Source organism: Idiotropiscis lumnitzeri, chromosome 1 (genome assembly GCF_059441095.1).
Source record: "Idiotropiscis lumnitzeri isolate Australia: NSW breed Sydney's pygmy pipehorse chromosome 1, RoL_Ilum_1.0, whole genome shotgun sequence".
In the NCBI taxonomy this organism is placed as follows: domain Eukaryota; kingdom Metazoa; phylum Chordata; class Actinopteri; order Syngnathiformes; family Syngnathidae; genus Idiotropiscis; species Idiotropiscis lumnitzeri.
In genome coordinates this window covers 37,481,794-37,625,972 of record NC_142391.1, presented here as the reverse complement: position 1 = coordinate 37,625,972, position 144,179 = coordinate 37,481,794, and the positions used below count along the sequence as shown (strand labels likewise).

The window sequence follows — 144,179 nt, the reverse complement described above, 5'->3', positions numbered from 1 at the left end:
TTCACAACCTTTATTACATTATCAATTACAGATTATAAAGCCACTCCACCAGGTCTGGTTCTCTATGCATTGCTCAATCATGTTGAACCGTCATCACTCAAACTGAAGCCCACACGGGAAGGTCAGGGGAGCTCTCCGGTTGCCAACACAAACAATCTCACCCTTGAAAAGCATTATTGTTTTCTTCTCGCGACAATAATTGCATTTACATTTGGTGGTTTGTTGTTGAGATAAACCCCACAAATACCCATATGTTAACCCCTGGCAAATCAATCACAAGTGACAACTTTACCCCAAACTACCAAAGATATGCTGTCATGTAAACAACAGTAGTGCATATTTTCAGTAAGAGGCAATTTTTAAGATTATTTTCACTTTCTGTGAACGTAAGAAGGATGATTGATTTTAACACTCTCCTACGAACGACAATTGTTCATATTGATTTGCACATTAAATATATTAGCAATAAAACAACATCTCGTAGCATTCCAATTGTAAAATCAATAGTAATTGGAATCAAACTATTATTAGTTTTTGGATGGTAGCCTTATTGTCTGACCAGTGAAACTTTGAACATGTGTGATAAATGTGATAAATATTGATGTGAATGTAGATGAACATATAAATTGCATCAACTCTGGATGGTCAGTGTTGGAAAATGAGTAAACAAACCAAACCTTGGTTGATCCTGATGAAACTTAACAAAATCATACAGGATATTGATTTACAGAAAATGTGACCATTTGAATTTGCGACAGAATTTTACCAGTGAAGATACATTATTATGAAGTTGCTTCTTAAAAATACAGGTTAGACTAGTTCCAATTGATCCTGTCAGAAGTAGTATTCAAAGCATCAAGATTTCAGTATTTTTCTCCATGTAAATAATTTTTCACAAATAGACACAGGAGTGACTTCTACACTCAGGCCCTACTTAGGTGAGGGAGCCACCAAGGATCAAAAAAACAAAGCATGAGGTGTGTCTTATTCTCAGCACAGCGCCCCAGGGCCAAGGAGTGAGCTCGCTGCCATCCTGGAGGCTTTGAGTACTTTATAACGGCACACACAAAGGAGTAGCTTCCCACAGCCGGGTCATTAACAAGTGGGCAGCCGTGCCGGTGAGGCGCCTTCCGCAGTCCTGCCAACACACCTGCTTCCACCTCCTCAGAGCCAGACCCGGCCTAGCATGAAGGATGACTCGTAGTGTGCTGAACTCTTGGGAAAGCCTGCTACCACCCTTGTCTTGTTTGTTTGTGATTTCAGGAGTGTTAGACAAGAGTCTCCGGAAGAATAGCCTATTACAAAGCTGCTGGCATACTTATGCAGACTTTTAATTCAATCAACAATCCTGAATATGAACATTAATTTGATAGTTTATTGCTGGCAGAAACCTACTATCTGCAAAAAAAATAAATAAAGTGTTGCGCCATTTACATTGCATCGTTAATGAGAGTGAGCGATTTTCTACACTTTAGATTGGCCAATAGTTTGTAAACAAACAACTTCGGATAGCAACTCCATTAGTCTTAGGAGTGTGGAAATTAGCATAGGGCTTCCAAAACACAAAGATCAGCAATTTTACAGATCATACACCTTACAACACGTATTTCTTTCTGCTCAATGAGAACAATGAACATTAAAACAGCAAAACGTGATTCTGTATAGGTATTACAGTGGAGAGGTGTTCTTTTCTTGCTGTGATCTACTTTGCATCTCTGACATCAGTCGTAATTTCTTCCCGCTATATCGTGTCATTGGGTGGTACTACACCGAAAGCGTGTAACCCTAAATTCACACTTGCCTGTCTAATGTAAATATCCACAAAGAAAGAACGCTGACAAATCTGCACTATAACAGGGACAAGAAAGATGATCTGCGCTACAGCCAAGGTTCACTTTATTGACGGATACACAAAACAAGTCAAGAACATTTCACGGAGGAATTGATTGTAGTAAGCCTAAGTGGTTGCACTCATGAAATTTCTTTTATGAAATGTCAGAAAATACTCCTGCACAACCAACCAGCTAAACACATTTCTCCTGCAGATCTTCCCCCCTGCCCACTTCCTTCAAACACACACACTCACATTGTAAAATTGATTCCTGGCAGAATGATGTTCAAGAATACGAGAGGAAACGTTAACTTTTGACCACTTTGGATCACATATCAAAGCTGTTACGTACTGAGTGAACAATGTCAACACATCCCTGGCTGGACATGACCCAATTTTGAAGGATGTCAGTTGGGACTGCTCCACTTGAGGACAAGACAAGTGAAAGCTGATATGTGACATTTATTTACAGCGACTGCTTGCCGGCAGTCCAGTCGCAATGTTATGTAAATAGCACACCTGTCCTCCCATTGACGTGCCAATTTTTATGGAAAAATCCTTCTAGTAGGTTTGGAACATGTTGTGTGGCGAGTTAGTGCATCAAGCATTTCTGGAAATGTTTAAAAATAAATACCCTCTATGATCAGTCAGAAATTGAGGGTCATCATAATTTCTAAAGGCAGAATTTGGAAGAATGTTCAAATATGGGTTGTTAAAAGATTGTGCGAGTACACCTGGTGGTTTGGTCTGTGAATGTATGAAAGAATAAGTACAGGTGGTGACATATTTATCAATGTCTCCAAAACTTTTGATTCAGTCAGAAATCTCTGTAACAGCCAGCGCTGTTATTCTGGTCTTTGTGAAAAAAAAAATGAAATAAAAAGAAAAAAAAAATGCTGACAAGATGATGATGATAGATTGCAACACCATCAATTTCGCAAGTTCCTTCACAAGCCCACCAGCCAGTGCATTGTTAATATCTTGTAATAATCTACAGCACAAGCCACACCGATACACACGAAGATGTAGCAGCCTTGCTTCATGAACAAAGAAGCCTCTCTGCTGTAATGACTTTGAGGTGATCCACTTGTGTCTCTCAAATTACTTTCATCAGCTTCAACAGAAATCTGGTGAGGAGGAAAATCCACACTCGATAACAATGAAAAATTCATATTGTTGTCCCCCCTCCCCATCTTTCTCTGTCTCGCTTTCCTTCTTTTCCCTCATCTCTCTTCCTCGCAGCCCTCTCTCTTTGCCATTTTGTGATATATTTAAATGTTAATAACCATTCATTCCTGACACCCGATCTACGAGGGCCCAAGTTTAACAGGAAATCCATTTAATCTGAAGAATCTCATTACATGATCATTGCAGCAGCTAAAGTCTCGACTATTATCAATACTGTGGAAGGGAGGTTGGAGGAAAGAAGCATTGATGCACCCCAAAAATTAATATAGGAATACATTAAATTAGCTATAATTTAATTCAATCTCACCGCCATGCACAGAGCCACACAAAAGGAAGCATAAAGAGCTTGGCTCTTCTTTTATTTGAGCAGATAATCGCTAAATGTTTTTATTGCGCTACGCAGCTAAAAGGTTTTAATCCTTCCTGGTAGGAAAAACGAAAAACGGCACACCCTTTAGTGCATTTTCTACTAATTTATATATAAAGTTCTTTGAAAGCCGTTAAACGATTATCACTGATTTAACAAAATGCCTTCTCCGAGCATTAGCTACAGATGGTTCCCAAACCCCTCTGAACACCATTCTCCGAGCTTCTGTTATCTCATCCACCCAGCACTATTTAATTTCATTTCCATGAATATGCAATGAATTAAATTTTGAACACTATTTTCCTCTGCTCCTGTAATCACAAAAAATGCCAGTGTAATTAGTTTCTAATTACTTGGTGTAATTGTTGTAGTAATCATTTTAATTACCCAAATGCACAGACATTAGATGCTAAAAGGGAAGTAATCTGCTTGTACCTCCTACTGTGTCTCTCCTTTTCCAGAGTGTGATATCTAGATTCCGACATGGACCACTTCCCGGTCGTGAATGTGGTTTTACAGACATGATGGAGCATGTGTAGGCGGGGGTGTGGGGGTTCGAGGCGAGACAGAGGCAGACTGACGTGGCCAGACTTACATCGTAGCACCTCTGCAATCTGCTCAGTGTAAATTTGCATGCTCCGGAAAGCCATTAAGTTAAAATATACAGTTATTGTACCTTTCTGGGACTGGTGCCATACAAATGCTTATTGCATGTGCTTATAGCTCAGTCTACCAGATGGTAAATCATGAAATTTTATGAAATTATTGCACCAGTGAGGTGTTTTGAAAAGGAGCAGCTGTGAGGGAGATGGGACATTATAAACACTCACAGGTGTTCTGTCTTTCTCCTCCGCCAGCCACAGCATAAAAAATTAAATTATAAATAAACTAGCAAATGTTGCAATCTCTTTCACGGATACGCTACTTACAAGCGACATTGCTTAAACCAGCCAAAGAATTGAATTTTAATTTGCATGAAATATTTATCGAGACAAGGAAATGTCTTGGCCGGGCCCGCTCATCAGCCAAATTTGGAAACTGTTGCAATGTAGGTCCCACTAGCATCTCAGTGCCTCAGATGAGCATCCTTTAGGGAGAACTGTAATGTGCTCTTCACTCAAGCACATATGGGCAAGTACACCTAATAAGCGGGAGCTGGTCAGTGCCAAACACCACACCAAGCTTGTGTTTCTCATTAAGATTTTATTCCTTCCTTAGTATTTAATTAGCTAGTCTAGCACAGGGACCAAGGATGATGTCTATGCATTCACTACTTTGCCACCTTCCAAGTTTAAGATGCAAATTGGCAGTCTCCAGCTCCCTGGTCTACAAGTAGAGGATCACACATGTACTTGTTGCTTGAAGTGGAGGCAGATTCTGTATTTTACATGAGTGTGTGTGCGTGTGTGCACATCAACAGCCCGAGATTGGATTCAACGCTGATTTGATTTGGTAAGGTCTCGCCTCTACATAATGAGTAACTTCATCTTGAGATTCATTTTGAATTTTTTATTATTGTAATATGTTGAACCCACTTGACTCTCAGTCTCCTTTTGTCTTTCAGTATCACGGTTTACATGGAGGCTTTTTTTGTCATTCTGATCGAAATCATTAGGAATGAAGATCTCTGGTCACCTGTGCTTCAAGTCACTGTATAGCAAGGGTCGCCAACCTTTTTTGCTTCATGGACCGGTTTAGAGAATGTCATGCTGTTCAGGGCAGCATTATTAAAATCTTTTTTTTTTTTTATTGTTTTTAAATTGCCAGATTTCAAGCAAAGAACAACATATTACAACTGGTAACAATTATAAATGAAACAATTTACCAATATAAAATTGTTTACATTCATTTCAAACATTTTTATTTAGAAATCCCTTTATTGTCATTGTACTCAAGTGTGCAACGATATTAGAGCAGATTCAACAGTAGAACAAATTTAGAACAATATATGTTAATAGTGGACTCCTAAAACAATCAGCAATGCTGAATATGTCTGGAAATGCAGTGATGATTGATTAAAAAAATAGGTTGAGTAGATTCTATGACAGTTAAACAGCAAAACTAAACGTTTGCCGAAATTTAGTTGACTAACATTGCTTCACCCACAATCCTCCATACCCTTAACAATAGATCGGACCAAGTCATACATGTACAAGTCTCAAGTAAGTCTCAAAAAGTTACCGTCCAGTTTCAAGGCAGTCCCACGTCATTTCATCTTGGGAATGTCATGTCCAGTCGAAGATAATCGCATGTGATGACGTAATTCTGAAGTCCACTGACTCCAACGCTAAACCGTAACAATTGTCATTGTTGTTATTTTGTACAAATGCAATACGTACATGGAATTGTCTTCTCGTTTTATTTTCGTGGTCTGCCCTTCCTGTAGTGCACCAATCATACTGCGGCGGGGTGTATCCCGCCAAGAGCTTGCGCAAAGATTGTTTTAGATGGCATAAATAATAGTATTTCTGGAGAAAAGCTCATAATTGTAAACCAATGGATTTACAGGGAGTTGAAAACAGAGGAATGAGATGAGCCCAATGACTTGAGTTTTCTACTTCCTGTTTACACCTTTGTGACCAGTGAGAGATCAGAGACACCTCACATGGTTTGTGGGAAAAGAAATCACGAGGAAAATGTACCGTGCTCAAAACCTAACTAAGTGCAAGCACTGAAAACAATTAAAGCTTACTAAGACTATAAAAGACACAATTACGTCAAATAGTAAATCTAAAATTGCAATAAATATGATACTCCATGCACATTGTCAGATTGTGCTCTGGTGTTATTTGGACTATTTGCGCGTGTGTGTGGATGTGTGTGTTTGTTTGGGGGAGTTTCATCATCCTTTACTACATAAATATTATTTCATGGCCATGTATTCATGGTGTATGACAGGGCTTTTAACATATTCAAATGAGATGCATGTGTATTCTTTCTCTGAAAAGGCTGGTGCCTGGACACGGAGAAATGCTGCAAGGGTAGCTGGGATAGTCATGCATATTCAAATCCACTGCTGGACATGGCTGCCCTAAATAGTCGAAGAGCGTGCAGCACTCAAGGGGGGGATTGTTTTTCATTTGCTGTTTTATTTTCTTCACCACTCCACTCCTTTATATCACATGAGCATATATCTTTTTATCACAACACCATTGTTCAATGCCCTATGTTTATCTATCTGCATATCTAAATATAGTATTAGTTTACATAGAGTATATATGTCTGTCTGTCTGCAGAATCTATCCAGTTAAAGAAAAAAAACCAAATCATAATAAATGAAGAATTGAATTACGGACCACAAAACTAGTTTGGCGTATATTATTTCTGTCATTAATTTAAAAAAGGAATACGAATGATGTCTAGTAGAGTCCACCCATCTCTAAACCTTGCTCGTTTAATTCATATTTTTAAAGCTGCAAGTAGAAACATGGATCCAATTATTGTCCAAATACAAATTTAGAATGATATACCGTATGAAAGAGAGAATGCCAACTAATGCTGTACATTGTGACACTTTCTTTTATGAGGCATTAAAACGAAGCTTCTTCTCACACCACCAAACAAAGCCTCTCTGGAAGAGAATCTCATTATGACTCGTAATGACAAATTCAGCCTTTGCAATTATTTGCTGCCATTTCCAGGCTATATCTCGCAGAGAGAGAATTCAGTTAGTGCACGGTGGGCCATAAACTCAGTGAGGTAGTGGCCCAGCCTGGACAGTGATATACTTGCTTAGGGCTATATTACTGATGAAATGCAATGACGTAAATAGGACATAGGTGTTGTTTTCCCATAAAAAGAAAAAAAACAAAAACATTTTAGCTTACGTTGCACTTGACTGCAGTTGTTTTCACACACATGCACACGCACGAATGCAAAATCTCACCCGCAGAAGTGAGACATCAATGCAGCATACTGTATGGTAATCAAATGCACCTGCAATGATCTCATGCTCATCAATAAAAGCTTTTAATAACATCCGTAGATAACTGCTGGGAGAGAGTGATACGCTTGCAATGGCTTTTCAGGCTAGTTGGAATTTTGAATTAAGTCCTATTAGAAGAACATTTGCATCTCTGGTAGACACATGAAATAAGACAGACACGATTGGAAAAACATTTAAAATTTGAAGTGATTAATGTTTATTCCTTTTATATTTCAGAACAACAATAAATCCTGTACACTCACAGCAAAGCAGAACATTTTCATTCTTCTATGAGCGTTCTTCATATAGCTGATATAACTCATGTGACTGGATGATTTAGGTGGACATTGGTGTCAATCACTGCTCGGTTGTTGTCGTCTTCTACGTATGAGTTCTTCATGGGGGTTCCTGACCTTTGACTCTATTAATGCTATGCTGACACTGGTAATACCCATTTACTTGCAAACCTAAAGGTCTACATGATGAATCATACAAATATTTTAACTCAGGTCTTGTGTACTTGCCTACGCCTCACATAAATTAGAGGAATTTAGCATACTAGTATTACGTATTCATTTATCAAATGTTTTATGTTGTGCCCCAATAAGTAATTTTGTATATATATATATATATATATATATATATATATATATATATATATATATATATATATATATATATATATATATATATATATATATATATATATATATATATATATATATATATATATATAATATATATATATGTTTTATTATTTTTTTATTAATTTGTTAAATTACAGCAAACTGTAGTAGTTTTATTTTTACCTTACTTTTGATATGTAGATCACCAAATTAATTCCTGACAGTAAAAAATTAATACATAAGGTATAACCTAAAACATAACATTAGAGTAATTGCACTCATCCTAAAGGGGGTTAACATATTATTGGTAGGTGACCCATATGAGCACAAATCATAAAATTCTTCCATGTTCAATAAAATTTTACTTTGAAAGCTATTGCGAAAATTCATCTTGAGCTAATATCTTTAATGATCTTTCTCAATAAGACTTGTAGTGAAGGAGCCCATCTTTATGAAATAACTACTTCCAGATCGCAGAGGCCATCAGAGTGACAGGCAGGTCAAAAGGTCGTCAGACTGCCGAGTGTGTGCAGTGGGCTGTGTGAAATAAAGGACACAGGAGACAAGTGAGCGCTCTTTGTCTGACCACCCTCAAAATATTGTCTGTTCTTTACTCACTGCATTGAAAACAATAGAGAAGAAAGAATGTACACATTGTCCTTCACTAGATACACAAACGGTGCTCCAGTTTTTATGTTGATGTTTGATGTTTAGTTTTTTTTGTTTTTTTTGGGGGGGGGATAAAAAAAATAATAATAATAAAATACAGATGCAGATACAGCCTGTACTGATCTTGACATCACTTACATCTAAGACAGGCTACAAAAGAATAGTAAACTGCTTATTTAATCTCAAATATTGCAGCAGTTCTATGGTCGAAACTGAACACAGTCAAGTGTGCTGAGGAAAAATGTTTTGTTGAAACGACGCAGTGTTGCTTCATATATCATTGATTAGACAAAATAAAAAAGCCATAACATTGGGTCAGGGAACACAGGGTGCTGACATTCTATCACAGCAGACACATATTGACTGGTGCTCTGAAAGTAGTCACTCACTCATCAGTGTGAGGCAGCCTGATTGAGTTGCCAGCAGCCACTAAATGAGGCCTCCATCCAGCGTGGGCCGAAATGAACTGCAATATTTGTTGGCCTGTTTACTGCCGCTTTTTTTTTCTTTTGTTTTCTTTTCTGCCCCCTTTTCCCCCGGCTGGGGGATTAGGTGACGGTGACCCACTAGGAAGTTTAAGGCATTGACCAACTGGGCATGCACCTGTTCCAGTGATGTCGTCTTCCTGCAGCGCGACATTTGATCAATTTATTTATATACTTTAGCATCTAATTTAATTATTTGTTGGCCTGTTTACTGCCGCTTCTTCTCTTTTCTGCCCCCTCCTTCCCCTGCTTGGGAATTAGGTGATGGGGACATGCTTTGAAGATTACGGCACTGACGAACCGGGAAGGGACCTGCTCTGCCGAAGTCGTCTTCATGCAGCGCCTTTTCTGATTTCCTTATATTTCAGCACTTCATTGAACTACTTGTTGGCCTGTTTGCTATTTCTGTTCTTTCTTTTCTGTTCCCAATTCCCCGAATTAGGTGATGGCGATTCACTTGGAAGTAGCTGTACTGAATTTACACCAACTGACCGGTACAAGATCGAAGGCTCATCTTCGGATATGCTGCCATGGATATTACGGCCCTGGATGAGGACCCACTCCACTGAAGTCATCTTCCTGCAGCACTTCATTCAATTGACTCTTATATTATCTCATCTATTATTGCATAGCATCATTGTATGTGCCAAATGTTGCCCAGTTGGCATCCATTGCAGCCTGGTCATCCTGGAAGGGGGATTCCCCCATCTGTGGTCCCTTCTCAAGGTTTCTCACTTTTCCCCTAATGAGGTTTTGTGAGTTTTTCCTTGCCCTCCTGGGGGTTAAGATCGGGGATGTCGATTGTGGCTATGTAAAGCCCTTTGAGACTGTCTGTGATTAAGGGCTATACAAATAAAATTGACTTGACTTGACTTGACCTCGTTGCAGCCTCGAGACCAAGTGAGTGTCTGAGTGCATGTGTGAACATGAGGGAGAGAGAAAGAGTTTAAGAATAAGTTTACTGAGAAACAAGGAATGCCATGAAATCAACCTTTTTTTCCCCACGTCTTCTGAAGAATAAAATGACCATAGATAGATATATAATTATTAAGAGATATTCTATATTAACCTTGCTTTCTATCTTATAACCATTAGATCACACTGATAAACAATGTAAGCCGTAAGTAGCAAAATGGCCAACCCAGGACACTTTAGCACATGCTACCCAGCATCTTCACTTCCTGGACTCTATTCGTAATGCAAAGAGAGAAAAGCATGCAGTTAATTATGGCTAATGAAGGCGTGTTTGACCAGAGGAGGAGGGGTGCGCATTAGGAGAGAGCGAGTCAAGCGACTTGAACCAGGGGGTTCCACGCACAATTTGTTTGAACCTGAGTCCTCCTCACTTTCTGCATGCTAATTTACCTTGGGGCTGCACCGCCTGTTTTTAAATATCGTTAATTGACTTAAGAGCTCATCAACGTGCTTCGTCTTCATTAGGTTAATGAAAAGGCCCAGTGTTTATTTTTCGTAACAGATTGTGGCAATGACATAATCTAATCGGTTACTTCCACTTCCTGAAGGATTGAATCTTTCTGATGTGAACTGTTGGAGCCATTTGGATGTTATTCATTTGTGAGTGTCTCCTACAAAGTAGAGATGGCGTAGGAATTAGAGGAAATACATATGGCCCTGGGCATCAGTCTGTTGAACTAACAAGTACTAATGGTAATTTTTGATATGTGGTTTGTTGGGGGGCTGACTGAAAAAAAAATAAAAGAAAAACAGATCCCTCTGCCAGTGTGACGCTTGCACATTTTTCTTTGTATTACTAATGGAGAGAAATAATTCAGAAAAAGTTAAATGGCGCGGACATGTGTTTTTAATTTGTAATCTGTGGTTTTGGTAACGTGAGCTGAAATTTCAGAATAAATTAAGTGTTATTATATTATAGTTGTTTTATTTTTCCAATCAACAAAAAATATATTATATAATTCATGTGCTTTGTGGCGTAACGGGTGCCATGGCAACAAAGCCACAGCTTTTGGGCCTAGTTTGTGTTAGAAGTATCTAGTTCATATTGTTGCCACATAATATCAACAAAAATAATTTAAGTCAAGTGATTTTTACTTATATCCAAAGATATAATATATAATATCATAATCTTATTTATTATATATTTCATGTTGACTATGGTGGCCCCCTGAAAAACACGTACCAGAAAAGATGCATATCACCTGGTCCTTTGTCACCCATTTGGAAGTAGCAAATCAGACATATTTTGCTGTTCTGCAGTATTTGAATATACTCATTCAATAATCAGTTCTTCCATCTTTTTCCCCCCAGCGGCTTTCCTTAAAAAGCAGGAAAGAAGTAGAATCACACATTATGGGAGTCTCCGACAAATCAAAGCGACAACTCTGTTGTAATGCAGAATTCTAGCCTAGAGGGCGGCAGAAGCGGCATTTTTAATACTACTCAACACATGACTATAGATTTCTAAATACCATGTGTTTGTTTTCATTTATTCTCTCCAATTGTGTATTTTCCTGTAGGTAGAACACTGGTAAAAAAATAATGTTGATTTTTGAAGTGACGCACTTCCAAACTTGAAGTGGGGCTTTTATTGTTCGCTTAAGTCAGTCTGTTTTGTTTTAACATTTAGGCAAAGCGTGTTCATCTTCCTCTTGAGGCCAGTAACACTGGAGCATATCTATCAAGTGGTTAGGCCCATAAAAAGTGATGTGGTGGTAAAATAAATCAAATCTCAAGCCCGGACCGGCCCTCCCATTTCTCTCTGTATGGACAATGTGGCCATCAGAGGGCTGCAAAAGCTCATCAGTGAGAACTTGCGAATCCTCTCAGGAGCTGTTCTGGGGTCAGCTCAACCTCTTATCGCCATAAACAGCTCTCATCGCATCCAGGTTCCTCCCTAACCATTTTCTGCTCCCCGTCCATCCTCATACTCCCTTTCTAACATCCAAAAGCAGACGTTTTCAGTAAATCACTTGAACAACCCCCACCCACCCTCTTCTTCTTTGGCAGTTGTCACAAAGCCCCCCTGTCTGTCCCCAACTTGGCCTGAGATGATACGTTCAGCTGAAGTCACTTAAATAAAAAGATCGCAGTGGGAGACATAATGTGTTAAAGTAATAAGATGGTCTCTGGCAGGTCATGGCCCCTTTCCCTGCTCCAGTGCTCCTGTGGAGGCTCTTTGAGTTAATGGGCTGTGGTCAGTGCACTGGTGAGCCATAAAGTCTGCCCTCCGAAACTACGGCCCCATTCACAACACGGGCTTCTCCAAAAGCCACTAACTGGCCCATCTTGATAACAGCACACCCAGCACTATTTTCCACAGTACATCTGACACTCCCAGGGCCTGTAAATCTTCCGTATTTATAATCTCCACTTGGACCTTTCTCCCCTGACGGTCATCTTTACACAACTGTCCTTGCTTGTCAACCAGTTTTCTGATGAAATACAATCTCAGAATGATGAAGAAGCAAGCAATCCTTGTTTCTAATCCATATCCGGCGATGGTCACTGTGTTGACTAATGAATAAAGTTGTAAGTATTCTAATGTTCAGCAAATCATCCAGTTGGCTTTCAGCAGCAGGTTATTTTTGCGTGCGCTAACCTACAGTCCCTCCGCTCGTGTGTGTAATCTTGCTGAACGGAGGGAGTGACTGTTAATGAATGTAGCTTCAGGGATTAATGAGAAGAAGCAGGGAATGTGTCATAGAGAAGTGTTCTGGCATGGAAGCGATGGCACCTCAGCCCCCATCTATGCCTCCACTTACGGTGATTACATGTGAACCCCTGTCATCTTCTATAAGTGGTTTTATGAAATTGTATTAAATGCCATTGTTTATGCCTCTCTTTTCACTTCCTCATTGGTCTTCCAGTATTGTTTTGTTGCCCACCCTTAACGCGCTTCATTTAATTTTCACTTGAGCTTTCATCAATGAGGTGCTATCATGTTTAGTCAAATTAACCAATTATTCTTCTTGCCAGATTCACAGAGCCTTGTGTTTCTGAGCTCACATTCATCATTTTGGTTATGAATGATTGATTTTTCATGGTTCACGTGGAGATCAGCAAGAACAGCAGCTGGTAAAGTATGACAATTTGCTGGAGCCAAGACTCCTACTGAAATCATTTCCTTTTATTTAAGCCAGCGGAGCAATCCAATTGAAGGCCGGTTGTTGACAGCATTAGAATGGAGGCCTCCGCTAATTTTAGTCTTTTTTTCATGTGTGGCACACAGCAGCAGAGATGGTCTCATAAAAGTTAAATCAAATCCCCCTCGCAGTCAGATGAAGAAAAGATTTAAAGCCACACCCACTGCAGTTAGAAATGTGTTTTCTTTTTAATTTCACCCCTTGTTCAATCTGTCTGACTTTGCTGTTTGCAAAAAAATGTTTATTAGCTCCTCAATATTTCTTACGATACTAAAATTTCAATTTCATTGCTCAACCATGTTGTACAGTACATAACATGATTAAAGCACCCATCATAAAAACAAAAACGGATCTAGCATCATGAGGTGCCTTCCCTGGCTGCCAAACAATTTGGGGTCTTGGTCGTCTTTGTCTGAAATTTTGTATGCCGCCCTTGTTGAATTTTTTAGAAGAGTGGCTCACTAACTCTGTAACATCCTGACACGTGCAAGTGGGAAAAACAACCCACTGCACAGACAGAGCCCCTGCCTCCCCCCACCGTGGCTGTAATAACCTCCTGGCTTTGGCGCAGACTCTTTGAGAGATATCCTTGAGCCTCACCTCCATCTCTCTAACAGGTCACACAGAGATCCAGGAGATAGTGGGCCATAGTTAAGGTCCAGATCTGCTATCTAGACTTGAATGATGGAGGAAACCATGTGGCGACATGTTTATTGTCACCCAGATGGTGCACAATGCAGAGACTTGGCGAGCTACATCAGGCCCTAATATAATTCATTGGGTGGCACCATTGTGGGGTGACTGATAAGACCTTCACTTTGCCTTGCACTGGTCACTTGTCTCAAGGAGACGCCAGAGAAACTTCACACTTTACAAATGGTGGTCAAAATATCTAATCCCAGCACTGTTGTACTTGCTAAAACTTTGTGCTGAGAGGCCATTTACAATAACAGAATTCTCTTTTTTTGGTCATTTGGCCCTTGTATTAAGAGGAGAAAAGCAATCCCTTGAAAAGAAAAATAATGGTAGGCAGACACGAGCAACTAGAAGTACTTAAAAGAGCCCACCCAAAGGGGTACTTGAGATTTCTCCGTCCATGACTTAGTTGTGGCGGTCTGCACAAAATTAGGTCTCCAGAGGCTTTGTGCTTTGGCATGTCAACTTATTTTGTCACTGTCAGATCCAAGAGAAAAAAGCTGTGAAAATATTATTCTCACAAATGATTTAATTGTGGTATGTTTGTTGACATTTGGATAGTGAAGGGCAACTTTTGATATGGTGGTGACTGCTCAGATCTGTTTCCCATCCAACCATTGTACAGCCCCTGACAAGGTAAGTGTGCATAATTGCATTCAGTTATCTAGAAATCTGTTCACCATTATTCATGGGCTGATGTCATCTGTGACATAACACTTTAAGTGTTATTTCAAAGTGATCATGAGCGCAGACCAATTGACTTATCAGTCTATCTGTGGAGTATAAGCGCTACAACGGGCATTTGAGAATTCCCCACTCGTAACCAATTTAATGCACTTATACAATACATTAGGAATTTTCGCTTAAATTGGCACACTTCTTTGTTCCTTATATATGTATGTCTTAACGTTATACTAAAGTGAAATTACTGTGCTGTTTTCTATCTATGATTGCCTTGCTTGTCCATTATGTATTATCATTCTAAAAATTCAGTTTGTATAATAACATGAGTTGCATGTTCAGAATTAATTAATTCATTGATTCCTAAATAGCATCACAGAGAGATGGAAAACAGATAGGACAGCGGACCTCGAGGAACAGCTATAAAGACTCTTGGTCCAGTGAATTCAAAAGGTAATCCCACGAAACAATAAGCATCTATAAAGAATGCTTTTGAACTTATCTACAGCCATGGGTGGGAGTGAGTCAAATATGTGCAATTCACACTGCGGGGAAAAAAATCAAGCAAGTAAAGGTGGGTCGCCACCAAATCTCAAAGCAAATCAAGTCAAGTCAGAAGTGAAGTCATAATATCTTGCTAAATCACAACCTATGTAGGCGTGATAATAAACACATTTTTCACTGCTCATACTACAAAAAGTCATTTCTAAAATTTAAATGAACATTGGAATCTCTAAAAAAAAATATGAGAACTTATAAAATGAATGTCTCCTCTTAAATCCTTTAGAAGATTGTATGTTATTTGTTTCATGCAATGCATAATATTTATATGAGGGTCACGCTATTAATGTAGCGATTAATATTGAAATATGCTGAATTTGAAGTATTATCATCAAATTTAAAATCTACCTAATTTTTTTTCTGGTGCCGATTTGTAACCCAAACCTAATTAGTGTATGTAAATGAATGAATGAATGAAAATCATTAAAGTATCTCTCCAGCCAAGATGGCCCATTTTTCATGAACAAGCTCAGTTTATGAATTTTTTGATCAGGAAACTGAAATTAGTTATCATTTTGTGTTTCATCCATTCATTTAGAAGAAATTAGGAAACAAATGATTTGAAAAACACCAACTTTTAATGAAGAATATGGCCACGCCCCCCTCCGCTCTCTCCATGTTTCACACCAAGTCACTTCAGAGACCGATTATAAACTCTACGTTGGAAATCATTGTACTTTCATTGCTCATATGTGATGAATTAGCACCACAATTCATGCGGACATCCCTACCTATGACCACCTATGATGTTTCCATGCACGCCTGCTGCCCGCTGACAGCCACCATCTGCCCCCCCGAGAGTTGACATGACTTTAGCGTAGCTAAATTTCCAAAATATAACCAGTCACATTCTTGCTCTTGTCCGCTTCATCCTATGTAAATGGGGATTCGATCGCCACATTATTTTTGATTTTGCGCTGTCTCAATTACGGATGCTATTTCAGTATTGAACACACACTAAGGCTCACGGTATTATTGGGCGTTGGTATGGTAATACAATACAATACAATCAAATAAAATTTCATTTATATTGCGCATTTCACAACAGCTGGAGCTGCAACAATATAGGAGTTCCATTCGCCGTCATGTAAATTAGCCGGTAATTAGAACACAAATTAAAACACAAAAACACATTTACAAAAGATACCTGAAGAACAGCAGAACAGTGATGGTCTCAAGTTGAGTCAAAAGCTAAAATATAAAAATGTGTCTTCAAACGGGTTTTAAAAATGGACAGAGAGGGGGCTTGCTGAACATTTAATGGAAGCTCATTCCATAGGGAAGGACCGGCAACAGAAAAGGTATGATACCCCCTGAAGCTTAAAACTTACAGTCGCATGCAAGCACGCTATAACACACACTAGCATGCATGTTAGCGTATTTTTTTAAAAAAGGCAGCAGGAGAAAGAGTGTGTTCAGTTGTACTATTTTGAAGTACTGAGCACCACTCGTCATTGTCTGATATGATGTTGAATTTTGTTTCCCCCTATATCTGCAGGCTATCCTTAGCCACTTCAACCTTTCATCTATATAAGAAGCTGAGAAGCTGAATTTGAGAGGATTTAGACATTTTTAAATGAAAAAAGCTACGCAAACAATTCATGAAATCTAAAAAAAAATCCATTAATTTGATAATTGATTAGTTAATGAATTAATGAATTCATCTTTGCAACTCTAGTTTTATTTTGTGTCTTGTACATGTTAGATGGCAGCTCACATAGATGCAGCAGCTTGCAACTTACCATCGAGATGCTTGTTGTTAATATTTGTGTTTTTATTGGTTGCTGTTAAAGCTAATCCTAACTACAGTGGACTGGGTCTCCTGACAAAAGGGTTATGGAACAGATTGTTACATCGAATTTTATTTCATTTCATACCAGAATATATAGCCGGGACATTTGGTGCGCTGTGGATTGTTTTGTGACCATAGCATTTACTCTTCTTTAATAACCTGAAGCACCTGTGCTCAATGAAATGTACTGTGAGAGAAATTGCAGGAATCACATGCAGCTCCCGATTCTTTGTTATTTTCATCCACTAACATATTCTACTGCTTTCACCTTTTTACTAGAAATGTCCTGAAGACTATCACCTCATCCCTTGTTGTCCTTGTATTGAAATTACCAATTAAAAGCTCTACAATTGATCAGAATGTATTCTCGATGAGCTGGTGCTGGAGCCTAACAGATCACTTCAGAGTGTAGCGAATAAAAAGTATGATTGACATCATGATAACCAGGCTGGGGACATTCATTTGAATATGTAAAAATGAAATATTTTAAGCAATTTGAATTTTGTATTTACTGTACATAGCTGACAACATTGATACCACCTATGCGTTAAAATTGAGTGTTCTCTTAAAATACAGTTATAATAAATGCCATGTATGAAACAAACTAAAAACATCTTGCTCTCAAGGGATCCATTTCCAAACAACTATATAACAAAAATATATATCTCAATATAGGGACTGATGACATATTTTGATTATATTGTATGTGTATTATGTGTTTATATATTGTGAAAATTATGTATGAATAGCGGCTTTATGCATTTTTTATATGGACCCCTATAGCAGATTTATGAGTTGTCTATGGTGCTTGTTCGGTACTATGGGGCTTGTTGACTACTAGCTGCCTACTCAGTCTGCCTAAATCAATATTTTTGATTTTGAAGACATTGGAGAACTGAAATAATGGTATTACGTATTACATAAAATACAGTAAATTGTGTCTGTTACAGCCTTATATTTTTAGTTCAACAAAGGTGGTTATCAAATTTAAAAAAAACTACCTTGTGTATCTATTCCCACCAGATGAATTTATTGAATCTTGTGCAATGTTAACATTCTGTTTTGATTTCAGATAAACTCCTCATCGATGAACCCTGGTGGTCTTCTTGAATGGTGCGCATCGCGGGGCCGCTTTGGGAGCGTCAATGTTCAGCAGACAAAAAGTTCCAGCGAGGAGGCCCGACTCCTCAGCCGGGTGTGGCCTCATTGGAACGTTACATTGATTGGTGTAAACTTAGATCAGAGGCGTTACATTCTAAAGAATGAAAATATAAGCTGTAGTTACAATCGAAAAACTGGAACTAATGCTCATCCAAATACTTGTGCATATCTATTCATTCCCACTTCTGTCTTTGGATATATCTGGTGCTCACATGCCTGCATATGAGAAGCGCTTTGTTCCAGCTCCAGCTGTTGTGAAATGCGCTATATAAATGAAATTGTATTGTATTGTATTGTCACCGGTCCCTTTACTGACTCTTGTTTTTCCGGGGCCATGCAGTTACAATGGAATTACTTTTATTTGCTGACAGATCTAGGCATTGCTTAAGCGAGGTGGTAAGGAACTCTGCCGCATGCGCCCCCAAGTCGTAAAGATTCTGTACATACAGCACAGGTAATTGTATTTTCTAACAATATTAACCAGATTTTAAATTTCCTATGTACTAATAGGTGAAATAGTAAAGCTTGCGACCCCATCTTGCTATACCTTTAAGTCTACGATGTTGAGTATGTGGATAATACTCAGTGCAACTTTATAGTTCACCTATGACCAGCTAACAAGCACAAACTTTATCAATCCTTTTCTCCTCGCTGTTGTATCGATAGGCTATCGTTCCTCCCACCGTTTCTTCCGTACCATAATCTATTGCAGCTCAAAGTGGTCATGGCAACTAGCAGCTCCACCAATCGGGGATATTGCTTTTGCCACCCAAGGATTCTGGGCGGTATTGTTATTTTTATTTCATAAAATTGAGGACTCACTGGAAAAGAATATTTGTGTTCTTACTGGCATTGTAAAACAGTTTTTCTTGTATATGCTTAGTATTTCATCCATTTCGCTTGACAGTGTTTCTGGTACTGGCCAAAATGGATGATAATGGATGATTTTTAATTCCTATTCCATATTGATGAATTGCTGTCCACAAACAACATATTCTTTTAGTTCCCTTTCAATCAACAAATTGAAATAGCAAAATCTATCCAAGAACATCAAATGGTATAAATATCCTTAATTTAGTATAGGAGATGTTTGTGAATGCACTCACTGTGGTTATTAAAAGTTTGGTATTAAAAGCAAACAAAGTCTGTCTAATATATTTTGTTTTGGTGTATTTGACACATGACTCATATTAATGACTATATGTGTTTTACAATATGAGCCAAATGAAATTGCATATGTTAATGAAATACATAATTAAAAAAAATCAAAGCCATTCATACATGAACTTTCCGTTTATGTGGCTTATTTTTCACCCAGACCTGTAGTTGGAGCTCAGCCTATCCAGGCAGCATCTTTATTCAGATGGAAAATGAATCCTCAGGAACCTGGCCAGGAGCTTTATTGTGTATGCAGTGTGTGGCCAGGTTCAAATTGGCAATCAATTATCCAATTAAGACTGACAGAAATGCACATCAGGAATTCCAGCCCATCAGTCCAAGCTTCTGATTGGAACACGATTAGAGGGACTTAATTAAACCCTAGGTGCTGGGTGTTTAAACATCATTTGCAAGTGCTTGAGAGCTTGGAAAACACATATCTGGACACTGCATTCTCCATAGCCAACCTAGGGAAAACAAAAATCTTTAAAAAAAATAATAATAAACAAATAAAAATAAACAAGTCTGTTGGAATCCGCCGTGCTTCGGACCATGTTGGTAATTCAGAGAGGTGCACAGAGCAGCATGAAATTGGCACATTACAATGCATACCCTTGGGAAGATCAGCCGAAAAGAGATAAATAAATGGGAACATTGCACAGTACAATGCAATAACAATAGCATCCATGATATTGTGCTACATTAGTCTTAAAACCATCCCCTCAGTTTAACAGGTCCTGAATAATTCAAGAACACCCCCACCGTGGAGAGAGCACTGCTAAGTGTGATGTGTGGAATGAAATGCAGCTTGCTGCTGAGATTCTTGAAAATGTTTAGGGGTGTTTACTTGACCGGGCTCTGCGTCTCCTGTGTCGTTCTTTAGTGCCTCTATTGATTTCTGAGCTGTTCCTTCCTCCCATGTCAGGCTGTGCGAAATGGAAGGCCCTTGCATTTTGATATTTGGTTGTGAATTAATCATTTTTTCCCTGATAGTAAAGCTCAGTTCAGTCGGTGCAGAAGAGCACCTTATCATCACTGCAATAAGGATTCAAACGGAGAGGAGCGGTACAATCCACAGCTAATTGGATGAAATGGCTGTGCTCTTTCCTTCTTTTAGGGGCCAGCGTCCACGGAGCCCCCTCCGCAGGGATCTTGCAGCCACCGAACAGGTTATTACAGTTTGTCCTAAGGGAGCATTAATACCTTAGCCCTTGTTCAGACATGCAAATAATCTAATTCAAGGTCTAGCTAATTAACAACTTAGCTTCAGTAAAGATAAAGAGGCTCAATAATAAGGCTGAGCTTTGGTAAGAGAGCAATGCAGTAGTAAGCTCAGATACAACAATGTCACAAAAGCACTTTGGCCACACAGAGATTAGGAAACAACCTTGTCCAGTGGTGAAATATAAACCTTTGAGCATGAAAAGGACTGGCCACATAAGGCTTGAGGCGGCATTAAAAAGGCAATGTCGTTTGGGGAAAGTGGGGGAGGGCCATTCATGATTGCACCTTATCTCTCTCGCCGGACCACGTCAATTGTCAGTATATTTTAGCAGTTTTCACCTTCACTTTATTTCACATTCAAGTGGAAAGCAGACCTACCGCAAATTCAAAATGTTGCAAACTTGAAAAGCACTCACGAGTGCGCAGAACTAATAATCTTGCTCAACTGCCCCCATATCTTGCATATTCCGGAATTTTGCAATTATGATTCATGCATTATTTATACAATAAATAAAATAAACTCACATATAAATATTGAAACTCACATGACAACAAACACTTGGATATAAATACCATAAGTTTAACAACAGCTGGGGATAATTTGACAGATGTGGTTGCGTTAAAAAATATAATAATAAAATAAATGTATAAAAAAAAATATATATATAAAAATTAGATATAAAATAAAGTGCTTTCATTGTACTTTTGATTGCTGTAAGGAAAAAGAGCAATTACCTCCCATCTTTGACGGGATTCTATAACAAAACCATGTCAAGGTAATATAACCGAATCTTTTATTCAGTGAGTGACCAGATGGATATGTCAACATTTCTTTGACACTTAGCATGCTTAAGTCTAATAAGTGTTTCTCCTTGAGTGCTCATGCAGCTCACTGCGGGCACTTATTTGAATAGCGTCTGTAGGCTGTTGTCTTGTATCATGCAGCTGAAAAATGGAAAATGTTTTAAGGCATCTCTATCGTTACAAGGCTAAAATGTTAATTCAGTTTTAGCAAGGTTACATGGTCAAGGTTGCCAAATTACACACAAGCACTAATCACCACTGCCTTGGAGCAAATGTGGCTCTGAAGCAAACACTATAAAACATTGCTTGAAGACCCCACTTTAATGCCTGGCCACAATCAACCACTGTAAGTGTCTTCTTCTCTTATGGCATAAGGATTTACCGCGCAGGTGTCAAACTCCGGTCCTGGAGGGCCGCTTTCTTGCATGTTTTCCATCATACACCTGATTCAAATGAGCAGGATACTTATCAGGCTTTTTCGGAGCTTGTTGATGAGCTTATCATTTGAATCAGGTGTGTTGCAGCAGGGAGAGATTGAAATGAAAGCGGCCCTCCAGGACTGGAGTTTGACACCTATAACAAATTGATGTAAAAAAAAAACTTCCAGTATCTTGTTGTTTTGTCATATTACAATGTTTAACTGTATAATGTTACGGGTGAAAATAATTTACAAAAACCTGATGTATAATTTTGCGGTTAAATATTGTCAATTTACTGCTAATGTGTCCTGTCATTTAAATTATACGTAGTACAGGTTAATACTGATTTTGGCAGTTAAAATAATCGAGAGGAGGGGACAATGGCGGAGCCAATACAGTCACCGAAGCGAGACCAAAAACTCAGCCGATTGGTCAGTAACTTTTATTTGGTTCATCAATTTTCCAACACGTTGACTGAGGCATTTCTCCAATAAACAGGTAACGTTACAGCAAGTAACATGCATTAGGCACTCAGCATTTGCGGGGATGAGGTTATGTTGACGTTGGCAGAGAAAGTTATTTTTTGGTTGAGTTTTAATTTCGTGGTGTTTTGGAATATTTTGGACCGAGCTGAAAAAGATCACTTCATGGAATTCTGTTTGAGTGGAACGCGTAAAACTTCGCTAGCTTTCCTGCTGTTTTATCCTCGCTACCATAAACACAGTCCTGTTAGGTAAAAATAATACATAAATTACCAAGTGCTTTATATTCCTACACAGATAAAGGGATCCAAGTGATCAACACAACTGCAGCCCAACAGCTTCTACAATTAAACAAAGACAATTGAAGGGAATTTTGTACTGCAGCTGATAATTTTGGACTCACTTTTGCATTTATATGTTTGATATTTTGAGATGCATTTCTGACAGCGTGTTATTTGTTTCAATCACAATCTGAAAAGCAAAGCAGGTAATGTAAAAAAACAATATTAACTATAAAAACATTTTCCAATAAATTCTGTAATTTATTAGAATTACAAGAAACAGTTGTAAAATGGATTACGATAAATTGCTGTTTTTTCAAAACCAAAACACACAGTAATTGTAATTTGTATACTGGAAAAACTCATAAAACATTTTCAGAAATATGTTGTAATAGTTATTCACAGTAATCAAATTTGAATTTTTTTGCCTGTAATTTGCTGTAAATTCTACAGTCAATAAAGTGCATCACATCAAAACAATTGTGCCTTGAATGTGTGACATTTCTGCTTCAGTTCTACTTCTATTTCTAACTCAATGATAGCGTATAGTAGCCTGAATAAGAGTTAAATAAAGGACACAATCACTGACCTTTAGGCATTACAACAATACCATCAAGTGTGCATCTGCATTTATACCATTAAAATATTGAACAAAGTGTGTTCAGCCATAATAAAATGAGTGGTTTTGATAAAAAAAAATAAAATAAATGGACACACTGATTTATTTCAAAGGTTGGGTGGAGTTCAGTGGGTGCATTCCTGATTAAATGCATGTTGCTATAATAACATGCACATTACTCACATTTCTACGTGTCCAACCATCTACAATGACCTACGCCCCTCGACCTTTTGGGGGGTTTGTGTCAAGCATAAGGCAATTGATTATCAGCTTTCATTTTCCGGTATTATATGTAGTTCTGATACCCAACTTTGAAGACACAACTTTTTGTTAGAATGCACTTAGTGTTCAGCAAATGTATGGCGATTTCAATGCCATCAATTCGGCGCTGACCATGAAAAGCTGAATAGTCTTCTTGAGTCATAACAACTCAGGGTGATTGCCATGACCACAAGAGTTAGCCCGCTGATTCATCTCAAGTCGGTCATGTTCAGCACTATACGCAAATTTGTTACCTGCTCCCGCAGCCTTGTGGATGTAAGTGACATGCGAGAATTTTGATTACAAAGTTTTGCAATGATAGCGTGAACCTTGAGCATGTGTCATTACTCATGGCGTATGAAGACATATTGGTCGTCTTCAAAAACTTCACATGGAATAATTGTAATTGTAATAGAATAATAATTGTGTACACAGCATTGTCAGTGTCAGGAGAATTTGGACAAGCCACATTTCCCTCCGATGATGATCCCTGAATTATTATTTTTTTAATCCATAACGCAAGAAGTCCCCTGTGATGTCACTGAAGAGACAGATCTGTGATCCCCAAAATGTAACACACACACACATACGCATGCACACCCGCTTAGCTATGAACAGTCAGTGAAAATGTGTGAAATATTTCATCCACAATGAGACAACATATATAGTTTGTTTGTTCATAAAAACTGTATGCCTGTTTTACTGATTGATTTACTTTTAGTACCTCAGTATTATTTCCAATGTTAATGAAAGTACAGCAGCATGAAATTTGGTATACCAAGTCTTAGAGTCCAATCACTCTCTTTAATAGCTTTATAGTGGCCAGAAAATCAAGTATTCATGAAGATTGAAGATGATCCAGTGAACTTCAATTTAATTGGTGCAAATTAAAACAATCCATCTTTTGCAGCTGTCTATCTATCTGCTATCACCACTTCATTGCTCGTCTTGCACCTTGATTGCAATTATCTTTTAATAGCAAAACTTGTCAGCAATGTCTCACCCTTCTGATTTACGTGCCATCCCAACACTGTTGTTCCACTTATATAATTCATGTTTTAGTGTAATGCAGAGCAAGCCTTCACTGGGAAGACAAGATGTACTGACACCATCACCTCATCTGCTGCATTGCAGTGACATATGACGAACTGTCTGTCTGGAGTTATCTGCACCAACCCTTTCACCATTAACAAACAAGCATGTGTGCATTATTCCCACAGACTTTGTGCATAGCATGATACATGAATGAATTACAAAATAAATGCACATATAATTTCTTTATTGGCCGCTCGTTTATAGATAAAATGATTTTGAGGGATAATTCTGAGCAAAGTGCTTTCTTTCTCCTCTTCCATTGTTCACTTCCAAAAGTAAATTTCCGGAGTGTAACACAAGAAGTCCCCGGATTTCTTACTACTCCTTTTCTTCTCCGAACACAGTCAAATGACACCTAGATTCTTATCTAACAACTCTGCTGGCTACGATTAGCCACCTTTTGTTTGTAAATGAGGACATTACCTGCCAAAGCAGCAGTAGCAACAAAAGCGCCTATTCACTCCGTGATGTAGAATATTAGCTAAAAGCAGTGGTGTCAATGGACAGAACTTCAGTATCAGTGGGTAGAGATGAGAGTCTTTAGGTTGTTCTAGTGTCAAGGTCTGTTCAAACAATACATAACTGGGGCATCATTTTAACATTTATTGAAATATTCCCGTGCCGGCTTTCCATCGTCTCCCCGTGCCTGCGTGGGTGTCCTCCGTGTACTCTGGTTTCCTCCCAGATTCCAAAAACATGCATGGCAGGTCGATTGGACACTCGAAATTGCCCCTCGGTAAGAGTGTGAGCGCAGATGGTTGTTCGTTTATGTGTGCCTTGCGATTGGCAGGCAACCACTTCAGGTTGTACTCCGCCGACTGCCCGAAGATAGCTGGGATAAACTCCAGCAACCCCCGCGACCCTTGTGAGGACAAGCGGTACAGATAATGGATGGATGGATGAAATCTTCCCAATGGTTTACAATTTCAAGAGGTAAAACATTTTCTCCTGAGTGACTGAGCTTTGGTTGAGAAGGCCTGTTGATTCCCTTCTCCATCCTCCCCTTACTCGTGCGCAAGATCCCAAGATACTGGAAGGTCCATCGTTTAATTCCCGGTCTGTCCAAGTCGTGTCGTGACCTTGGACAAGGCAGTTCACCCATCTTGCCTCCAGTGCCACTCACACTGGTGTATGGTTGGGTTTGAATATTTGGTGATGGTCGGTGGGGCCGTAGCCACACACTGGCAGCCACGCTTCTGTCAGCCTGCCCCAAGGCTGCTGTGGCTAATCGACGTAGTTTACCGCCATCAAAGTGTGAATGCGTGGGTACATGAATTATGTATCCATTGTGAGTGCTTTGAGTGTCCGATTGTCCAGAAAAGTATTATGTATTGTCCTATCCCTCCATCAAACCCTGACATTGGTCGTACTGGGATACCCCCTACTTCCGGAGAACCCCCCCACAATATACCTTAGCGCACACGGTCAAATGTCTTCTCCTAGTCTACAAAACACATGTAGACTGGTGAGACCGAGAGTCGACCGCCCAATGGACCCTCCTCTCCAGCACCACTGAATAGACCTCACCAGGCAGGCTGAGGAGTGATCTATAGTTGGAACACAGACACCAGTCCCTCGTCTTAAAAGCTGGGACCATTACCTTGGTCTACCAATCCAGATGCACTGCCCTTCATGTCCATGTGATGTCGCAGAAGCATGTCAACCAGGACAGCCCGACAACATCCAGTCGTTAGAAACTCCAGGCGGATCACATTCAACTCCAGGGGTTTGTTAAAGAGGAGCTTTTTATCCAGCTCTGTGACTTTGACCCCAGAGATAAGAGAGCCCACCTCAGCGTCCCCAGACTGTGCCCCATCAAAGGAAGGCATCTCTGTGGACTTGAGGAACTCTTCGACGTATTCTCCCCACAATGTTAATATGTCTCAAGACGAGGTCAGTAGCGCCCCATCTCTACTTTACACAATGTTAATGGTGTACTGCTTTCCCTTCCTAAGATGCTGGACGGAGAACCAGAATTTTCTCGAAGCCATCCGAAAGTTGATTTGTTCTTGTTGAGCTCCACCCATGTTCATGTTTTTGCCCCTGTGTCCGCCAAAGCTGCATTCCGCATGGCCAGCCTGTACCTATCAGCTGCCTCTGGGGTCCCTCAGGCCAAAAAAGGGATGATAGGACTCCTTCTGTAGCTTGACGGCATCCCTTACCACCAGTGACCACCAGCAGGTTTGTGGATTGCAGCTACGACAGGCTCCAAACCACCTTATGGCCGCAACTCCGATCGGCTCCTTCAACAATGGAGGCATGGTCCACTCGGCTTCACTGTCCCTAGCTTCCCCCGGGACATGGGCGAAGTTCTGCCGAAGGTGGGATTTGAAACGCTTCATGACAGGGGATTCTGACAGACTCGCACATTACGCTTGGGTCTGCCATGATGGACCGACATCTCCCCCCACCATCAGAGCCAGCAGACCACAAGATGGTTATCACTTAATAGCTCCGCCCCTTTTCACCCACATGTCCAAATCATTCAGCCGCAAATTTTATGACACACGAAGTCGATAATTGAACTGCGGCGTAGGTTGTCCTGGTGACAAGTGCACACATGGACACTCTTATAATTGAATATGATGTTTGTGATGAGCACAGGAGTCCAGAAACAAAAGACCACTCAGGTTCTGATTGTTCTATTCCAGGTCTCAATATCATTGTCCACCTGAGCATTAAAATCCCCCTGCAGAACTAGGGAGTCCCACGGAGAGAGAGCTCTCCACCACAAGTCAAGTCAAGTCAATTTTATTTGTATAGCCCTTAATTACAGACAGTCTCAAAGGGCTTTACATAACCACAATCGACATCCCCGATCTTAACCCCCAGGAGGGCAAGGAAAAACTCAAAAACCCCATTAGGGGAAAAGTGAGAAACCTTGAGAAGGGACCACAGATGGGGGAATCCCCCTTCCAGGATGACCACACCTTTCAAACACTTCAAAAAGGGTGGATCCTCGCAAATGCTGTGGGGTGCATAGGCACAAACAACAGTCAGGACCTTTCCCCCCACTGAGGTGACCACCAATATACAGGCACCAAGCAATAAATATGCCCACATCAGCTCTGCGCTTCTAACTGTGGGTATCTCCTGAGTGGAAGAGAGTCCAAATCCTCTGGAGAGGACTGGTATCAGACCCCAAGTTGTGTGTGCAGGCAACTACGTCCAGTCGGAACGTTTCTGCTTTGCACAACCTTTCCCAGTCATGTCCCTTGAGCTAGCTTCTGGAGCTGGGGATCGGACCACTGCCCAGCTCAGAGCACCCACTTCGGCCCATCCCACAAGTGGTGAGCCCATGGGAAAGGGGACCCACATTGTCCTTTCAGGCTGCGCGCAGGCACAGGCAACAGACGCTTGCTAGTCCCAACTCAAGGCCTGGCTCCAGAGGGGGCCCCAGTGACACACGTCCAGTCAAGGGAAAACTAAGTACCAAATTTTCATTCAATGATGTTTAAATATGAGTTCAACGTTGTTTATAAAACAGTACATTTTAATAAGCTGCCATAAAACTACAAAAAGTTTATTCAGCTATATTAAAATGATCTCCACATATTGACGATAAAGCTTGCCCGGATGTGTCGTAAATCTTCAAGTTCTTTATATATATATATATATATATATATATATATATATATATAGTGTAATATACTTGATATAGTTTTTAGAATTGTGTGCGCATTTCCACTGTGCCCCAAATAAACCAGGATGCTCTCCATCCATCAGGTGACTACATGGAGGGCTGACCTGTCATAAATTCTGTGTGCTGGGATGATGACAGGGCCAGAGCCAATCTTCATGAAAGAATAAAAAAAAAATTGTTCGAGGATCCCATCCCCCCTCTCCCTAAGCCCTTTTCCTACCGCAGCTCACCCTTTGCCCTGGCTCGTGGAGCACCCTTTGCTCCTTATCTTTTGGCCTCTCTCTCTCTCTCTCTCTTTCTGCCTCTCTCTTGCGCACCCTTTCTCTCTCCATGGGTAAGCAGGTAATCATGAGCTGTCACAGAAAGGTGACCCATTAATGTGATGGATACGGTGTGAAAAACAAATGGTGTGAAACGTGTGGATTGCTGTCCTTACTGCACCTTGGCCTTTTGTTCTGTCATATCAATATCCACACAGGGCCTCATTACACCGCTGCACTACACAATAGGCGGAGAGCCAGGGTCAAGACTGCACCACGCTCACTTTGACTGGCTCTGACTGGGCTTTTCAGCTCAACTATCACCCCAAAGGACTCCCCCAGCAAACAGCCACAGAGCAGCCTCTGGAGCCATCATCCCAGAGCAAATGAGCAACCGCAGCAGCTTTGTATGCATTTGGAGCTCTGACTCTTTTTACACATCCATTTATGTCTACAAACAAATTTGTATTTCCGTACAGTTTGATAAGGTAATACCTCATCTTGACTTTTGTCAAGAATGGCAAGTTGATAATGCGGATCCCAAAAAGCAGACGATATAACGTATTTTCCAGACTACAAGTGGCTTGGAGTATAGGTCGAAACCAGCCCAAAAATGCATAATGAGGTTGAAAGAATCATACATAAGTTGCACTGGAGTACAAGACACATTTTTGCGGGTCATTCATTTTAAAAAATACTTGATCAAAAACAGATATTTCATCTCCGAAAGCAAATTATTATATTAATAAAATAATAGACAACAGGCTGAATAGGTGCAAGCTATGCAAACACAATGAAGATTATTAGCTACATGAAAAATAAACATGAACAGAAAAGGTGTCCAGTGTTCAGGTTTATGTTTTTGGTTCCTCTGTTCATGCTCTGTACCGTAACTTCACTTCCCCCGGTGCATTGTTCAATCAGCCCCTGGCAAACACGTTCGAGTTTGCCCGAAGACTGCTGGGTATGCTCCAGCATGCCTGCGGCCCCCTTTGAGGAGAAAGCGGATTGAAAAATTGCTGGGTGGATATTTGTATATATCCTTACCTGCTCTTGGAATTTACTTCTAAGTGGTCTTTCATCACTTCCTGAAAGTTTGCGGTCATTATATATCTTCATAAGGTACTGGATGTGATGGACCTTTGTAAGATTTATATGCAAAAACTTTAAACATGTTTTTTTTCAAAACTAGTGGTTTCAGTGTGCAAACATTGAAATTGTTGTAACTTCCATGTATTATACATCATCCATCCATCCATTCATTATCCAAGCTGTTTATCCTCACAAGGGTCGCTGGATTGCTGGAGCCTATGCCAGCTGTCTTTGGCAGTAGGCAGGGTACACCCTGAACTGGTTGCTTGCTTATAGCAGGGCATATATAGACAAATAACTACACACGCTCACAATCACACCTAGGGAGTATCAATTTAGCGCATCCAATCAACCTATACCATGCATGTCATTGGAATTTGGGCGAAAACCGGAGTACCCAGAGAAAACCCACGCAGGCACGAGGAGAACATGTTAACTCTACACAGGAAGGCTGGAGGCGGACGTGCTAACCACGGCCATTGTAAGCCTGAATAGTACGTCTTTTAAAATAAATTAAAATTAGAATACATGAACATCTCAAATATCGTTTTTGGAGACATCGGCCTGATTTTGCGGAAAAAAAACAAAAATATATATATTCAAAATAACCTTACGGGAGTCTGAAAATAATCCTAAAAAGCTTGTTTTTCTGACAAGCGTCATCATTCCTTGCCAATAGATCAAATTTTCTAGAGACTGTGACAAGCAACATCATAATAATTGGGTCACCACATTGCTATACTTGGTGTGAATGGAAGCAAAAGAATCAATAAGTTGGACTTATGGAAAGGTGTATGGACTCATGAATTGCTTCAGGGATGCTCTAAGATGGGCACTTACATTTTCAAAGAACCATACTGGCAGTCAAGGTCAAGAGTGGATGCGGTGAGGAGCTATCACGGTCTTGGCCTATCCTTGCGCTGTCCATTATACTTGGACACTGACTGGTCAAGCACTTATTAAAGAGGGAGGCTAATTCCGCTGCCAGGACCTGTGATCCACAAAGTAGCAGCTAATCACCAATTAAGATATACGATGGATTACGATCAATCGATTTGACGTGCAGGATCTAGGCAGCTCTGCAGAATCAGACAAGAAGCAAGAAATGCCATACAAGACTCATATCAAGGTCTAAAACTTCGAGACCTCAAACATTTATAAAACCAGAATTGTTGAATATTATTGGTTTTGTAGTTTTTACAGATCATTGCACCTGTGAAAGGGAAACACTGTGGCTGTCATAAAGCAGTGTATGGGATGCCAATAGATCTGAAGTAGAGGTCTTCTTGTCTTGGATTAAACTTGGATCACGGTCTATGAGGTACAGTTTTTAATGTCACAATCTAATCTAGTACGACAAACTGGGGATGTCCTGTTATATCCAGGCCGGCTGATGAATCGAGCGCCGCAGTCGCCCAGGCTGTCAAGTCAGAGTAGAGCTAAAACAGATTGAGAAGGGGAAGACAGCTTATTTATGTTGATGACATTTTAGCGCTCCTTAAAAAATCAAGAGAACAGCCCATCATATGATCAGCATAATCAATATTGTAAAATGTCTTAAAACCACAAGACAAGTTAGCTGCTCCCCATTCTGGCTTCCTCCCACATTCCAAAAACACATGTTACGTCCATTAACTCCTTCAATGCTATTGATGGGAATAGTAGCCAAAAAGTACATTAATTTTACATGGGCTGTAAGTGAATGAGTTAAAAACAAATTTGTTGGAGTACAAATATGGGTTTAAATGTTTGGTTGTGAAATTGACTGCCAGTCAGATCCATGTACCCTGCCTCTTGCCCAAAGTCATAATGGATAGGTTCCAGCTCACCGCAAAACCCTAGTAAGGACATGAAGGATAGAAAATGAATGTATATCGGTCTCGTTTAATGCCAAATCTCATGGGTAACTTCTGTCAATGGTTAGAATGCATAATAAAAGTAAGTAAATTGGAAATTTAATTGATTGGGCCCTAAAAATTTATACTGGTCGGACCACTATTAGTGAACTTCAGGTGGCCAGTCACAGACACCAGGCCACGGTTAATGACAAACCCTGATAGAACTGTCCCACTATAAAATTTCAAGAACTTTTATAGCTGATAGTCTTCAACTCCGAATCAGTAAGTCGACTTTGCGTATTAGAGAAAATATCCTTGTCAATGCATTCATGCAACTTAGATGTTGGGAGCTGAGGAAGTCCATTCACTCAGGGGTCCACAATGATTTTTGTGTCGAACAGAGGAGTGACAAAGGTCCATGGCGGTTCCGAGTGTCTATTCTCACCCTTCTGCTCCTCACCCTCCCTTCTCACTCCTCCTCCAGTGATGACCACATCCCCACTGTAATGTACCTGTGTGTGAAGGACACTCCGACCGGAGGGGCTATCACAGACACAATCTCACAGCACTTTAATAACTTTGAGAGCGGTCAGCACCCTGTGCTTTAATAACACTCCCTGTCAACTCACCCCACACGGCGCAAAATTGTCTCGTTGGAATTCTTTATGGTGGGGGGCCACAGAGCTCTACTGATGGGCCTGGAATAGCTGCGATCACCCCGCTTCTTTCCTCTAAATGGTTTTTCAAGAGCGTGTTTTTATCTGTGGCTCAAAACAAACATGAGAGAAGACAGACAATGGCCTCATGACACAGCAATAAGCTTTGAAATTGAGCGCTGTTGTCTTTGAAAAAATATATATATCTGCTTTCTGTGAATCTAAAGTTCACTCACTCATAAGATAAAAATGTCACCGGTTGAAGGGCTGGTTGAATACTCATATCACCCTTATAACTCTTTCACAGAATACTTGAAAGCAATTGACAGGTTACATAAATCTAGTGAAAGCTCAGAAAGGCATCAGAAATCTCAAAAATAAAGTTATGGCTGAACTGAGTACTGCTTTTGACTATTGATCCTCCAATCGGTTTCCATGTTTGGTTCCTTGGCTTCTAGAACGGTGTGTAAGATGGATTGTTTAGATTTATGTTCGCAAGGCCATTTGCCTTATCATTATGCAAATATGTGATTATCTGTTAAAAGAGATTACGGCCAGTCGCATCACAAATGCCGCATGTTTGTCTCGAGTGTCCATATGAAAGGAAAATTCAAGCTGAGCAAATGAAGTGTAAATCATGTGTGCCACACACAGTTATTGGTTGTTTCCCAAGCGAATAGTGGGCTGGTTCTATGTTCTCTTCTGTGTTTTGGTGTTTTTTTTGTGATGCGTTTGAGATTATAACCTCTCCTGCAGCAGTAGAGCCGCAATTCTGCTTGTCCCTCCCTGCCTAGTACTTCTGATTAACATAATCAGCTAGCATTAGTTATTCATGTGATGTGCAGAAGCGCTCGGGGGTCAAATCTTTGCCCTGTCTAATAACCTATGTTAAATATTAAAGAAGTACATGGACTGCCTGATTTACATGCCTCTCATCCTGCCTTTGGATGTGAATGTAGTAAAAAAAAAATCACTCTTGAGCTGTGGTCGGTTACTTGAAATACCCCCAAAAAATATATTGAACGTTATGAAGAGTGCTGTTTGTTAATGAGCGTAAGTGACGAGGCCATGTATCCAATACAAGATTATGTGCACACACTTAAATGGCGGCATATGTATCATTGGCTTCTGACAAGTATCGTTCGCACGAAGGGATTGTCAATACACTATTTGGGCAACACACTTGCGTAGATGGTCAGCCATCTTGATGACTTGGCCCATAATGGTTGACGGCTTTTATAATATCTATCACAGATACATGCAATACTGCCATGTTCCAGTAGAAAAGATAGAAAGATAGATTTGTTCTCTAATGAACATTGTGTGGCCAGTAGCACATTAGGGCACTCGCGCTGCTTTCACTTTAGGAATAGATTTTCATCCACATCACAGAGGATATTCTCTGTTACGATGCACTGGGGAAAAAAAATCCTCAACCAGATTGAGGAAAGGAGTGTCCGGTGATATTAGCTCCATTCCATTCACATTTATCACATGTTCCAATGAATTCATACATGGTTTTCATAGTAAGATGTTCCTGACTAATTTTGACAATTGAACGGACTATTGTGCAAATGTTGACTTACACAATGAAATTTTGCTGATGGTTTTTGCAGAGCACAGTCGTTAGAGTGACATGCAACTAATAAATTTAGATTAGCAAGATATATTTATTTGTAAAATGAACTAAATGTGGGCTACTTGTACATAACCATTTGCAAACAACATTTGCTGAAATCAATATGGAATGACATTTTGTTGGGAACGATTGCAAGGTTGTTTCGGGATTTCTACATGAGCCAAACCAATGGAGAAAAACAATAATAAAACCCCTGATTCAGGGGCCTACAAATAATTGCTCCACAAAAAGAGAACGCTGCTCCTCAGATGAAGTAATTGATTAGTAAAACTGCTCCTCAAACAAAAAAAACCAAAAGTATATTTTGAGTCTTGTGCTTGTAAATGTGTAGAAAACCAACAAGTCAACATAGTAGCACACATAATTGCACTGTATGTGCACAGGGGACTTTTTCCACTCGGCTTCTTCTAAATGACCCCAGTGGGCATGCATTAACTGAATTGCTGCATGTTCGTATGCCTGCATCTCTTGATTAAGGACAATGAGCAGAAAAGCTAGCACAGTGCCGCGAAGCCCATGCCGGGTGTGCCAAGCACTGGGCAGAGAAGAGCCTATGGGCTGCAGAAAAAGGAGGCCGGCTACGAAGCCCGAGGAAGTCATTAGGAGACCAGTGACCTCACTGGTGCAAAGCTCAAAGAAGCTGCCCAGTGGCATGATGTCATACTTCAGATGTCAGTCTTCATCATGGCAGCGCAGTGAAACAGCTAAAACTGTGAAAACCGCATCATGCACCTGCCAGGCTCTTTTTTTTTTTTTTTGAATGCCAGTTGTTGCTTCACCTATGCGGTGAGTCTCTACGCGTTCCGTAGGCAGTGTTCAATGCACACTCAGGTCCTGGATTTGAATTGGACTAGATTTTAGTTCTTAAAACCTACCAATCCTGGGATGCATAGATAAAATATATGACAAACTATTTGTGCTGCAGTACAATAGATATCCACAACCTCATTTAAGAATGCTTGATCCAGTTTTACCTTGCAGCTGCAACGTATTGATAAAGTCTGTTTGTATTCCTGGCAGTCTCTTTTACCAGTAATTTAGCTGTTCTCTCTGGGAGCTATAAAGTCCCTGAACTTACAGTAGAGATAGTTTACAAGATAAATACAAACACAGATAGAGCAGCAGGTAGATCTCAAAGGTGGCACCATATTACAGTGTTTTTTTAATGGCAACCTGGTATGTCGACATGAATGGATGCACAATTTATCACCTTGCTCCCACACCGACAACAAACATGAGGACGGAGTATGTAAACTAATATGAACCACCTTAAGGCTTGCTTTTGTAATACATACATTTATTTTGTTCTTTGTTTCCACATTATTTGCACTCAAGAAGATAATGGTCCTTACTGGTCTTGCGTATTTGTTGGTGCGGATGTTTAGTAGTGGCTTGCAGTTAAAGTGTGAATTAAGTACAGAAAATACCCAATGAAATCTTTTTGTGAGAGTCATCATCTACACCACCTATTCTGTACAGAGTTGCAGGGGTGCTGGAGCCTATCCCAGCTGACTCGGTGCGAAAGGTGCACTATAACTCTGTGTATGACCCTGAACTGGTCATCAGCCTGTCACAGGTCACACACAGACACCATCACTGAGCAGGAACCGATTCCACGTACCCACACACAAGCCACTACACCATCATCAAACCACGTATAAAATATATTTCAGTCAATAAAATACTTTGTAAAAAAATGTTCAGACAAATTTTAAGTTTGCCTTACATTGTAGCAGAGTATAATTTTTTTAAGTGTTGTCCAATGAAAAAAAAAATGAACATCTACTCAAATAAACGTGAGGGATGGACTCACTTTTATGAGAGGATGTATCTTAAAGTGACAGCAATGTTGCTGTATTTGAGGCATCCCTTTTTACCAGTCCAGTTTTCTTGATCCCGAACCAATGAATGTGACGTCATAATATCGGTTCCATAATTATCAATTAATAAACATTACGACAAAAAATCTTAACGGCATATAGCTAAACAGCCACATAATCAACATATAAACATTTGATTACCTCAACTGCAAAGCATGCTATGTTATCGCAAAAATAAATAAATAATTTGTATACAATAATAGAATGAAAAATATCAAATAAAAATAAATGGACTATCTTGGTTCCAAATGACATTTTCCTTTACGTTTTTTCCTTGCCTGCAGTATGACACTACTTTTTCCACATTTGTCCCAAAGGACTAAACTGGTGAATCAGGTGATTCCTAACTTGTTCCTGGCCGGAGCAATTACAAATGTTCCAAATGACCCATGGTACTATTGTCCCCTATAATGGTAGCAAGTCAAACTCCATTCTTTTTTCAATATGAGATTTGTTTAAGCGCCTGTTTGCCTTTAAACAGTCAAACAGTTGCAAGTTGTCAGAAAGCAATTTTCGTTGCTCATGCAAATGAAAGTGTTAGTACAGATTAGCATTATTTGTTTTGATCATGGAGAACATTTTTCCAACTCCAAGCAGCTGGTAAAATTGCATCGCTGCATCATTCAACACTGTTTTGGGTTTGTTTCTGTAAATCCTTATGCACGTGGTAAATATTTGATGACTCAAAAAATATGTGAGATTGCTAATCAATTATTATTAAAACATTCTTCTATCAAAAAAAGAAAATAAAAAAATCTTCAGCATGTTTTAACCATAGTTTCTTCTATTTTCATGAACATTTCTACAACATTTCATGCAACAAAGGCTTTCTCAAATGCACGGCTAACACAGTTCAACACCAGTTCCAAAGTACGTCAACATCCTAGAACAAAATGGCGTTCAACAAAACATCTTTAAGAACATTTAAGGGGTCTATTTTTCCACGTTCCAAACAGTGACAGCAATGAAGAAGAAGGGTTAAAGTCATTTATATGGGGTTTTTGTGTTCATTTTTACTGGTGATGTAATTTTTATATGTGTTTGTGTGTGTGTTTAATATTAAGTCCATAGGTGTTAGAAGTTGTTAATCATATACACTAATAAAGAGTGTAAGTAATTGAACTAAAACGAGTGTCCAAAATAATAATTGGCTTTTTTTTTCAACTCCCACGGTTCACTCCTAACTGCAGAGTTAAGAAAACTCTAAAAAAAAAAAGAGTTACTTTAACTAAAACTTGGTCTCAAATCAGTGGTCTCAATTGTAAGAACAGATTGAGTTGATTTAACTCTGAGAGTGTTTAGTTCCGAGTCTAAAATTTGCAGTGCTGAAGTCACGGTTGAATAAGCTTAGTGTATGTAGAAGTTGTGAGCACTGACCTCAGCCCCATCAAATATTTTTAGGTGGACTAGATCAGAGAGTATGAGTCTGATCTGGGTCTTCTTATATATTGTTCCATCGGGATGAATGGACAAACATTTCCCACAGACAAAAAAAAAATCCCAAGAGATCTGAATAGAATTTAAGCTGTGGGCAAACACACAAAAAAGGTGGACTACATAAACATTGGCTTGTTTGGGCCACCCTTGTCAGGCGATTACAAGACTTAAGCATCAAATCGGACAGAACTATAAAGACGTGATGACAAGTGAGTATCTCATTGCTTATTGATACATTCAATTAAAATTATATCAATGAGGAATTCAACTTTTGTTTTTAATTAAACGCAAAGACAAATCTTTGCCTATACTTCAATTGACACATAGAAAAACATCCCATTGCAATAACACATTTTGTCACTGACAATAGTCTGTTTTATGTCAGTAGTTTTTATAGTCATATAGATCTCGTTCACAATCGGCTTTTTTCTCCATTTTTAAACACGATGGCAAGCTTGATGTATTAGGCAGAGACCAATGTCCAGTGGTGATTGGACGAATGGGCCACAATATTGCACAGCGTGAATGCAGTCCCACATCATAGCGGACTGCGTTTAAATCAAGCGGGCGGTCATACTCGATGTGTACATCACCAGTGAGGCATGGTGAGCAATGAGACGCCTGTACAAGGCCCCTGCCGGCCCATTGCAAAAGTGGACTACTGAGGCCCCTGGGCTGCCTAATCAAATCTGAAACCATCACATTCACTTGGGTCTCCGGCAAGGATGCATGCAAAAAAAAAAAAAAAAAGTACATCACCAATCATGAGCCCCTCCCCCATCACTTTCTATTTAAACCATTGAGAAGGCAAATGCAGGCTGGAAGCATTTCTTTCTGTTGCTCTTTCAACAGTAAGAAGCTTTGTGCTCAGGCTGAGGTTAAAAAATGGTATTTCTTAATCCAGCCAATGCAAACACTCTTATGATACGCATGCTGTAAAATATTATCCACCATGTTCAGCTGATATCTTCCCTCTTTCCCTCAATCCCTAACTTTCCAGACCTTTGAAATTGATGTGTTTATTTAGCGTGTCCAAGCCAAAGTAGACCAGTAATAGACTTGTCACGGGGGCCAAGATAGAAGCCCATTCCTTCACCATCTATGCAGAATAAATGGTTTCCTTTGATGGAGATTTGGTCCATCTAAATATAATTAGGCAAGCGTGAACAATGATCTCCGTGAAGTGCAGAGTGCTAATTAAAACAGTTCAGCAAAACAGCTTTTCAAACATGACAATAAAAATAACAAGAGGATGGATTACACACTGTGCCAATGATTTCAAGTGTATCTGCTATTCTAATAGAATTATATTTTTGCAGGGAGAACAACCATTAAAACAAAAAACTTCATACATCAATCAGGCCCACTCCAGTTGAATCTATCACGCTAAGGCAAAAATCATTTTAGCTGAGAGCAAAATCAGTTTTATACATTAAATAGGGATCTACAAATTGAATGCTTGGGTTTGGTCATGATTTTTTTTACTTTACTTTACGACTTTACCAAGAGTATGGCAGCATTTTGATGAATAAGTATGTGCAGTCAATTCTTGCCAACCATCTACCCATATTTAAAGCAAGAAGTTAAAGATCAGAATAATAACAAAAAGGTTGTGAATCCATGTACGTGATTCAAAGAGGCCAGTCTCCAGAGAGTCGCATTGATTCTTAAATGAATGCAAGCCTCGAGAAAAATGGATTTCTTCCTGAAGATGTGACTTTATATCTTTTCTTTAAATCCCCGCAGCACTGTGTGCATTTGATTACACTCTGAGAAGGAGGAAATCTTTGCATCTTCATAAAATATTCATCAGCATGGATGGGTGAGGCAAGTCTGCGTGGATGGTTGCTGGGTGATGGTGGAAATCTTTGGAAGTTCAAGTGGATGCAGAGAGAATTTGCTGTCTGTTGTGCATAGCGTATCATAAACTGTAAGTAGGTCAGGTAGTTAATGCTAAAGCTGCTTTAAATCATCTGACACACTTTTTGATAATTAGCTCTGTTTATGCTTTTGCCTCATCTTTAATAAATGCTATGGTGCATACAGTAAATGAGCTGATCAGGTGATTTAGAGTTGTGAATGAGCCACAGACAAAGGTTGCTTTTGTTACAGCATCTTTCATCCATTTTGCACTGACAACAGATTGATTTAAGATACGATTGTGATTTAATTAGTACTCAGTCTTTTATTATCCACTTGGCAGTCTTTTCTCTGTTTTGTGCATTATTATCTACTTGCCTCTTTATGCACGTTGTCATGACCCGTGTCGGTCATGGCAGGGGTTTGTTGTTGTTTTCGCGTCTCCCATGCCTTTTTGTTGTTGTTTTTGGTTTCTGTCAGCTGAGTAGGGGCGTTTCCCCTCAGCACTCCGTCCCCACCAGCCACGCACCTGCTCCACATTAACCTCACACACCTGATGCCCATTTGCACTCCTAGTTCTGGACTATTTAACCACCCCATGCCGACTACTCAGGGTTGGAACATTGTTTCCCCTTGTGGACTGTCATGGCCGCTCCCTGCTCTCGTTCTCGCTCACGATCCCTAGAATTTGCCACTGTCCTTGTTCCTTGTTTTCGCTCCCGCTCTCGTTCACCTGTGTTTTGTTCACTGTCTTTGTCCCTCGTCATTTGGGCCTGTTCAGTTACGTTTAGTTGGCCCCGGTTATTATTGGCACCCGGCCGCATTGTTTGTTCTCGTTTGGTTTCTTAAATAAATTCCCTTTAAGTTACCCTTATGCTTGGCTTCCCCGCACCCTTGGGTCCACCCCCCTCCTCGCCGACCGGCGAGCGCGACACACGTGGTCAGAGAGATAATTATAAATTCACTTTTCAACACTCTCTGCAGTGACATGCCAGTCTGACGTTCCGTACTCCCGTCTGACTAGTTCTTTAACTTCTAAAACACGTAAAAATAAACTAATTATTGACTTCCTAAATGAGTCCTCTACTGATTACAGACCAGATAACTGAATAGTGAGTGTAGTGGGACTCACCTTCCTGTGGCTCTTGCTTTAAAAAAAAACAACCAAAAGTTTGTTCCTATCCATTATAAAATGTCCTTTATACTGTATGGTGTTTGACATTTTGCAGGACGGTTCAAATATGTGATGAGTACAAGTTATCCCCGACTATATGGTGCCCTCAACACAGTGTGAAATGTAGGAAACACAATGGTCACTTGAAAACCTTGCCAAAAACAGAATACATTGTGCAAATTCAACTTGAGAATTGTGGCATGAAATAGGTTTATGATTCACTGAAACAAGGTGCTTACAGATGCTTAGTGCGGTCTGAATATATGTTTGTGGCATAACAATTCATTGTTATAAATTGTTTATTTGTTGTTGTTGTTTTAAAGATGCACAATGTCTGTTTTCATCATGGCATTATACAAATGGATGCTCTGCCTAATTCTATGTCATTAATTTTAGTACAAGCTAACAATACCATATTGTTACCTTTTTATGCGTTCCCTAAACCCCTGCCTAGGTGGTCTGCATATCAACACAAAGGATTCATGTCAATAACAGTTAGAAATAATATTCACACATAAAAGTGTTACATAAAAGAGAGTGTATTCATTAAGGAAAGTAATATGGAAGGCTTTCTGCCAAGTGGCAAGAGGGGTTATGACGTAAAAAAATACCAAACCAATAGCAAAAGGTCTCACAAACAGAAAATGTCATATGTACTTTTCTACTTGGGTACTTTATACAATAAATATGTAACAGTAAATATGCTTTGCTTTCAAGCAGCTCAACAAAGTTGAAATGGTTCCACTTGATAGTGTAACATAGATTTTGTACCCACATTCGTGACACCTTTTTTTATTTATTTTTTTATTTAGTTCTTGCTATTCATACGCTAATTACCCACAAGGTTTAATTGCAATTGTTTTTCAATTAGCTTGAAAACGATTTCTCCTTTTATGCTAGGTTGAGACAAAAAATAGAGTTTGGAAATGGTAACACAGACACCTACACACACACACATACATACGCATACGCACAGATTGAGTGGAAGGGCTTGTCAGAGGAGTAATACCCCTTGCTTGGTTTCTTCAAAAGTGACTGGATGACAAACATGTCTGTCAGCGCTGTGCCAATATAGTTTAGAGCCTCTCGTGATGGGGCACACACCCAATGACAGAAGCAGGTCATTTCCGTTCCCTGGCATCATAAATCCACCGTCTGGCCCCTGTCCGGCTGCTGATGCTGCAGAACACCACACACAGTGGACCTGTCGGAGCACCATGAGCTACTGCACAGTCCCGGTGGCACAAAGACACACACACTCACAAGTATATGTTTGCTCAAATACAACTTTTTTTTAATGCAGACAATTTAATTTAGCCGACGCATTGTCCAATCGACTGCTATATAGTGTCTTCAGTGTATAGGCATTTATTGATCTTTCTATCGATCACCTATTTTGGCGTTAAAACCGTTACAGAGGGTTTTCTCCATGATTCTTGGCAAGAAGGAGAGCAAAGCTGCCATCCTGTGGCTCACCTGTCCTCTATGCACAGCCTGACATCCCACATTCCTGTCTGCAGTAAAAGCTACATTTAATATACAGTAGCAGAGCCAGAATACTGTGAGAGCACATCAGCTGGGGTGGAACGGATGTATTCATATTTGTTCAAGGTTAAAACAACTAATATTTCTCTTAGCATCACTTCTTTTTGGCACAGCATTTCAACACGAATGTCAATTCGTGACATCTCCACTCAGTAATACAAAGGAAATAAAGCATGAATGGCACGTAAGTTGGCATTTTTATAACCTTCCGCTGCACTTGTCCCACTTGTGGTCCTCTCCTCTGAAGACAGAAATGCAAATAGGTCATTGAGCGACGATCCTCATTCTCATTTTGCTCTAACATGGAATGACTATTTTTAAATTCTGATTTGAAGCCACCTTCCTAGGAACAATAATATAAGACTCCTCCATTTAGCATGGAAAGGTATTACCATTTCCCAGCATTAGGTCGGGGATCAAAACATGTGCTTTAGGGAAGCCATGACCGCATTCAGGAAGCCATGTCTGGGGTTGAGCGGAATGCTAAATGCCATACATCCTCAAGGTTATCTCTGAAGACAGAGCCCTTTTGGAATCAGCCCCTGCTTTATTTTTCCTGAATGCATGCATCAAGTCAGCTGAATGGAAAAGATGAAGGTGACTCCTAGAACGAGTCAAAAGCTTGTGCTGTGTGCACTCTGTCGGCGGTTGTATGGCATCATACACCTTGCTGTGCCTACAATGAATGGTTGTGATTTGGTGGGTTTGTTCCAGCCAAGCTGGCCATGGAGTGGGATTCGGAAGGAGTACAGTAAGCCTGGGGCTAATACAGTAACATACAGTAGCTTGAAATGTGAAAAGTGTCATTTCTATCCCCAAGTCACTGAATATTGAAATTAGGTCATCACCAGTGCAGCAGAGGCCAATTGGCACCCTCATATATCACGACTGCCCCTGCACCCAAGGTCTCATTACACTATACATGGTCAATAAGCTATTAGCATGCAGCACACAAAGTGTAATGTTCACACAAAGACAATGTATCTACAGTCGGGGGAAGTGTTTTTTTGACGAACAATGTTTACAGCATCTTATCATAATTTATCATAAGGAGACAGACATGGATAAACATTTAATTGAAGTGATTGGTTTTTTTTTGGGCTTTGTTTTCTTGTGAGAGCAGGAAGGGAGGAATAAGCCTAAATACGCATCATCTTGTTTCCAGCATCCGTTTACTAGTATGATATTCATTTGGTGGAAGCTGTGCTGCATAAACAAACAACACCCAAGGCTACTAGCGGCTGGTTAAACAACCAGAGGCTGTTTTCTCTTTTCTCCATCACATCACATTGTAAATTCCGTGTTGGACCACAACACTCTCTGCTACATTTATTCATCAAATAGCTTATATGTACTGACAAATTTTTTAAAAGTAAGTTATTATTTATACCTCTCGCCTTTCAAGTGTGCATTTATATACTCACTGAAAACAGTGCATGTGAAACATCATGCGAGTGTGTTCCTGTAATTGTCTTGTTAATGATTTAACGGCGTTCACTTCACCTCCTCCATGAGCCACAATAATATAAACGCCCCTTTGTTTGTCTGCATCCTACATCTCTTCTGCCATTACTGTGCAATAAAGTGAAGGCATCAACATTCTTCTAACAAACCAAAGGCAGATTGAGGCCCCTAGCTGCCAGAGCTGTAACAAATGGGCCAAATCATTGTCACAAGCCATGTTTCTTTCTACTTTAACGTGGTTACATGACTGTGCGGGGACATTTATGGACTGTCTGATCCAGTGCTGGCAGATTAAAACTAAATCAAGCCAAACCATTTTAAACCACTTCTGCGACAACTCATCCAGCACATAGTACATTTAAGAACAAACATTTTATTAACAATAAAACAACATTGTTTATTTTATTTTTCAGCTCTGATTCAATATATTTTCCTCTACATTTTTCCCCCTCTGAGCTGAGTACCTTCTTCCTGCTTGTGAAAATGGGGTTTGTATTGATGAGTCGGGCCCAGTATTGATTTCCCATCATTCCTGGTGTGGACATTTTCTGGTCTATTATACTACAGTCGCAGCATATTCCCACAGCAGCCATAAAGTGGATATATGGACAACCTGACCTTGGCAATATGGAGATAATGAAATATCCTTAATGACCCTTCCTGAAAGATTTTACAGGCTGGACTATAGACTGCCAACCTATGTACAATAATAGTTAGCAGAAGAGTATTTTAGAGGCCTGACTAAATGTAGAGCTTGCAAGACATATCGGGAGAACTGTTAACTTGTCTGTTTTACTGGGTAAATATAACCTGCAGTATATTTAAGGACACGGTTATACAAAGAATTGTCATGAATGAAAAAAGGACTCAAAAATATACTCGCCCCTTTTAAAATACCAGGTTTTTGTGGTGGAAATTTGATTTCACTCATAAATAATTTCAGAATCTTGTCTACGGCAAATGTGAAAATCAAACCACGGGAGAGTATAAATCAAGACTGAAATCATCAATATTTGATTTTTATACAGCAGTCAGTGTTGGAGTCTTTCTGCGTGACACGACTTGACAAGGGAAAATGTGTTTAGGCCACTCTAAATCTGTAAGGTTGTGAGGGCACCTCCTATCCGCTCGTAACCCACTGTAGGTCCCGCCCAGCTTTTTCAACTTTCCACATTACGACTTTGTAAAGCAATGTATCAGTCACATATAGAATGCAGTGCAAAATGTTTGTACCACTGGACTGCCTGAAACCATGAAGTGCCATGTAGGGTGCAAATCCTGATAATCCGTATGTGATACAGGCTTTTGTTTGTGGGAGGAAAAATGGATAAAACGGACACCCAACCAACAGTCAGGCCCCACAATTAATTAATTATATGTACAGCAATGCATCCTTGCTGTAAGGGGGTTAATGCAACCACTCTTCCACTTTGCATTGTCTGTAATTGTTTTCGTCTGTAGGAGATTTTCATTTATTTTGATGCCACATTCAAGCCATTGTTGTGAACGGTGAAGTGGAACCCTGAAGAGGAATGTGTCCATTGGATGGCCAAAAATCTGCGCCTTGCTTCACCATGAGTTATGGGCAGTTTGTTAAATGGGCCGGTACGCACCAGTACAGATTACAAGTACATCTCACGTAACGGGACTTCACATGAGACAGACAGTATGCTAAGTTGTTCTATTTCTCTCTTGTGCTTAGTGACACTCGTACTCCTATGGCCTATACCACAAAAGCCGCTGTGCACTAATACGCGCAACACCTTTGTCCCGTGCGAGGTGGTCTTGTGAGTCGAGTGTGTGGCAGAAAAAGGACGTGAATAAGAATGAAAAGTGAAGAATGGAAATGTGTAAAAAAAAATAATCTATATATACTGTTATTGACTGATATAAAATACTTACAATGTGACACAATTTTCAGCTATTACCTAGTATGTAGTTATGATATGAGGGCTCAGAAAAAAATCTCACTCTATCAGGTTAAGCACTCCTGACATAAATAACATAACCATTCCGAACACAAATAAGTTTAACATGGTGCGTAGACAAAAGGAAATCACACGACTTTCATTTTTGCATGTTACATTATAGCAAACTACACTAAGAATTGAGATGATTGATCCATTACATTTAATAATAATAATAATAATGCACAAAAGAAAAGAAAAGAATCCGATTACTTCAACAATGCAACCCAAGTGAGGATAAATTAAATAGAAAATGGATGGTTTTAGTAAAATCTGTCATTTTTCATGTACATAAACAACATGTCAAATTTGTTTTTTTTACATTTTGTTATTATTTTTCAATAACATGTTCTACATCATAGTAATTCATAACTTAAAAAGCAATTCCTAGAAACTTTTCACTAGTTTTCTACATGGGTCTGACTGAAATAAGTGAAGCAAAAGAAAGGAAAAAGTTGATTCTCTGAAGTGTACTACAGTAGGTATTTAGGTGTCAGAGTTGCTTAGGTGTCAGTACTTGAAAAAAGGAGATCATTATTCCCATGTCATGCTGACAGTTGTTTCAGGGCTCGGCACCAATAGCAGATGATAATCATACCCGGAGCGAGGCGGCAATGAACTTGCCCTACCACTCTACTGTCTTCACAACACTTTCATCATTCTCCACTTCAAACACAAAAGCAGTCGTCTCCTTTGATGTCATTGTCAAAAAATTGAGTTTTGTTCATTGTATTTAAACTCCGCCCCCTCAGCTGAAACCTTGACAGAGCTGTGCAAGAGACAATTTCAACATGAAAAGAGCAGCTGTGTTGTCTGACACATGCCTTCTATGTGACTACATCAGGACAGAACATAGCCAATGCCCAGCTGAGCTCACCATCTTCATGTAGGCTGTATAAGCTCAAGAAATAATGAATTCTATCCCACTGGGATAAACTCAGGGGGGGGGGGGGTACTGAACTGTGAACCGTGAACTGTGAGGTCACAGTTTTTCATTCAAATGAAAATTGTATCTGCTTTTTCGTTTTAATTAAGTTCTGGCATTTGTTTCCCTTAAAATGTGTTTTTAGTTGGCACCAGGAATTGGAATACTGTCAGTTTATGTTAAATCAATCAAAAGCAAAACAAAAAATGCCAAGAAAACTGGGTGGGGGTTAACAGTCAGGATATGTAAGACCAATTGTCATATGCCCGGTGGTATACGACGCAGTCATCTATGATGTTGGAATTTGATTCTCATCTCTGTTTTGTGTGACAAAACTTCAGTATAAGTCGAGTCACAGAACTTTCCAGTCAGCCAAACAGAAACTGGCTGAGCTAGTCGGCGCCAACAGATGCAGTTGCTTCATAATGACTATAATCACAGCAGATAAGCAACTAGTGCATGGTAAGGAGGGCGGAGATTCAACGGTGAAAGGAACAGAAGGAGAGAAAAAGTAATTGAATCTTTTGGAGAGGCGTTTAGATGAAATCCATTGGCAATGTGGGAGATGCTTTTCAATGAATGACATTTAGATTACAGAGGTGCCTTGTTCACCCTCACGGTCAATACCTCCTACTTTACAATGGCACTACTCACAGTCTTAGCAACACATACTCATAGCTGTGGATATTCTCAGGAATTAGGTGGGAGGGACTGGTGCTGTATTATTGCTGAAAAATACAGCATAGCAAGAAGTGCTGCGGATACGCATTAACACAAGCAGTGAGCTTGTTCTGAAAAGGAACACTATCACCTCAGTATGGCGAATTTCTGAAATGGCTGTCATAATTCTGTTCATATTATATTATATCACGCCAAGTAATTGTATCCATCTATTATTTTTGTTTTATTTGCTTTCTACCGTTAAACAATGAAACTGAAGAACAAGAAGATGTCAAACAACTGTCATTCATGCTGTTGAATTGTTCTGAATTGCTCCTAAAAGCATTCATAGGATTCATTTAGGTAGTGCAAACGTCCATCCATCCATCCATCTTCTGTACCACATCTCCTCACTAGGGTCGCGGGGGGTGCTGGAGCCTATCCCAGCTATCTTCGGGCAGTAGGCGGGGGACACCCTGAACTGGTTGCCAGGCAATTGCAGGGCACACAAAGACGAACAACCATCCGCGCTCACACTCATACCTAGGGGCAATTTAGAGTGTTCAATCGGCCTGCCATGCATGTTTTTGGAATGTGGGAGGAAACCGGAGTACCCGGAGGAAACCCACGCAGGCACTGAGAGAACATGCAAACTCCACTCCAGGATCGAACCCACGCCCGATGCTGTCTCTCACTGTGATGCCATCGTGCTAACCAGTCGGCCACCGTGCCGCTATTAGTGCATACGTCCTGAATGAAATTAAAATAAAAAGATCAGGCAATTGTTACATTATTCCTGGTGTTCCGGCTATCTCATTTCAGGCCAGACAAAACAAGATGGACATGAGACAACACAGTTGCCATGGATGCCTGACTAGATTTTTAAACTGTTCAAAAACTTGCCACTGGAGTCACAGTGCAAATGAGAAGCTTAGTCAGCCAGAGTTAAACAATTTGAACAAAGCAAAATAAGACGACATAATTTGGCGGAACAAAACTTGGAGAGAGTCCATTGTGGGACAGGAAGGATATGTACTCTATTATGCTGGCAGCTCTCTGGCCTTTCAAGTGTTTTCTCAGCTCGGGTGTATTGTAGAAGTTTCATCGTGGTCAATCATGGCACTCCCTACGTGAGGAAATTGACGGGGGCGGCGCAATCGGACTTGTTGTGTTCTACTATGGTCTGACAGGGCACATGGTCTGAGACAGGGTATGAGGCCTGCCCCGATGGTGGGTTTTATTCGCCGTAGCCACAAATGAGCTCCAGAACTCCGCCCATGCTTCATCTGTTGAAAGCCTTCACCGAATGGGAAAACATGTCAGACTTTGATCAGAATCTTTGAAACATGAATCATCTCTTCAGAACGTAGACGGTGGGCCAAACCATAGTGTACTTTTGAGCCTCTAGGTGTCAGCAGCCTTGTCCCCCAAAGGCCTGTCTTGGATACCATGGTAGACTGTGAGAAAACTTGAATACAGAGACTAAAATCCCGAGGCACACTATGTTTTAGACAAGCGGGACTTCTGTATCTTAAGTATCTTAAGTTCACAGTTGGGTTATCATATGGCATTAAGCTCATGGAATGATCATTTTTGTAATACCGTGGGGAAGCTTAGGGTATTCTAAAAAGTTTAATGGTACTGGTACACATTTTTCTTCAAATTATATATTTGCGCTCACTTCTATACCCGTACTTGTATGTGTATACCACCAAAATGCCATTATTGCTGATGCAATAAACTTGTTTAGCATTCAGTAAGACATTATATTGAAATATTATCTGTTCACTAATCTGAGATTACTTTTACACAACCTTAGAAATTAGAAACTTCCTACTGACAATGATTCCTTTAAGTCAGTAAACTGAATACACTTAATGAATGCAACACGTCTATAGGATTGTCAAGTAATAAAAAAAATAATCAACTCACCTTCTTTTCTTGCAGTCTTTTTAGGACAGACATTGGCGCATGGGGACCAAAAGCTGAATGACCACGATGATATGGAAGCACTTTTGATATCGCAACATTAAGAATAGGCTTCAGTTTAGCCAAGACTCAAATGAAGATAGCGGTAGAAAATGGATGAATGGATTAATGTCAATCAAGGTGTGTACACCCTCTAGATATCTCAATAAGTACACACATCACATTCAAATGAGCTGGATTCAAACTTTTTACCATACAAAGATATTGTCTTTATAATGGTAATTAGTATTAACTTCAAATTAGGTTGGATTTATCAGAATTTTTTTTTTGGGCATTCTATTATTGCCTTAATTTTGTTTCTGATTTAGGAATTGATACATTAAACTAAAACCTAATTATTTTATAAATTCTATTTACGATCAACCTTCAAAGGACTGTTGATCCTGCATCAATTTAATGACCCCACTCCCACCAGTTTTCAGCCATCGCAGCTCCTGGATTGACACAGACCAGCATATCCTTAATGTTCAAGAAATCACATATCGCTCTGGTGACACCCTTCAAATGTATCACAGATTAATGATATATCACAGTGAGAGATCTACAAAAACCATTAGTAAGCCTGACACCCTGACGTCAGAGTTTAAAAAATTTCCAAGTAATCTTTTTGATTTATGAAAGTGTGTCCAGGTTCATCGGGAGTGATTCCAGATTTATCACATCCTGGTTAGAATTATTAATGATTTTCAATTTGTAAATCTGATGCTGCCGTGTTCAGAGGAGCTGTGCGGAATCACCAAAGGCCGATATCCGTGTCTGAGGTTTGCTCCCCAAGCGTGATTACTTTATCAAAATATTGCAATCTTATATTTCACTTAGTTTCCACTCTCGCAGAGCCGTCCACACCGCCCTCATTTCTCCCACCTCACGTACGACTGCCACACACATTTTTCAAAAACTGCTTCTAAACACCAGAGCGGCCACGGCTAATCTTCTGAAGTTACACATTGCACTATTAGTTCCAAGCTCCTGACACATGCACTTTTAAGGACCTACTGTGTCAACATGTCAAATGAGTGTGGCCCGCAGACGGCCGTACATTGCAATCTTTCTCACTGCTGATGAGCAGCACAGCAAAGATCATCATCACTTTCCAAAGATAGGCAAGAAGTGTTGAGCTTTGCTTTAAATGTCACGTCAGTGCATCTCTGCCATAGTCCGACTGTGCGTGTTCGTACGGCAATCAGTTCTGTGTGAGCACTCCTTTGTGTGGCATATGCCCACTCAGACATGAATAAGAATGGCACTTTGCAAGTAAGCACAATGAACATGTACGACGTGTATAGCCTTGACACCTTTTGCTGAAATGGGCTTTTTTGCTGCAGCCATCAGAACAAAGCACTTGATGTGCCCAATAAAAGTATAAAGACCTCACGTTCAGGCTGGCGTGCTGCAATTACTTTAAATTCTCTTCTCTATAAATAATCACTGTACGGAAATCTCGCCAACCGTTTTTGACAGTTGCTGTTCACATGTTTACTTTTCTACGGTACATCTCACTTTGATGGGAATCGATAGATGTGTGAAAGTGTTTGATAACCCTCTCCAGTCCTTGTCCTGGTCTCAGATAAATACATCTTTTCTGTGCCGCATCCATGATTCATTGCTGATCCTGCCAAAATAAATGTGTTAGGAATAGCATCTCTTTACTTATTCAAAAGACTCATTGTTTCGCCTTCCCTGAGCACCATAGACATTGCATCACTGTACTATTACTAATAGGCTATGTTAAATTACAGTATGGATTAGAAAATATACATGGTAAACACAAGGAAGTCCCTGATATAATAATTACATTTAGGAAATACAGATGATACTGAATTCAGACGATGGTTAGGCTTGGTTAAATAAAGAAAGCTTGTGAAGAAAAGTGAGAAAATCAACAACAGCTTAATCCACGCATATAAGAAGTGTTAAAAAAAATTGTTTTCACAAGGTCATATGCTGTATTTTTAGTATTTCTTGGCTCTGTACAGCGACAATCGAAGGATGCAAGCCTTCTAGCAAACTGCTGGCTAACAAACAGCCACTCCAAAAGCAAATATTCTCCTTTTTAAACAGTTTTGTATGGATTGAAGAAACATGATTTTACATCTTAATTAGTGGACCGGATATTGTGACTTTCCGACAGAATCTGGTTAAAGGTTTCCTCGTTTACGCAGGTCATGTGCTTCCATGAGCCAAACTAATACCACATTGTTTAATCAATTCACTTCATCTTATTTTGATTGCAGGTTGAAAGCTATGCATAGTAAAAGGTATCGCCAGCAAAACGGTCATCCGGATGAAAGGAAGGCATTGTATGATACATTTTCCCTAGGTGTGAGTGTGAGAGCGGATGGTTGTTCTTCTATTTGTGCCCTGCGATTGGCTGGCACCCAGTTCAGGGTGGACCCGCCTACTGCTTGAAGACAGCTGGGATGGGCTCCAGCATCCCCGCAACCCATGTGAGGAGAAGCGGCTAAGATAATGGATGGAAGTTTTGAAAAGAAAAGAAAGAAAAATGCCTGGAAAGATTTAGTTCAAATTCAAGGATCAAATAAGCTATTATAACAGTCTTCGAATGAAAATATACATTTTGTGATTTTACAGTAATTCCAAGATTTTCAAGCAAATATCTGTTACAAGCTTCACAAAAATAAAGTAGTTGAAAATTTTGATTAACAACAATTAATTTAAATATATATATATATATATATATATATATATATATATATATATATATATATATACTAGTCACATTTTTTTAGGGGGAGGATCAGCACATTAAAGCATACCACTTCAAGGCTGTTTTCTGCAGATAGTCTTTGTCAAACGGAGCTGCAAGATGGACACGCAACTCTTGGATAACTTATTTTAGTATTGTGGTTGGAGAGGCAAGACTGCAGAAAGTAGCAGGACTTCATTAGTGTCAGACAGGCAATGATAGTAATGAAATCCAGCGGTCTGGGAGGACTCTCCGCCAAGGTCTCGACATTCATGCAGTGATGAGCTGTGCGTGCTGATTGCAGATACACGACAAATACAATGCACGACACACTCATAGCGTAAGCCATCTCTTAAATGATTACTAATCAAATCCAAGAATAATTTCATGTCCTCGTGAATTTTGTAAATGACATCCCAGCTCAAACGTAATCCCTAAGACACCAATTTATTGCCAAGTTATATTTTGTTATGAGGTTGTGAGGCAATGGAGCCTGATCATTTTGTCCATGTACAATAAATGACCTTTTATTGAGAATGTCAATAGGAGGATCTGGTTACCTATGTTGAGCGAGGGGGAGGAACTTAATTGCTCCCAGTGAGTGCAGTCTGAGGACTTGATTAGACCTTGAACCACTTCTCATGTTTTTCATTTGTGTGGTGACGACCTTCCTCCTGACTCAAATCAGCCCGGGCTCATTCCACATCTTGCGCTCTCTGGAGATTCATGCCCCAGCGACTCTGACTGCTCAGAGAGCTGACTTCATTCTGGTTACTGTTACTCTTACTCTTAAAATACCTGTTAGTGCTGTGAATAGCGTATATCCCATTATATTTAAACCGGCGGATTTTTGTTTTTTCAGGATGAGGTAATATGAGCATTTAAATGTCACTCTACTGACCCATGTGGAAATGGAAAACATCAAAACTAAAGACCAAATCATGTAAATGAATGACAATGACGGAGATGTTTTTTTTTTTTTCAAATAATAATAAATATTATTATTAGATCAAGGAGCTGCAGCAGAAAAAAGGACATGGAAATCACAATTACAGCACCCCACCTGCCATTAGCAAGATGAATTAGCTGAGTCCATGTAAGTGACAACAGCTACAGAGGGGAAAATGATCCTGGTGCCGCAAAGACTTGGACTCCCAGACAGCACCAGGAAGCAGACAGGGGCCAATGGACCCCAGGGAAAGGGAGAGAGACATGAATAAGATAAACACCTCCACTAAGGCTGCAATTGTGTAATGGTGACAGAGGTTTGCTCGCATGCTATAAAATGAAAGCGAACAGTGCAACACATTGATCACACATTTTCTTTCTGAGGCACAGATTAATGTGAGAGAGAAGTGTGATATCGCAGACGGTTTTGGTGAATGTAAGAACAGTGTATACAGTTAGTATTTTTAGTTTTCTTAACCTTTGCAATGTTACGAAGCTGCCCACATCTTTAATGTTAGTGTGTCAAATTTGATTTAAATTCATAAAAACACTCATTATCATTCAATATTGTTTTTTTCCTCAAAGCTAATTTAGTGTGTATCCATATCCATGGAAACACTGTTTTAATTTTTATGTTTTACCTCCACAAACCTTTTATCTTACAATATAAAATGAATTTTTGATTGCAACAACTGTTTAATTTGATTTATTATATTTATTAGGGTTATAAAATGAGTAATTATATCATCCATGTCTTAAACTCACATTAGAGTACACCTACCCAAAAATTATTATGATTATTTTTTTCATGTGAAATAATTAACAATAGTGACATCTGCGATGTTAAGGGTCAAAACTGACCCATATCAATTTATGGTAGGATAAAGACAAAAAGTAAAATCCTTTTCATAAAAATAATTTATTTTAATCCGAATTGCAAGTGCAAATGAGAATTAAACCACCAGCTCTCACCATCTCAAGCAGGATCTTCTGAAGAGGTTGCGGAAAGCACTACTCAAACATGAACTTGATGTCTTCACTAATTCATTTTCCTCTCGGTTTTGAGTATCACTGACTGTCATGACCAAAGATATGATCCAGCACATGATGAACAGTGTACCTTTTACTCATCTTGACTGAAGCTCCAACAGAATGTAACTTATTATTTCTTGGCAAATGTATGTATGTCAATGTTTATTTATTTATTTTCTTTTCAAAACAGATCAATATGTTGCAAGAAAGTTTGAGTTCACATGTGGTGAAGAGGGGACAGAGAAACCCAGAACTTTTACACAGCCCGTAACACCGTAAATGTCACTTTAGTTTTTTCAGACCTTTAGAATTTATTAAAATAGTGGAAAAAATTTTAGGTTTGAAAAAGATATGTCTGACAATTAAATGATGCCTTGTTTTTGAACAAAAAAAGCAAATGGTAATTTTTACAAACCCAAACTTGAAAACAGGTCAATTTTCACCCAAAACCAATATGAGGGTTGAGATCAATATAAACCAGCAGGTTAGATTTGGATATGCCTCATGGCAGTTTAAAGAGAAAAAGAAACACATTGCATATCCTCAGATGGTAATGTGATCTCTTCCAAATATGGATGAAAGTAGTTCACACTGAGTGAACTACTCAACTCCAAAGAGAAAATGTGAAATGAATAAATAAAATGGGCCTATACATATCATAACTGGATGTTCCTTTGACTCGTATGCTTATTTCCATGCATTAACTGTAAAATGGCTGTGATCTAAAAAGTCTACACATCATGGTTCAAAATGTCTTCTTTTGTGATTTAAAAAAAAATAGACAAAGTAAATCATTTCAAACCCTTTTCCAATAATGCAACCTTTTCCGAGTGCAACTCAACTTGGGGAAGTAAGAAAGGGGACCACGGAAAATAAGCAAAATAAATAATGTGGTTGCACAAGTGTACAAACCCTCTTTTAAATCTGAGTGTGTGATGTGGCTGTGTTCAGAATAAACCAATCTTGGGGTTGAAGCAGGAAACATTTCTTGTAGTTGACGCTAAGGTGATTCAACTAATCAATAACACCATTGATGTTTTATATATTTATTTTTTACTTGTCGCCTTGGCTGAGCACACCTTCAAATAATCTTGATCACTCCCAAGGTCCAAACACAGGGCCAATACTCATTTTCATCCAGTCACATTCAGACACTTGTTCATCCAATTACAATCAGATGCCTTCATGGCCTCACAAACCGTGGGAATTTGTAAAACTCTTACATGAACAATTCAATTAACGCAACTGTGCAACTTGTTGCAGTTTGTTATTTTAATATAACCTTGAAAAAAAATAACAACGTAGGAGGGAATGCAATAGCAAATTGTGCTTGTGTCGTCGCTCGCAATTTACAGTCATCAGGGCACCTAGCATGCATTTTTTTCTGGACAAAAAGGTCTGAACATATAGACTAACAACAACAAGCAGATGTAGTAACCAAATGCTCTAGTGTGGTGCTCATGGTGATGAACAGTTCATAATGAATCCTAATCATCTAATCATACACATGTGTTTTCCAGATAATGAATGTGGCATACATACATTTTCTGATGTAGCTTACGTTATTGTTAGATTTTGTTCTGGATGTATTGGAATTGTAATGCTTAAAAGCACAGAAGTGTACATTTTTTTGCTCATTGACTAACACAAAATTCCAATCAGAAATAAATTTAATGTCTTCGTTATGAAGGAAAAGACAGTCTGCGTGCCATGTACAGAACATGTGAGATCAAGCAGTGGTCGACTAACTGATGGGGCTTTATTTAGGTCGTCAGGCACCTGTGTGCTCAACCTAAAAATGAACACATCTTTTCTCCTTTTGGGTGCCGGGGAAAGTTCGGTGAGAATTTCGAATTTAGATCAGAATTTAGTATGTATTGGTGTTCTGAGTGGCGCGACTATAGTTTGTCTTGCAATTAAACGTTGGCAAAATGTTCGATAACTTTGTCGTCGTATTTCATTCATAAGTATGAAAACAACATTGGACAATCCCTTGAAATCATTTTAGAAATCAACTCATCTTTATACCAACCACCCCTTGCCACGCAGCACAGCGATTGGAGAGCATACGGCAGCACGGATCCTGGGTACAAGGTGGCCTTCAATTGCTTATGTCACAGAGTCTAGTTTTTTTTCCACAATGTCAAGCATGACGCCCTAATTTTAATGCAAATGAGGAATGATACTAAAATCGGCCTGGGCTCTGATTCGTTCCATCCTACAACGACACACAATGGTGGAAACGCCCTGTTACGCCCAATTCTCCCTTTTCAAAGTCTAGCAGAATAACAAAACAACGTAATCACCATCCAGGTGCAGTTTGACTGCGCTTTATACGAGACTTGCGCAGCAAAAGAAAACAGGGCCCATTGCATGTGAATATGACTTCATGCCAGTGGCATGCTTATTTTGCTGCTTATACACCTGCGGGATCTCCGTTTTTCGAATGACATCATCAAGGCTCATCGTCAGCCAATGGCTCTGCAATGGAGGGTGCCAGCCAAGAACCCCGCCCTGTTTTCTGTTTTTCAGCGAGTCCAAGGGGCTCGCTGGCTTGCTTTCAATTACTAATTAGAGGGTTTTGATGCAATGAGTTCACACACCAAATAAACTTGTCTTGAATGCATTTACTGTAAATATTGCACATTACGTTCAATTGCTAATGCAATTTAATCATCCCTTAGGGTGGTTTGTTTAAGATGAGAAAATCAGTATAAAGGTGTTGGCTAGCTAAGGTTGTAGACAAGCACTCTATGTCCTCCATAGGACTGATCTGTATTTGTTCTGCTCTGAATCATAGGTGGCCCAAAGCTGTCTTGATAAATAGCTTCTCCAAGCAAGTATGGTGTATGCTCTCTGACACCATAGGTCACATAACCTTGTTGTCAGGACTAAGACTAATGCAATGTGAAGTGTCAAGTTATTATACTGAAACTAGACTGTGGAGTGCAACCTGAGCCACTGTGGTGATAGCAAGTGGGAGAACAAGCCAAGGTGAATGTAAAAAGGTCATAAAAGGGTGAGATACAGAGCAAATGAGAGGGTATGGACGGAAAATCCTCAGTACTAAGTGGCTCTTGTTGGAGGGGGAAAGAGGCACCGTGGGTCTTGGTGGCCGGCGTAAATCATAATTGGCTGCCGGTGCATGCACAGCACAGTGCTGACTGTATAGTCACACATCATTCCAGGCAGGCAATGTGTGTGTTTATTTCAGGAAAACTAAATAATGCAGTAATAATCCTCCTCGCCCCGTCTCACGAGCAAATGTCTGTGCACCTGTCAAGAATCTGCAGTGTGCTGTCTATTGAGAGAGTTGCAAGAAGAAAACATGGTATTATTACAGATCTGTGTTCGGTAAATTGTCTGCAGATGGCAAAAACAAGGCACAGCTGTTAATATAGTGTGAAACACAAAATATGAAATATAAATATGGAACCAGGGACTGAGAACAAACTGCATCACACACTAATCTAATGGCTCCTCATTACACTTACCAAGTCTATACCAACACTGCACTAGAAGGAGCAGGGAGCGCCTTTTCCAGGTTATTTTGTTGTTACTGGAGAATACCCAAATCAACAGATCGATTACAGATTTATGTAATAACATAATTTTCTACTATTACGCAGAAATTACCAAGTTAATTTACATTGATGTATTTCTCATTTGTGGAAACTGCTTACCCTGAGAATGGTACCTCCCGCTTTTGATAATTAATGTCCATAAACCAAGTATTTTCCTGCTACTAAGTAACAAACATATTACACAAATATGATAGGTTACAAATTGTTTTCAGTTTTTCACACAAAGTTCATCTTGTAAAATTTAGTGGGCGTCTGTTAAAATTTAACGCAATTTTTAAAACATTTGATGGACCATATTCACCATTTTCACATTTGGGCGAGGGCTAATTTGCTAATCTAATGCATAGCGATAACTCTATCCATCCATTATCTAATCCTCACGAGGGTAACGGGCATGCTGGAGCCTATCACAGCTGTCTTCAGGCAATAAGCAGGGTGCACCCTGAACTGGTTGCCAGCCAATCGCAGGGCACACAAAGACAAACAACCATCCGCGCTCACACACAAACCTAGGAGCAATTCAGGGTGTCCAATCAACCTACCATGCATGCCTTTGGAATGTGGGAGGCACACAGGCACGAGGATAACATGCAAACTCCACACAGTAAGGCCGGAGCCGGAATCGAACCGTGCACCTCTGAACTGCGAGGCGGACATGCCAACCAGTCGACCACTGTGCCGCCTGCAGGCGATAACACTTTAAAATGTATTCACAATCTGATAAAATTACATCGTACCTCAAAGTATTACCTTAACATTTGGTTCAGATATGTAATAAAATGTAATATATATAATTGCAATCAAAAGCACCATCTCATTTAATTGGCTTGATTTAATTTGCTGCATCATAGTACATGCAGGTCCATGATAACATGGACTTGCAATTCTTATTTTGACACCATCAATAGTTAAATTGTTTCGCAGAATGTCTAAAATGTATGTTTCCTTTGTAGTACCAGCTCACTGTTAAACAACTTTCCAGGGAGATTTCCACCTTGAAAAGTAGCAGCTCCAAGCTATAGAATATAACCCAATAATAAAACCCACATTAACACAATTTTAAAGAATGAGGTTATTTTTTTCCTCCAGATGGCATTCCGGTGGCTTGGAACAAACGAAAGCTGGAAGCTTGTATGCCTCCGTATTTTCCACAGGAAAAAATGATGAGCTGCCATGCATAGAGTCCATTGTGCGAGGTATAAAAGAACACAATGGGCTCTATTTTCATGCCTATTCTGAGGTGTGGTCTAAATCTTTGCAAAGGCAGGCTAGACTAGGCTTTGGTATCTTTGCAGATGCGTACAGCTTGGCACAGTTAAAAACTGTCATTCTGCGCCGTTGTGGGCGTGAACATAGTCGACTGGATTCACCACCCGGTACCGATTGTTCGTGTTTGTGTGTGACCCCGCACCCTCATAGCTGTGCGGCAGCCTCACAATTCATAGGCACCATCTATGGCAAGAAAGTAAGTTCAAGACTGATTTAATGTTGGACTCACAGTGTTACCATATTACCACAAAATGTAGTTAAATTAATTACGCAACTACTTGCCCATCCAAAAGGTGATGGTGGCCCAAGACAAGACGAGGACTCTATAATCATGCTCATATACCTTCTGTTTAAACCCCCGTCACTAATGCAACAGTAATATGATGCAATTATATGTTTTGCATTTCAGTATTCACAGCCACTCTAGTGTAATACATTGGAGCACGGGTCTGTGAGCAATGCACAATAAGCAATACATCAAATTATAAAAAATACATCTTTTATCTAATTTAATAAGAAATCTAATACTATACAGTAAATGATATCTTTCTCTAATTTAATCGACACTTGCACAGAGTACGTATTGCTAATGCAATTCTACATTTCCATATTTAATGGTGCATGCTTTTCCTCGTGCATTTTACTTATATTGTCATCTTTAATGAACCTATGAGAATTCTCTAATAGGTATAATTTCAGAAAACGGATTGTCTTTATTTAAATGGTTCTGGGGCTAATTTTGCTGAGTGCAGTACTTAAAATCCAATGCTTGAAGTTGAGGAAGTAAATATATCTATTTGTAAAAGTATATTGAGCTAATAGATTCTAATGCAAATGGCTGAAAAGAGCAGTAATGGACCTTAAACTCGCTTTCATATTCAATTTAGTATATTCACACTATGTTATTAGAAATCAGCATTTAACTTTTGCTTACAAGTTTAGTGCTCTATGTAAAAACAAAAAGGAACGTTGGAAAACTGCTCTATAAAGACAAAAACGTCAAGGGGATTTCTTGTTATAAATCAAAATTAAATCAATAAAACCTCCCATTTCTGACCACCAGCATGACTTTTAGCCATAGCACCAAGCAAGGAGAACAGAACAACAACAAGCTATTTGTCCCGGGCACATGCTGACAGATTCTGCAATGTGTAGTGGATGTCATTGTACTTCATTTTGAAATATGACAACGCTGTATATCGAGCACTCTGAATCATTGGAGAACTCACGTGAATGGCTACATTATTTCATGATTATGACTATGATTATTATTATTAGAAATTTTAAGGATGGTTTTAAAATTCGACCCCCGACATGAACAATTGGAGTGTAAGGCAGTAGGGATGGGGCTATATTTAGCTGTGTTTAAGGCAAAAACTTTTCAGTGACTTGACTTGAGCTACATGACTTTGAAACCTGCATTTTAACACAGTGTGCATTTTTAGGAAGGATAGCCAAAAAAAATAAATAAATAAATAAAACTGGTGTTTTTTTTTTTTTGGTTTGTTCACATCTACCTGGCAACTCAGTCTGTGTCATTTGTTGGAGAAAAGTGGTGACGAACACACCAAGAAATTCATTAATTTGATGACGTTTGCATAAAAAAAAAAAAAGAAAAGAAATGGATGGAAAAATGCATATTTCGCACCACACAGAATGAATTCACAACAATGACGTCTAACTTTATGTGTCATTGCAAAACCCACAAACACAGTTTAGGTAGTGATACGAACATTGTTCTGGGACCAGGAAAAAATATGTGACTGCGAACTGTGACCCCGCACATTTTAGTACAAAAAGCACCAGGGATGGATGGTTTTTAAAAATTGTCTGAACCATGCGTTTAGATGTTGGCGTTTCTGTTCCATTGAGAGGAGCTGCTTCCATTGGTGGCAAATCAAGTAAGCTGTGTCCACACACACACAACAGCTCAAAACACCAGTATTTAACTGTGCCATTCAAATATCTGCAAATAACAAAACGTCATCCAGAGTTCAACAGCTTGTATTGTGCTGGACATAGAAACATGACATGGAAATAGAACCCTTTGTTATTTCCTTTTTCAAATCCTGTAAATGCAATGGCTTGTTGCCTCAATACAGTTTTCCACTTTACTTTTAGTGTCTGTTGAGTGGGTGTATGCGAAAAGAGTAGTTCAATTATGAAAAACACATCGCTAAACAGTTTAAAATGGAAAAATAGAAAACAAGTCCAAAACATGTAGTTGGGTTGTATGCTGGAAGGCGAGTGAATTGTGCTTGTTGTCCTGCTGATCTTGGCCCCCTGGAACATTTCTTGACGCCAACTGTGACTCATCGAGGGGTGAAAATCGACTGTGACCTAAAGATGGACAAACATATAAATGATGTGTTGGGGAAGAAAAGCTCTTACGCAGCTCAGAAAGATGTGCAAGGTCAAACCTTTCTATTTTTTTAAAACCGTTTCACACGCACCTAAACTACCGTCACGCTTTGTATGTCAGGATGAGTCAGGCCATAATCTCCCGCTTACAAAAACGTTCTTGCTCGGCTGCTAACCGGTACAGGGAAACAAGAGCACATCACCTCTGTACTGGCCTATCCAGGATGACGCTCAGGGGAGACCTGGTTTTCACAGGAGTTGTCCCAAAGATGTGGAATGAGCTGCCGCTTCCTGTTAGGCACGTCCCCACTCTGAAGGTTTACACGTCAAGCTTTCAGACACATTTGAACTCTTTGGCCTTTCAAATTCAGGAATTACTGCCCTCTTCCCATTTGACACCTTTCATGTTTTCAATGTTTGGTATCTCATGTTTTGTTTTTTTGAAATAGTTTTTTTTTATTTCTTGTTTTTTACCTGTTCAGCACATTGGGATAAACTTTTATTGTCTTTTAAATGTTCTATATAAATAAAATGTTACGATATTATACTGTAGTAATTCAATGCAAGCTTTTCTTATTTATGACACAAACGTCCAAACAACTCTTTCTTAATATGTGGGGGTTGCGTCGTAATCATGTAACGTTGTAAACCATGGAATGAGTGAAAAGATTTTCACAGAAAGGTGTTCAACAAAGTTCTGCAATGGTTGAATGGACAAATATGCTCTCTTGGGAAACTGTCTGTGCATTGCACTTATTTTAGCCTCAAGATGTTACATCTCACTTGCCTCTTTCCGGTCCATCTAAGCCCAAAGAAAATATTTTATGTGCCTCTGTGAAGTCTATTGATGAGCAAAAGTGAAAGCGTTAAGTATCCAGGTGAGTTGAGATGAGCACAATCTCAGTGAGTCAACTAAAGAAAATGAGAATAAATGGATGTCAGTTTCCATGCAAAATTGGTACCCAATGATCCATTAACGGTACAGCGACCATAACTAGACTTCACGGCATTTCAGTTAATGTCAGCTCCATCACTGACTACACACCAGGTTACATCCTCCACTTCTATTCTGTACTTTAGAATGCTTCCGAGGCCTACGTTACAAACCTCCATGACATGAATTGTAACGTTATGACAGCACTGTTTAACTAGAGATGGCAATATCTGCAAAGATTGGAAGTCAATACTGAAAAGTTGACGCTGAGCTGAAATACAGTAGAATTTAATGTAATGGAAATACAATAGAAATACAATTTTATTTATATAGCACATTTGTACAATATGGGACTTGAAAAGGCAGATTTATTGCACTAATATAATGGTTCTTGAAAAATGCTATAACATCATGCCATAAAGCAAAATTGCAATCAATCAGAGCAAAAAATTTAAAGACTATATAGATCAGGATGTCAGATTTTGTCAGTTTGGTGGTATTTTGAATCTGAATTGATCAAATGCTTGCATGCTAAAATATGGATAAAAAATGTACATCTTTTTCAAGTATTGTTTTTAATGATGATAGATAGATTATTAATATTATTTCAATTGTTGTGCTATTGTATAGCTACATTGTAACATAATACATTGAATTGAATGGAATTTCAATTGGTTGAGAAATCTTAGAAGGATTAAGTGAATTTATAAATACTCATTAATTTAAGAATTGTGTTATGGAATATATGTAACATTGTAAAAAGGGACATTTTTTGGATTGTGATAAATCGTTCCACAAAATGTTGTAGAATGTTTCTCAGCCTTCACAAAATAATAAGTGAATAAATTGATTATATTTATATATTGCGCTGTGACTGGCTGGCGACCAGTTCAGTATATATATATATATATAGGGGTGGCACGGTGGCTCGACTGGTTAGCATGATGACCTCACAGTGAGAGCAGTAGGTTCGATCCCGGCTCCGGCCTTCCCGTGTGGAGTTTGCATGTTCACCCCGTGCCTGCATGGGTTTCCTCCGGGTACTCCGGTTTCCTCCCAAATTCCAAAAACATGCATGGCAGGTTGATTGAACACTCTAAATTATCCCTAGGTATGAATGTGAGCGCGGATGGTTGTTCGTCTCAGTGTGTCCTGCGATTGGCTGGCAAACAGTTCAGGGTGTCCCCCACCTACTGCCCGAAGATAGCGGGGATAGGCTCCAGCACCCTCCCGCAACCCTAGTGAGGAGAAGTGTTACAGATAATGGATGGATATATATATATATATATATTTATATATATATATATATATAATTTATGCGTCTTATAATGATTCACCACACAAAAAATACATGTTGTCATCAAAGCAAAAGTTTTATTTATGTTTTAAATTACACAACTACCACAAGGAAGACTTTTCAGTCCAGGGTGTCGTTCGGTTAGAAAGCAACACTAAACATTTTTATTACATTTGAATCACTGCCACAAATCATTTGTCATGACTTTTCAGTTTCAGAATCACATACAATAGAAAAAAGAGAAAAGATGTTTGAACCCTGTTGAACAGAGCTGGAAATATACAGTTCTGAATACTGAAACTTCTATGCATTACAGTCGTAATAGTGATTTTTTTTTCTTCATTTTTTTGTATGATTTAGTATTAAGATGAGCAACATTCAAAATGTTTTTTTTTAGTATTTACAACAGTTTTACTGTTAATTTGTCGCAATTTTATCACACCCCCTTCGTAAAAGCCACAGACCAATAATGCACTCGCTCTGCTTTTTTTGATGGAATTACTGTTATCAGATTCACTTTTTTTGTCATTTTAAGCTGCAATATAGCCACAGCGTTTTATTAAAAGATTAAAATATACATTACATTACATAGAGAATGAGGACGCTTACACTGTTGCAAGATGTTATCAAAAGTAAAAGAATAAAAAATAAGTTGGGCAAAAACATGGTGATGACGTTTAGAGGTAGTATGTGAGTGCTCTAAGCTACAGGAATGGTGGAATTTGTTGGTATGAATTGCAATGAGGCATTAAAGCTGTGTATTGATTGTTGGGAAGTTTAAGTACTCTTAAGTTATGTTTTGTACACGTTTGTGAGTCACTGGGCCTTGCGAGTTATGATCAACTGTGGGGGATTCCATGACTTCCATAAGCAGTATAAAATGTATACATATGTACATACCAAACATCACATGATAAAATATGGGATGGTGTCATGTTGTGGCAACTCAATCCATTACACTTGTTTATGCTCCAGATATGAATAATCATTGGCTTGTTCTCATGTGTACAACTGTAATGTAAATTTAATCTCCAAAGTAACCACAAAGCTGCCATTGAGCTGTCAACAGGAGCGGTGTTACAGCCACATTAACAGCGACTTTAATCCATTTGTTAGACGGACACAAAGAAAACAAGTATTTTCAAAATATGAAAAAAGAGTAATCACATACTTTTGACATTTTAAATGTCATGTAAATACCCGTCCTGTATTTTTAATACAAGAAGATGAAATGGACATTTGACAAAAATCAGAGGGCTGTTTGATATTTGCACATGCATTATGTGCGCTTACCCTTCAACAAACATCTGATTTACAAAGAAAACACTGATACAATCATGAAAAGTTGACTCTTCATGATGAAAATTTTCATCCTTACGTGTGGCATGTAGTCGTGTGACATTACAAATGCACAAAAAACAAATGTGGCATGGAAACATTTTGGAGGTCCACTGCAGATGTGCAGTCAGTTAAGAGTCCTTGCCCAGCTTGAGGCTTAAATGCATGAAGAGTGGATCAATTGGAGGTATCTGAGTGCACACTGCCGGGTCCCTCTGACGCAGATATTACTGAAGACGGAGTTGTTGCATCCTGCCACCCACCATTAGTCTATGACACAAACAGGGGAAGTTTGAGATGATTCAACTTCTCTGCAACATAATTACTTACAATACAATACGATACAATAGAACTTTATTTATATAGCGCATTTCACAACGGCTGGAGCTGTAACAAAGCGCTTTCCATACAGTATATATAGAATACAATTTTATATGAAAAAATGCACATCAAAAGAATTGCTAAGATTGTTTTTTGTCCTTGTCACGTCACTACATGTGTACTACAACTTGCAACCAGGATGCGTGTAAAGGGCAAAATTTTAGTTGCCCCCGTACGTCAATGAAAAAAAAAAAAGGCAAATTCCAGCCATGCTGTTTGAATGGTAAACAAGGGGGCTGTTGGTACTGTGCCCTCGTATAAGAAGTCAAAGAAGACATTCAAACTCAAACAACAGCACTGAAATGATTTTGGCATTGTTATCAGTATTAAGCCTTTTATGCAGCCTCAGCACTCAAAACAGCATTTGATTTTATGGAAACAATTATTGTGGTAGGCCTACATTTTTCACCGTTTGGTTTTCACCTGTATTTGTTTTATTGTAATAAAATGATTTGTGATTTAATGATTGGCAGCAAACATCCATTTTTCACCCATACCTCAGCTCCCTAACGTACTTGCTTTCCTGAACAAGAGTTATAATGTTTTGGACTCGAATCAGCAAAGAGACAAATTTGTGTTGCCTCCCAACCAATGGGAGTGATGCCTCAAATCATTGTCTAAGCATGGTTCAGCAGCGTCCGGCAGCTTGTCGCTACATATTCTCCTGCCAGTCAGGAGGAGGGAGGGCTCGGTCTGGCTGAGGTGGGGAGAGGTGAGTGGAAGTGACAAGTCAGGGCCTTGCCAAGAGAGCCAGTCTTAGCCAGCCTGACTTTGCCTCGCTCTAGGCACGACCTAGCCTTTACTGGATCTGTCTACGTCACCATCAACAACGCTAAACGTTAGTCTATGCTAATATGTCTACAAAGCACTTTCTGGATGAAAATAGATGCAGTGCAACAATGAGTTATTCAAGGATATTAATTGCATGTGTGTGAGATGCTTGATTCTCAGTTTTTTAAAATTTTTTTATTTTTATTTCATTTATTTTTTGGGGAGAAGGTGAGGATGACTCAGTAGTGCCCATTGCTATTTTTGTCAGAATTGTGCAGAGCGTGAGTGAGCCACTAGGCACAGGTCTGCAGCGCACATGGAAGTGAGAAACCTTGTGAGAAAGTGAAAAAACACTTGATCTAGCTTGGGGCTGACATGTCGGAAAAGCTTAGAGTAATAAGGCTTCAGCGCAGACAAAATGACACCGGAAGCTTCCGGTACAGATGATAGCATTTTCTCGCAAAGAGACTATCAACTATTTTCCACACATGTATATAATGACTTAATTATGTCTTGTGTATAATATAACTTGAGATAGACTGAGCTGATTACCAGATGTAATGTCATTTATTAAACTGACTGTATTTGTTTTTTGAAAACCAATACCTCAAGGACCTTTGTGGGCAAATGTTTCATTGAAAAACACTTTAACCAATGAACACAAATGGTGGAGCATCACTTGTAGAGAGATAATACTCACAGGCGCATATATTGTTTCATCTACAAAAACGGATAATATTGCAATGCATCCCTGAATCACTAACGATAGCAGTAGTAGAAGAAGTACTATTTTTATTTGGTTGAGTCTTCATGGCTATATTATACTGCCACCCTTTGGCCGCGGCGGGCACACCAGAAGGAGCAGCACAATTAATTGAATTACATAATTCAATATAGATGCAAAAACTGTTTAATTTTTTAGAGTCAATCCAATTACATTTTTTTTTTTCATAAAAATGCAAATTATTTCTTTTTGGAGGGAGGCTGGAAGAGATTATTGGCCTTTAAATTAATTTCATAGTGCACGCGTGTATGTAGGAGTGTGTGTGCGTGTGTGTCTTTGCCTGTGTGTGTGTTCATATCAAAGATTTGTTATTTGTGTGTCCTATTGAAAATGGGGCAGAGTTTTGGGTCCTGTACTCACAGTTAAACTGTGTGGACTGTACATCGTGTTTCGACCAAGAGCATCACTGTATCCTGCCGTCTGACTGATAACATGGCGCAGGGTATCCACCTGAAGGAACAAACAAAGTGGACAAGCAGTTTAAATTTGTGGGCGGCATCAAGACAACACTCACTGTTCACATGCAGGAGCAGACACTAATTTGGGTGAAACTGCACTCCAAAGACAGAAAATGCGCTAACCAGACCTGATAAAAAAGCGACAAGATTTTGTAATACAGAAAGTAAAATATTCGCCAAATTACTGAATTTTAATTAGATTTGAGAACTCACAATTCGCACAAGTAAGGAAGTAACAAAACTAAGAACACTACAACTGTTTTAACTGAGCATTTATCATAATCCTGGTCAACATTGTTTTTTTTCAAGTAAACACTGAATTTTTTTTTTGAGGATTCTGTCCTTTTTGTTTCCTTCTAGCACATCAGGTATTGGTAACAATAACAATAATGACAAAATAACAATAATATATGGAATAACGCAATATATTTAGTCATATTCTGGAGTTAAGTGTTAGGTTAAGCAACAGCTGGATTTTTTTTTCCCTGAAAGGTCAACGCTATAAATTACACCGCATGGTAAAATCCGTAATGCACAAGCTTTTGTAGGTCAAGCTTAAAAAAAAAAAAAAAAGAATGAAGAAGAAAATACTACCAAAACCTGACCTGCATAAAAAAAGGAAAGATGGTTAAGGCCACATAAGTCACTTCTGATTAAAATTTGCTGTTGACCAGTGCTATTTAAAAGTATTATACCTTTACATATATTAATATATCTACAACAGATTATCTAGCATACATTTATGAAGATAACTTTATATCACAGATTGTTGTTGTAAATGCACAGTTGCGACCACTGCGCATTACGTTTGCAGACTTGTAGACAACAACAACGAGCAATACCACAATGAGACAAAAGAAGATAGAGGACAGTAAGGGGGAGGGGATCACGTTACCAAAAACCCAATACCAACCCAAGAGGTCAAGTCAAAGCCAAATGCATTCACCACGTGTTCACTTAGGAATCTTAAATGTATCGTTACATTATATTTTGTCAGCCAACTCTGCCATCCAAAATACATAATCAGACGGCACTCTGTTCACCGTTTGGCGCTTTCAGAGAGCCTCACTGAGCAAAGGTGGGCTTCACTCACAAGATGTGTTTTGCTTTAACGTGCTTCAGACTGCACTGAGGATGTCTCAGTACACAGGCAAGACAAGGACAGCTCTCTGCATCGGCAGTGAAGAACTGTCCCTGATTGTTAATCCTACCTGTGACTGTACATTGGCTCCGACTTGTGCCCCTTGGTAAGAATCCCCATTCAGACTCTGCATGCTCAAGTACATGTCCCCAGAGTTTGGGAGGTTAAAAGAACCTGAAGAACCTAGAGAGGGAAAATGTAAGTAGCTGAATAACATGAACGGGCTATAATAGGACTGCACATTCACACACAAATAATGCAGGCACGCACGCGCGCACTCACGCACGCACACGTCTGAATAAATGGAGGCCAACTCAAAGAGACACATACAAATATACTAGAAAGAAAAATCCCTATAAAGCAAGCAACTACCAGAGTGAAGAGGAAAGCAAAAGAAGCAAATAACAAACGGATGGGGACAATATGCAGGAGGACTGAATAAAGGCGTTATATTTTTACCAACATGATGGACACAAATGAAGTGAGACTCACACGACACAAGGGGGCTCTACATGTGGTCGGTCGCTTAAGCTCCCAAATGCTCCACATCATCTATTCCCAATCTAACACTAGCGTAAGGTATCACATGGGAAATGACAAGAACAAGAAGAAGCTTATGAAAAGACCAGTACCAGTAAACATGTTGGTTAAAAGAGTGTTTTTGCTCTCTGCAGAATCCAGTTGAAACTCCTCATCTTTCATCTGGAATCCTGGATGCAAGAAAAAGGGACCACTTCATAAGCTTACCAAATCCCGATGCAGTTCATCCCAGTCCAAACCGATCACATTCTACATTTTACTCATTGCACTTCAACTGGCCTTTTTGGTATCACATAAAAAAACAAATAGTGCTTATATAAGCATAATCAGAATGCCATTGCTTACACTTATATCGCCAAATAATATGCCACATTCCATGTGACTACATACCATTACATTTAAAATGACAGGAGACTGACAGAAAAGTCAAGAGAAAACAAATCCCATGGCAATATTCAGATGTGGGTTTTTTTTGTTCTTTTCCAAAAATACATGTATTCTCGGTTCACGAGTCAGGAACGCTCCCTTTATGCATGAGTTTGCTTGGCACCAAGTGTCTTATAGACGGGAGACACTGTGATCCCCAAGCTGGGAGCTGAGCCTGTCACTCTCGCCTGTGTGAATGGTGCATGAGGGAGGCAGGGAAGGAAGGAGGGAGGCAGCAGGTTAAGGCCTGAGGTGTAGGGCAGGTCTTTGTGTTTTTTTTTTTTTTTCATCTCTCTTCTTCATTATGCAGGAGTGCCTACCAGAGTTCGGTGTAGTAGGGGAGTTGGCCTGGCTGTTCTGCACTGCAGCGGCTGCAGCGTGTGCCGCGTTTACAGCAGTCTTGGCGGCGTACAGGTTGGCCTCCTCTTGAAACTTGCCGATATTTTTCTTGTAGCGGATGCGTTTGTTGCCAAACCAGTTGGATACCTGCGTGGAAGAGCACAGAGGGGAGGAGCAGACGAGTCAGACGTCAAGCAGCCACAGCAGCGTGCACTGAGCAGTGTGACTCTTTCAAGATGTCATGTTTGGGTCCATCAAGTACCCAATTCCCAGCCCCTGCAGCAATGTCCACTGGGTACACAAGCTAATTAAGCCATAATAAGGAGCCACTTGTGTCTTCTCATGGATGGGAGCCTGACATGCTCTCAGCTCTGTCTCCTGACAAAACCCAAACACGAGGGGCTCCTGCTGCTTCGACATGTCCGTTATTGCGTGGCTGGCTGTTAAGGATACACCCCTCCCCTCAGTGATATACACAGACAAGTGAGTGATGGAAAAAAAAGGTGAAATTAAAATTAGTGCAAAAATAAATGCTTCTCATTACCTCTGTTTGTCTTGTGCAATGTCAATGGTATTATACGTTAGATTTTCCACCACCATTTTTAACGCACCCAATTACCTCATATTTGGATAAAGGTGAACTACTTTCTCTCGACTCGCAAGGAATCTTTGTCTAAGTCAGGGGTCACCGACATTTTTGAAATCCAGAGCTACGTTTTGGCGACTGATTAACGTGAAGGGCTTCCAGTCTTAAAGACCCTTCTGACAATGAATGTCCTCATATTATATTCAATCGTGATTTAGAATAAATTAAGAAATAATAACTAATTATATTATTTGATGTGAAGACACGCATAAATTTAGCATTTTCACGCAACAATGAATACAATTAATAATTAATAACAATGATCAACAATTATTAAACAATGTAGGAAACAGATAAGTATCACTATGCAACTATTAATTTCTGTAAATCTCTTTAAGTGTTTACATTTCAAAATGACAAAACATTTGGAAGTAATCTTTTCCCATCCAATCCAAGCGGTATGCCTCATTCGCATCAAAATCAGGACGGTCGGAGGCACAGTAAGACTGGATTTACATTGGCGGGTAGAGTCCAAGATTTCTTCGATGTAGTTGGCCCTCAATGTGATGGGCAATTGGAGACCGCCTTGCACCCCTGATCGTGCATCCAATTTTGACCCGCTCACCTCAATAGTGACAGGGGTGCTATTAATCATTTTTAAGATGATAATTTTAATTTATTCAATGAACTGATTTCAGAGGGATTGCCCCACGCTGTTGTCATATTTCTGAATGAAATACAATGATGTCGAACATACACGCCGGTGAGGCGTTCAACTTCCTGCGCCTCTATCAAGTACTCCCAATTACGCCACCCGCACACAGAGCAAAATCTGCTTTTTCAAGCCTAAAATCGAGTCTACATATTGTATTTACTTTTTCAGATGCACCGGTAGACGTGGCCGGAACGCCCCGTGAAGAGCAGCATGTAACTAACTCACATACACACTGAATAGCCACAGTGCAAAAATGCCGATGAGCCCGTTTAGACGCTAAGTGCAGTCTACTTTCTGTTCCGCCCAGAAAAACGTAACACGGCCCCCAAACATGGTAGACTAGACTTGCTCTGGCATGAAAATTAAGTTACGCACATTTTTAAGCTGAGTGGACGGGCGCAAGTCGACCAAAAATATGGCCCTCAGTGTTAAAATGGTCAGCTTGAAAAATGGATCATCGTGGAGAAATGAAAGCCTAAAAGGACTCGTGTTAAGGTGAAAGCGTGAGCTGGGTAAGCAGAGTAGTTTGAAATGCAAATTACATTGAAGTGAAACATCTAACATTAGCGAGGCCCTCAAAAGTTGCATGAATCTACTGAGTAGATGCTGGGTCTGCGATAAGAGCAGAATAATGATGAGATGATGCATGCTTTTAATGGTTCTATAAATTAGAGTGTCTCATTGCTGTGCTGCTGCTCCCCCCCTGCGACCCCCTCCACCCCATCCACTCTATCTCACCGGCCTTGCAGCCCACCGCTGGACCAGCCAAAGAGCAGCTGCCCCTAATGACGCTTTATTTAATTTCCACCCATGTGCTTAAATTTTAATATCCCCAGCAGCCAGCCAATGTTGTGGCATAAAAAGTGACTGGATTTGCAGGACAACAGATCATTTCTATCCTGCACGTCTCTGCGCTCTAAATCTTTAATATCTAAGCAATTAAAATTAATGACCATCCAGGCGAGACCCACTGTCGGCAGCAGGGTTTCCTTGACATCAATTGTTTGATGCCTTTACCTAGAGGTTAAACTAACAAGCAAGGTTTAATTGGAAGCAATGAAAGCCTTGGCTATCATCCTTTTTACTTAACCTGCTTATAGTGGATTGGAATGATGTAATCTTTACCCTTTTTTAACAGCCCGCTAACTGGGAAATCACATATTTTACTAACATTATAATTCTTGCCTGTGTTTAGCCTGTCCTTTGTGACAACATGTAGTCTGAGTCCGCCACTATATATGAGCCTGAAGAGGCACATATTGAGGCAAACCCTTAAATGTCACATATATTCTTCTCCTGCCCTCTGAGCACCGGCTTTAGCGGTTCTCCGGGTCAGCCTACTATCGAGCACTGCAAGGTGTGGATCACAACCTAATCTATAGAACTAATTCTCTTCCATCTTGGAGAAGGCCACGCATCCAGTCGACTGCTAAGTGAGGGCAGAGCCGGGGTGTTAACACTAGAATACCTGACATCAGCAGCCTTGAAGCCAGTGATCGTGTAATGAGCATGTGGACTGTTCGCAAGAACACAATAGAGTTGCTCCACATATTGAGAGGCTGAGAAGCTGTTATATTCTAATTGAATCAATAAGCCTCCCTAATCAATGAAAATACGTGATCAGTGTATAACTACAGTTTGGACAACCCTGAATTTTCAATACAAATGGAACATTTTGACATGCGATGCGATCAGTTATGCACAAATCTTTGTTTTTCAAAATGCACCGATTTGAAGCAAAAAAAAAAAAAAAAGTATAATTAATTTTCAGATTATATATATATTACTCTGGTGTAGCCGCAGATCCTAAAATAAACATGCATTGAGGCAAAGAAAATATGAACCAATTTAAATGTCAACCTTGCTAACAATAATGCAGGGTGTTTCGTCAGCACTGATGTATTGAGCAAAGCTTCCGATTGATATTGGCATACCGCTCACGATGGATGGTTTTTACTTGATGAACTGTTTGAATAATCAACAAAGCCCACAAAAAGAATTTGAGATTTTGACAAATTACTTAACTAAGCCCACAGAGTAGCCACTGCAATTGGATTGTGAGTGTGTAAAGCTGTGGCGCTGTGAGGGATAACACACTTAGGGTGCACGAGGCATTAGGGTGAGCCTCACATTTTGCTACTCACTTAAAATGAGCTAAAGCATTAAGAATAAGTCAATAGTAATGTCTGCTGTTGCCTCTGTTTGTCGAGGAGTGTGCCACTAATGGGGCCTGCGATGAGTTCAAGTGAATGTTTAAAGGCACTCTAATTCTTTGCAAGGACTGATTTGTTCTCATGGGGACGGGTACAGTGGCCTGCTTAGCAAGGCACTCGGAAAACAAAGCAAAGTTCCACTGGTGCCCATTTCTTTAAGTGTCGCAGCATGATTGCGCATTGGCCAAGGGGGGTTGAATAGAACAAAAAAGCTGGATATTCAGAACATCACACATCCGTTGTTGATGCCAAACAACAAACAAACAATAGGAAATGCAAAATAGCATGTGACACATACTGTAATCTGTACACACAAAATATGATGAGAAAATCAGTGTGCTTGTAAAATATGAGCGGACCAAAATAGTCAATGGAACTGTGCAATTTAAAGGTGGGATGTGAATCGTACCATTTTAAAAATGTATATTATATTCAATCTTATTGTTTGAATTGATAATAACATTAGCAATGGTCTAGTTGTGTGAGAGGGAGGGGGTCTGTGCAGTGAAGTGGCTATTACATACATAAAAAAAAGAGGTAACAAAGAAATGAAAACAGTGGATCAGGAGAAGTTATGACATACCTGAGATACTGTGATGGTGCTTCCCACCCCCTGAAGGCAAAAAAGAATGGGCTTTTACAGTATCTGACTCTTCATGACTACACTCAATATACCCCTTAACACTCCCCTCCCCACACAGAACAAAACACTGCAGATGAATCGTTATGTTATAGATTCATGTCTCTCTAATATTGTGCCTCATGAGGATGAGCATAGAACAATATAACGTGTTTCTGTTAAGCGTCTAGAAAGAAAGTCAGCAGGAAATAACAGGGGATTTTGCACAATTATAATTTAGATGTGGGGGGGGGGTTTAGGTGTGAGAGATATTGCCTTCAGGTTTACACCCAACATGGAGGCTCCAGCTATCAAGCCGTTAAGTTTAAAACGATAACAGCATTAGGAGAGTCTTAAATATAGCATCTTACTGTGTTTTTAACCACAACATGGAGAATCTTGTTTTCCTCAAAAAACTGATGATTTCTTCCCAGTTTTATGACCTGAGTGAGTGACAGGCAGGAAAGAGAGCGCATGTGGTGGATGGGAATGAGTGTCGAGGGGAACTTGGGGGAGGTGGATGGCAGGGGAGAAGGCATTGGGGCAGTTAAGAAAGGACAGCATAGTGCTTTGATTGAGGCCAAGATGATGGTCCTCCCCTCCCTGTGGCCCTGCTCAGACTGCCTTGACTGAAGCATCATTAAGCAGTCACGATGTCAAGGTTAGCTGAGGATGCTGTGTCTCGGTGGTGTAACCCATGGTAAGGGTCCCTCTAGGATCCCCCCTTCCCCCGCCCCTGATTAGCCACCAGATACTGTTCGATGTACGCTACCCACCTGGGAAACTGTGATGCTGCACTTCTTGGCCAGCTCCTCTTTCGCCTCCTCGCTTGGGTAAGGGTTGCTGAGGTGTGAGTAGAAGTACTCGTTCAAAATTTCTGTCGCCTGCTTGCTGAAGTTTCTCCTTTTCCGCCTGAGTGGGGAGCAAAACGAGAGAAAGGCCGGGCCAGCCTATTAGTGGGACCAGCATTAACTCATCCATTTGGATCACACAAATTGCACGATCAATCTCGCACATAAATGGTGAAAATGATGAGGAATGGGCTCTAAGGGCCCCGAGGAGCAGAATACTGTACTGTGTCCTGCTGCAAGTCCCGTCAAGACAAAGAAGAGCGCGGCCCAACCAACACACTGATGAGCAGTCACACAAACAAATGCACACACAGCCACAAAACACGTCCAATGTTTAATTTGGTCTGTTGGTCTCCAATTTCCAGTCCAAGCGTGTAATGTGCAGAGTTTAGTGCAGTGCATGGGTGGGCTTCGTGATGGAGCGCAAAGCCCAGTCGGAGTGCATCTCGGTACATTATAGAAATCACGGCATGCACAGTTGAGCATTGTTCCTTAAGTGCCACAGCCCCAGGGATCTCCAGCAGAAACAAGCAAACTCTAACTAGATCTGGGTCCGCTTCCCTCCCAAGGGCACTACTTATCACATTCTTGAGCATTTGCTTATTTGTTGCCGTGTTTACTGCGCCGAGCGCAGGCACTGGGCAGCAAATGTGCTTCTGCTTGGCTTGTTTGGCCAAAACTTGTGTTGAGCCTCGCAAAATTGCACATTTCCACTCTCGACATTTGCTTTTCGCATGACCTGACCCTCAATTCACTTTGTTCTCAGGTGGTAAGGGATAATTGTCTGGAAAACGCATGCATGGAGCACAGACATTATTAAAATCATGCATCTCTGTTACAACAGCCTGTTGTGAGCAGAAAGTAAAAACAATTATTTCGAATAAAGTACTGTACAGTAATTAGTTGAAATCATATCGGAAAAATATTCAATCGGTCAATGTGAAGTTTTGTGTCTGTGTTTATCTTTGCATGGGCTTAACTAAGAGCAGAATTGCTACTTAACCAAACATTGTTTTTTTTTTATTTTATTTTCCGACATGATGGGTTTGAAGCGTAGAGAGTTCTGAAATGTTTTAGGTCGGTGTCACTACGAGTTATGAAAACACAGAGAGCATGATGCAATAGTGCATTTTTTTTGTTCCGGATAGTCAGTCAGTTAAAAGAGAAAACAATAGTTCTACATTTTTTTTTGTGAGATTTTCTTTATGGAAAGAACTGACTAAATGAAACAGCTGTGCCATAAAGGTTTGACGATGTGGGACAAAATGAAGCAATAAGGTTTTGAATAATATGCACTGACCTGGCATCAAGGAATCTGGAGCGCAGGATCATGACCGCCTCGCAGGTGCTCTGTTTCAGTTGCATTTGGATGGAGCTGAACTTACGGTGGATGATTCCCACCATGCGCTCAATCTCTTTGGGCGAGATGGGCCGCGTACGAGACTGCTCCCGCAGCAGGTTCATCACATGGGTAGTGAATTCGTTACACGCCTATCGAGTAGAAACACAGACGAAAGAAGCCAGTCAGTTTTGTCAATGCCACACTCGCGAGGTCTTTAGAACTCCAAAAATCCATTTCATAGTTCCTCGAACATTGAGCAAATTTTTTCATATAAGAAATGACTTCATTAGCTCGTCTCGTTAAAAGCTTCAAGTGAGTACGGTGTTTATATAATAATTTGACATAATAGGTGAGGTCATGTATGAATATCAATGCCAATTTGCAATTTGGCTTTGGCCTAATGCAGAGTGAATTTAAACAGCTTTGCATTAAATCAGTAATTCATACATGATTAATTAGAATCACCCATTTATGTAGTGCACACTTTAGCTCATTACTCTGAGTAAAATTCGTTAAGTATTTACATTTAGATAATTAAAACCTGGAAATACCCCTAAGAAAGATGCATTCACTCCGGGCAAAGTGGTGCATGCCCCTGTAAACGCACCTCCACTCTCTGAGAGTAAATTAAGTCTAATTTACCTCTCTGGCTAGATGAAGCATTACTGCCACATTTCTATTTTTTTTCTAACTCTGTGTTTAATGGAAGGTTCAACACGCCAGGTGAGCTAATCATACTTATACTGGACAAAGTTCACAGACTGCACAATAACAGGAAGACATTCTCTGTATTTTGAAGAAGACTATTACTTGCTAATTAATTTTGAAATGCATTTGAAGACGGATAGCATCCAGCCGGCCTATAATTCATGAATAAGTCCTGTTTTTTGCTCAAGAAAATGAAACCGGCAGTCATTTCCAATATCGATCTGTTCAATTACTAATTGCTAATTACTGCCACTTTTACATCCCCAAAATCAATATCCGCCCATGTTTTAACAGAACTGATGAGCATGTGGACAACGGTATGCAAAACTATGATTTCCATCACTTAATTCCACGCTTTTGTCACCCTTGCTCATGATGACTTCTAAACTGATTTGGTTAACCAGTGCAAATCTTACCTGGCCCTTCCCATGTTGCTTTTGTTTTGAGTAATTCTTAAAATAACACGATTCAGGATGAAGCAACCAAGTACACCATCTAATGTGCTGTGGTCGTTCTGTAACACGCTGATGTTTCAATCACAAAGGTTTTCAATATGGGCGACCCAGAGGCTGAAATTCTGCCATCTGAAAACAAGCCTTACAAAACCATTTTGTAGGGTTTATTTTCTGGAAACGTTTTTAAGTCCAGAACTATAAAGGGCCTTTTTAAAACATTTCTGACGAAGGAGCATAGTTGGATTTATTTGACACTTGAAGCATTTTGCTCTTGTTTGTTTAGTCTTTTGTTTTTGTTTAAAAAAAGAACGTCATTTGATATATTTTCCCTAAATGTAGACTCAAATGTATAAATAAAGTTGTTATCACGGTCATCTTGATTCCAGGGAGATCTTAACCTGGAGACAATAGCGACCGTCCTTACCTGTTCGTATTTCTCCAGCTCTGTGTGATAGATCTGTCTGATCTGGGTGAGCTTGGCTCTGTAGTCGGAATGTTCAATAGAATTGTCAGCCGCCCCGCCCGAGGCAGCGGCTGCAGCTGCGGCGGCTGCGGACCCGCCACCCTTTTCTGGTCCCGCCACGCCCTCTGCCAGCAGCATGTTGTCTAAACGCATGAGCTGGGGGTCTGGTGGGTCCTCCTCCTGGGCGCCCCGGATGCTGAGACCTGCAGCAGCACACAGACAAGGGAGAGAGGGACTCAGATGAAGCAATGCAGTGATATACAAATGAGAGACACCGCACAGAGAAGTGCCTTTTAGACGTCGCAAAATAATCTCACCAAAATATGGGTGAGACATTGTTTTTTATAACCTGTTGTGTCAGAGGTCATCCAACTACTGTATACATTCATAGAACATCTATGTACAGTGTCCGGCATTTGCATTTGAAGCCGATTAAACGTGACATAACTGTTGATAGCAATTAAAAGTATTACGTCGACATAGTCAGCCTCAGCGTGACGTTTTCCTCGCAGGTTTGTCGTCGGCACTTTCGGAGAATGCGGTGTGTTGCTGTCGCCCATGTCTAAGCCTGTTCTTTTATTTACACACAGCAGTGCACACTGTGTACGCTGAGGTTGACATGACAGCAACATCCATAAACTGACAAATGCTCAATTGTGAAGTGGCACTCCTACTTTGTGGCAAGATCCTAAACAGAAAACTATCTATATCTCCAGTGTCTCATTTTTGACACAGTGGATGTCAGGAACTCGGCAACATACCTACTTGTTTTTCGACTTTTTCTTTGTTTACTACGAAGATCTGAATGCGCAGGCCTTACTTTGTAGCGTTATTTTTAATGTCGGACATTGAGAGCCCAATATATTTCAAGTGAAGTGTTTGTTCATTAATTCTGCTCATGCAATCAGACCTGCTGTTCGCGTCTCACCCGTCTGTCAGTAAGTTGTAATCACCCAGTAGATAGCATGCATGCACACCTGGACACACCGGCAACATAGCTTTGATGCCAGATTTGATAACAGGGGTCCCCCAAGTGCGCTCCTCGAGCCCTCCTATTCAGCTTGTTTTACATGTTTCCCTCCGCAAACACACCTGATTCAAGTGATCAGTTCATAAACAAGTCCCGATCATTTGAATCAGGTGTCTTGGGAAAAGGAAATATCCAAAACAGGCTGGAGGACCGGACTTGGGCACCTTTGTTTTATAGTATAAAAACAAAACAACACAATTGGTCAATTTAACAGCACCTCAGTTGATAAAACATGATTCAGTGGTTGGTAAGTACTCAAAACAGTCTGATTGCCAGAGTTGTTTCAATTCAATAATCCTTCTCACAATTGAAGGATTTTAAACAGCTCATTACAGCTCAATTAAGATATGAGTGGCCTCTGGATTCTAAATAAGAAGATTAATTATGTCAGCTAGCAGGCATGCAATCCGAGAAGGCTTTGACTGACTCGATGACTGACCCTGTGCATCAGTCTCAGGACTGAGCACTTGAAACAAAAGTGAAGTATTGAATGTGCTCTTTACAATAAACAAAAAAGACACCACATCTGTATCCACTCCACAGTTGACGACGTTTTGTTTAGCTGCAATGTCAGTGAAAAATAAATTTGCCTCTATTTATGGATTGGCTGGCTTTGAGTCTTTGAGGTGTAATGGTGTGAGAGGAGTGGATGAATGTGGCTATTTGTGTTGGAGACATTGAGATGCTGGACAAGGCTCCATCAGGCTCGCACAGCCAACCCGACCATGTGGACAATGTGCCGCTTGCTCCGCTAACCCTCGTCCACATCATACAGCATCTGCACAACTCTCACACCCAAAGCGCTCATTGTGATTGTGGGGGGGAACGGTTCCAGGTTGTGCACACACAAAAATGGCACATGATTCAAATGTTGATATATTTCAGCATGCTCTAATAGCTGGTGGTTTGTCTGCCACTGTGGTTCATATTTTCCTAATTCAGTATTTACTCGCTCTCAGATTCAAGTCAAGCTCCCGGGCTGTAGTTTTCCTCGGTGTTGCGGGTGGTTGTAGGTAGCGAGGCACGTTTTTCATGTCAGGTATATTAAATATAACTCTGGGACGCGGTGTACATTTCCACAGCAAAGCTAGTTGTCACTTTTACTCTACTCACTCTGTGTCCAGGGGAAATGCAGCAGAGGGAATTTACAGGGCTTTTCAACTAAAAAGGCATAAATCACTAGTTTCATTCAAACTAAATAATCACAGACCATAAAGAGCTACTTGTCTCTCACCATATATTACCACAAAGTTCGTGCGCGCAATAACGTGGCCATTCACAGCAAACGAAAACAGAGCGCGACATTAGTAAGTGACATGTAATTCTGTTAGTCCGCTGACATTCGGAGTGGCCGTGACATTTTTATCATACGTGTCCATTTCTATTTGGGAAATCAGCAGGATAAAAATGATTACTGCGCTACCCCGCAAAGCCGACGGCCCCGCAGGAGTCCACCAAGGTGCGTTTGAGCCACAATCAGCTACGGCAGGTCATTCATAACACACACGTTTCAAAGGCTGGATGTGTCTGTCTTCCATTGAAGTCAGGAAGATTGGAAAAATATGGGGGGGGGGGAATAGCAAAAATGAAAGAATAACAGCGCGATGTGTCTCTGTCTCTGCATCTTTGTTGTGGAAGCTTAAGTTTGCAGAATCACTGTCTCAACTCAGCATCATCACCCGGCTCTCTGCAAATAGACTCCAGCCAGATAATATCTTTAATTTGCTGTGTGGTTGACAAATCTCTATAGTTACTTGCAAAGCCATAGTCACATTTTGAAATGCTGCTTGCCTGCACAAATCTTTATCCCATTTTTTTTGTCTGACGATATGGGTATTAAAACAAGTTTGGGCAACCGGGTTAATCCACCTCCACAGTTAAAGTGGGATTTATCTCAGTGCGAGGGAACGTGCATGAGCCGTGTCACCTTGGTGCACCTCGTTTTACCATGAATGAAAAATCCATAGCATTTCTGGCTTTGTCATAGAACTCCAATGACACTTTCTGTTTTAATTACCAGAATACATTTAATGATGTAAAAAGAAAAAAAAAGCCTAAATCAGCCTCATTAGTCATTTCAACAATATAGGTGGAGTATTTCCTCTCTGCGGATGAGACAAAAGGAGAAACGATGATAATCCATCTCTCTCAATCAGGGATGGTTCTTTTTGTTTTTACAGTTTTCTCAGTTACTTACAAGCAAGTAACGCATTTATCCAAAGAAAACGTATCTTTTAATCCCATTTAACAAATTTCGCTGCGCGCCTGTTGTCTCGTCCATCACGCCCTGCTTGAATCACTGACAGTGATCCAAGTGTTGCCTCAGGCCGCTTTCCTTTCCTCCCACTACCTCTTCCCTTGTGCCGTCCGTTATTCCGTGGGCTTAGATGACCTTTGGCCCGCTGCTTGTTTACTCTCATCACTGAAGTGCGAGCAGGAGAGCCATAAAGGCAGAGCCCTGCTGGGTTAATGTGGCCTGCTCAGGAGGGAAGGGGCAGCGTCGGGGTCCTCCACCTCATTCTGCTGCAATGACTGCACCGTCAAACACCATACAACACATGGGAAGATATACTGCTGCATGCAGATATAGTCCGGATTTGTGGAATTTGTTATCCCAAAAATTGAGCATGTGTAGTTGCAACAGGGCGGTTTCATCTTTGTGTTGCTTTTTGATGTCCACCACAGGACATCCTTCTCATTACAAGTAACCCTGACCTCCTGCTGCTATGCTCCCAGCCTGCGCCTTTAGTGCCCGGCTCCAGCCACATATCGACACCCTGCTCATCTAATTGCATTGATCCAGAAAGGTCTCCCAAAGCTAACTAATCGAAACAGAATTTATTTTCTGTCAATATTTGCAAAGGTCATCTCTCTTAAAGGTGTGCAGTCGAGCAGGGAGGCGTCTGGGTGGAGGAAGAGGAGGAGGAAGAAGGTGGAAGCCGTGGCATCTAGCCTATAACTGGGTCTTGGCCAAGGTGAGCTTTAACTCCCGGTTGGCAGTCAGGATCCAAGGCTTCTAATCCACCGTGTTATTAAAACTCGCCGCCAAAGCAGGACGCTAAAGAATACAGAGAGCTTACAGTACTTATTTCACAAAGGGGCCAGTGTCACCACTGCCGTGTTGCAGGTCTCCTTTGACTTCACATCATCTTCTTTGTTGAGAGGCCTGGATCAGACTTACAGCTCCAGAAGCTGGGAGCAGGATCAAATTACCAGTGAAAATCTTTTGTTCTGACAAATGAAACATAAGATTCGCTTTCACTGATGTTATGAAAAGGTTTTTTTTTTTTTTTTTTTAAACCGTGGCCTACATCTACATGGCACAAAGAAACTGAGAGACTGCCTGGGGGGCTCTCTATTGCATGTACAGTAATTAACATTACATTAACACATTAATACACATTAACTATTCCCAATGTTAATGGCAGAGTAATTACCATACCTGATACCACACTGTAGGGAGGCAAAGCACATTAGCAACTTTGTGTGTCACTGTCTCGGGTGAGTGAGCTAAAATGGATAGGCTAAAAAGGATATGACCTTTGTCAAAAGCAGGAATAATATTTCAATATATTTATACAACCAATGCGGCAAATGTGCATGACACTTACCTTTACAAGTGACTAACAAATGCCACCCACTTTGCAGGGCTTTCATACATTTCCTTGAATATTTTGTAGGATTATGCTTTGTTCATTCATCAGAATAACATTTGTTTGATCAGAAGCCACTAATGTTAAATGACTGCACGTCATTTCAAAGGTGTTTGCTGGGGTTAAGGTTGGTGTTAATCTTGAGCCCTACCATAAAAAAAACTCATGCAAGCATGTCTTTGTGGTCTTTCAACAAATCCTGAGCCTTAGATTGTAAAAAAAAAATATTGGAAAGCTCACATAATAAGATTCATGTCAAACCAAGAGGCATTACAAGCACACATTAATTATTAATTAATTAATTGGCGCGTCTCAATACTTGTGTCCATGAAGTGTACACAGAGTAGAACAAAGGCACTTTCTGAAGGTAAATCATGATGCACAACATAACAATGCTTAAAAATCGATGGCTACATTTTGCAAGTTGGGTGGTTGCGGCGTGAAACGATTCAAGGAGGAACACCACCTAAACAGGGGAATCCCTGTCTAGAATGATGATGTATCTCCCACCTCAGTGAGTGATAAGCTAATCAGCTGTGCTGACAGTGAAATGTTAGAGCCGCTCAGTGCCAGAGCTGGGTCAAGACTTCCCCCATCACACACCCAGAGTACACAGCAAATAAGCAACAAATGGCGTAGTGGTGGGCTGGGCTCGTTCGGATGATGAGTGACAAAAAGTGGTCATAAAAGATGATCTCTGTCAGGTCAGGTAGCCTGGATGATAATCCTGCCCTTTAACCACCCAACAAATGTCTGCCGGAGTGGCGGAGGGTGGGGAAAGGTGCCACTCATGACCTCCTGGGGAGTGGGGTTGGCATTGCATGGGGAACAACAACCCAAACGTATATCTTGAAGACATTTGCCAAGCACACTAAAATTAATCACTGTCCTGCAGTGGCACTGACATTTGTGTGAAGTGACACCGTACATGACAAACTCGGATGCGAGGAGCGGGGGTGGGGGACTGCCCATACAAGCGCCACTGTCACTCTCAGTGATCACACGTGCACATGTGTGTGTGTGTGTGTTTATATTTGGACATGTGACTGGCCGCTTTGTTTCCAGACTCCATGTGGGCAAATGGCCAAGTGGTACAATGATGGCTGACCAAGCCCAGTAGTGGCGGCCGCACGCAGCGGTCGGGGAGTCTGGCCAAGTAAGTGGACAGGACCTTTGCTACAGATCACAAAACAGACTGACCCACCAGGACTGAGGCACAGGGCTCCAACATGGCGACTAACATGGTTCGCAAGGTCTGCTTGTCACACGAATGAGCTGCAATCACAGAGATCTTTGGATCGTAGCACTGAACATCAAGTGTAATGTACACAAATGGAAAGTCCATGAATTGATCTGTACTACGTTTGTGCTCAACATTTAAGAGCTCGGCAGTCAGACATCGTGTATGACAATATTGCATTTCATCCTACTTTTATTTATCTGCTCGCTTTTAAATTGCTTTCTTTTATATTGAATATTTATTGTATTGAAGGTCTTGGGCTGCTTGCCTCAATTTTCCGCAAAGGTAGGCTGATTTGTTATTCAGACCCCAAGCAAATGATGGAAATGTGGCACTGAAAGCCACTTATGAAATACCCCAAGGCAACTAATCAGTCCTCCTCTCATTTCAGCCTTTCTGTATCCTCCTAATTAGAGGATGAAGATTGCATGAAACCAGGTCACAAAGCAGGTCTTGTATACACACCCCAGACAACCATTCAAGTTTTGCAAGAAAAAACTTTGTCCAAGCCTAGCTTTATCAATTATTTTAAACACTTGAGGTGGAGATAATTATGTATTTAGACCAATACATTTTACAAATCATTTTCAAGTTAAACTACATTTTATACAAAGCATTTTGTCAGTGTTCTACATTTGATTTTGTGTGCCTCTCCATGCATATACACGTCGGCTTGTGTGCGTGTGAAGGCGACATGGACGCATAAACAAAGAAACGGCATTGGTAGCATACAGCCAACCATGATCCACTGCCAGAGAGATTATTCTTTGCAGTGGCATTCCTGCAAGAGAGTTGACAGTCCATCATTTAGATTTTGCAGTGTATTCACGAAAAGGCTGCATTGCCTGAAGCAGAAGGAGCTGCTCTTTCCCCCAGTGTCTTTTGTAGGAACGAATTTGGCTCTAAATTGTAAAGCCTGAATCCTTTGCTAGGCGTGCTGGCGTGTTAAGGACTCTGCTGTGAGGCAACTGAGGTTACGACTGAGCTTGATTCTCAGGGAGAACTGCTAAAGCTCACAAAAACACATCCACTTCTTGTGTCTTAGCCTGCACGCACCTTCACAACAGCCTTGTTTCTGGAATCATCCGGAGCCTGATGTTGCAGGTTACAACTAGGTCTGCAGAGTGCAGTGAGAGGAGTGGGTGGGCAGATCAGGTCCGGGCCAACAACAGCTTGTGACAGAAGCAGGCCAAAGAGGATGCTGAGACACGCACAGACTGAACAGGCAGCCGGCCTGCCATCCACTCTTTTTCAGCTCGCCTTAAACTCAACACATCACTTCACATTCATTGCAACTGTCTCCCTGATGGACAAAATAGTGTTTGGTATTACCATAAGAAAGAAGTGGAGCAAGATTCAAAACAAATGAGAATCTCTTCCCCTTTAGATACGATAACCAAAACATTTTGAACACAGAGCAGTGCAATGGGTTGTACACCACCACAACCAAAACAATAAACATTTTAATTAACATTATAATTGACTAATCTATTACATTACCAATTAATAGTAAACTTTTCTCTGTAATATTTTAATCAACAGAAATTCATCAATCTAGGTATTATATTAGATCTTATTGGGCTTCATATCTGTGAAATATATATATATATATATTAATATATGAGATTGGAGGTGTAACCATTGAGTGTGACTTGTTCCGCCCGTTATCCGAGATGAACTGTGCAGTCCCACTCATGTCATCCTTGTCATCTGTCCCCAATCCCCCTTTGCATCACATCCCCTGCTCGGACTTCAGTGGAGCAGAGATGAGGCGGCGCTGAAGCAACACAACAGCTCCCGTTGCGTCGCTGCACGAGGCGAAGGAGGGGCTGGAGGGGGGGAGGTGGGGGGGGGGGGTGTAGAGCTGGGAGCCCGTGCCCATAATTACAATAATTAACAGTTGCAGATTTAATTGGAAGGGAAGGCATTAACAGGGCTAACACTGTGGACGTGCATGCAGGGGGAACCTCTGCTGCAAGATGCCTTTGTCTTCCCGGGCACCTAATGGTGCTTTGACTGCGGTTGGCAAGTGCTGACATGACACAACACAACCTAGTGGAGGGTTCAGATGGCAGGGCTTGTCAGGATTGGAGGTAAATAATTAGGTGACAGGTTAATGAGAACGCCAGCTCCTGATGCCATTTTGTTACTGTATGTCGCCAATTAATGACTTTGTTTTTATGATTTTATTGTTTACTTTAGTGTAAAACAATGAATTATTCACCACAAGCCTGAGCTCTGTTTCATGGGCGTGGAAACTTGAACTAGGTTTGTTGTACTGCGCTCTAGCACTTTTACTGGTCAGTAATTCCAGATTGAACGACCAGGTCTAACAATGTTAATTTGGATCAGCATCCAAAATGAAAGGAAATCCTGGATCCAACCCACCATTTGTGGGGTTCTTCCTAAGCCCAACCTAGTTTTGTGGCATTTAGGCTCAGTAGATTTTGTGTAATCCTTACACCTTACAATCGAAAAGTAATAGAACATTACTTAATTTTAAGCGGTTTAGATGAAAAATTGTCATTACATATGAAGTAATACTGTAACATAATAATTGTCATCTAGTACATGGATCTAACATTTAATTCAAAGAAATCTAAAAAGGGGCCTTTTATCATAGTCAATGATTTTTGGGGTTGATATGTTGAATTTCCATGTATTGCAGTGAGTGTCCCCACAAAGAGTTAACACAGTACCGAGTTAGCAAAATGTAATCTCAGTTGGCTCATGGTGATCACACTCCATGACCTTTTCAGAGTGCATTGCCTCATGTCAAGCTCTGAAGATGTCAAGCTCAAGTGAAGTTGGAGGTCAAGAACAGGACATGGTAAGCATGAAAATCCATCGTAAAAAGCAAACCGAGCCCCATGGCCCCAAGTGTTTGGTTAATTCAGTGTATTATGTTTCATAGTGTTTTTGTGAAATTCCATAATACTCCCCATCCGCCAACAGAAAAAAAACGCTGTGCTTTCTTCGCAGGGCATTTATTGGCAATGAACTCACTGAGAGATCTTCAGACATCCGCCCAACCATTCAACACCTCCTATTTTCCACAGAGTTGTACCTTGCCTGTGGTGACCAATTAAAGTGGTAAATGGGAACCCACAACTTTGATGTCCATCTTTTTAATAAGCTTTGGTTAAGAAGACATCTCAGTGAAAGGGTTCAATATCTTCACAGTGTGAGAGAAAAGAGGTTTATTCAAAAATGAAACGCCATGTAAATACTGCTGGAGGTTTAGGCTGGGTGGGGATCACAGTGTTGGCTGTGACTTTGGTGTTGGCTTTCATTATCTCCGACTGCAGTTGTGCAGATTAGTCGGCGAAAGATGATTTTTAGAGCCTCGTGAAATCAAAGCTTTATACGACTGAATCAGCGCAAAAAGAGAAAAGTGATCCTGTTTTTGTCACCGTGGTAGTACAAAAAAAAAAGAATCTTAATTTATAAAGCAGTTATAACAAACTGCTTTTTATGTTCCAATTTAAATCAGGCAAACTTTCATTACACGTGAAACAAAACAAAATACCCTTCAAGGTTGACAATGCACAGCAGTAACAAGGAGAATCGTATAGTGTAACAATATCTAGAACGGGGCATGGGGCAATAAACTGCATGAGTGTGTATGAACGCAAGGGAGGTGGAACTGGAGCATATATCTAAGCGGGCCAACGGAAGTGCTCCTTTATAAGTGTGTGTAACTCAGTCAGGAATAATGTAAATGTCTGGAGAGTCTTAAGAGCGAGCAGGCCCGTTTAAAAGCACCCTGTTTCAGCCTAGTAAAACAAGTCAATAAATACAGCGGAGAAGCTGCTGCTGTCTTGTGCTCTCTCCTGAATGAAAACAGTGGCGAACCGCTTATTTTCACTCCGGCATCAAAGCTTGACAGCGGCATTAATGCGCGTTCATACATTCTGACTATCGCTCGTCACAAGCTATATCTGTCAGCATTACACTCAAGTGCTTTTTAGATGCAAAACAAGCGTGCCTTGGAAGGTGTATTTATGACTTGTTGTGGTCAGCTGTGACTACACTTGGGATGTTTAAACAGGACCCCTCCCACTCACTCACTTCTTTGGTTTGTCTTTGTGTTGATTCTCACAACCAGAACAAACACAGATGGATTACGCACCGAGCCTCGGCAGACCAGCAGTTAGCGGCTTCTTTCTGCCTGCACTCCAAATGGGAAGCCGATGACACAGACTGAGGCTAAATGGAAACACCATTAGGAAGGCAAACACTTCACCGTGATAACTTGTACCTGATTACCACGGGAAAGCACAGGCTTGGTTCCCTTTTTTTTCTTCTTTCTTTCTTTTACTGTGTCAACACTTTGGGAAAGCAAATATTTCACACACTACTCTCCCTTGGTCTTTAATCCATATGCTGCATTCTGTTTGACACCAAAGACTCTGCATGGGTTTGCGGACTAGGAAGAGCTACTCGGCTCCATGCTTGGGATCTGTCTTACACGATGAATACACAGAGGTCACACACCATATCACACCGAGGCCAGCGCCAATCCTTTATTAAATTACCTAGCTATCTTATATTCTGTCAGCACATTGATGGGGGGGGGGGGTTATCTTTTTCATTTATGCAGCGGATTTTCGGGGGATTATGCATTAAAGATTAAGGGTGCGCATACCCGACAACTCCGCGCAACAAAATGCAATATGTGAAAAGATACCTGGCTGATGTGTGTGCAGAAAGGGAGGCAGTCGAAAACAAATCTTCAGCAGCCAGAGCAGGACGGGGTTTATTCTCCTCAGACAATACAAGGTGTGACTATACAGAATGTTTCCCCCCCTAAAATACTGTGGTAAGCAATACAAATCCCTCAGACAAAATGAAATGTATTAAACATGTGGATTTCATAAATCTCCCTTCTCTCTGTCTGGGTCAGAGGTATATTCACTGTAGAGCTCAGCAGGAACATTGTTACTTGGAGTCGCAAGTGCTCCGAGTGGCTGCTAAATGAATGTCAGCAAAAGCTGCATGTGTATGGATCTTCACGGCAACACAATTCAAATCATTTACCCCTGCTACTTTAAAAGAGTATTACAGCGGTGGAGGGATTTAAAGGTCTGCTGTTGAAATATAACAACTGGAATATTGCACTCGATAGGTCAAAGGATCAAGAAAATGGATATACACTTCCGAAGGTTACTTCTTGGCGATCATACTATACACACGGACAGTGGCAACAGATACAGTACCATGCATCTTTTTGAAAGTGATGAGTGAACTGTTCTGGGATTCTTTTAACCTTCAGTGGTAGACAAAAGGTAGTGAGACCACAACTGCCATTGCCATGCTGTCAAAACTTCACCAGTTTGCCAGGGTGCATTGCTCATCCCTCTTAAAGGTACCAAACGTTAAAATAACAGCTTTGGATCTGGATGGATGAAATGGCATTTCGAACTATTTTTGTCTCAGCCAACAAATACTAGTTTACTTGTTATGGTTTTTAAATAGCACAGTTGAATTAAAGTGAATTACACCTTGCAACAGTTGGGGGAAGCACCGTAGCATCCGAATAATGTTAACATTTAGACGATCTATTTGATCCTGCTCTAGTTTACCATTAAAGTGGGAGCTTTATCACTTTATCGTAATTGTATGAAAACTTTAAACAGAGAAGCTTGGAATTATATATTTGTGAATAATAATATAAATGATAATATAGAGGAACAATATACGTAATAATTATAATGGACACTAGTTCTGTTGATACACAATATTAAGATGCGTCTTTCAGGGTGGTTTTTTTTCACTTCGTGTTGGCTTCAGCAGAAACAAACTGTTGCGATTGTAGCGCTGGTGGGGACTGTTTCAACGCCATCCACAAAACGAGCAGACCAAAACCACTTGAAGGGGTGGGTCTCAGTTTGCGAGCGAGTGAACTCTGGTGCGCTTCGCAAATGTGGAAGCTGCACAGACCAAAGACATGACCGGCTGGGAGTAGAGATGAAAAAAAGATGGCGGATGGCTTTGCATGGGAAAGGAAAATCCTTTCCCTGTAGCTCAAGCTAAACAAATACTGTAATACAGCCTACACAATCTGAACCACTTTAGTGGCATTGTATAATTCAATCATTACGGTGACAGCCAACAATTACTTCATCATCACATAAAGACGGATTTAAAAATTGTCAAATGAAATATTAAAAAGGGGCTGCAGGCTGTGAGGAAATTTTAAAGGAATAACAGATCGGTGATGAAATGAGGCACCTATATGCATATTTAATGCCATAGGGAACAAATGCATATATTATTCCTCTAGGCCACCTACTTTGTAATAAGGAATAGTAAGTATATAGATGTGGTAATGCAGCCCAGTGGAAATATGGAAGAGAAATTGGTTTTACATAATGATGTCAAAAGGAATATGGCTCTGCATGGTCATGCGGAACAAAGATAAGATTCTCGTTCTCAGCGAGTGAATATTGCGCTAATGGTTTCTTCATTTCCTTAAAGCATGCAGAAGCCAGCTTTATGTGAACCTCAGATGAGCTTCTATTGAATGAAGGTAGCGTTTATCTTCCAATAGCAGACAAGATCTGTTGAAAATGCCCGTGTGGTGCGGCGTGCTGAATGTAAACGCTTTGTGGCGTGTTGAAATAAAGAGAAAGTGACAAGTGACAGTAATGTTATCACATTTTCGACACAAGGGGGTTTGAAGTGGAGAACAAAGCAACCAAAGGCAAAGCAAGAGGGTTAAATCTCTATAAGGAACAGAGACGAGGCTGCATTTCACATAGTCAGCATCCCTCGCCGTAAACAATCACTGATCAATACACACATAAAAGGCATATTCGGGCAAAGACTTTGCAAGTAAATCTCATACATTTTGTCTAACAAACACAAAGTGCAATACACAGAGGATTTTCTTTAACTGAAGTTCACCTTTTTTTTTTGTTTTCTGTTCTGGTGAACAGATACACTCGTGTCGTTACACTCATCCTCATGCAATAAGCACCATTGTCTCCGAACCTCCCCTTCTAAATGGTTCAGCCTCCACCATCTGCGGGCGTTCCCAGGCACTGCCATAATGATGCATGACTAAGTACAGTTAAAGTGTTGCAGTCTGTTGGCAAAAAGCAGTCAAGCACCTTGCTATAATGTCAGTACAGATAAACCGTACAGCTGAAGGTTCACGACGGATAAAAGGCAGTGACAGCCCAGCTAATGTGTGTTTGTGCATTAGTGTGCAAGCGCAGAGTTGCATGTGGACGTGAGCTGAGAAATCATGGCACAGCAGATTTGGAAGTTACACTTAACAAGGATGCGAAATAGAGTTGGGCATGGTGAAATGAAACGCGGTGCTGAAGTCTGTTGAAAGTAGGACACTGTTTCAAAGTTATTCTTTCTGCCAAGGAGCGGCCATTGTGCTACACTGCGGCTTTTAAGGCACACCACAAATTGTGTTTGCCACACACACTTCAGCAAATGCTTGGTCGATAGAAGAAAAAAAAAAATCTTTAGCTGCATTTTTTTGCAGCCCTCTAAAAACACGTCAAACGATTTGCGTGTCTTGAAGTGGGTGTGAATTCAGTGAGGGTAGAACGAGGTCAGCTATACTTTTTATCATATTTTTTTTTATCCAACCCAGATTTACAGCATCTTCACAGATACTAACAAGCACATACATTCATTTTTACTTTAAGATTCATGTATCTTTTATTTTACCATAACTTTTCATGGTCCTCGTGTCAGCCTTCCAGAATTTTTGTAGAAATTACTTTGGTAGTTTTTGTAATGAATGAAAAAAAAAATAATAACCTCTTTAGGTGAATTGAAAATGTGTATATTAGTTCGCTAATCTGTCATCAATTAATCCCTTTATGGAATTCACAAACCTGCACTCAGACTGTGTTTTCCTCAAACAATCTTCATGGTAGAAAATCGGCATTAGTTGAATACAGAGGAGACAAGGAAGCGTTCAATATACTGTATTCTATTTGGCAGTCTTTAGTGTCAAAACGCTCCATAGACTTTGTTGCAGCCTCTGTCGGGTTCACTGCCGCAGCTGCTTTCATGTAAATGCTCTTGAATGTTATTTTCTAAAGACTGCATTTTAAAGAGAAAATCTCCAATTCTGCCACTGCATCTTGTCACAAACCCTTTTCTTTACCATCGCCCTCCCCTTTCTCTCACCCACTTGGTGCTGCTGCAGCCGCAAACTGCATAATTGATGCAAATACTGTCACATGTGTCAAGAGTGGAGACTTTTCTAGTTTACTTGTGTGGAACATTTTATCGGAGGACATTAAGTGGAGAAAGCGGCCTCATGCCAGGGGTGGAAAATCATCTTGTCAGTGGTCTCATTCACACAGCCTTCAGGATTGTTTCATCAAGGTGATTGAGAACAAATAGCGAGAGAGAACATTCCAAACGAGTGTATTTGCGAGCCATGATCTTCCTTCAACCATCTGAATGTTATCTCCCAACTGTTTTCTTTAGTTTGCTCCTATTTGCCATACATTCTTTCTTCAACAACCAAGCCAAACCATCCCTAACAGCGAACATATTATGTATATGACACAGATCTGCCAATTATAGATAAATGTTTTTAAGGAGCACTGATGGGCCAGCTGTAATGGAGACTGGGGTGCAGAAACACAATTCATTTACCACGACAATACAGTACATGAAGAGTTATGTCGAATTGTAACATTCCCAGCCATTTAATGAACCATTTTCACTAATGTCTAATTTTATGGTCTATAGTGGTAATAAAGCACACCGCCTGCTGTACTCTTTCTGTCTATTTTGAGCTTTGTCTGAAACAATGGTGCATAACAGAACAGGCAGGCAGACATGCACGTCTTTCCCGTGCACGCAGACAGGGAGAAGCGCTTGTCTGCTGTCCTTGCCCCTCCTCCCTCTCCCTCCATGCGCTCCCTGTCCTCTTTTTTTTGGGGGGGGGGGGGGAGTTCCAGTCTGTGCTGCAGATTAAGTGACTTGATCCTGCAAACATCTGAAGAATTCAGCTCCACAAAAAGGGTCAGACAAAGGCCAGGGGATAGCCTTGCAGGTCCTCCTCCATTAGCAGATCCTTAGATTTGTCACCAGGAGGACTAAACAAAGACACCTCAAAAAGACACAGAATAGTGGATGAATTGCTTCTTTCACCCTGTGCGAGTGCACTTACTTAAAAAAAAAAACTCAGTCTTTTGCAAACTATTTTTGAAAGTTTAGTGAGAGCTGCAATACTTAAGCCAAGTGCTGACTGTCTCTTTGTTTACATGTCTCTTGATATAGACTACAAAAAATACCCGAATTTTTCCAGGCGATAGGATTCACAAGGAATCTGGGGGCCGCGAGAAAAACATATCAACTGTAATAAGCCTCCTCCATGAGAGCCTGAAACATTTCAGAGGGCTCCTTTGAAGCTCTCACTGTGTTGACTGTTCATTTATGGACTATACTTGGAAAGCTTAAGCGCCATATCACGATAACCTCGCAGTGCATGTGCATTAATAAATAATTGTCAGTGCAAATAAACACCAGTATAAATATAAGAATGCTCCAATCAACAAAAACTGCTACTACCAACTTTCAGCTGTATTTTAGTGGAATGGAAGTATACACTTATTTGGTTGTACTATGTCTGCTTTTTGGAATGGTGTCGACTTTTTGATGTAATGATACAATTTAAGCAGGCAGCTCCATCTTTCATTCTGCAGACACCCATATTTAGTCGAACCTGCTCAAGAGGAGATTTGAAGGTGTTGCACTTGTGTAGTTACCCTTTAGCTTGCAGGCAACATACTGTGAGTTTACGACTAACACAAGCTCATTTATATTACTTATGGTGAGGAATGTATTTGCCGGGCCTGCAGAACATGCTGACCTTGTCATTGTAGCAGCATCCAGCCCTGCTCGAGAGGAGCATGCTGGTGTTGAAATACCAAACGGCTCTCTGCTCATGTTATACTGTGCATAAAGGATAAACTAAGGGCCTCTGAGACTGACAGCAGAGACATTGCTGACTTAATGTCCATGCGGTGAAGCATGCTTACTGAGCTCTAATTTAATTGCTTCCCTTCATATATGTAAACATATAAAAGTTCAAATCTGCTTTTTGGACAACCAGCTTGGGATTGACGAGAAAGAAAATGAACAACACACTGAAAAAGATTTGGGTGGATTTACTCAATTTTATTTTGTTAAGTTGTTGCACGAAATGATATCATCTGGATGCAGTAGACTATATCATCTGAAAATATCAATCCGGATCCAGATGATTTTGTTTTCTGCAGCCATGTGATGAAATAAAATTGAGTAAATTCAGCACACCATTTTTTTCAGTGTTCACTGCACACACTTATCCTATTTATGTAGTTTGTATGCATCATCGATCAGTGTTATTTAGATTTTTGTGGAGGATGTGGATGTGAACTGCTATTCAGAATTCCAGAGCAAGTAGAACATCCTTTTTTTCCCTATAAATCCTCATTATTTCTAATAGCACTTGTGAAAGCTAAAGAGTTGAGCAGAGCATGTTCTCTTTACACTGCAGTCGCTAACAGACATGGCCAAGCACTATGGGTTAATGTAATATCACAGTTGGATGCCTCCTCAACTCACTTACATTCCCTGTTAGCTGCACAGCCATTCTGTGGGAGGAGAAAATGCATCGTATGGAAGGTGGTGTAGCGAACGTAATCACTTTGGGTATAGTCGCAGAAGTTATACAGCCACAACATTAGATACACCTCCAAAATCAAGCATCTACCAGTACAACTGTGATAAAATTTTGCTTTTAATTATTTTTGTCACTATCTGAGAGTCATTCATTTTCAGAATGCACATCAATGTGGCTGGAACTTGCTGTGGCGTAAAATTGTACTGCTTCACAATTGCATGTCCTCCCACTCTTGATAATAAACACATGAAATAAAAAATAAAATAAACACAAAATGTCATTGCATTACTGTCGATCTCATTGGATCCATTTTCTAGGCCTCTAAGTATATAAAACCAAGATGGCTTCACAAGAGCATTGCGTGAGCTCTAAAAAGTTCACATCTGTGATATCCACAGTTCCATTTTGTCAAGGCGAAAACGTTGGTCTAAGAATAGAAATATGGACTGTACAAAGTCCATGGTTCATCTACTGAGACTGGCATAGCAATTAGGAATGTGAATAAGAGTGTAATTGAAAGCAACAGGAGCAGAAAGAAACGGAAATTCATCAAGGCAAGCATGGAGAAGCACAAATGAGCTCAGAGCGAGACACAGAGAGCCTCTTCCCTATTCTTCTTCTCATTCTTTGCCTTAAAGACACACCTAATCTCTCCGGCCATTACCAAACAATGAAATCAGTAAGCAAACAACTCTGCTGACTATAGTTTCCTTTAATAATTCTAAAGAGGCTAATTGTTTTATTAGAGGTACACATAAATATCTCCTGGACTGTCCTTCCTTCCAGGCACTGCAGATTCATAAAGTTAGTGTTAAAAGCACACTGTGTGTTAAAGTGTACAGCCGCGGGGACTCAATAAACAGTGGAACGAGATTTATAAAAGAGAGAAAAGCAGAGCTGTGTGTGTAACGTTAACCAATTAATGTTCGCTCATCAGTCACAACCTCTGGAATTGGATCAGCTCTTCTTCACATTTGGGGGCCAGGAAGAATTTTAAGCAGTAAGAAGGTCGGAGGTCAGATTAATGTGACTTTTATCAGCGGCCTTTATTGGGTGTGTTGTTGCTCAGTGTGTGTGCTGGCAAGTGAACACAACAGTGCAAGCCTCGCCATGCAACAGAACCGCAGGTCCACTGTCACTAAATGCATCCCCAGTTCTCCCCTTCCTAGACATGGGCTTCTCCAGCTGCAGCCTAATTTCCTGTGACTTGCCTAATTACTGTAATTAAGGATTAATTGCCATTAATTATTCACACATAAGCTCATCGCAAATCATGGGGTAAATGTCTTATGAAAGCTGCCATACAAGCCATGTATAAACACACTAGGATGCTCCAAGCTGCCGGATCGATCAGTCAGCCCTCCGCAGCAAATAGCCGTGCCACACTTGGGAAAACATTTTTAAGTTTGGATCCTTTAAATATGGTTAATCACTTTTACTTCCCGTTGCTTAATCTCAGACAGACAGACTATAAAACTATATTGGTTAAATGTGTGATACAGTGCTACTATACTGACAGCAAACAAAGAGATGCTATATCAACTTTAATTTATTGCCACCATCAAGTGATTTGTGAACAAGCTATGTTTCAGATAGGTCAAACTTCGGTCAATTGTGAGAACCGTATTTCATTTCCCTGAATTTTAACATGAGGCTTTTCATTCATTGTGTGATAAACTCAAAGATTACATTATTTCTGTAAAAAGTGTCTTACATAGTCATGATATAGTGAACAACATAGCAACGGCGCAATAACTTTGGGCTCGTGAGTGCTGCTGTAAAGAAAAAATAAAAATTACATTTGTGCCAAATGTTCATGAGCCACTTTGAAGCTTTTTTAATACTGCACATTCTTTTCACAAGATGGCTTTTTACAAGTTCATCATTGGGCCATGCTGCTAAATACATGTTGCACCAGCATGGGGTAACACATTTGAGATCAAGACGGTGGGATAACAAGAATTCAGACCTTTAGTCTGCGCAGGCAGAATTTGCCCAGATCAGCGTTATCATCGCCATTTAATTTACTGAGCTGAGCAAGTCCTGTTTTATTAGTTTGTTAGATTAATGAGCAGAGCAATATTTTATTTTACTGCTGTGATCTTAGATCATGTTTGGTTTATTGGGATTAACCAAAGATTTGAGTCCAGGTTTGGACAAGAACTCTCTATCCTTTAATTGAGTTTGAGTTCCTTGAGTTTAAATGATCAAATATATCTTCCATTTAAAGTTGATCAATTTTTGTCTTAGTTTTAGGACATTTTTTTTTTCAAACATCCCCTTCAAACCATGGCACGTAATTTTGAGTTTACAAGTAGGGCATAAATATGTTAAGTACTGCATTTTAGGGAAAAACAAAAAAAATAATTCTTCGGGTGCTTTGGTGTTACAAAGAACCAGAACTGAAAAAGGGCCTTGTCATGTGCATTGTGTCAGCATGTGAGAGTCGTTTCTAACTGGGTGGAACCTGCAGCCCTCGCACGTTTCATACTCCAGCATGCAATGCATCATTGCATCACTGACATCTAATTGATACTTCCATATTTATCACCCCCATCCCTCAGCCAGCATTCTACTCTATGTGGCATTGCATTTATAGACTCCGGAACAGCCTGATCCCGGTGATTGGAATTCACGTGCTAATTGGTGTGAATACAAAGATGAGTTGCAGACACTCACTTCACACTGCAGCTATAAATTGTGGCTCTGATGAGTGTGTGACGTTGTGCTGCAGAGACAGCAACGCTGCCCGCTGGAAAGCAATGTTTCTGCCGCCACATTCCTCCTTTGTTACATATTCAAAGATCATCTTCATCATCATCAGCCTCAGGCATATTTACGTGCTCTACATTTACTTTTAGACGTCAACCTTGAAAGTTTGAATCATCTTGTTAGGAAATGAAATATTCAGGATTACGAAACAAAGTTATTATTATTATTATTAATAATACTCATATAGTTGTTAGTTGTTGTCGTTAGGGCTCTGGATGTTGTGGGGCTGTCATGGTTGACGCGCCTCTACAACATTGCGTGGACATCGGGGACAGTGCCTCTGGATTGGCAGACCGGGGTGGTGGTCCCCCTTTTTAAGAAGGGGGATCGGAGGGTGTGTTCCAACTATAGAGGAATCACACTCCTCAGCCTCCCTGGAAAGGTCTACTCAGGGGTACTGGAGAGGAGGGTCTGTCGGGAGGTTGAATCTCAGATCCAAGAGGAGCAGTGCGGTTTTCGTCCTGGCCGTGGAACAGTGGACCAGCTCTACACTCTCTACAGGGTCCTTGAGGGTGCATGGGAGTTCGCCCAACCAGTCTACATGTGTTTTGTGGACTTGGAGAAGGCGTTCGACCGTGTCCCACGGGGAGTTCTGTGGAGCGTGCTTCGGGAGTACGGGGTACCGAGCCCCTTGATACGGGCAGTTGGGTCCCTGTACCACCGATGTCAGAGTTTGGTCCGCATTGCCGGCAGTAAGTCGGATTCGTTTCCAGTGAGGGTTGGACTCCGCCAAGGCTGCCCTTTGTCACCGATTCTGTTCATAATTTTTGTGGACAGAATTTCTAGGCGCAGTCGGGGCGATGAGGGGATCCGGTTTGGTGACCTCAGTATTTCATCTGTGCTTTTCGCAGATGATGTGGTACTGTTGGCTTCCTCAGGCCGTGATCTCCAACTCTCACTGGAGCGGTTCGCAGCCGAGTGTGAAGCGGTTGGGATGAAGATCAGCACCTCCAAATCTGAGACCATGGTTCTCAGTCGGAAAAGGGTGGAGTGCCCTCTCCAGGTCGGGGAGGAGATACTGCCCCAAGTGGAGGAGTTTAAGTATCTTGGGGTCTTGTTTACGAGTGAGGGGAGGATGGAGCGAGAGATCGACAGGCGGATCGGTGCAGCCTCCGCTGTGATGCGGACGCTGTATCGGTCTGTCGTGGTGAAGAGGGAGCTGAGCCAAAAGGCGAAGCTCTCGATTTACCGGTCGATCTACGTTCATACCATCGCCTATGGTCACGAGCTGTGGGTCGCGACCGAAAGAACAAGATCTCGGATACAAGCGGCCGAAATGAGTTTCCTCCGCAGGGTGTCTGGGCTCTCCCTTAGAGATAGGGTGAGAAGCTCGGCCATCCGGGAGGGACTCAGTGTTGAGCCGCTGCTCCTCCACGTAGAGAGGAGCCAGATGAGGTGGCTCGGGCATCTGTTTAGGATGCCTCCTGGACGCCTCCCAGGGGAGGTGTTCCGGGCATGTCCCACCGGCAGGAGGCCCAGAGGACGACCTAGGGCACGCTGGAGAGACTATGTCTCCCGGCTGGCCTGGGAACGCCTGGGCATCCCTCCGGCAGAGCTGGAAGATGTGGCTGGGGAGCGGGAAGTCTGGGCTTCCCTGCTGAAGCTGCTGCCCCCGCGACACGACCCCGGATAAGCGGTGGATAATAGATGGATGGATGGATAGTTTTTATTATTTATTTATTTTTATTTATTTATATTTTTTATACTGTAATTGGGATTTCTTATTGTCTTTTCCTACTTTGTTATTGCCTTGTTTCTTATTTGCACGTGGCCAGTTACTTTTGCACTGTTGTTGTTGATGCCATCAGTTCTTATGGCAAAATTTGAAGATTTAATTAGATGTTTACATTTAATAAAGAACTTGTATCCTTTCTTCCAATAAATTTGTAATGAGAATATGGCCGTTGTACAGTCACCAATGTTTAATGTCTAGTTACTTTTCACCCACTCTGTATATGATCAAAAAATATATTGGACCATAATAACAATGCATGTGGATGATTTGCAGATAATTTGGGATTAAAATATGAGAGAATTATCAGTTGTAAGGAAACTAATGGTGTTATTTTGATCTGTTCTTAAAGCCCTATTGATTGATTTATTTGACGGCCAAAATAACATCAGAAAACATCTCTGCGCGACTTGTATTTATTTGCAATGTTTCTTATCTGCTCCAAATGGCTTCATTTCTCTGAAATATGAGACACAATTATGCAGATATGAAAGAGCAAACTTTTGCACTGATTAAAATCATGTTTCATGCCTAGGCTTTTACAACGTAAATACGGCAATGTATGTTTTGATCTCCCCTTTTCATTTTCAACTTGGTTCTTTTTCAACTATGTGCTGTCAGCAGATGTCCTTCTAACGGAGACAAAGAAAATGAGAGGGGGCTGGATATCATCAGCATAGAAATGAGCCTCCTCTCGATGCTCCTTCTAAGGCACAGCCACAGCACCGCTTCAGCCACTGCACTACCTTTTCAACTTGCAAATGACAGTGTCACCAAATGCTATCCTTCCATCAATCAAGTGGGGGGGTCATGAATATACAAAAGGCAAAGCGGAGACTGGCTGCCTCCCGCAGCTTTACTTGGCCCAATTATACAGGCTCTGCTTTCTCCTCTGAGCCTCCACTTTTTGTTTCAGTCTAAAGGGTACAGTCCTCGCAGCCCCGGGCTTAATCAAGGTAGGTCACGCATACTGGACCTCTCAAGTGGACTGCAAATGCAAGTTAAATGTGGACACCAAATGTCATCTTTCTTTTATATCATTTCTGCTAGGGGGACAAAGACAGCATGGGGTCAGTTGTGCACCCCCCCGCAACCTTTTTTTTTCTGTGCACCCACCACCATGAAATCCCCCTCATTACCAAAAACAGAAGCCCAAAGCACTCGGTCGCCATGCTCCCCTACGCTATACCCTTTCTTTACGCCAGCTGTCAGATCATAGTAGAGAATTAGCATTCTAACGGCTACTCCTCCACCCAGGGATGAATTAGCACACGGGAGCAACTAATGACTGCCCCTCTGAATATGGACCTTATTGCCCACGGCACAATTGATCAATAGCACTGTTTTGGATCGGCTCATGTTCTTGTTTGTATTTTAAGTTTATGGAAAATGTATAAAATCATGTAAACGTCTTGAGATCCATTCAATATGGAGCAGCAAAATCCCACTGGAACATTTTCTTGGGCGACGTGCGTGAAGCAAACGCCACTTTAACAGACTAAAGGCCCTCTTTTCGTTGCCAGCACAAGTCTAGCGCAAAGCGCAGTCTAACTCTGCGCATGGGTGGCATTTTGCTAGACTTTGCACAAATATAATTGGGCGTATTTGCAGTATTTTGGCCTTTATGCGTTGTGTGGGATGAAAGTAGCCTTTTCCTGGCCAAAGGTAGCTTCATCCCTCATTTGCATTAAAAGCAGGGCAGGCGGAGCACAGTGCGTATGAGTACACCGAGCTTAACATAGGGGAAAGAGAAATCAACTTGCTGGAGTCTCTGCATGATATTGGCAGGTAAACTTCAAGATCTCCTCTGGCAGTAGATGTTGTAGGCTGTGCTTGTGACGCGGGCAATTGACGTGTTCAATTAGTATAGTATAGTATAGTAGAACATTTGAGGGGATTAGAAAGTTGGATTTAGCAAATGGTCTTCTTAAACTTTGTAGTAGTTCCAAGTAACCCTCATTCTTGTTACTCCCATAATGCTACTAATATTGTCCATAGTATAGTTTGTTTGGTCAATGCAGGCAATAAAGACAGAGTCAAACTGTCATTCTCATGTCATACTCATTATGGTAAATAAACTGAATAAATCCGTGGGAAAGTCATGCGACCTAAAATTGTGATTCATGTATTAATTGTGCTCTTGTGTTTACCCAATGTTACAAGAAGTGACCGGCAGTCCATTGAATCAAACTGCTAATTTGAGTGAGGCACTAAAGAGTAAAGTAGAAGCCTTGTTTTTACACACTAAAAGCAGCCGTGTTGTTAAAATTACAATTTTAAAACGTGACAGTGAAAAGACAGACGGTACTGCCTCTAATCTCACAGACATTTTAATATTAGATTCATACAATCTGCCCAAAGAGAAGTTGATTGATAAAAGACAATAGATGTCTGTCTTTATTTCAGACCTAGCGTCTGAAATGTTGAGTGGTAAAAGAAAGGGACAGGCATCTTGAAAACTTACTTTCATCTTCATGTTCATGTGTCAGACGAGACTGAGCGCTATGTCTTAGTGGAGTGTGGGAAACCAGAGGGTTAATGTGCGCCTATGTCTGGGAAAATAAATTACTCTAAACATGTAAGCGGACAATGGAATGGTCTCGGTAAGAGCAGACTGGGTTTGGGTAAACCAACAGTGTGTCTGCAGTAATTTATAGACGGCTACGATAAATACTATTTGTCCATGACAGTCACATGAAATAATAAACCACTGCTGGCTATAAACATTGCTAAATCCTGACACTATTGATTTATAATGTCTAACAGTGACATCAAACCTAACCAGTGACAGAAACAATGCAGAGGCTTTAGGAGTGGTTTGTCAACTATTAATTCTGTCAAAGAGGGTTTCGCTCTAAGCAGAGAGCTTGTCTTGCACTTGTCAATTCTTGAGCTGGGAAATGACTGCAGCACGTCCGCGGGTACGGGCCCTAGGCACTGCTCTGTTAGCCCTAATTACCTCCAACCTTGCTTTGGCAATGACAAGACCAGCCTCTGTTTAAAATGCATGTTAATTATGCTAATTATTAATTGGACTGGTGCTTGAGGATTTGTGTTTATGCCTGGATTAGGGTTAATAACTATCAAGTTCCGTTTTAAGCCTGCCCTATGACAAGCAATGCTGAGGTGCCAAAAGGAATATTTTCCAATACATTACCCTCTCAATTCTTCTAAATCAATTTCCCACTAAAGCATGCTAAATAAATGACATAGAGATTCTCCAGCCTCGTAACAACACCCAAACACTTCGAGTCAAGCCCCACATAGTGTATAAAGATCCTGCTGCGCCAACCGTGTGCTACGTGAAACAATGGTGAGGCCACACGGCAGTTTATACACGCGCGTGCATTCGCACTTAAACAGACAAAGGCAGATGTTTAAACGCACACACATAAACACTAGAGACTTCTATTTCATCGAAGTCCAGGACTAGCTGTCAGGCTAATTGCACACACCTGTGATGGGGACCACACACGCTGCGTCACCACCTGCCATCAAGAAGAGTCCACAACTCCCTGCATTCCACACAACCAGCGATCAGCATTCAAAGGCTTGACGTTAGCTACCAAGGATATGTTGGCTCAACAATCTAGGAATAAAAAACTGAAGCCTTGAAAAAAGATTTCATAGACAACAGATGATCCACAATCACAAAGAAAAATACAAACTGCACGCCAGGTTGGTTGTTGGTGCTGGAACTTAGGGAAACTGTAAACCAATGTAAAAAAAGGCTTTGTGAGCCGCCATTGTTGAGGGTGAAATGGGTTGCACAGTAAAATCCTAAAAGTAATTTTCAAAAACCTGGATGATGAGACATATTTTCAGTTTTTAGGTTGTTTCAGGCTACTTGATTTGTAAATGAGTTAAATGGTCTCTAAGAACTGTTTGTATGTTCCTTTTGTTGAAAATAATTAATGAACACCAGAATGCTAAATTCCAGGCAAGTTTTCCAATGGCAGCAGAAGATATTGAGTTGGAACAAAACCACCATACACAAAGTGTGTTCAACGTTTTTCATTCAGATATGAGTGAGAGATCAATTTGAGAGTTTTTTAAGGTACAAAGCCGTCATTTGGATTTTTTTTTTTATAACATGCGACTTGATTGGTGGCAACAAACTCAATTCAACTCACTTCACAACAAGCAGCGCTCTGTTAAACAGTGAACAATTTTTCAAAAAGAGGCGCCATGCTGTTTATTGCCATCCCAGTTGAAGTTCATTGTGAAACTAACACAATGTGACAAAAACTTGCCATTAATGTCTGTTTGCCATTTTACTTGTTTAAAAAGCACCTAATATTTTTTGGCTGGAACAGATTAATAATATTTACATTTATCTTAATGGTAAAAGATGTATTGCAATGTGAGTGTCTTGAATTAGCGTGGTCACCAAACAAATTAAAGTCATATCTTAAGGCACCACTGTATATGTATAAAGACAGATAATTTTGCAGCTGAGCTCTTAAAAGCTGACAGGGCCTCAGAATATATACATTCAACTATATATCCCAATTCTCTCAATTAATTCAATCTTTGACAACAACATGAGAATGAACAACAAAGCGTTTGATCCCTGGTGTCAGCAGTCTTCACTTTCTGCCACGACTGAAATGGTTAAGGAAGCATTAAGCTGTTTTGTTCAATGGCCCTTGACCAATATTCAGAAGTAGTGAGATAGCATGCTGAGATTTATGTGCTGTGAAGACATTACGAAAGCGCATCCATATGACAACACATAGCTAGGATGGATAGAGGGCTGGATGGATGGACAGACAGAGGCAGACACATTGAGCGATAGTCAAAGACAAACAGACATTCAATGGCGGACAGCATAGATGAATAGTTTTGTTTGGTTGTATCTAAATTACAGCTTGATTAAAGTCTAACAGAGGGCTACAGTAAATCTAACGTGAATGTTTGCTGCAGTTCCTCTAAAATGGGAAATATTGATCACCATGATTTCCCTGGGTAGTAGGGAGCTACAGGAAGCGTGAGAGACATTATTTAAGGGACCTGGTGCCTCGGTTAAAAACAGGCAAGGAAAAAAAAAGTGTCATTATGGATCATTCCATGAAACATGGCTTAGTCTGAGTGGCCTTTGATGGTAAGGCAAAAAGGTAGTTTATCATTGGCTGCATGAGAACCAGGGGAGTGGTTGTCTTGTGTTGGTTTTACATTATTAATATGAGACACAGAAGGTCGTTGAGGCTGCTATAGTCGTGTGAACCAGTTGTTATCTTAACACAGCTGTCGAGCTGGATCTGAATTGACTGATTATACCATTGATTGGTACCACGGTGAGAAGGGAGCTTTCTGCAGTCGTACTAGATTCAATGCTTTTTCAATTCCATGATTGCATTTTGTCACTTAAGAAAAGAGGCAAGATTGTTTTTGAATACATTCTCCTACTGAAGCAAGCAGGCTAGTCAGAATATTTTATGACCAGCTATGTCTGAGACACCTTCAATCTTCTGCACGCAAATCAAAGGTAAATGTCAAATTGTTCCAAACGCATGCAAATGCAGAAGAAACCTGTGAGGGAGCTATGGGACAGGGCGCGCATGAATTGAAAATAAACATGACAAAAACTGTGAAATCTGAAACAAAGGGGTTGAATCCTGAGCAGCTGGCAAGGAATGAACTCTTCTGGAGTGGGAATGCCAGTTTCAGAGCGCCCCGAGCATCGATTTGGAGCCAAGGCAGTAAACAGCTTTTATCAGCAATAATGATGGCATAATCCCAGCTAAAGAGGAAAGTAGCATATGGTGCAAAGCTTACAACTGCAATCCCAACAAAGTGTGTGTGAGTGTGTGTTGTAGGGGGGCTTGGTCAGAGGGGGGGCGGGATTTTCATCATGTTGGCCATTTGCAAGACCCTCTGCCAATTATTCCTCCCATCTCATTCAAGAGTAAATATGTATTTATGGAATAATGGAGCGAAATTGTATTTGTATGTAAGTTACATGACAGATGCACATCAGTTGATTGAACAAAGTCATAAAACTGCACTGCTAAAATAAATTCAGTCAGGCTCTCATCGTAAGAGGCTTTGCGAAATGCTGCCCAACAAACAAGCAGGGGGTCATTCTGATGCAATGCAGACGCGTGAGGTGGGAGTGTTGCCTACTCAAGCCTCAGTAGCAAATTCAAATGAAGTTCAGACTATCGAGTCGAGAGCTGCCGCTTAAGCGACACAAGCATTCCTGCTGCAGTGTCTATATTTCACTTGTCAGTTTTATTATATCCGCCTTCATTAAAGCGATCACGTTTTGCTTTTGATCAGAGCGCCGATGCCAGAAGACAGCTCTTTTCCACAACCGGTGTAACATTGCCAAGTAGCACACGAGACCGACTTCAACCTCTGTCATTGATTTTCTTCAGAGCCGTGACCATTCATTGTTTGTGACATTCTCCTGCCGTCTCCTTAACACCCTTCAACTAAATCAATCACATACTTTTGTCAATGCCTTGTGACTGCAGGAGGCAGATGGACATGGGCATCACTTAATTAAGGATTGGTCAACATTTTTCTTTTTTTTTTTAGCTGTGGTTTTTACGTTGCTTCAAATTCTGTCTTGATGTGCTCATTTAAATTCACAAAGAAAAGAACATGGGGCATGATATTTGCGCCACCCTGGAGGGACTAACCCCTTGAAATTCACACAGAATTTTTAAAAAACAATGTGTAGAGTTCATCGGACGCTTTATGTTTTTTTTTTTTACTTAATACAAATGTAATAAATGAAGATTTATAAGCAACAGGAGAATTTTGATCACCCTAGCGGTTGTATTTGGAATGTGACTCATGTTAAAAAAAATGGTATTCCTTAAAGGTCACACATAAACAACTTTATGTATGACGTCACGAGATGTACTAATATGGCACTGCTTAACTTATTTTTACAATTGTATTCCCATTAAGAATAGTTATTGAAAAATTGTCTGCCCGCTTAATAAAGTTGTTTTATTTTCTATAATAGAAATGGTTAATTAAAGATTGTTTCTTCCAGGAAAAAAATGCAACTTGTTTAGCAGCTCTGCAAATACATTTTCACATTGTTTGCCCTCTATTATACACTCGAGATCACGTACCAAGAGCGGCAACAATTATAGCACAAGTGACCTTGACTTCCTGTCTGGACTCTAAGGAATGAATTTGATATCAATAATATTAAGTGCAACAATAATGAGATGAATATTCCCTATTTAGTGTGGCAGCTTCAGGACATATTCTGAAGGGAGAAGCGTGTGCAGCTACATGCTGGTCACTCTTAGTTGTCAAGGCTGATTTATTGCCTCCTAGCTGTTCAATTTCACATTTTGTCCTCGTCATATCCCCGACTCATGATCATTCTGCACTGACCCTTGTAGGGCAGCCAGGGAATATTGATAAAACAATTATCTGCTCGCCGTTCATTTGATTTTCCATTTCAATTACGGATTGGAGGAGGCAAAAAGAAAAGATTGCAGCATTGATTTTCTTTTCATACCTTCCAACAAGAAGATTGCCGGATATGATGGGATGCTTTGGTGACATGAATGAGGGGTCAAAATATTCACTCATTGTGGATATGAAGTTTTTGCTTCATAATGAACCAAATCTCTCACTTATTATTCTCCACAAGACGCACAATTACATCCAATTTGAGTAAAGGAATTGATTAGTGAACGAGCATGATGAGTGCAATAGCAGAAGGTTTTCTCCAAAGGGGTAAGGGGGATCACCGGACAGCATGTTCACACTGCAGCTGACCGGAGGTAAACACTGTATGTGCCGTATACTCTGGAGGCCAAAGGGCCTAAAGGACATAGCAGTTTGTCAGTGACACCATTTCACTCTTCCCCCTTTCTGATGGTCTGCCACTGTCTATTTGTCACTCTAAAATGACAACAGAGCTGCATCATCCTTTTTTCACCCCTGCAGCACAGACAATGCTCTACCACCGCTATATTGCAAAGTATAGTAGTCTGAGAGAATGTATCGAGAAATGTTCCTGTTTCATTGAAACAAGCAACCATAAAAAAAAAAAAAATGACCTGTGGATGTCGGCTGTTCAGTTCCAGTAAGGCAAGTCATGAATCCATTATCTTATAAAGCAAATAGATTCTTCTGCAAATGATTTGGAACATTACTAATGGGTAAAGACCAAATGGAATCCTGGTAAAATAGCCTTTGGGGAGCCTGGGAAAATTTGCCTCAGTTTAGTGGCCAAAAGACTGTTGCTGAGTGGCAGGGAGGGGAGACATGGCAACACACACAGAAGGAGTTTGGAGTAATAGGGCAAGTGGACTATCGAATAATCTACTCTCAATGAAGATGTTCAATTTGGTTCTTGAACAATGTCATGTAAAAACGCTTGAGATTTGAAAAGGCTGATGATAAATCTTCCCTTTTGCATTGATCCAACACGGTCACAGGCAGCAGCCGCAGCAGCCACTACTGCTTCCTATGCTTCAGCACACATGGCGCTCCCAGAGGATTTCACATGGCTCAACTTAAGTAAACTTGGCTTTGATCAAAGTTTGGCTTTAGCATGATTGGTCTGCTTGCTACAAATCAGGGGATCAGGGAGATGAGACCAGGGCCAGGGGGTCCTGGCAAGGAATCTTTCCCAAAGCTCTAGTGCAGCCTTCCAGCACCAGATTATGTTGGGCAATTAAGGTAATGAACTGGATAACGCAACAGTGTATAATGAACCTTTTAAACCATTCTCTAAGGTGTCTCTTATAGCTTCTCTAGCATACATTCCACTGTATCAATTATAACACATTATTTGCAGGAAATTAAAGCAGGAGTAAACAATTACTGGATTATATTGTGAGTAGGAGGGAGAAGTAAAACGGCAAAGATATTGTAAGTGGTTGAAGGGGAATTTGTTGCGCAAAAACACACCACATGCACACAGGTGTGTTTTAGCCTGTGGTGTACGTACTCCATAAGAGCAAACATCAGCATCTCTCTGCGTACAAGTTCCCCCAGTCCACCATCATTTGATTGGTCCGCCTGCTCCCTTTTCATTTGAACACATTTTCTAACCCCAAATTTTACTTCAATCTCACCTCATCTCTCCATACTACATTAACCCCTGGCAATTGCCTTCCAAATGACCCCATTAAGCTGTAATTGCCTCAGCAGGCCTGCTCCCTCGCTTGTAATTCTGTGCAGCGAACCCACCAGACGTTCCCCCAGCATTGTTTCATGTTCTGGCTCCCGTCATCCAGTTCAGATGCTGACCCCCTCCCCCCACCGTCTTACGGCCCTCTCTTTTGGTGCTGCTTGCCACGACTAGTGACAGTACCGATCTCTGAGGACATAATTTCTTTCGATAATTTCCAAATTACAGACCATTTACAGAGCTTCAGTGACATCTTGCGATGGGTTTCGGTTCGTAATCAAGTGAAAAAAGTGGTGCCAAGAGGTGATGCCACATAACACAGAACTTCTTCTGATTTCACTTGAGAGCCCATGGCTAGACTCCACTCCTTTTTTTTTTTCTTTTGAACAAAGGCCTCAGTGGAAAACTTATGTGAAATGCGGATAGGCAGAGAAAACGATTCTGACAGTGATGTATTGCAACTAGTTGCTGATGTCAAAAACAAGATTCTCTGTCCAACAATTGTGTGAATTCACAGTATCCAGTATATGCACATATGTATATGCCTGCCCCCCCAACGATCTGTTTCTCTGTAGATCATGGTTGGGAATGCTCATGTCGCCTCCAAGCCGTTACATGTGACATGGTATGAGCATGGACCAGGACTAATAATCCATTCGGCAATCGCATATCCTCCATGCCACCCAGAACAGATTGGTTAGCTCATAAAATCCCTCAGATGACACATACACAAGCATAGATGCACACACGCACGTGTACACACAAACCTTCAGCATTGGTGGCATCTTTAAACCTCCTGTTACCTTATGTTCTTTTTGTTTTTAAGAGAGCTTTGTAGCAAACACTGTCAACAATTCAGAGTTCAATTTTCTCTTTCGCACAGCAGCTATTTACTGCTACATGAAACATGAATTGCAAATTAATTCTAAGCTTCCGCTGCGCTACCTCTTTCTGAACACATAAACCTTCAGAAATGCTTTAGATCATTGCGTTCTCTGGTTGCCTGTTTATTTAAATTCACCCTCTTCCAAAGCAAATGTTCCCAGGAATCAAGGTGTTTTTGTTGCAAAGCTCTAACTGATCCAGTGGGATTTGCTTCCAACAGCCTGTCTCTCCCCCTCGCCTTTCAACACCAAACTCTGTGCTCCAATCAAAATGAACCACCAGGGACCCCCTCTTCCCTCCCCCGTGAGCTATGCCTGCTCCAAGTGCTGTGATAGCAGCCTCTCTGCCATTGATCGCCGAGTTTAGCACAGCGCATGCATGCCACAGTTAGCAGAAAACAAAGACCTCGCTCCTTTTAATAGCGGCTCACACCATTAATGCAGCTAATGTCTTGTGTTTGCTTCTGCCCTGAAGAATGAATGAAAGAAAAGCAGACAGCAATTAAAAAGGTTAACGAGGATCATCTTCTTCACACAAATCTTTGAACCTCATAAACAGGCTGATATTGTTTGAGGCACGCATTCACGGGCCATAAGTGATAAAAACCCGCCTTTGTGTCATAATTTCATATTGCAAATCTAATCGTAGATGCTGAATTTGAAAAGGCAAACGTGGTGCCATTGATCTAAACAGCACAGACCAGGAGGATCTCATGAATTAGGAATGAGATAAATCACCATTAACCCCAGACAACCCAGCTTGCGGTCGACCACGACACACCACAAGCATGCGTATTTTTTTAATATTCAGTATAATTCTTCGCGGGATTTAATATATATAACTCCTCAATGAATACTATCCGCTCATGTCTGTTTATTTAATCAGGGCCTGATTTAATTGTGACAGAGAATATTTTTTTTTCTATTTCTGTGAGCCTCAATAAAATTGCCATCATTTTTAATTAATTCTTAATTAAAATATATTACACCACAGCTTCTACCCATCTCTCTTGATATTGTAACATAATCAATTCAGAACCATTTACATATCATTAATTAAAAGCTTTCCTCTCTCATCCTTAAAATCATAATGAGGGCCGATTCCTCATTAGGAACCTATAAGGGAGAAAATAACAATACAGCAGAGAATAGATGGTGCATCCTGCAGTGACTCCTTTGTATCACAGTATCTGAAAATATTTTAAGCATGAGCATCATTTCAATTCAAAGTGTTTACTCAGTAAAGATCATTATCCGTTATAGTTAAAAGTGGGAAACTACTAAAGTCAACAAAATTTGAGCTTAGTAATACAAAGAAAAATTTAAAAAAAGACAGTTTTGTCATTACAAAAACCAACATAACTATTTCCGATGTACATATACATCTGCGTCGTCAACATGATCCACCTGTGGATAGTGAGAGCAGACCGGACGAAACCAATATCCTAACCTTGGAATTAGCTTACAGTCAGGATGCAAACAAAACAAGGCCCTTTGCTCTGAGCAATAAATTATTCTGTATGAATATAAAACGGCGTTCTATACTCGTTGATAAGGCCGCATAATTCAGTTGAACTGTACATTTGTACTGAAGCTATGCTAATAAGGACCCAGGATCATTTATTATCAAGACTAAACACACACACACACACCCACACACACACACCCACACATGCATATCTTTCTATCTTGGCCTGACTCTTGAAGGAAGGAGTAATAATATCAAATAATGATGGCCATTGTTATGCAGAGGATTGGGCATATCCTGATTTTTATCGCCCGTCTTTCAAAGGTGTTTCTGCAATACATGTCAGTGTTGCATGTCTAGGGCTTCCACACGTCAGATAAAAATCGCTGCACTTGCTGTTACGGCAGCCTGACAGCAATTTGTTTCAATGTTTTGTCACACCGCTGTTGGTGCATTTTGTGTGGGCTGCTCGGCGCGATGGAAACAGCTCGCAGTATCCTTCCAATCATGTGCACACACTCGCGGCGCACACTCTCAGATTAGCAACACATCACAGACGCATGGTGCATTTGCTGCATGTCTACTACCCGGGCATGTAAAAATCTATTGCAAATGTAACGTGGATTATATTTAACGTAAAATGTCACTCGATCATCAATGCTTGTATTACACCAAAATATATTTGTCATTCACAGATCCGTGCCTATATTTAGTCAATAAAAACACACACTTCTAATATTCAAGCTACATATCTGTGTAAAAACCTTTCCCCACAGCATAAAGCAAAATCACATTTTAGCAATACTTCAAGCATTTTCAATTAAAATCTTCCTGCATTAAAAAAAAAAAAAACTATGACTTTGACATGGAATACTCAGTACGTTAATGAAATCCTATCAAAGACAGGAACTCTATTTTTACACCGTGATAATTAAAGTACGACACAGTTATAATTTACAGCTTGATCTTAATTGCATAGGAAAAGTAAAATGTGGAAGATCTATGAAAGGAGATTAAAAGTGCGTGTGTGTGCCCGCATGTGTGTGTGTCTGTGTCCGTGCACACACCTGAATAAAAAAGAGTGACTATAGAAGCGCATCAAAACAACAGGACAGTATCTTTCAACATCACGGAACGTCTCAAAGATTAGGTAATGAAATATGCATTGTCCTATTTTTCTACTAGCAGGCCCTCTGACAAATCGAGTACAATCCAAAATCTCCATAAATCACTATTAAAGACAAGTATATCATCACCAACGCATATATCTTCCCCGGCCTGACCTGTAGACTAATGAGAAAAGGCCCAGACGATCTTGCCTGATTAATTAATTCAAAATGTCGGCTGTTATTCAAATGTGAGGCTGGTGTTATTTGAATAACACTTGACAGCAATGCCTGAAGAAATAATTTCTTCTTTGTGAGGCTGCTGCGACATTACCGATGATAGCTTGTGGAAAAAGACGCCGGGAAGTTTTTTTTTTTTTTTTTGACCTTCTTCCCCCGTCCATTCGGTTCCGCTGCCTCACCTTTGCTTTCATGATCACTCCAAGAAGTATTTCATTATTTTGCCACCCACACCCACTCACAATTATGGTTCTCTTTTCCGCCCCCCCGTTGTTTGTATTCCCTCCCACCGCCAGCACAGATCTACAGGGCAGAGCATTGGCTCTGTGAGAGACATGCTGGCAAAGAGGAAGGTCATGATTTTTACAACTGCAGCTCCCCATAGCTGACAGCCTGTGCTGCCAAAGTGACACACTCTGTTTGGCTTTCCCACGTTCATAGAGTGCACCAGCACTTTGTCTTTATCACAGAGCCCGCCACACACAAATTCACACTTGCACAGAAACAAATGCATATTTGTTCCATGTTCACACAAACAACGAGGTGTAAAAATAAAAAGTCCGCACGAATGGAATTAAAACAAAAAAAAAAGACGCACGTATAAAAGCCCTAACAATAAGGGCACTATCACCGAGTCCAAGTCTTGACGAAAGTAATTTTTAAAAATGTAACACACGATGTTTCCAAAAGAAGAAACTCGGAAATGTAGATGTGGACTATATTGAAACTATACTGAAACTGTCATACTGTAACATAAAGTTGTAAAAGGAGTTAAAGCTCCAAGTGATGTTAAAGACATTGCTGATGATATATATATATATATATTATAGTAATATAATTCTGTCTTATTTCCTGCGTTTAGTCTATTATGTATAATTACCACTCAATTATACTTAAAAGAAGGAAACGAAAAGGCAGACTGTTTTTTCTCATCTGTACCAAAAAGTCATTCAGTGATACTGATAGCATTAGTTCAAAAAGCATCAACACCCCTCTCCTCTAAATAAATGCAAGGTTTAAAAGTACCTGCATTTGTGTGTATATGGACTTAATCACAGCCCCAAAGTTGTCAACAAGTTAGAAGTAGTCCTGCTTTCTTTCTTCTTTTTTTTTCTTTTTTTATATACATAAAACAAAAGTCTACGGAGATGGTGGGGAGGATTAAAAAAAAAAAAAAAAAGCAAAAGAAGAATGTATGTGCAAGGGCCTTGGGGCAGTGCAAAGCCTTCTATCGCTTCCCTCATCAAGCATGGATTCTAATCAGGGCTTGGGAGATATAAGACGCTCAGTCATTAAATAAATTAACTCTGCCACTCCATGCTCTCCTTCAGCACCCGGGAGACGCTTTCCGTGCTCTGCATACTTACACAGGCATCTCCAAGCATCACACACTTCACCTTCACACTGCAGCATATCAGGCCTGCCAACACACACCCACACGAACACGCACACACAATTTAACAACTAATGCTGAATATTTAGAGGAGAGGAACCACACCTCCTGTCCCTCAACAACTGATTCTGTTTGCATGGAAAGATTTTACTTAATTGCGTTAAGGGCTCAAAAACCTAACCTAAGGACGGTGGTCTCTGTCCGTTTCCTTCGAATGCAAGATGACAAGAATGCGCGGGACCATCCCTGTTGTTCTTTGATCAAGCAAATGCACCCACAATGAGGATGAGAGCTCACTGTCGCTGTGCATCGCTGACACAGGCGGTCAAAGCTGCCAACCGTCTTTAGGCGCACCTGCACTACAAATGGATCAATAAAACAGGAGACTCATTCACTGTTTAACTCATATCCTTGCGCCCACATCATCTTCCGGAACGGCGTGATGTAAAAAGTGAATGCTTAATGCGCATCAATCATTTTGACAGAGGGAGTGCTTATTTCAAGAAGCCAGCGTGAGGCGCACGCACCAAGTCAGCAGAATGGCGGTTGACAAAACTTGCCATTTCAATTTCAAACTGCATTTTGTAGAGATAAACGTCCTGCGAAAAGCCTTACGTTGCAATTTATATCATTTTAATTCACCATTACTTAGTGAGAAAGTACCTGGGAGGGAAGGGGGACACATTACAGAAGAGAAAGTAAGAAAGGAACAGAAGGGAATGGGGATTCGCTCTTGCAGGCACAATTAAATATTCATGTGTCTCCACCTAGGACACAACAGATACAGATCATTATCATGGCAACAGCGCACCACCATTTTGTTGACACGTTTTGCGCTGGCTCAATATGTGTGTGTCTCTGTGTATACAATTACAATGGAATGACTCCCTTTTTAAAATTGGGAGTGATTCATTTTAACCATTTTATGTACGTAGGATTTTAATATAGGCATTTATTGTAAATATAATAGATTTTTTTTTTTTTAGAAAGGGGGCTTGAGCCAAAGAAGAGTCACCAAATGATGGTGCAGGTAAATATGGGGATTTTCATTTCGTTTTGTTTACAATGAGAGCAGGCACTTTTCTTTAATTTCTCACTGAATTATGCATGAACCCTAATGACAAAATGCAGACATATGCATGATGTGGGTATCTATGAAGGACTACAATTTGGTGCAGATCCAAATTAGGATTGTTCTGTCTTGGCGCGGTCTGCGGTGTACTGAGTGCCAATTCAGCCATATTATCACTTTAAATCATCGAGCGTTATGTTATGAAAAATACAATCAGTGTGACGCTCAGGATATTTAAAATGCTCTCAGTTGTAATTATAAGCCATGTCCAGGCTTAGACGTTCCTTTGCTCTGCTTAGCGCCAAGTTTAGTACATTTCTGTACTCTTGATGACCTCCACTTTGCAAAGAGAAGAGAACCTTGTATCTCTGTCTTTTGTTTTGTTTTTCAAAGCCTATCAAAGAGAGGAACAGCATTCCCCCGCTCGCTGTCATTAATCATAGCTTTCTGGGAACAAGCGCATATTAATTTCTGTCATCCCAAACATCATTTGGTATTGTTAAGCCATGGCTTAGTGCTCGTTCACCAGCAGACGCCGGCCGCTGCTGCTGGTTGAGGGAAGACAGGGCCTGTGTGGCTGCGTTTCAGAGCAAGAAGCCTTTATCCCCGGGGCTCTGACACCAATTAAGCCATTTCACCGAGAGACGAAAACAGGGCCCGCTGTTTCAGTGTAACATGAGCCAGCACCTAGCCTGCTGGCCCGTTGCCATCTTTCCATTACTTCAGACACAAAAATGCACTTCAAGGACTTAGAATAATAATGAAAAAAATGGTATGCTCAGCCAATGGTCATACCTTACTGACAGCTCGCTAAATTACAAAGGCAGGAGAGTCTGTGTTTATGCACTGATCAGCGGCTGGGGTCATTGCAGTCTCCCTGTACAATAGTTAATTAAAGGTATTATACATGCATATTTTATTTCACAAGACAACATCAAAACAATTTAATAGTAGTGTGCCTCAACTCATATAGAAAAACGCGCAGTGTGCACTTCATTTTCCCCACAGTTGCCTCCTGGAAGGCAGCAGTGTGACGCTTAACTCAAGGCTAACACAGAATAATGCAAGGGTTGTTATGAATTAAATATTAGAAATCTTAACACAGCAGCCAATAAGAATTATTTGCCTTATTAAAGCGGCAGAAGACGCTGATTAAAATTTCATTGCATTGCCGTCTTTTTCCTGTTTCTGCCTTCAATACATCATTCTAATGTAGGGAAACGCTGAACGGTAGAGCATGGGGAGGAGGTCTTCATTTTCTTCCTTGTAAGTGAGGGACATAAAAATATATATTTCCCTTTGTTGTTTTGGATAAAGTATCGAAGAAAACAGTGGTGATCTATTTTCATGATATCAAAGTACAGGTATGTGTGACACAAAATGGATTTTGAATTGGCATCTTTTTCGCTCAACCTACAATGTTGACGGATAATCTGCAGGTAAACCCCAAAATCTCACAACAATGTGAACAATGCAACACGGAAGCGCATTCGGCAATACAAGGAAGGAGAGTGACAGCAAAGGACAGCCAGACTCTTTCCTACATCCCTGCACTCACAAATGATCGGTCATTTAGTTGTCCGCATGTAATGTGTACAGAGTAAATGAACATCATGGTGTCTATTGTCCCAGGAGGAAACACTCGAGCTAATGAAATAGGGACCTATAAATAGCAGAGTCATTACAAAGAGAGGACTTGCTTTGCACCAGTCTCACTCAAGCCCTCTTTGCATAGTACTAATAACTGGCTGGGTGACGTTGCAAATGGTGCATAGTAGCTCGCCCATCGAAGGACGTTCGAGATATAATGCAGGAGAGTAAAGTTAAAAAAAAATTCAGGAAAAAGGCAAGGCTTGTAGCAAGTGGAACGTCAGAAAGCTGTATCGTGGCTCGCTTGGTACTCTTTGTTGATTTATTTATTTTTTATTTTTTTTTGCAAGTGAAGTATTTTTGCAAAGTCAATTATTACTTTTTTCCATATTTATTATAAACTATGAACAACGCAACTGTGACTTTGAAAAAAAAAAAGGAAACTTAGATTCAAATTCTGTTTTAAAGTATTATTTGGTAGATTTTATATCAAGTCAGAAGGAGTCTATTTCTACTACGGTCAACTTTTGAGAGCCTCTTTTGTTCTATTTCATGTTGACATTTTTTACTTTGGTAAGAGAGCACAGGGAAGGAAAATCTGCAGCAGCCACGCGCTGCAAACTCATTTCAATCAATCCTTCCCTTTTGCATCCCAAGCAGCCTCTGCTGGCTGCCACCGCCTGAAGATAACTATTTCACCACCTCTGTCATGCCTAATTAACAGCTCAGATGTACAATTCAGAAATTTTGCAATTAACCTACTAAAATATTGTTGGAGGATGCTAATTGTTATGCCAGTTGCCATAAAGACTCATTTGCATAACGTATGTGCAAAAAACAATTATGAGCTGTTGATCGTGCAGGAGCCCGCGAAAAACGCTTCAAGCTACAGAGGAGGAGGGCAAGAAAGCAAACGAGGGAGAGAGACATGTGCAAGATGAGTGCAGATGGTGAGACACCACTGGATCATTGTGCAAAAGCCCGATAGTAGCCGTGCAAAGACATCTATAGCCACAGGACAAAGGCATTTAGCCTTCCAAATGAAACTGATACATTCTTTCTTTTGTTTGTTTTTTTTGGGGTCTCCTCTCTCTCTTTGTCTGGCTCGCCTTCATCTCCTCTTTGCTGATGGCAAATCGGAGGGTGTTTGGGAGCTGTGTAGATAATAGCTATATCTTCCCGTGTCCCCATCGTGCTTTAGCAGAGGAAACACATGCAGCCCCGCTATTGAAGCCAGTCAGGAACCCAGCTGTGCGCGAGCCATTGGGCACAACACTATCTAGTCACTGCAGCCGCATCACAGGGCTCCCTGAGACAAAAAGCAGCCAAAGTCAATTGTCTTTGCTGCTGAATAGCTTGCTGTTCTCTCCTGTGAGCGCACTGGAGCTTTTTTCGACACCAGTAAAATCACAAAGGCAAAACGGGGAAAATATAAAACCCCATTATATCCGATATATTTTGCAGCGTGGCTTTAAGCAGAAAGAAATGGGTATATTGCTCAACAAATATATTAGACAACCACTGAATGTACGTTTTTTTTTGCCAAAAATGCCCTGATTCAAAAACATTTACCGTTTTTTGTTCCTGTTTGGTTTGAAGCACACATACCAAAAGCTTTTTACCCAAAATGATACTTTTAATAATCAGTAATGTTATTCACATTTTTTTAATGAAAGTTATTATTATTATTAAAATAAACCATTTTTAATTTTTGACAAAAATATATATATTATATTTATTTGTCCTTGCATTTCTGAAAAGGACAGGTTTTTTTTTTAGTGGCTTGATTATTAGTATTGATTGATTTCTAAATTCGGACTGAGAATCCAAGTAACGCGACTCAAATGTGCAAATAAAAAGGTGAATTTCTCATCCGTATTCCAAATGGTAACGTCGAGAGTTGAAAATGAAAGAGTCCGCATTAAAGCACTACACACTATGGTCGGAGGGTAGATACAGCAGTATCAATGGTCTAAGAAATTGAATAAAATAATAACCAACCCCGCATTGATCATGACAATAAACCAATTGATACGAGCTGCCTCATTAGGTTCGTCGAGTAACATTGAAATAAACGCTCCCAACAGATTTCAGAAATGCTTATCTCCTAACTCCATTTACTGCAGGTAATGCTTTTAGTCCGCCTTGCTTGTGGTTAATTACAGCCTCATCTTGGCCTGTATTTAGTTAACACCGTCTCCCCAGCTCAGCATCACATTTAACATGTAAGCACTGATAAGCATCCCTGAAAGCATCTTCAGCTTTTCAAACATAGAGCGAGAGTCATGCGAATGTAGTCTTGTCTTAATTTGCAGTAGTACATTTTGCAGAGCACACCTCCTGTTTTGGAACCGAATGAGTCAAAGGTCAGCAAAACAACAAGTCAATACGTAGCCAAAGCAGAGCGATGCAGCTGAGAGAGCTGTGGAGAGGACTAAGCCTCTCAGTGGCGCACCGTGATTTAGCCTGTAATAGTTCTCTGTAATCTCTTTCTATTGATTAAACCTCACTTCAGAGAGGAGTCCTGCAACAGAACCTCTCTCTTCCTGGTCAGAAATACCATATGGAGGTAATCTTTCACCTTTGTTATTCTTGCCGCTCCCGCTGCTGCTGCCACTGTGAGCCACTCTTCCAAGCATGAAAAAGCAAGACAGGGGAGTCGCCAGCAGGTTAAAATAAACCCAGCGCACGGGAATAACTGCAAAACTCATCTGAATGGCAGGCAATTTTCTGTGAATGCATTCACCGTATACAACTCGCGGCCAAAAACGCAACATGAAGCTCCCCCTTGTCCAAAAATGATTGGGAATCAATTAGTTGAGTTTATATTTTAACTGATATTTTTTACAGCAAAGATAATAAAGGTCTAAGGAAAGAATACCTCTTATATGCATTCATCGGAAAGCAAATCTCAAGAAATTGCCTGTGGCGGCGGGGGTCGGTGAGTGCGGGAGGAGGGTGAAATTCCTCCTAAAAACACTAAATTTAGTGACAGGCAAAAGACTTCAAGCTGCCACTTAATCTCATTTCTTGCATAATGCTTGATTAGCATATCAAAGTGAATTAATACTTCCAGGGCATTAGTAAAGCAGAAATCTGCTGCCGCTTGACAAAAACTAAAGAGTCAGAAAGTTTTAAACAGTCCTGAAAACGTCTTGCTTTTGCTTGACAATGTTGTCGCCTGCCCTCCTCTCAAATGCAACTTGAAATTAATTTACATCATCACATGTTTAATTTTTTCGTGCACTTCAGCGTTCAAGCAAATATTTGCCATTGTATTTGTCCCAAACAATGATTTTCTAAAATACGCCATACGCTTTCTTTTGGTTTCAGTATTAACGATCATTTCCATAGCAAACACGCAGCCCAATCCCCCTCCCCGTGTGCCATTTGAGGAGACATGAAAAGGGCCAAGGAATCCCTCTGAGCGATGCTACGTGGGCCAGTGAAAGGTGCACTGTGTGCTGCAATAACAAGCCGGTCAACAAGGCCACTACACCAGCTGAGCTCTGTCAGTGACTCCAAACCACAAGTTACCTTGCACATCCACAGTCCCCCTATGTAGGACATTTACTGAATGTATACACGGGCGTTCACCTTTTTATGTACAATTTTTGTATTTGTGGCTGTGTCAATTAATTGAAAGCAGAAACATTCCGAATGAGCCAATAATGTATTTTTTTCAACAAACAAGTAGCCCGATTTTGCCTTATTCCTAAGTGGAGGTCGTTAAGTGAGGCATGATTGTAAATATACACACTTTATATTTAATTCTAGAAAGTCTACAGTTCACTGGGACGTTACTTGCAAATAAAAACTGTCACACTACCTGAGCAACAACATCCTCCCTTTTTCTCCTGCTCTCTTGCTTTGTCTTAACAGGCGACAAAAAGCTGAGCACCTCGGCTCGAATGCAGACCCTCTGTCTGCCTCTGTGACCGGCACCTGAGTGGGGGGGAGTTCATAAACTTTTATGATCTCCCCCGAGCCAATTTCCTCATAAACCGCACAAAGGTCACAAATCTGACAAGTTATCGGGGGTGCTAAAATTACTCCAAACCCACAATAATGTTTCCTTCCTATTTCTATTTGTTTACTTATTGTTTTGGTATCACGTGACAAATCTACTTATGTGAGATGCAATAGTTTGAAAGTCTTATCATTGTTGCTGGAGAAATTTCAAAAACATTTGTAATTGGTGAGATTAAACAATTCAACATGTAAGAATCCGTTTTGAATTTTAATTTAAATATTCCTACAAAGTATTTTGGATATAAGTGAATTTTGGGAAATTTTCAGCATATGTATATGGTCAATTTGTGGCAGCTTTGAACTTTTGTTTTGCATGATTACACTGTGAATAATCAGCGACACTATCAATCAAAAAGGTTTCATTACATTAACACACATACGTATTAAGCGCTTCACGAAAATATACACAAGATTTTCATTGTTTGTCAGTGTGAAATTGGACAGAACAATTCTCCAAAATTAGCATTTATAGTGACTCTGTTAAATGTGTTATTTAGAATTTTCCAAAATTCACGGAAAATTAAAAATATGTCTGAATGAAGTAAAATATTAACAAGATGACCAAGAGTATTGTTGCCATTATATGTCTACTGTAAATGTTATGGAACATACAGTCGGACACAGTAGGGCATGTGTGTGGGATTTAAAAGCTGAAACACAGTGAGTGTGTTTTTTTTCAGCAGGTAGCGTGGGGTTTGGATAGATGAAGAAAAAAAGAATTAAATAATAACAAATAATATTTATAAGATATTATATTTCTTTGTACTTCCACTGTTTACTGTCATAATTAAAAAGTGATTGAGTAAAGTGGACAAAGGTCACCGACAGGAAAACGTGTGCGATTGAGCTGCAGTTCAATTATTAAATATTTCCTTATTTTAATAAGTAGATTTGGAAAAAGCTTACCTGTCTTTTCTTTGATTTCACAGAGAACGCTGAAGAGTGCTGGTTTCATTCTGTGACAGTTCAGTCCATGTTTCCTGTTTCAGTATAAGACAAGAGGAAATATTGATATAAGTTCACTGATAAGTCGTATTTTCACTATTAATGATAAATAATTAACCCAAAACGATCGCTTAATAGATGTCCAATGTGACAAAACAATGCAGCCAATATTGGGTCAAACGAAACACCACGCCAATAAAACTCGATGCCCAATTTGACTGATGTGTTCAGTGAACCTTCTGAGATATTTTCAGTTTTACTTTTACAACTGTTTGGCAACAAGAGGACGTGTGTACATAAACTTTCGGAACAACACGAGTCGGGTTTGCGTTGACAGACAATCATGTCAATTAAAAACTGTTGTCTGCACAGTGACAACCCTCTCATGTGCTTAAGCTTTATGAGGCGCTAAATGCACCTGATCATTGTCACTGTCATTAAACGCACCCTAGCGTTGGGGGGCATGTTTTAATGATAATAACGCGTGTTCTCTAAAGGGGGGTGTAGAAGTTACCAAATCATTAAAAAACAACCAACTTTGCTTGCGCCTCGTCCAGACTTTGATCAGTTATGGTCATTATTTGATGAAGAATGTCGCCAATGTCTTGTTTGCGTCCGTCGCCGTCGGTGCCATCGTGTCCATGTGGAGGCGGGAGGGCCATGCCCCCTTGGACCGAGTGACCGGCGAGACTGACGCCGCCGATCGACTGCATGATCCGGGCTTGATCGTCCATCGGAGCCGCTAAAGAGTCCGTGCACTGAGCCACACAAATTGAAAAACTCATAGACGAAATGGGCTAAAACATGTGCCGAAGATAATAAGGGTGCACGGCAGCGTGGCCCAAAACACAGATGGTTTTGTTAAAACAAAACCAAACAAAACAGAAAAAAACAATGCAAAAAAGAAAAAAATATATATATATCACAGCGGCGTGGTGGCGTAAACGTGTCCAAGTTGACGCTTGTCTCTTTACGCGCGGTCCAAAGTGCCAAAACGGGAGACGGCGTTTGAAGATTACTACCTTATTATGGTTATTTAATGCAAAACTTCTACTGTCAAAATTGTCGGAGGTTGTCCATCTTATCCACCGCGACTCTTCACGCCAATGTATCTTCTCTGTGTCTGAGGGATTTGACGGCTGTGGAAACAATTGCTCCTTTGGTGATCTCTCATTTATTGGCGCTCTTCGTGGGATTCCCAGTGCATCTCCTTACAAAAATGTCCACAAAAATCCTCATCGGGAGGCAAAAATATCCAACGCTGCAAATAATTCTTTGTAAAAGAAAAACCTTCGTGCAGAAATGAAGTCCATGTATTAAAAATATGGAGGTGTCCGAAGATTTTTAAATAAAAAAAATGCAGAAAAAGTTGTGAGATGCCTGCTTTAAAAAAAGAAGCAGCAACGAAATTAATAAGGATGCAGCGCTGTATTATAAAGCGATGCGCCAAAAAATAAAAATAAAAAAAATACCTTGCCTTGCTAAAATTTATGAGGTGCAGCCTGTGTGCCTGTGTGTGTTTTATGTTGTTTGATAGTGAGCGATTGACAGTGTGCCAATGCCACTCACTCAGTGCAGACGTGTCAGAGCAGGCAACACGAGGGGGGAGAGAAAAAAAATACACACACAAAATACAAAATGAAATGTACGCCCCGCCCAACAGAGGAGGGGTCTACGCTCCTGTCACTTCTCACCCAAGCAGCGAAAAAGCCCAAAATGATACGAGCGAGTAGTTAGGCAGCTGATTATAATGATGAAAGCACAGTATTCGCGGGAAGCCGTCCTCTTGCAGCTATGTGCATATTCCCGCGCAGTAATCAAGATTTACTCCTGCAAGCAAGGCAGGCAAATACATAACGAGACTTTTATGCAGTTTGATGTAGAGCGGCGCGTTCTCCTGCTAAGGCTTTGGCTCACACTCTGCGCGAGCAGCAGACATGTTTATATGATTGCAAAATGAAGCTGGCTCCACCAATCCACGTCTAGAAGCAGCAAGAGTGACGACGCGCGCGTCCTATTGCTTGGCAGATGCATGATGGCCAAAGCCCACCCACTCAATCCCTCCATCTTCACACTGCCCCTGCACAAAAAAAAAAAAAGAATGGCAACTTGTGATTGGTCGTTGCTAAGAGCGACATCCATTGCACAAAACAGGCGGCGCTGCTCTGTGCTCCTCCGCAGTTGCTATGGCAGCAGACACGTTTTGGGCTGTAGGATGCGAGGCACCAAGTATACTGTACTGTACATTCATTGAGGGGGCTTTTTGGAGCCAAACATTTAGAAGAACACGACTTGATAAGGGGGGTGAGTTTACTACTTGAGTTGACATGTTTTTGTCAAATTATGCAGCTTTTGTGGCCATTGTAATGAAATAAAATGTGAACTAAAAATATCACAAAAACTTTAATATATGAAACAGCCAATATAAGAATGTTTAGCAACTTAAAAAAAAAATATGAACGCACACATTTTTAACATGTTTTATTCAGCTCACTGTTAGGGTGCATGGTGATACCAGACTTTTGTAGAGCCAGAGCACAGTGGGTTCAGTTCCTACTCAGTCGTGATGTGAATGAGTGGGAATGGTTCTGTCTCTGAATTTGCCTTGTAATTGCCTTTAAACAGGTCTATGTTGTAGTCCTCCTTTTGTCTGAAGTAAGCTAGGCTATAGGCTCCAGATTTCCGCCGACCCTGAACAGGACGCATGAAGAAACTTTATGGAGGGATGTAGCATTCCTACAGGCAACTCATTATAGTAATTGGCAGAACTGCACAATGAGATCAGAGATGTACTGCTCCAAAAACTGTGCCTTTAACAAAGAAGGTATTTTCTTTAGTTTGGATTGACTACATCGGCATATTTAGACTCCTAAATTCAATCGATGAATCCATAAATTACTTCTGGAGAGAGTTTAATTGTAATTTATATCATCATTATTTTCTAACCATGATAATCATAGGAAGACAAACACTTGTGTTTGGACTGCAAAACAGTGTACACATAATAAGGTAGAAAAATAGATTGAGCAGTTTATTTTATTCAAGGGGCTCAAATTACTCAAAGACTTATTCCACCCCTACTCACAAGAGTACAAATTTGCCTGAATGTGATGTGTATTTTCCGGTCTTGCTGGTTTATTTACAAAGAACACCTTGAACAAAAATTGTAAATATTCAGGTCTTCATCAGTGGCCTGGGCACTTGTCCGACATCATCGGTCGTTCATTTTTTCAAGCTGAACCAAATTGTAATTGTCAGTCCGTCAGATGATTTTAAAAACGCTTCTGTCATCGCTTCCGTCAGGTGAAGCAGATTCTCCTGAGAGTAGTTCTCAGTGGCATCGAGCCTGGCAGACTCCAAAAGATAACATAGATAATAGCTTTGGTTGGGGAGGTTGCTCTCTGGGATTATTTTCTTACGTGCGTTTGGACTTGTGATCGTTTTCACCCATACAAACCACTTGCCCAGGTGCATGTGGACTTGCGCCCGCGCCGTTGACTTGGGCTACGCAAAGCAATTATAACTTGGTCTGGTGTGAGAGTGCAAGGGCGCACATGGATTTCACGAAAACCATGGAGAAGACTTTGTTTCTGAGTTGTTGAAACAGAATCATGGAGTTTTCTCTGTGAGTGTTGTGATTTAAATTCAGGCTATATTTAGCTCAGGTGGAAGATGTTGTTTTAGGCGGTTCTTGTAGCACTATACTTACGCTTTGGATGTTAATATTATCCAAAATATTGCAAGTTTCATTCAAATAGTTTAAGTCCAAATAAATTTGGGTGTGAATCCGTCACTTTTTTTTCCCAATAGGTGATGGAATATGTCCACTGTAAGGCAAATTTATGACATGAACTAAAAAAAAAATGTTGCAAGTTTCGTCTTAATATTTTCAGAACATGATTATCATATTTCTATTGACCTCCAAATGAATCTTGGTGAAAATCGTTCCGTTTTTTTGCCCGTTCGGAGATTGAATGTGTGCACTGTACGAGGCAAACTTATGACATGAAGTAACTAGAAAATGGCGGCACGGTGGCCAACTGGTTAGCACGATGGCCTCACAGTGCAGAGGCCGTGGGTTTGATTTTGGCTCTGGCCTTCCTGTGTGTCATTTGCATGTTCTTCTCGTGCCTGTGTGGGTTTCTTCCGTGTACTCCGGTTTCCTCGTACATTCCAATAACATGCATGGGAGTTTGATTGAACACTCTAAATTGCCCCTAGGTATATGAATGAGAGCGCGGATGGTTGTTCGTCTCTGTGTGCCCTGCAATTGGCTGGCAACCAGTTCAGGGTGTCCCCTGCCTATTGCCCGAAGACGGCTGGGATAGGCTCCAGCACCCCCGAGACCCTAGTGAGGAGAAGCGGTCCTAATAATGGATGGATGGATGGTAACTGAAAAATGAGTGTTCGCCATAGAATATGAACTCGTTTAGGAACACGTGCAACATATTTTCACCGGATTACTTATTATTACATTATGCCACAAGTAAGTCAGATTTATTTTAAAATTGTCTAATTCTGAAGTTGAAGTTGAGGTTGTTATTAATATTATATAACGAAGCAATGACACTAATGATGAGTGGTATCAGAAGATTTTGATTCAATACAATTCCAATTACTCTTTTTGATGCCAATGCCGATAATAATACTTTGGGTGATTTTTTATTTTATTTTCTTTACCACAATGAAACACATGATGACAACAGAAATAACGGACCATTTAACAATTTAAATGTGTTTCATTCCAAACATACAACATTAGTGAGAACAAATCTCATTACTTAAATTTTATGAAAGATATGTAAGCATAAACCTGAAAAGGCACACTTGAACTTTACTTGAACTCCAGACTTGTCACCATTATATTGAAGTCATGATATCAGTAAAGGGCCGATAATGAATACATGTATTAATAATTAACATTATCAATAATTAATTAAACAAATTTACATTCAGTCAAATGCACCATACATTTGGTGACGAAGATTATTTATCAAAGCAAAAGACTTGAAAGCAAAATCAATAATAATTCAATTATAATTAATTGAGATAATTACAAATTAAACAGTTAAGAAATTGTCATTAACATAAATGTTGATGTGTTTATACTTTTAAAATGCAAGATTGATTTTTAGGAACTGCAGCATAGTCACATTTTTTATACAGCCAATAAGTTATCCGAACAACAGTACAAATTATGCATAGTGTACTTTTTTTTCCCAATTTTTTAATTCGGGTATATTGGGATATTCAATCTGTTCCAAGAGGCAAAGCAGGCTCCCTTTCTTTGAATTTACAAACACTTTGCTGACAATTCCCCATTATCCCACAACCCTTGAATCTTTCTTGTAGAGCTTCTAACTTGTCCTGCCTGATGTTCTGACGCTCCGTGTTCCCAGTCAGAGCGCCAACCCAGAGTGTGGCACAAAGAAGATCGAAACAGAGCATTCCAAGAATGCTATGAGTTTTCAAACGGTCAGAGTGGAACAGTCTGCTTGAAAAAACTTGAGTACTGGTCACTCACGCATGACACAGACAGAATTTCAATGTGTCCAAAATATGCTGCGATTGTTTAACTTTAGTTATTTATCAGAAAAGTGCATGTGAAATTCCACTTTCGGAAAGAAAGAAAAGAGAAAGGTCTTTAGCAGTTAGTATGGTTCATTTGTTTGACCTTGAAGTACAAGAGCAAGGCACTCTTGAGTTTAGTGAACAGGAGTCCCAAGACTGCTGCATTTATCATTGAAATGCTGAGCTGTCAAGTCACACCACATACCTGTCATGGAGGGCTCAAAGGTACAGAGCCAGCTCTTCTCCTCTGTTGCAGTGCATGATTCTTCATTGCATTGCATCGCAGGCCTGTTCACTATTGTTTTCAGCCCCGTGTCAACATAATTCATTTCTGTATGTGACAGCTCCTGACTGTAAGAGTCTGGCACTAGTAGTTCAAATGTTCACACCACACACACTGTGCCTTTCACTGTTTGTAGCTTTATATTCCTAAAAAAATATAAATAAATAAACACATTCCTCTTTGCAAATGTCATTAAAATGTAGGTCAGCTTCGCAATGGAAAAAAATACTTTTATGATCATGTTGTTTTCACACTGACTGCGCATTCACTGCCAGGGAATGACAATATTTTCAAATGAGCTGAGCAGGCCCAGGAATGAGCACGCAGGAATGTAGAGACGACACTTTGTCATCATGCTTCTCATCATGACATCTGAAAAGACCCACAGGTGCTGTACAAAGTGACTGTGTTGTCATATTTCATTTAGGCATCCTTCAGCAAAGCTGTAATTGCCTAATTAGCTTGTTAATTAGAAGATTAGCATTTACTGATGGAGTGGCTTGCTCTGTTGTGATGAGAGTAATGCAGATTAAGTGAGAAGTTAAGGGTGCATAATTTCACACAATTTTACTGTCCACAAAGGGGTCACAAATTATTCTTACAAGATTTGATTTGGCGTTTGAAGATGATTCTGAGCACTGACGACGCTCGCAATGTATACGTGTGTACATATTATCTTGGCGGCATGATGATTAGCGCAGCCCCCTCACAATTCTGAGGTTGGGAGGTTTGAATCCAGGTTTCAGTTTTCATATATGGAGATTTCATGTTTTTCCCCCGTCCTGTTGTGGGTTTTCTGCAGGTATAAAATAGATAGCTAGATAGATAGATAGGAGGAGTCAAAACAGACGAGTGAGTGAGGGAGTGAGTGACCAGCAAAACTGGAATTGCGGGTTGGTTGAGATCTTAATTGCCACCCTGCTCACCATGATCAATCATACTGTACTTGTTCTTCCTCATTTCATTCCATTACTGTCCCACCTAAAAGATCCTGTACTTTTTGCTTCAAATGACTACACAGACCATAAACTCTGAAGTAGGTGTCCTATTAATAAGGGTCAATGTAGTGGTTGCATTAACTTTTAAGAGTGGCCACCAGTGGTGTTCAGGAGAAGTGCCAGATGTATGCTGGTCAATAAGAGATAGAACGACTCACAAAGGCCTCACATTTTCACTGTCAACACGACAGAAGCTCAAATTGATTACTGTGTGTCGATTAATCAACAGATGCTGATTGTGATATATCAAATGTTAGTTTGTCGCTAACCATTGTGCTTGTGTAATGGGCTGATCACTTTTAATATGTTCTAACAATGACAATGACCATAAATCTTGGATCCAGCCTGGAACAAAAATATAATTTGCAACAAAATTTTGAACTTCAGTTTTCTTGAAATTCCTAAAAATGTTTGAATTTGATGTTGCAATTATATGATTATAAAAGTGGACAAAATAAAGAACTTGCGTTATATTGCTTTGTAATTAATTGAATGCTTCAATTGTTTGCTTATTAAATTCTTATTAAATTATAATTTGTAATTTGTTGAATACATGCAGTCAATTTCCTCTCCCTAGGTTTTTATAGAACACATTTTTGGTGGTCTATAACATACTGTGGTGTGTGCCTGGGTACCACATGCAGAAAAATCAGGAAAATCAACTGTACCACAGATTAAAACATTAAGACTTCCATTTTTTCAGGTCTTTTTTTTTCCTGATGAAAAAAAAAAGTGACGAGGTCACAGTGTATGGTGTCTAAATCACTGCGGCCAAGCTGCCCTCTGTTCAGCTTGAGTATTGACATTATGCCAGCTATGACACCATAACTCAGCCCACTGCGATGGTCATTTGATAAATGGTATCATAAATTGTTGACAAAACAATTTGTGATGTATTATGTTTCCGATGGGTTGTACTGCTTATCAAATCAAGTAATCTGGCAGGGCTTTCCATTCATCAGCATAAGGCCAGCACGCACTGAGGGTAGTGATGACTTTGTTGCTTTGGCGACTCACATTTCCAACGCAGTGCGGCTGCAAACAGGAGACACTATACAACTAGTGGTGTGCTGTACAAGAAAGTCAACAATTTTGAAATGACAAGACTGTGCTAACAACCTCCTATTTAAATATTTCTACAAACTTCAAGAATAAGAATTATACTAAGGTAATTTCTTACGCATGAAGCTAACAGGCAGTGGCATTTTGTGTTTGAACAAAAAATATTACATTGTGCCGACCAACATCAGAAACTGTGAAACTAAAGGCTAAAAATAAGTAAAATATCAGATGTATAAAAATGAACATTTAAAGATGTGCTCAAATAATATATATTAACCACATTAGGAAGCAATGTTACATAATTCAAATATTAAACCTTGTATACTGTCTTTAGTTGGCCTTGTCTGAATCTAACCTCCACATTTCTCCTAAATCCAAATCTGTATGTATTTCACTTATTTTCTTCCATGTCTAATGTACCCTATTTAGACGTCATTAAAGTTTTCATGCTTTAACTTCAAGGAATTTAGAATTACAACCAGTGTTCCTTCCTGTTGTTTGGGCAACTGGATTTGTATATCCTTCACAAATTGGTGCATTTGATAACGTTGAACTCACAATGATGAGCTCCATCCAATCTGTGTTTTTACACTGCACTTGGATTGGCAAGTATGTATCGGATTTGTATCACTTGAAAATCAACCCAAATGTTTCAGCAACTGCTCTTTAGCTTTAGAGATGGTAAGCAGGCAGGTTGGTAGTAAGACAGTTATTGAAAAAAATACAATAATAATATAATAATAATAATAATAATAATAATAATATATTATTATTATTATTATTTCAATATTATTTAATAATAATATCTTTTATGCCTTAATTAGCAACCTTTTTAGTTTTCAAGCAGCAGTGCAGTGACATGTAGTGACATCTCAGTGAAAGCAGCAGTTCAGATTTATTTTAAACCATGTTCCTGGATTTTGTGGGGTGATCAATCCCTTTGCGTGCTCTTGTGTCAGATTAAAAAAAGAACAATGATATTAAAATTAAGACCCAGAGAATGTGTAAATGTTGCAGCAGTGACAACTGTGGGTTTGAATGTGACTGCACTCACCACTAACTGTCTTTTTCAGGTCCTTAGCCTGGAAACAAAAAGAAAGTCTGAGGGAGATCACGTGTGTCTCAGCAGTCAGACTTGTAAATGTAGTCATGTAGTCATTATAATAAATGCAAAGAGAAATTTCTTTATTTTTAGCTTCAATGAAGTCACCGGATAACACTTAATTGTCAGCTTCCTTCAAACACCTTCAGGTGAATGTGTCCCATTCATATGAAACATACAGTCCAATATTTATGAAGCGTGCCGTCACGCCATACACGTCTGCGCTGCAGCCAATTTTCAGCCAAGATATTTGATCTTAAAAGCCATTGCTCAATCGCGGCTCCACGCTCTTGATCAAGAAACAATTGTTGTATCTTTTCATCATGACGCGGCTTGCTGGGAGTCGCCTGTCCATCCTTTTTCTGACAGTGGGCGACCTCTGGGCTTCAAAGATACATTGAAGTTGTGCAAATAAACTGTCAAACATGGAGCCCAATGAATTCTGCCGCCTCGGTCTGCGCCGTCTAAAGTCCCATTGCCACCACTAATTATATTTGTATAGCCTTCAAAGCTTTTTTTGCACAGCGAAGCCCTCAGTACAATGCACTGCATATTCCTCGCTCCCATTTTAGAGCATTTTGTTGAGACAAAAGGATGAGATGACCTGCTGGTTTGTGACATTTAGTGGCCACCATCTCCCTGACAAGGCTATGGAATTTATGAAATGGGTCATTTACTCGCACATGAGTCTTACTTAAGACTCCTGTTCTAGCCACATGACCTTAAGAGATAGGAAAACATATCGCTGATAAATGCTAATGTGGTTCACATTAATTCTGTGGATGGATACGGCATATTTCACGGCTGGAAAAATTAAAATGAAGCATTGTGACGATTCGTTATTTTCTGTGCCTGCAACGTGATTCTGCTCTTTAGCAATTAGTAGTGAATTTAATTTGGTAATTGATGATATAATAGTGGGCATAATTTTTGAATGTGATGATTTGTGAATAGTGGAAATTGCTGATTTGACAGGTTTCAGTATTCCATCAAGAGGATAAAAACAGTAATTGCAACAGATGTATATGGAGGGAGAAAAATGTGCTCCATTAAAAGAATTGTTTGTTTTAAACGATAACATTTTATCTCAATCCTCATTTTGATTTATACTGCACATATTTCTCAAGAATATATATTTAATTCGCTCTCAAGGTTAATGCTGCTCCGAGCCTTTACCTCTGGCCCACTGTGCAGATCACAGTAATTACGCTTTCCACATGTGAATTAAGAGAGTTGGAAACAAAAAGGTCAGCTTTCATCATGTGCCCCTTTGACCTCACGTAGAACATGAGCTCAAAAGTGCTTGATTACTGCAGATTAGGCAAACACTCAAATTTGGTCTTCAAGAGTTCAATATAAGTTTTCAACTTGCAAAAACATTCATTGGTGTGCCCTTAAACGCTAAAGTCACGCAAAATGTATGATTTTACTTCAGTGGTCCTTGAGTTTAAGTGCATGTGTCACAGCAATTGTATGGCTTGGATTTGCTGATTCATTTTTGTTATTTGCGTAATAATGATGCCTTTGTCGCTAGATTTACCTGAACACCCCCACTATTATAGTTTGCGAATTTTAATTATAGTTTGATTTTATTTCGTTTTGAGTTTTGGTTTCTTAAATTGTGTAAGTTGTAATTCGTTTTCAGGGCCGCTTTATTAATTTGAGTTAGTTTCAGGATTTATTTTTAGGGAAATTAGTGTTTTAATTGTGTGCAAGATTAGAAAAACACTGTGGTAAGTATTCTATCATAAAAGTTTAACAAAAATAGTCAACAGACTGAATTACAATAAGTGCAGCGCGTACTACCACTTCTAAAGTTAGATGCATGCATGCATGCATTCTAAATATATAAAGATAGAATGTCTTGTTCGGCAATTAAATAGCCAACATCTAAAGTGGATTTGTGGATTGAATTCTTGTTGAGTAATATCGAAATAAAGAAAGTTAAAATCAGACCCAAAGGCTTGTGCATTCAATAAATTGCCAAGTTTTCGCCATAATTATAGTTAGTTTTGGTTAGTTTTATGAACGTAAAATGTAGTTTCAGTTTTTTAAAAGCATTTTTGTTTTTATCTTATTTTGTTAAGGAATTTTTATTTATTTATTTTATCAATTTTAGTTTTTGGTATTTCGTTAGTTATTCTTTTTTTAGTGAGTGCCCTCTTCATGGGAAAACATAATAAACTAAGGTATGGCTTTTTGAATGGTTAGTAAAATGAAATAAATGACTTATCACGTTGTACTTTGGAGAATAGCCAATATTGTTTTTTTCTTTGAAAGAAGAAATACAATGAACAGCTCCGGCTGTGTAATTGAGGTATGATTACTGACTGCCAAAGAGTTCTAGAAATAAGTCAAATAAAAAGATTTTTAGTAGCCATTAACCATGCTAACAATGTGCCCATTACTACCTGCACAACATGGGGTGCACTTTAATTAAAAGAACTGTGAATGTGCTTCGGTGAGTACGATGTATGACAAGAGATAGTACAAAAACTCTTGTGGATCAGCAACCATTTTTTGCCTCTCATTGTTACAGCAACAAATCTTTCATTAAGGTTTAGGTATTAGATTAAACCAGAACCAGTTTCCAATAGTAATTAACTTGAGTATATCGCGAGGCCATTTTTCACATTAAAGTAACCTTTTAATAGCTGAGCCTTTAACTCCACTGCAGGTAATGACTTTAAAGGGTGCTTATTAAAAGGGAAATGGTAATGAGCTTTAATAAAGCAGAACAACTTTGAAATAAAGAGCGCTTTTGAATGGAAAAGGATGGAGGGATCGGGCCGTGATTCCATTAACGAGACTAATGATTCTTTATCAGCCCTCTTATGTGTACATGGAGCTAACATTAACAGTGATTGAGGATGGGTCTCAATGAAAAGATGGACCTTTTCATTGCCCTTTAAAAGATCAGATAAGAGCAAAAAGAACTTTAGCCATTTAAATCATTGAGAATTGATAACACGAGTCATATGACCTCAGACTCAGAAAGGCGAGCGGGAATCTCCTTCAGCTCATGTGAGCTGTAACAATGCAGTACATCTGTAATTATAAAATAAATCGGTCTCATTATATCAGAAAATGGAAAAGGAAGTAGTCGATTAAAGATGAGGAGTGTCCAAATTTGACTTACAAAGGGCAAACTATACAATGTTTTTCATGTTAGGTTTGATGTGTCGTTACTTTTGAATTCGGAAGTCCTTCTTGCATGTATAATGTTGCAAAAAAGTATTTCTAGCTACCTAGCAATAGACTAGGACTGGATCCCTCACGTGAATTTCATGCTTCTTTGAAATGTGGATTTGAACCAGACTGCACAATCAACAGCAAATAGTCAAGTATTGTGTGAATCAAAACCACAGCATAAATATAGAACGTGAAATATGTTGCAAATATGGAAATGTAGGAGCGTGGAAATTAAGAATACAATGACAATAATCAGTTAAGCAACGCTACGTGAGTTGAATTTAAATTGGGGGGAGTGAGTCAAGCCCAACTTATGTTGCATGTAATTTGTATTATTTATTTACTTGTTTGTTTTTGTTTAATGCCATGTTAGCACAACCTGATGTTGGCAGCGCTCTAATTTTGCATGCATTTTCGGTGTGTGCACATGCTGGTTGTTTCAGCTGTTATCAATGATAGAAAATAAAACCTATCTGTAAATAAACTGTCGAACATGGAAATTGGCATATCACCTCATGAATAAGGTTTGTGGATTCAACACAACTTTGTATTAAGGTTGTGGGGCAAAATTGTAAACCTGGCCAACTACAATTTTCTCTTACCGAGCGACACAACTCAATATGACTGAAATGGTCCATCGCAAAAAAAAAAAAAAAATCACAGTTAGCAACTCTCCTCTGCAATTGATTGACCACTGCAACACAAAAACTGTCACTCTTTATTGAATTTTAAGGGTCTTCATACAATGGCCTGTGCTGTTTTTTTTTTTTTAATTGAACCACAAAAACATGGCACAATTGTCTGCAATAAAGTAGATCGCCACTAAGTGAGGAAATGGAACACAAAAATTGCCATTGATCATTCACTCCATTCACTGCAAAATGTGTCAAATAATTAGTTCATCAACTGTTCCAAGAGATTCATACATCGTATTACTTCATGGTATTATTTTCTTGACTAAATTTGACAATTGACTAATGTGACTACTGTGCATATGAGTCAACCAACAAAATAATGCTGACATGTTTTGGAGAGAACAACCATCAGACTACGAATCACTGATCAGTTTTGGTCAGGGTGCCCAAGTCTGGTCCTTGAGAGTCCCGATTCAGCCTCTTTAAGATACCACACCTGATCATGAGGCTTTTTAGAGCTTCCTAATGAGATCATTTGAATCCGGTGTTTTGGAGGAGGGAAACATCTAAAACAGGCTGGATAGGAGCTCTTGAGGACCGGACTTGGGTATCCTTTCTTGTAGGTTAACAAGATCCAATCACTTGGAAATTGTGCTAAATGTCAGCTAACAGTTTATACTCTGCACTTCATCATTTGCGAAGATGCACTAAGACAAACTATGACTTTCAAAATTTGATGAAAAGAATGAAAAAATACATTTCTGTTACAATTGTGAGTAGATTTTGAGATTTGTTTTTTTTGGAAAATATCATTTTTGTTTCAAATAATGCGCCAAAACAATGCCAAAAGACAAATTGGATAAAGTAAATACAGTACCATCTGGTGGATATGGTGGGACAAAGCCCTAAATGGAGAATCACCATCATGCAGGCCTCAGAATCATGGAGTGCATAAAAGACAACAAACAAACAAACAAAAAAAAAACGGAACAAGGAAGTGAAGATTGAGAATTGGCGCTATAGACAATGAATATAATGAATTCAATCTGTGGCAAGCAGCTGGAGAAGGACTCCAGCTGACAGCGGCACCTGGGTGTGCAGCGTCGGCTGCCTGGGGCGGCGCTGACTGTCTCCGCTTCCCTCGCGCTAGCATTCTCCCCAGCCTTCCCAAACACTGTGACGGCCCCTGGGCCCCCACTGGAGCTCTGGCTTGTTCCTCCAACCCCCGTCACATTGTTTGCAGGCGGCGACCATCCAACTAATTAAAGGGATGATTTGTGAAATGCTATCCTATTATTAATTAGTTTGACACTTGCTCAAAACAGCCGTCCAAAAATAATGTTTGCGTGCGAATCCAATACAAAATGCGCATTTGATATGGAACATGGCTTTTGACCTTTTTCCATGTCCACAGATCATTTGAACAGGAGACTTGTCAATCTGCATGCTATGTGAGCACTGTCACAATATGAGTGATCCCAACCTCACTGTCGGCGACGACACTTGCGCTGTGTTCGTACAACACTCGTCGTTCAAAAGCCAAACATCCACTATGGCCAAATGAACGACTGTGCACATGCTGAACAATTGCTCTCCTTCTTCCGTGTTCTCCCTCATCTCAACGTCTTTTAATTACTGGTGAAAAATGAGTTCATTTGGAAGATAAATAGTGCGTGTCTGTTTTGGCTTGGCAGGACTAAAGATGGGTATTTTTCACTGCATTATCATGTAAAGAAAACACAACATTTGCATTTCTTACACAGCTACTCAAACAACATTGGAGCAAGCTTCCAAATCCTTTGCATGTGTACATCAAATTATATTTCTTGAGAGAAATTGCATGAGAGTTCCAAAATATTATACTACTGTAGTCTGTGTAATTTTGCAGCTGTCACCAAGTGTAAGTTTAATGAAGGAAGGAAGGGCAATATTTTTAGAGCATCAGAATGTCATGCTGTGCTGTTAAAATATTTACCGCAAGTTTTTAAATGTAACATGCACTCAAAGTCTTTTGTGTGCTCCACGGACAACAATTCCAAATGTGACTTCAACTAGGAATTTTTTTTTCAAGATCATATATTTACTTTGTATTAAATATTTATCTTCCGTGTGGACATGATGAAATCACACATTAAAACGTTTTCATATCATTAATAAATACTATATATTATTCAGATGTTGTGGTTAGCGGTGGGTGTGAACTCAGGTGTAATTTGGATCGAGTCTGTCGAGATTAATTTTGTCAGCCACGTGATGAATGCAATCCTAGGGGAAGCTCCGATGCATCAGTGTCAGTCCGGATGAGATTTTTCATGGGAGTTGAGAGTTTCCAAGATTAAGTGCAGTATTAGTCAATGTTTTGGGGATAAGACTTCACACTAATTTAGTGAAGAGCAACAACCTGCAGAGGAAGCTCCATTAGCAATGACAATGAACTACAGCTCCAGTGGGAAAATCTGATTAACACTGCACGCTGAAATTCTGAAGTCATTTCACTGCTTGGGCAATAATTCTACATTTGCAGGGATACCGGCTCCTAGAGTGCTTTTGTCGCTGCCAAAATATCTCTTTAGTGGAGTATTGTCATATTTCATGAATCCCCAGGAGGTGACGCAGTAGTTAGTTTTGACACTGGATTTATAGATGTCAAGGGAAGCAAACACAAGAGGCGTATTTATTTGGGGATTTAGAAATATGGCTGAGCATTTGTGAAACAACATTATCCACCAAATTGCAAGCAAAACCAGAGCCAGGCAATCTGGGAATCAGCTCGTAGTGCACTGCTCTGGGTTGAAAGTTTATTCACACAACACAGCATGACCTTTTCCTTTGGAAATTGCTCTTCATTTTTCCACTATTTTGAAGGCAACTCTCTCTATTGAGATCAGATGTTGTGAATATACAACACTGACACGCTGCTGTCAGCTCTGATTTCCATTTCTCCCAGAAATATGGTGTTGAAATCCTCTCCAGGCAGATAAGTATCTCTACACACGACTGCCAGATCTTATTGCCTTTCTGCAAAGCGGCCTATATTGGACTTGTGTACTCCACACCACATTGTATTTTTCTACTTTGGCAGCCCTCACAGAGCCCTCATCTAAATAAGAATTTTTTTTTTTTTTCCACGCTTGGCAGTTTTCACAATCATTCTTGTGTAGCGGGCCTGAGGTGTTAGATGTAAGTGGGGTGAGTGGGGATCCATTGTTTTTAGAATGCAGGCTCGCGACCTCACCAAGTAGGAGGTGTCAGAATGAATTGCTATCAAAATTGGCATCTTTATGTCGTGTACACGTGGAACTTTTATCTAAAGTAATACAGTAATGTATGTCTGATGTTTTCTTTTTTATTTTGGTCTGATTTTCTCTGTTTATATAAATGCGTAGTAAAACACACTAAAGCCAAATCAACACACTTTTCCGCACGTGACCATGAAATGGTTCTATAAAAGTTGAGAACTGAACAAACAAGACCAGTTTTCAAATGAAAGACAACCGTTTGGTCATTTGATGGAACTCATTCTTTTTTAATGTTTTTTCCCTAAGAATAAATCCCCTTGAATGCCACTAAGCTAACACAGTTATTTATCATTTGCTTCTCAGTTATAGTTAGTACAGACAATTGTAATCCTGCGCCGTCTATTGTTTACTAATTTAGTTATCTTTTCATGCTTCAAAGTCATAACACAAAATTTAAAAAGAATCAACATAACACTAATCATCAGTCTGCCAAATTCAATAAAGTGTATAGCTAATATGATTTTCTTATATATTCACATATTCTGTTGGAAATTATTCCTTACTATAAGATAAAACATCGGGCTGTCTTATAACAGAACCTCCAATGTGTTCCATAAAATGGAGGGCTTAATGAAGAATACAAACTGTATTCTAAGGCTTATATAGTATCTGTAATATTATTATACATCATCATTTTATTGTGCAAGAAGAGAGATGAGCGTGTGATGTCGTTGTGGGGGAAACAGGGTTTGATGGTTGCAGCTTCACACAGTGCACTAATACATTCAGAGCTATGGGGGTCTGGCATTGTCTGTGCTCGCTATAATTAAGCCGTGCATTAGAAAGAAGGCTGGAATAAAACATGAGTATACAAATGCAGCCTGGAGCTGATGTTCTACTGATTATTACAATGCAGATAAAGCATTCCTCACAACTGCCTGTGTGTGCTGGAGCCTCCAAAAACATCTGGACCTTTTAATTGAAAAATGGCCTGGTGTTTCACCGTGCTGATTTGTACTAAGTGAAGTCAACAATCAGGACAAAAAAAACCCAACATAATTGATAGAAATTGTATTGCTTCATTATTTGGTGTTCTAGTCAAGAAAAAGGATTTATCCATTATTTACAGGTCACGGAGCAGAGGCCAAGCATCGCTGTTCTCATTGCGACGTCATCTCAAAACAGCTCAGAGCTCAGCGTATCTGCGACGTTCCCTTGCATGAAATCAATCATAACACGAATATTATGTTCAAACTAATTACTTCTTATGCTGCTTGTGGTATGGCAGGGTACCCAAGTATGCATGGGTTATTGGTTCCTTACTCATGTACCGTTTAATTATAATCAATGTTAAATGTGAAATTGTGAATTAAAGATGCAGCAAAGGAAAATTTACTCTGCTCAGTGTTTGGCAGCATTTAACTCGTGCGCGTGTAGACAGCACAGAGTTTCCAGTCATTAAAGCCCAATGTATTATTATAACATTAATATTAAATTACATGCATTAACAAATTGATATTTGTTTCTCACATTTATTCACGTTTGATAAACTCATTTACACCTCACCTATCTAATTAAGAGCCCGAAACTAAATGGACATTCTTGGTGATACGGGTGTGAGCGTAAAGTGGCCAACTCATACTACACATGGCCCAACTTTGCTAAACATATTTGGGGCAGTTTTGTCTTAAAATATGGCCAAGCTAACGGCTGATGCGGATATGAGCCAGAAGTGGCCGAAGTAGTTCAAGAAACTAAAGCACCCTAATTTACAGTTTTTCCTCGAATATAAAACCCAATTTTGTGAGCCAATAATGCATTCAACATTTTAAGATAAATACTAGAAATGGCTTTATGCTTTTTCCCTAGCTAAACTCACTACATTTCAGGCATTTTAAATGGCTTATAGGTTTGTGAAACATTTTCTTTACTTTCAGAGTGGTATTTGATGTCAAATTTACATATTTATGTATAATAACAGAATTTATGGTATTAGTAATTTATCCCAATAAAAAGAGCGCCATAATCTTCAAATTTAGAATTGCATTTGAAAAATTAACTAAGTACTTTAAAAGTATGTTAGTAGTTAGTTATTTATGTCAAAGTCATAGAGAGCTACAACAGATGAATGAGAGTCGTTGGTTCCACAAACAACACAGTCCCGTTACCTACATGCAAAAATCAAAACGAGAATAACGTGTGTGTAAAGGAAGTCTAATGAGTAAAATGCATGCTCTCAATTATGTATGGGAAAATGATTTGGATTAAACACAGCCTTTTTCACACAATTGTTGGAACGCTTGAACATAGAGTGTAATGTTCACTTTAATATACCTGTCTCAAGTCAACACAATTACTTTTTTTTAATAAACAAAGTCAACATTATTAATTTATGTTATTTTATTAATTCTGTATGTTGTGAAAGATCTTTATTCAAAGTATATTTGAAGTTATTTCTACCCTATTGCTTGATTTTTGTCGATTCAAGTTGGAGTCGTCAAAATTACAGATTCTTTTGAAGGCAGCATATTCAAACTGTGAGAAAAGGAGCGAACGCAAGCTACGTGGTATTTGAGGTGCGGCAGAAGAGCTGAAAACACGGTGAGTCCCGAACGATAATTGACTTAATTAATTAATCTCGGGTAAATATCTGGCTCTCATTATTGAGACTTACTTTGCAATGTGTTTTGTAATTTTTCAAGGTTGCCTGTGTTGGAAAACTGCTTGGTGCGTTAGCTAAAACGTAGCATGCTAAAATGATAAGTGACGAAAACACAGCGGGTATATTAACAGCGTACGTACTCGATTTTTTGGGGGGAAAACTTAAGGACATTATAATCACCCTTTTGATAATACTGATAAGCGTTGTGTGTTAATTATCTTTGTGATGGGGAAGGGACCAATGAATCGAGGAGCCAGCTTACGTGAGTCCGTTTGAAGGGGAAGGTCGCGAGACGAGAGCCAGACCATCTGGTTGTAGTCTGGAGCCGGGGTTCGATGGCGGTCGGCCAGGCGCTTGTTCCGCTGCGCCGAACGGGTGAGGGAAGCCTCCACCTCGGTCCAGACTCCCTTGACCCGACGGAGGTGCTCCTCGACGGAGGGAACCGCCACGGCATGCTCCTGCTCTCCAAATAAGGGGGGTTGGTAGCCGAGACAGGCCATGAAGGGAGACATACCTGTGACGGCGCAGGAGAGGGAGTTGTGGGCGTACTCGATCCAGGGCAGAGCCTCACTCCATGACACAGGGTTACGGGCCACCACGCACCGCAGCGCCGCTTCCAGGTCCTGGTTGGCCCGCTCGGTCTGCCCGTTGGTCTGGGGATGGTACCCGGAGGAGAGACTGGCCGTAGCGCCCACCGCCCTGCAAAATTCTCTCCAGACCTGTGACGAGAACTGGGGACCTCTGTCGGAGACTATGTCCAACGGGATGCCATGGAGTCGGAAGACGTGCTGGGTGAGTAGTTTGGCCGTCTCCAGAGCGGTGGGCAATTTGGAAAGGGGAACGTAGTGCACACACTTGGAGAAGCGGTCGATGATGGTGAGTATGATGGTGTGTCCATCAGATGGGGGGAGACCCGTGACAAAATCCACGGCGATGTGGGACCAGGGGCGGCTCGGGATAGGCATAGGGCGGAGGAGACCCGCCGGGGCTGAGTGGGAGGCCTTCCCTCGAGCACATACCGAGCATGCCAGCACGAACTCGCGAGTGTCCTTGGCCATGCTGGGCCACCAGAAGTGTTCTAGGATGAACTGGAGGGTGCGAGTAACGCCCGGATGGCAGGTGAGCGAGGACGAGTGCCCCCACTGGAGCACCTGGGACCGCACGGCGTCGGGGACATAAAGACGGTCTGAGGGGCCCGGTCGGGGATCGGGTTGCTTCCGCTGAGCCTCCCTCACCGTGTGCTCGATCTCCCAGGAGGCCGCTCCCAGGAGGCACGAGGGCGGCAGGATGGGTTCCGGTGTATCTGGACTGGCGGGAGACGAAAACATGCGGGAGAGGGCATCAGCCTTGCCGTTGTTTGAGCCGGGCCGAAAGGAGAGGGTAAAGTTGAAACGGCTCAAAAAGAGGGACCAGCGAGCCTGGCGAGGGTTCATCCGTTTGGCGGACTGCAGGTAGGCAAGGTTCTTGTGGTCTGTCTATACGAGAAAGGGAATCGAGGTGCCTTCCAGCCAGTGTCGCCACTCCTGGAGAGCCCACACTACCGCCACCAGTTCCCGATTCCCGACGTCGTAGTTCCTCTCCGCTGGGGACAGGCATCGGGAGAAGAAGGCACATGGGTGAGTTTTTTGGGTTTCGGGATCCCGTTGAGAGAGAACGGCCCCCGCTCCGGTGTCGGAAGCATCCACCTCCACGATGAACTGTTGCGAGGGATCGGGATGTTTGAGAACCGGGGCACTACTGAAGGCCTCCTTGAGATGGCCGAATGCTTGGGACACCGCCGGGGTCCACTGGAAGGGGGTGGTGGTGGAGGTGAGCGCGGTTAGAGGGCTGGCTACCTTACTGTAATTGCGGATAAAGCGGCGGTAGAAGTTGGCGAAGCCCAGGAAACGCTGAAGCTCCTTGCGGGTAGCGGGAATGGGCCACTCCACCACCGCCTGGATCTTGGCGGGATCTGGCTGGAGTTGGCCCTGGGCGATGATGTATCCCAAGAAGTGCACCGAGGGGACATGGAACTCGCACTTCTCGGGCTTGACGAACATGCGGTTTTTGAGGAGCCGCTGTAGCACCAAACGGACGTGTCGACGATGGTCTTGGAGTGATCGGGAGAAGATGAGAATGTCATCCAGGTATACGAAAACGAAGCGGTTCAGTATGTCTCGGAGAATATTGGTCATTAAGGCTTGGAAGACCGCCGGTGCGTTCGTGAGACCGAATGGCATTACGAGGTACTAGAAGTGGCCCAGGGGGGTGTTGAACGCCGTCTTCCATTCGTCGCCCTCTCGAATACGGACCAAGTGATAGGCGTTCCTGAGGTCCAGCTTTGAGAAGATCTGGGCTTCGCAGAGGGGCTCGAACGAGGGGTCGATGAGGGGAAGCGAGGTCTTGTTTTTCACGGTTATTTCGTTCAGACCCTTGAAGTCGATGCAGGGGCGAAGCGAGGAGTCCTTCTTCTTCACGAAGAAGAAACCTGCCCCCAGGGGAGAAGAGGAGGGCCGAATGAGACCGGCGGCAAGGCAGTCCCGGATGTACGTCTCCATAGCTTCCTTCTCCGGTCGGGAGATGTTGTACAAACGGCTGTTGGGAAGGGGAGCCCCGGGGAGAAGGTCGATGGCGCAGTCGTAGGGTCGAGGGGGAGGAAGGGTGCGGGCGAGGTCCTTACTGAAAACCTGGGCGAGGTCATGGTAGTCGGAGGGCACCGAGGAAAGGTCTGGAGGGGTCGGAGCGAGAGGAGGAGATCGGGGAGCCGGGTCCGCGGAGCGCAGGCACTGCGAGTGGCAGAGCTCGCTCCAACCCGAGATGGAACATCTCCTCCAGTCGATGGTGGGGTTGTGCATCTGGAGCCACGGAAACCCCAGCACCAGGGGAACTTGGGGTGAATGAATGAGGAGGAGCTGGATGGTCTCCCGGTGGTTGCCTGAGAGGATGAGAGTGAGGGGAGTGGTCTGCTGGAAGACCTGGGAGATGAGATGGCCATCCAGCGCCACCACTCGCCGGGGGGAAGGGAGAGGTTCCAGGGAAACTCCTAACCGGCGAGCCAGGGCTAGGTCCATGAAATTCCCGTCTGCTCCGGAGTCGACCAGTAAGGGGACTGGGAGGAACTGGTGTTGCCACAGGATGCGAGCGGGGATCGACATGCGAGGGGAAGAGCCAGTAGCAGACGCGATAAGGCTCACCGTTGGGCTCTTTGTCAACGGCGAGCCCGATCATTTGGTTTAACAGGACAGGTAGCAAGGTAGTGTCCGGGATTGCCACAGTAGAGGCAGAGTTGGTTCGTCAGGCGTCTCTGGCGTTTCTGGGCGTCCAAACGTGTCCTTCCCAACTGCATGGGCTCCTCTTGACCGATGGGAAGTTGTACCGGTCCGGGCGGGCTGGTTTCGGCGAGGGGCGCGGTGGGACGTGCAACTGGCCTGGCCGGCCTCCGCATCCGTTCGGCCTGTCGCTCTCGTAGCCGGATGTCGACTTTGATGGCGAGGGCGATTAATTCCTCGAGGTTGGAGGTCTCGTCGCGGACGGCCAGCTCGTCCTTAAGTTGGTCCGTCAGACCGTTGACAAAAACTCCCCGGAGCGTGGGCTCGTTCCACCCGCACTCGTGAGCCAGGATGCGGAACTCTATCGAGAAATCGGCTGCGGATCGGGAACCCTGCCGGAGAGCGAGCAGCCTCCGGGTCACCTCGCGTCCCTTGACGGGATGATCGAAAACTCGCCGCAGCTCTTGGCAAAAATCGGGGTAGGAGGACATCGCAGGCGACGACGCCTCCCACAAGGACGTAGCCCATTTCGCGGCGCGGCCGCGGAGCAGATTGACCATGTAGGCAATCCTGGCTCTGTCGGTAGGTTAACTGAGGGGTTGCAGGTCGAATACCAGCGAGGTACTTAGAATTAACTGGCTGCACGAGCCTAAGTCCCCGGAGAACGGCTCCGGCATGGGGACACGAGGTTCCCTGCCGCCCGGAGAGGGCATCGTGGGAATAGGGGGAACCGGGGGAGTGCTTCCGGGGGGAACGGAGGAGGAAGAGAGAGAGCTAACCTGGTTGGAGAGGTGCGTGAGTTGGTGGTGGAGTGCCTGGACGGAGTCCATGAACTCAGCATCCTCTCATGGCGCCCTAGCTGTCTTCCCTGGAGGGAGAGAGCCTCCTTGAGGGGATCCGGGGTCGCTGGGTCCATTGTTGTGGCCGGATTATTCAGTGATGGTTCGGTGAACCGTGTGGAGGGAAAACAGGACCCAAGAGCAACCGGGGAGAGGTGAAGAGGTTTTATTGGTAAGGGAAGAGGGGAAGCAGCGAGATCTGGAACCGGAGAAGGGGAGCTGGAGGTGGAGCGGCGCGGCGGGTCAGACGAGACTGCGGAAGCGAGGATCGGCGGGCAGGTGGCGAGGCAGCGGGAGCTGGGTGAGGGAGGCAGGCAGGTGGCGAGGCAGTGGGAGCGGCGAGCGGGAGGCAGGCAGGCGCCGTAGCGGAAGGAGCGCAGGCGAGGTGATCGGCTTAGCGGGGGAGACGCAGACGAGGTGGCGGGAGCGGGAAGCGGCAGGCAGGCAGGATCGGGGCGGCCAAGGTGCAGGCGGCAATCAGGAACTCGAAGGTGGGCAGCAAGGGCACGGACTCGGACGGGCGCTGGGCGGCTGGAGGGAGAACACGGAAACACAGCGGTCAAACACGATCGAGCGTCAAGGCAACCAGGCGAGAGCGAGGTGAGCGAAGACATGAGCCAAATACCACGGTTGGTCACGGGATAATCCTGGCAGCACTGAGCTTTAATCCCGCGGTGATTGCCGCTGATGTGCTGCAGGTGCGCAGGAGCCAACGCCTGCGAAAGCCGGGGGCGTGCCTGGATGTAGCTGACGGAAGCCGCCGGAGTCCTGAAACACAAAATCCCTCAACTCCACCAGGCCCCCCAAACCCGAACCACCACAATCTCAAGGCAACACACAGGACAATGAGGCACAGTAGGCAGAGTGTCATTTACCTCTGCCTTGGTATATTACAGACACATACTTTTCAATTATGCGTGATGACGACACTTTGGTTTAGGGGTGGGCTGTGGTGGTGATGGTTGTGGTGGGGGGGTTATGGGATTTTCACCGATGTTGCAGCTCGTGCCACTTTATGCGCCCTCTGTCAAGGGACAATATTTTTTTTGTCGTTCATGTTACACTTAGATTCATTTTTATTCTTGTTACACCGATAATGACAGCATAAAATACACGTGGTGTGTACAATTTATTTTACAGTTTGAATCTCAAAGCCACTAGAGTTTAACGTGTAATAAACTTTGTCAAGGGATAAACCATGTGATATTGTTTTTTTATTTACCCTGGTTAAATTAAAATTTGTAAAAGTGTGTGACACTTTGACTCCTTGAAATTACATTAAACTTATTACGTTGAGATCTTGACTATTACACAATCTTTGGCAAAAACAATAAATTAAAAAAAGGGTAAAATATTTGGATGTGTGGACAATGCATAAATATGTTTTACCAAAAATGTTTCACATCATGTAGACAGTTTATAGTTAGTAGTTTGTAAAATAGGTGTACTTTTACTTTCTATTTGTGATACATGTGACCCACCAAAATCACTTGGGGCCTGAAATGGGCAACACAACTTTGGCCTACATGGGTTGCATATAATTTGCCGTGCTGGAACCCACATAGCGACGATTCAAATCCCCAGTTCTTGCCCATATAGGCAAATACACATGTGTGCATAGATGGTTTAGACATAAAATTGCCCATTTGGAACCCACCTAAGGCCCAGTCAAAAAACCCATGTAA

General features: G+C 40.7%; 1 protein-coding gene across 7 annotated transcripts; it reads right to left on the bottom strand.

Annotated features, from left to right (window-relative positions):
* Positions 1-62,664: 62,664 nt before the first annotated feature.
* On the bottom strand, positions 62,665-121,616 carry pbx3b (pre-B-cell leukemia homeobox 3b). Of its 7 annotated transcripts, none has more exons than XM_088299505.1 (11): positions 120,201-121,616; positions 119,625-119,704; positions 76,699-76,940; positions 75,070-75,260; positions 73,695-73,830; positions 72,883-72,912; positions 68,767-68,932; positions 68,113-68,190; positions 67,551-67,663; positions 66,242-66,331; positions 62,665-64,215 (listed from the first exon to the last, which is right to left on the bottom strand). In XM_088299505.1, the coding sequence occupies exons 1-11, from the start codon at positions 120,446-120,448 to the stop codon at positions 64,123-64,125; spliced, it is 1,467 nt and encodes a 488-aa protein (XP_088155631.1). In that variant the 5' UTR covers positions 120,449-121,616; the 3' UTR covers positions 62,665-64,122. The 7 variants fall into 7 exon arrangements, with proteins under 7 accessions (XP_088155631.1, XP_088155639.1, XP_088155646.1 ...); XM_088299513.1 differs by having other exon boundaries at positions 119,625-119,698; positions 120,201-121,614; XM_088299520.1 differs by lacking the exon at positions 72,883-72,912.
* Positions 121,617-144,179: the final 22,563 nt, after the last annotated feature.

What these genes read in the sequence shown, in the direction of transcription:
- pbx3b (XM_088299505.1), bottom strand. Translation starts at nt 120,448, where the DNA reads ATGAGTTTTTCAATTTGTGTGGCTCAGTGCACGGACTCTTTAGCGGCT. An exon ending in TGAAATCAAAGAAAAGACAG is followed by an intron (nt 76,941 to 119,624) that starts GTAAGCTTTTTC and finishes GTGCTGCTGCAG; the next exon opens with GTCTCAGCATCCGGGGCGCC. An exon ending in CCCTACTACACCGAACTCTG is followed by an intron (nt 68,191 to 68,766) that starts GTAGGCACTCCT and finishes TCTTGCATCCAG; the next exon opens with GATTCCAGATGAAAGATGAG.